Genomic DNA, 118,282 nt, shown 5'->3' with positions numbered 1-118,282 from the left:
TATATAAAGAACTCAAGAAACTAGACATCAAAATACTGAACAATCCAATTAAAAAATGGGCTATAGAGCTAAACAGAGAATTCTCAAAAGAAGAATCTCGAATTGCTGAAAGACATTTAAGGAAATGCTCAACATCCTTAGTCATCAGAGAAATGCAAATAGAAACAACTCTGAGATACCATCTTACACCTGTCAGAATGGCTAAGATCAAAAACACTGATGACAGTCTATGTTGAAGAGGATGTGGAGCAAGGGGAACACTCCTTCACTGTTGGTGCAAACTTGTACAACCACTGTGGAAATCAGTATGGCAGTTTCTCAGAAAATTGGGAATCGACCTACCTCAAGACCCAGTCATACTACTCTTGGGCATATACCCAAGTAATGTTCAATCATACCACAAGGACACATGCTCAACTATGTTCATAGCAGCATTATTCATAATAGCCAGAACCTGGAAACAACCTAGATGCCCATCAATTGAAGAATGGATTAAGAAAATGTGGTACATATACACAGTGGAGTACTACTCAGCAGAGGAAAGACAATGACATCATGAGGTTTGCAGGCAAATGGATGGAACTAGAAAATATCCTGAGTGAGGTAACCCAGACTCAGAAGGACAAACATGGTATGTACTCACTCATAAGTGGATACTAGATGTAAAGCAAAGGACAGTTAGACTGCAACCCACAGATCCAGGGAGGCTACGTAGCAGGGGGGACCCTAGGATGACTGTGGCTTATAATAAGTTTTGGGTTTGCCCAATCACTGGGCAAGCTTTAGTGAAACATTTCACTATTTAATTTTTTATTTTATTTATTTTTAGTTTTGGTGTTTTGCCTGAACATATGTCTATACATAATGTGCATGTGTAGTACTGGGTGGAGGCCAGATGGAAGCATTGGGTCCCCTAGAACAGGAGTTAGAGACAATGGTGAGCTGCCATGTGGGTGCTGGGAATTGAACCCGGGTTCTCTGGAAGAACAGCCAGTGCTCTTAACCGCTGAGCCATCTCTCCAGCCCCTCACTATTAAGGTAAGAATTTTTACTGTATCAAGCTGATGAAAGAATATGCTGGCTGTACTTTTAGGAGGGGAGGCTAAAATCTTTTTAGATTATGGATTAGCCTATAGAAAAATGTCTCCCGTAAATCAAACAGTGAAGGGGAAGATGAAGAGGAATCTCATTTGCACAACTTAAGTAAAACATAGCTCTCTGAACAGATGAAGATAGGTCTCTTCTGAATCCCAGAATCTAATCAATATTTATATGTATAATTCAGCTATTATTTGGCTTAAAAGAGCTTATTGGGAAATGTTATCATTTTTACTATTTACTACAGAGAAAATATTTTCCAGTTTCAAATAACCATGGACTTTTGAATTATAACCTGTTTTTATGTTCAAAAAAAAAAAATGTGGTCACCATGTGATTAGGGAGGATCAGGATATTCTCAAAAACAAATCAAGGTCATGGGTTGGGGAAGGCCAGGTTCCAGGAAACACAGAGCAACCTAACTCTCACAAATAGAAACTTATTTTTTAATATTTAATATTACATTTTAATATTGATTTAATATTACATATCAGCCACGGATTCCCCTGTCCTCCCCACCACCACCACCACCCCGCCCTCCCCCCAGCTCACCCCCTCATTCCCATCTCCTCCAGGGCAAGGACTCCCCTGGGGATTCAGCTCAACCTAGTAGATTCAGTCCAGGCAGGTCCAGTCCCCTCCTCCCAGGCTGAGCAAAGTGTCCCTGCATAGGCCCCAGGTTCCAAACAGCCAGCTCATGCACTAAGGACAGGTCCCGGTCCCACTGCCTGGGTGCCTCCCAAACAGTTCAAGCTGATCAACTGTCTCACTTATCCAGAGGTCCTGATCCAGTTGGGGGCTCCTCAGCTATTGGTTCATAGTTCATGTGTTTCCACTAGTTTGGCTATTCGTCCCTGTGCTTTTTCCAATTTTGGTCTCAACAATTCTCGCTCATACAATCCCTCCTCTCTCCTCTCTCTCTCTCTCTCTCCCCCCCCCCCCATTGGACTCCTGGAGCTCTACCTGGGGCCTGGCAGTGGATCTCTGCATCTGCTTCCATCAGTCATTGGTTGAGATTTCTAGCACGACAGTTAGGGTGTTTGGCCATCCTATCATAGAAAATTATTTTTTAAAATACAGCACATAATGTCTCCTGCCTTCAAAATGGAGTCAAGCAGGTTCCTCACCAGGGCTACATAGTGAGACTATCTCGAAAAACAAGACCTAAACAGCTGTTCGGTGGCATTAAACTGCCAGCCTGCATAGAGGACCCCGAGGGGAGCCGGTAGAGTGCCTCTTACATTCTCTGCTCTCTTGCCCGTTGCTGCTGCACCACTGTGTATCTAATGAACTTCCTGCCTTTTTGTCTTGGTGAATTAATTCTTTCACAGTTTGCAGGTTACCAGCCCATCACTACTGTCCCTTATATGGTAGGGAGGAGGCACTACCATACCTGTGTGGCACTCAGGCTATGTGAGGGTGAAATGGTATGAAAGGGTTATTGTCCTGGCATACTCCACCATCAGTGGTGAGGTTGTGTGTGTGTGGAAGTCAGCCCAGGGCCTGCTTTGAAGTCCTTGGTCACTGGCCTATTGAATGAAGAAATCTTAGGTCAGGGTGTCTAGGGCTGGAGCATACACCATTATGTACAGGGGCTACAGAGACACATGCGGGTAGACTCCTACCTCGGGACTTTTCCTATGCCTTTCTTATCCAGATTCCTTCCTGGTTCTGTGAATGGACACCAGAGGAACTTCCCAGCAGTATCTAGAGAGCAAGGGACACACCACCAGCTGACAAAAACCTAGCTCTTGAACCGAAGCAGCTATTCAACCCTTACCCTAGCTGGTATGTACCATTTTGGGTCAAGAAGAGGCTTTTTTTTTTTTTCTTCTTTTTTGAGACAGGGTTTCTCTGTGTAGCCCTGGCTGCCCTGGCACTTGCTCTGTAGACCAGGATGACCTCAAACTCACAGAGATCCACCTGCCTCTGCCTCCTGAGTGCTGGGATTAAAGGCATGTGCCACACCACACCCAGCTCTTGGGTTGGGAGTTTTTGAGACAGGATCTCCCTAAAGAGCTAGCTAAAGATGAAGATGACTTTGAACTTTTAAAACAATGTGTAAGAATATTTTGCCTACATACATGTGTGCATGCCCAGTACCCACAGAGGCCAGAATATGGCTTTGGATCTCTTAGAACTGGGGCTGGACAGTTCTGAGCCATCGTGTGGGTGCTGGGAGTCAAACCTGACTCTTTTAGAAGGGCAACCAGTGCTTTTAACCACTGAACCATCACTGCAGCCCTGATGACCTTGAACTCTGGATCCTTGTGCTGCCTCCTGAGCCCCAGGATTTCAGGTGTGTAGTACTCTTGGGACTGCAGGTGTCCACCACTGTGTCCAGTTTGTGTGGCGCTGGAAACCATTGTGGCTCTCCCACCGATGCATGCAAGAGCAGAGGGCAGCTGAGTGAGCCAGGTGGCGGGCGAGCATTCTTTGACTTGTCCCTGGGTAGGCCATGGCGTCTCCACTGTACAGAGGGAAGTTTGCTGTGCTGGCCCCACTCACAGCCCCCCTTTTTCATCATTCTATCTTTGCAGGTTGCTTTATTAAAATAAACAACCCCCCAAAGAACTAGTTGATTGGTGTTTGTTTGCTGCATCCCCCTGCCTTTGAGTTCAAAGCAACCACATCTATACGGCACTAAAAGTAGCATGTTGTGGGGTGGCATGTGTAGTGGAGTGCTTGATCGCCGAGTACAGCCCTGCCCAATCCTCTATTTTGTTGCTGATTTTTCCATTAATTCTGTTTTCATGTGTGCACATGCCAGCCAGTTCTCTCCTTTCCCCATGTGGATTCCAGGGATTGAACTCAAGGCGGCAGCCTTGGCAGCAAGCACCCTTACCTACTCGGCAGCCTCTTGCTGGCCCGAAGTCTCTAATTTCAGTATTTACTTTGGGACGGTCTCACTGTGTAGGCCAAGCAAGCCTGAGGACTAGGCTGGCCTTGAGTTTGGGGCAATCCTCCAGTCACTTACCTCCTGAGTGCTGTAATTACAAAATGTGTGCCAGTGCCCAGTTTTCTTTTTCAGTTGAGACAACATATGGTTGTACAGTTAGTCGAGGCCAGCCTCGAACTCACAATCCTCCTGCCTCAGCTTCGATGTTGGTATTACAGGCATGAGTCATGGCACCCAGCCTGCTCTCTATCTCCCATGGAATTCTGCACTCTCCACAGAACCAAATAAGAGAAACCAGGACTAAGGAGCTGGGGACATCACAGAAGATGGTGTGGCAAACACACAGCCACCACACCCAGGCAAGGAGACGAGCTAGCCAGGAAAGGTGTCAGGCAAGCCCTGGGCCATGCTTCAGCCCCTGAGGGCAGCACAGGGGGGACAGCCAAGCTCTGAAGAGCTCAGTGCCTGAGCTCCCGTCAGTGTGGAATGAGAACAGGAACTGGCGCACATGGCAAGGAGCGGCTGGTTCCCAGGCCACGGCTGCTTCCTAAGAAGGTGAAAGGACACTGAGGAGACAGTAGGGAGCCAGATGTGCTGTAGGGAGCCAGATGTGCTGTAGTGTGGGTGTGGGCTGAGAAGAGCCCCAGGAGTGAGGCAGGTGAGAAAGAACACAAGGCCAGCACTAACTGTGTCCCAGTTTCTTTTTATTTACTTTTTTTTGATCTTTTTTTCCTTTTTTTTTTTAAGTATGGAGGCTCAAGTAGAAGATGTAGATTTTTTTTGTTTGTTTAAGCTTTACAAAAAAAACAAAATAAAACAAAAAACTCCTTTTGCATTCCATAAAAATCGACAGAAAAGCACCTGGCCAGAAGAGCAGCCGGTCACCAGCCCCCACCCCCACTGTGGTCTCCTTGGGATGGGCGCATCTGCACAGGACAGTGCTGAGGACATCTCTCGGTCCTCCAGAGCTGTCCCCTGTCCCCCCGGCCCCCAACTCCAAGCAACTCCCAAACACACATGGAATCAGATTTCCAGTTTTTCTTCTCTTTCACACACCAGTTAGTTCATAAAATTTTTTTGTTTTACATTTTTTACACCAATGTAACAAAAAGATGGGAGGGAGCAGTGGCTGACAGTGTATTTATGCTTATAAATGGGGGGGGGAAGGAAGACGGGGGCCCAGGCGAACAAGAACCACACGGTCTCTATGGAAACGTCGTGGAAAGCAGGCCTTGGAGCCAGAGGAGGGTGGTTACCGGGCTTTATTCTTGGGGAGCGATGGCGCTGCGTGGTCGATGCAAACTGTTATGTGACCCATCGGGGAGGGAGAGGAAGAGGGAGAGGGAGCAGAAAACGAGTTTTCTAAGAAAGGAATCTAACGAGTGCATGGCGTGTCCGGTTAGCGTGAAGCGGAGGCTTAACACTGCTGCTTTCTCTTCAAGGCCTCCACCAGGTCGTTCTTGAGAGCTTCCTGCTTTGATTTGTCTGCAAATGTCTGCACAGACCTGCAGGGGAAGAGAGCCGACATCAGCAGGCGGAAGAGAGAGGGGGGCAGCCTGGGGCCGTCACGGGGTGCCAGGATGCATCATCTACCCTGGAGAGTGGGGCCTGCACCTCAGTACCTTGCTGGGCATCATGGGCAGGTCATCTCTGCCTAGGCTGTGGGTGACCTGGCCACTAGGTCCCTAGGTCCACAGACCGGGGTGTAGGCCTCAAGCTGTCGGGAGCTTTCAGGAACCATGCAGCCTGGACCATCTACCTCAGACCCGCTGCCCAGGTTTCTGGCTGAGGTGAAGACTCTGGGCGGTGAGGGCCTTCTAATGAAGCACCTGCCCCACCCGCTCGCTCCCCTGCAGCAGAGGCTGGCTCCTTACCCTGTAGAAACAGATGAAGCAATCCCTATTCCCACCCCTGCCCCCACCAAATGCTTAGGAACCAGCTTCTGCATGGCTAAGCCACTGGGATCAAGCCAGAGGCTCTCCATCGGTGCTGCTGGCTGCGAACCCAGCCCAGCAAAGCCCTGCAAGCCTGCAGTCTAAACGGCGAAGCACTCTTCACCAGAGCTGGAGCAACTAAGCCTGGGAGAGAATTAAAATTTGCAAAATGCCTTTCACACATATATCTCAACTCTTAGAAGTCATCTTAGGGTGGATCTTCATCATTAAGTCTAATTTCCAGGTCAGGAAACAAAACTCAGAGGCAGAGAAAGGGCCCCATGGCAGTTCTTTTGGCAATGCATCAGTTAATTAAGAGCATACTAGACTATTCGCAGCAGCTGTTGAGAGCTCAGAAGCGGTGGAAGAGGCAGGGCGGCATGCTCGGTGAGTGGTTCAAGTACACACTGTGAGAGGTACCGTCAGGAAGTCCACCCTCCAGTGCTGACAAGGGGCAAGGTGAGACGGAGTGGGACCCAGAGAGGCGACCCGTAAAACCCCCAACAAGAGTCTTCAAGATGGTGAGGACAGGACAGGACCCGAGTGTGAAGAAGCCACTGGACGCTAGTGTGAGCAGCCACCACTCCAGTGCACACTTGCTTCCTCTGGGGTGTTCAGGATCCCCAACTCTCACCAGGGGCCAACACTTGTGTAGCATCAAGGAGTGGTGTGAGGGCTCAGGCAGAGCTTGAGTCAGGGGGTGGGGCCCTGGGGACACATTTGGCTGATGGGCTGAGGCTCCCCTCAGGATACCTCCAGCTGCTTTGCCAGAGAATGGCAGCAGCAGTGTCCCTTAAAAGGGCTTCCTTCAACTGGGACACGGGAGGCCTGGAGATGCCACTGAGGCCAGAACTGATGGCTGCCTTGGACCTGAAGTCAGTACATGGGCCAGACCACAGTGGCAGGGGAGTCCCCAACTTAGGAGCCTCACTGTAAATCCCACAGGCTCTTGTCTGGGCTGGGCCTTTGGTGTCCAGCCCTGGGGCCTGCGGCTTCCCAAGAGCCTTGTTTTAAAGTCCTCCTCCTTTCCTAAGATCCTGACTGCGTCTGCACATCTGTATTTGTCACAAGCCAAGTCATGGTTCTTGGCCATTGTCAACAAGCAAGATTGTTTTCCTTTCCATCAGCATGGCCTGCTGGAGGACAGCTGCAGCTCATTATGGGGAGGCTGTGTGGGTACACGCAGTGTGAGTACAGAGTGCCCAGCAGTGGTCAGGAGGAGACGTGCTGGCTTGGCTTGGGGAGGAGTGCTCAGTCACTTGCAGAGACTCAGAGGGAGACCATGCTTTCCAAGTCAACAGCCCAAGGGTCCCTGAGATGTAGCTTTCGGACCTGTGGGGTCCTTGGTGGAAGAGAAAGCAGGAGGAGCTGGCTGTGCTTCTATCAGACAGGAGGTGTGTGCGTCAGCAGAAGGCAAGACACACAGACCCTGTTCCTTAGCCAGTGGGATGGGTGAACACAGCACCCTCTGCTGGAGAGGCCATGGTAGTGCCGAAGACTGAGCTTTGTCAGGAGCAAAAAGCCCAAACCTGGCTTTTGCCAAAGTGCAGAGCACACACACCGCACACACGTGTCCACACTATGTGGGGCTGAGGCTATGCGTTAATGTGGCTACCCACCAGCTGTGAGCGGACACGGGTTAGTGGCAAGGTCTTGGCAGGCTGGTGAGTCCTGTTTAGTGGGGAAGTCTCACGCCCTTCAGGCAGGGTACCTGGGTCGGCTCAATTATCAGGCTGGATGTAGACCTGGCGCTGGGTCAGCACTTGAGAAAGCTCCCTCTGCAACTGCTTAAACTTGTGGTTGTCAGGGATAGCATCAAGAGATCTACAGAGAGTGTTCGGAGAGGATGAAGCCACAGCAAGAGAGCAACACAGCAACGCAGAACCAGAGGCCGAGAGCCTTGGGCAAAGACAGACAGGAGAAGGCCGCCACGGCACTGGGGCTGAGCGTGTCTCAACCACAGAGGTCTATGTGGGCAGTGGCCTCGGTCTTTAGGGGTTCACACCTGCCTCCACACAGGCTCAGATGTTCCTCATGTTTCTCTGTCACTACTGGGAGTGGCGGAGGCTGGCCAGGCAGGAGAGTGTGTACGGTGCTTTTGGTACCACAGCCCCCAAGCATCAGGCCTGATCAGATACGCAGGACCACTGGGACCAGGAGGGGATGCTGTCCCACTTAAATCAGCCTGCTGGGCAAACTCACAAGTTACACCCTGCCTTTCTTTGGGCTGCAATATGAAACCTGGGCCAGGGAATGGCACGGGAAGACTGGGCCCCAAGGGCACTGCAGAACCCTTCCCAACCACCAGCTCTCCTTACCCTGTTGGCACCATGTCTCCCAAATGGGACAAGGGCCACTGAGAAAGGTGTGGGGAAGGATCCAGGTGACTCCCAGGCCAATGCTAACTCAGTCACCCCTCCTCAGTCACCTTCCCTATCCTCAGCTGAGTTCTGCCTCCCACTCCTACTACACTAGAGTCAGAGGCCACATGCTGCCTGCTTCTGCAGAACCCAGAGCATGAGACGGTGGCTGGGGCCCTCAACTGGAACTCCAAGCCAGGCTCCTCAGCTCTCTTCGGTGTCTTGGTATCTGTGTGTGGGCTCCCAGACCCCAACGCCAAAGGGGCTGGGCACATTCTCTAGATGGCCAGTGGCTACCTCCAAGGTGAAGAAGGCACCACAGGTTGCTGAAGTGAATGAGTCCAGGGGACAGAGCTGGTGGAGGTCATACAAAGTGCTGGACCAGCTTCTGAGCCCTTCCAACTGCACAGCAATCCCTGACCACATCTTGTGATGAGGAACCAAGAGGCCCGAGACCACACAGCGCTAAGTAGACAGGATTTAAGCCCCATGTTTGGCCGGGAAGCTTCAGAATTTTGGTACATTACCTCAGCCCATTGACGATATCCTTTGTTTTTCCAAAGTAGATCTCATTCAGTGTACTTCTGATTTTATTTTCCATGTCCTGGGAAGGGAGGTGAGTCAGTGGCAAACAGGAACCCTGAGGCCCACGCCCACCTATAACCATCCACCCTGCAGTCCCCTCTGTGGCCACAGGGGGGAGGTATGAGGCTGCTCCCTTGTGCTGAAAGCCACGGCCAGGTTGTCAGAACCCCACCTATAATTTGTTTTGGGTCTTTCTTGTCCTTAGGCATGGAGGAAGCCAACATCTAGGGACTGATGGCCAATTCTGACCACTGCTGGGAGCAGGTCTAAACCACATCACCAGCGTACTGCCTGGCCACCAACTCTGTGAACAGTTCTGTGAAACCAGAGAACACGTCTCCAGTCCAAACAACCCCCCTTCCAAACGAGACGTGGTGACAGGCAAGGCTGCGGCGGTCACAAGTGAAGCTGCTCCAAGGCCCCTGGTGTTCCAGAGATCTGTTTCCACCCCGAGTTCAGATCACTGTTCACACCCAGTGATCAGGGGAAACGGCTTCATACTTCCCAGGGCCGGAGACGGAGCAGGGAGGCTGGGGTGGGTAGGCCTGGGGCCGAGCTCTGCTTGCATCCAAGCCGAGGCAGGGCAGGAACAGCTGCAGCAGAGAGGCGGCTGCGGAGCAGCAGGCTGGTTCTACGCTGCACCAGGACAGGGTGAGCCCGGGGCCACTCACCTCCACCAGGCGCCCGATGTTGGCTATGTGTGGGGAGCAGTCGCTCACGGTTTCATCTTTTTCCATCTGCAAAGACACAAAAGTTTAGTCAGAGAAAGCTGCAGCTCCAGGATGCCGCCAACTTACCTCTGCCCCTGCACTTCAGTCCTCTGCCCCCGGGTGGCTCTGTGGAGTTGTGGTGTTACAAGGCCACTTTGCTAGCACAAATGACTGAAGTTTTCGGTTGTAAACAGTCCAGTCGGCAGACATCTCGAAGCCCTATTATTTTCCTGATGCTATTCTGAGAACAACTCCCCACTCAGCTCCTAGGGCCACAACAGTGAGGGCAGAGGGCCACACCGGCCAGGTCCCTCTAGACCACGCCCACCTTCACATCTCTCCTGGCAGGCACAGGTACAGGCTGTTACCCAGATTTGATGAGGCCTGATGTGGCACTGGAATCTTCTCTGCATTACAACATTGTCACACTGTGGGACACTGTCAGCTGTCACCTGGCTGGGGGAATGCATAGCCCTGTCAAAAGACTCGGGCGAGCAGAATGTAGTGACATGTCCACAAGCATGTGGGCAGCTGTGGAGGAACCCCTCGCCATGCCAAGGCTGGGAGCTGTGCAGGGAAATGGCAGGTTCCTGGTTTACAAAGGGCGGCGGCGTGGGGGTGGGGTGGGGTGGGGAGACAGCAGCCAGCTCCGAGCACATGAAGGGGGAGTTGGCAGGGAGAGGTGAGGCTCTGCTGTTGACTTCCGGTTTCCCTCTCGGTAAGCTTCACCTCTCTGACAAGGGAGCAACAGCCAAAGGGGAGAGCAGCCTAGCTCTGTTTCACAGGGCACCAGCAGAGTATTAAGTATTTACCAGCTCAACATTGGGGCTGTAGAGATGGCTCCGTGGTTAAGAGCACTGGCTGCTCTTCCAGAGGTCCTGAGTTCAATTCCCAGCACCCACATGATGGTATATAACCGCCTGTTACTCTAATTCCTTCCTCTTGAATGAGACATGGGCTACTAAGAGAGGTCAAGGTGCAGCAGGACTCAGGACAAGAGAGCCAGTGAAGCCAGGAATGTGGGAGGGACCCCAGGATGCCAGCAGGGCTGGGGCGGCCTGAGATCTGGCACTGGCACTGTATGGCAGAGGTGGGTCTGGTGGGTTTTAACAGAACTGTCCACAACAGGCACATGCTCACACTCCAGTTAGCTCTGGACCACCAAGGAGAAAAGGAGAGACGGCCACCTAGTACAGTACTGTAAGGTGAGAGCCAAGGGCCTTCCAGAGCCTTGTGACTCACTGCAGAACAGAGTTCTGGTCCTGCCAAAGGGTTTGGCTAAGAGCTGCCCAGAGGCTGGTGGTGATGGGGGCTGCTGGAGTCATGGGTGCCTTGGTTGCTCACTCCAGGCCCTGAACTTCCCTGGGCACTCTCTGCTCCTTAGACTGAGAACTGTCATGACAAGTTGGAACAGTGAGAGTGTTTATGACTGCAGTCATGGCCACGGCCCCACTTCAGCTGGGGTCAGCACTGTAGATGAACGGTCTTATTAAATAAGAAACACAGAGCCAGATGCAGAGTTAAAAGCCCAAGAGGTCAGAGCAGTAGCTAAGAGCTGATACTAAAAACCCTTTCTTACCCTTCGCTGCTGATGTCGTCCTTCCCCTCAGAAAGAGACTTACTTCCTGTGTATCTGTCTTTTTATTGACTTTCTTTTCTGCCTTCTCATTGGTTGTAAACCCAACCACATGACCTCCTCGTCACTACCTGTCTATACAGACCTACAGGTCTTCTATGGTTGGTACTGAGATTAAAGGCGTGTGTCTCCATGCTGGCTGTATCCCTGAACACACAGAGATCTGCCTGTCATGTGATCTGGATTAAAGGTGTGCGCCACCACCACCCGGCTTCTGCTATGGCTTACAGCTCTGACCCCCAGACAACTTTATTAACATACAAATAAAATCAACATTTCAGTACAAATAAAATATCACCATATTTCCCCCTTTCTAAGCACTTCATGATACCGGAAGAGAATCATGTTCCCTGAGCAGAAGCCTGTTGCTAAGACAACTGGTTAGTGTGTGTGTTGAACGGAGCTGGGGAACATACCTGAGAGAAAGGACAGGGCCTGCCACCCATTTTTAAAAGGAGTTTTTAGAAACCAACATCCCACATGGAAACGGTTGCTGTGTCCAGCCTCAGGACTGCTTGGAGCTGCTCTGGTGGGTGGTTCTGACCCAGCAAACTCTACCCCTCCCCCATCCTCTCTCAGCCCCCTGGTCTATGCAGAGGGAGATTCTTGCCCCCACCCTACCAAAGGAAGGGATGAGGACTTTGAGGTCTCTCAAGAGCCATTTCAGTGAGTGCTGGCAGCCCAGGTGAGCCCCGCACTGGGGTGAGCCCCGCACTGGGGTGAGCCCCACACTGGGGTGAGCGGCTCTCACTCTGGGTGAGCAGAGTCTCGTGAGCACCTCAATGCCTTTTCCTCATTTTTGTGCTTCAGAATCAGGAGTCACCCACCTTCCAGCAGAGAAAGGCTGAAACCACTAGACCCTCAAAGGAACAGTGTGTAGGGGGAGCAGACAGACTTCCCAGGAGCACACAGGGGGCCTCTAAACTCAAGATCCTGGCACATGCAGGCAGTTTCCATAGCCCCCTTGCCCGCCCCCACGGCCTCCCTCTTCTCCACACCTGGCCGGGGTCAGCTTGCTGGCAGTGCTGACCCACCGGGAACAGAACTATTTTTGTAATGCATATATTATTACACCCTCATAAAAGAAGCTGCCAGAAGGAAAACATTTTTATGTTCTGTGGCGGCACAGATGTTCCACAAGGGGGTTCCAACCGAGTCTGGAGTCAGGGTCTAGCATGCCTGTCCCCAGTGAGACCCTTTCTCCCTCTCCACGGCTGAGACAGGGAAGATACAAGTGAGTGCTTGGATCTGGTGGCTGCTGTCCTCACACAGGGGTGGAGGGTGAGTTCAGTTACCAGGAGGGCCTGGTCAGCAGCATGGCATCTGCCTCGGCCTCCACACCCTGCCTTTACTGCACACTCCGTGAGTGAACACACACGCAGTGCCAGTGCATGCCTAGCAGCACACACTGTCTGTTAAGGAAGCACCATGCCCAGGGCCCTGTGGCTTGTGCTCAGCTTGTGCCATAGACATGAGGCTGCGTCAGGCCAGTATCGAACCTGCCACCAAGCCAGAGAGGAAGGGAGGACTGTCCGACCTTGAGTTGGCAGCTGCACATTCTAGAAGACACGGGGAGCTGCAGAATTAGCTACTCTTTACTGAGTGGAAATCAAGGTTCAGAGGGGCACGGGCTTTCAATGGACACCATCGACTCCACAGGACACATGGAGTTTTAGAAAAGTGAAAGGATTTGTCTCGTCACATGACTGTGAGGCGCCAGAGCTACAGCCTGGACCAAGTTATGGGGACTCGGAAGGCAGTTTTCTTTGAGGTGGATTTTGTATAATGTTTAGCAGAAAAGCCAAGGAAAACCCACAACCCAAGGTTCACAAGTCCTGAGATGGGTCCATTCCAACCCCAATCTCACTGGTCTCCTGGAGGCCCAGCACCCCAACCCTTGCACCGCTTACCCTGCCTTCCACAACCAGGGCAGGCTTTCAGCTGGCTTACTGTGTCCCAGATCATTTGGGGAATACTCAACTCTTCTTAGAAGACGCACCACTCAAATGGCACCGTCCAGACCACCTCACGGACCAGAGCCTGCTGCTGGGAACTGTGTCTCCAAGGCAGGCTGGCCCTAAGGGTCTATCTCACCCTTGGTTCCCTCCATGGACAAGGGAAGGCCATGGGCTTTGTCTTCTTACAAAAATATCTTGCCCGGCCTAATTGCCAAGCCCAGGTCAGGGAGGCATTTCCCTGAAGACCCTGGAGTGCCAGTGGCTCATGAGGAGGGAGGTCTGCTTGCAAACGACCCATGCGCCCAATCTCCCCTCTCAACACAACATTCCACCTTTGTGTCTAAATATTTAGAATCTGAAAAGAAAATTAAGCGAACATCTGCAGGGCCCTGCCCCGGATGGGAGTCCTTGGATCTCTTTCCAGAGATTTATGGTCCGCCTCATTCCCACGTCTCTGCTGTCACACAGGCGAAGTGACCTCTCCATGCAGCTTCCTTTTCGTATCTAGTACTTGGCATGCATCACTTTTTCACTTGGTCCTTGGCCTTCCCGCTGGGGCCTCCGTGGCAGCCTGCCAAGGGGCAGCTTCTGCCACCTCCCTCATTGTGGCCTCTGCCTTGGCAGGCCGCAGTGAGGCTGCAGGGAGCTTCCAGGAAGGCCACAGTTGCCGTCCCCACCGCCTCACAGCTGCAGGGATTTGCCAAAAGACTATCTCCCATCTAACTGACTTCCCCAAGGGACAGACAGCTCTGAGTGGAGGCAACAAAAGGACACAATGAAGGGTGAGGCAGAGCTGAGGGACAGCTCCCAGCAGGGTGTCCTGACCAGCTGGGCCATGCAGCTGCGGCCATGCATCACAGTGACAGGTGCCACCAAGAGGGGCTCTCAGCTCCCTCAATGCATCCCCAGAAGCCATAAAGAAAAGAGGGCAGGAAGCAATCCTCAACTACTCCTGGGAGGGAGGGAACCCCTGAGAAGACAGCCGCTGGCCTTTTTGCATGTGAGGCCTGGGAAACTGGGGAGCGACGGAAGAGCCTGGGGTCAGGTTGTTGGGAGAGAGCAACACTGGGAAATGGGGACCTGCTCATCCTTGAGGAGGACTCTCCTGAGAGCAGGACAGCATGGCATGCAGGGGCAGTGCCTGGCACCACGGGCCTGGTGAGACATCTCCACAACCAAGAGACCTCCCTTCCTGACACTGTGGAGTGGGTGTGTGAGTGACAGAGGAAGGCAACCCTGCATTGTGTGTGTGTGTGTGTGTGTGTGTGTGTGTGTGTGTGTGTGTGTGTGTGTGACCACCCTCTTACCCCACCACTCACAACTGGAGGTCACCCAAGCCCTGACTCAAAGAGCGTGTGGGAGGAAGGGTATTGTGTTAGATATATGTGGGCTCAAATTCCGGGTCTGCCACTTTTGTTCTAGTTAATTATTTAGTGGCGTGGGCCTCAGCTTCCTCACCTGTTAAATGGGAACAGCAACTGCTTTGAATGTAGTTAAAGGAGACAGCCATGCAACCACGTCTGCTTGTAGTCTGTGTGTCCACGGCAACCACAGAAACTTTCCCAGGGCTCATGTGGGAAAAGCTGAGCCCCTCAGCCCCTGCCCTGCTCACCCAGGAGCTGGGCTTCGTTCACGTGCACTCATCCACCTCGTGGCTCCACTTCCTCACTTTTTTTTTTTTTTTTTTTCGAGACAGGGTTTCTCTGTGTAGTTTTGGTGCCTGTCCTGGATCTTGCTCTGTAGACCAGGCTGGCCTCGAACTCACAGAGATCCGCCTGGCTCTGCCTCCCGAGTGCTGGGATTAAAGGCGTGCGCCACCTCCGCCCGGCCACTTCCTCACTTTAAAGTCGCTTGCACTGGAGCCCAGCCTCAGCTTTAACGCACCGTCGATGAGTTATGGCTCTGGCCCTAAGGCTGATGACAGAAGCATGGATTTCCTCAGTCAGGTCCCAGGAGCAGCAGAGGCAATGCAGACAAGGTGTGCTGAGGACAGCCAGTCACCAGGCCAAGTTTGGCTTGGCAGGGCTACCGAGCACGGCACTCCAGAGCCAGATGCTGGCCATGGGCCGACAGCTCTGATTTAAACTATCAGGAAGATGGAGGATTAAATATTTGTACAGGTCACTGTACACCAGGTGTAATTATAGACAGTTCCCAGCAGCGAGGAAGGCAGGAAACAGCCTCCGGATGGATTTAGGGGTTCCCACCATTCCCTGGGTGGCAGGGAGAAGGGGAGGGAGGCCACAGTGGAGCTGGCTGCCCGAGGGCTTGGCTGGCTCACCTAAGTCAAGGGCCCCAGAAGCTGAGGGCCCATGTCCACACAGCAGGGTGTGCTCTGCCCTGGGTACTAGTGCTTGGTTCTAAAATGGGCCTGGACAGCTTGTCTTGAGAACCTAGGCTCCCTGCAGCCTCTAACCCTTAACACGGCAGAGGTGGTGAGGGTTTGCCTGGGAGACTCTAGGGCTCCAATAGTCCCCCAGGTGTGCAGGCTGGTACCAGCCATACTGCCTTGCACTGTCGTTTTTCAAGTGCATGCACATGCCTTGAAGCTTGCAGAATGCAAACCCACGTAAGAGTTACTAACCTAACTCTCCTGCAGTATTTTTCTCTTAAGAGCTATCAAAAATAAAATTAGCTTGAGTGGTTTTGGTCCTGTGAAATGAGTCTTCTAGACAAGTACTCTACCACCAAGCCTCATCCCAGCCCCTAGTGTGGAAGAGACTCCTCTGAAGTCAGACACTCAAGAACAGGAAGGGCCCTGTATAGTGGCTCATAAGCACTCTGCTCCTGAGGCCCTTTGCTGTGTTTAGTTTGCTCTTCTGTGCTCCCTGTGCACAAGGCTTCCTGTCCCTGTGCACAGACGTCAGAAAGCCCTCTCCTAAGACGGGCAGGTGTGCAAGGGGTCCGGAGGGTGTCAAGGTTATAAACATGAAACTTTGGATGGAGCGTGTAGGGTCTGAACCCTGCTTAGGTGCCTCTAGCAGTTCCTGATGTAGATGCTAAGAAAGGCCTATGCCAGAGCATGCAGCGCCAGAGCATGTAGCACCAGAGCATGCGGTGCCAGGAAGTCCAAGTTCTACGTTCTGCTCACGGCCTGAAGGGACATCTTGGAATGTGGCTGCCAGGAAAGGACAGGTGAGCAATAGATAGGTAGAACTTGGCAAATCTTCATGTGTGCACAGCTGGAGATTCCCCAAGAATCTTCTACGTCCAACAAAGGGGACTCAGACCAGGCTGGGGCACAGCAGCTAGGACTGAACTGTGGGGAGCAGCTCACATGGAGTCCGCAGTCTGACTGCTGGCAAACTCAGCAAGACGTGAGCCTGGAAGACACCAAGCCCTGGTGGGTGACAAGTGGCAACCACTCAGTCCTACCCCAGCAGGCAGCTGGCTGTGACACAGCTGGTGTGCAGCCACATGCAGCTCAGAGGACAGTGAGGTGTGAACTCAAAGACCCTCTTAGCTGGTGGATTGGCAGCCGGCCACACACGCTCCCTAGCCTGGGCAAAGTGCTCACTTGCTCTGGTACCAGTGGGCACTGGCAAGAGGCTGGAACACAAGTTCTACCTGTCTGGTCAGGCTGCCTCCCAGGTTCATGGTGCCCGAGCCGGATTTGTTGGTTTGCAGCCACAGCATCACCGTAGAGGTCAACTTGTAATGGGCGGTACGGCCACTGGACTTCTCCTGGGGGAGAAGACGGAGAACATCACATCAGGTGAACCTGAGCTGAGGAGGGAGACTTGGAGATCCCACCCCACGCCAAGGCCATTCCTCCCTTATAAAACCGCCATGGTTTTTATAGGGCAGATCTGCAATAGGAGTTCAGCATCAATAAGTACTGTCGTCCTGACTTATCTTTATCCAAATGGCTTTGGGCATTTTTAGGAATTAGTGGGGGCGCATATCCTAGCATGGCCCTTGTGAAAGCATCTGGAGATCAGGGCTGCCCTGTGGGTGTGGCACATGCACTGGGGGAGAGCTGTACCTGCACTTCCACCACATGGATGGAATCCCAGCAGCCTTTGATCTTCTTTGACCCGTCTCCAGCCTTCTTTATGAGAATCACTCCAGCGAAGCCATGATCCAGATCCCAGAGGTAGACAGATGAGACGCCACCTTCAAAATACCTGCAAGAGACAACGCCCATGGACCGTTAGATGCTGAGCCAAGCTCTGGGCCTTTGGCCCAGGTCCCAGACTGTTGACAGTAATGGTGCACTCAGATGATGCCCTAGACACCTGTCTAGGATTAAGAAGCATCCATGAAAGGTGCCAGGGCTGACCTTATGACATGGCCTGACTATCCCATGGCTGCAGAGGCAGAAAAGCAAGGGCTTAGATGAAGGCCAGGAAGATTGAAGGCCAGTCTCTGAGTTTGAGCTTTGTGTCTTTGGCAACCTTACTGAACTTCTCTGGGCATCAGCTTCCTCCCAGGTACAAGATCCAGTACAGTATGTCCCTCCTCACAGGACAGAGCCGGCCATCACTGGGAAACGTTGCTTCTGCAATCAACTGTCACCTCATGTAACATTTCTATCTTTCAGGAAGGTTGCCTGACAAGTCTGCCCCACATCCCCACATTTACCAGGAATCATGCAGGTTTTTTCAGAGTGACTTGCTATTGAACCTCACCAGAATGAAGGGCTGTGTGTGGGACGGTGCTTCCTCCTCAGGTCCAAGTCAACACTGAAAAAACCCACAGACGGGATGAAACACAGGAGGGGAAGAACGCAGAAGCCAGTACACTAGGGTCCCAGATCAAGGGTGACAGACAGATGGCTGCTGAGATCTGTGAGGGCAGCTGCTGTGACCTCAAACTCTACCGATAACCAACCCACACAACTCCAGGAAATCGCATCTCTTGTGGCATTTTTCTCACCATATTGTCCAGTGCCTCTAGGTCAAGCCCAGGTAACCACAGGCACACCCGCAAGGTCAGGAGGCTGGCACCATGGGAACGGGGCCTCAGCACCCACACCAGATACAAGGTGGGCCTCAGGCAGACAAAGGCTGGTGCCAGCAGCCCTCTGATTGGCTCTGCCTATGGCTCATGCAGTCAGGAACAATAAGCTAAGGAGCGTGATTACAGGCCTACTAGGTAAATCTGGGCCACAGAAATAATACTAGGACACTGAAGAAAAAAGAAAGTTAGGTGGATACCCAACAAATGATTATTTGGGGTGAAGAGGGTACTTTTTGGCAAGAAGAGACAGGCTCTCACTACCAAGCCCAGGCCAGCCTGTCCTTGAAATCACAATCCTTCTGCCTTGGTCTCCTGAGTGCTGGGACTACTGGTGTGAAAATTATTGCTTTTGATAGTAAAATGAAATATATCCAAAATTAACAAGTATCTGTTGTTTAGGTCATAATAAAGTTGTTACATAATTAAAGTTACATGCTAGAGAATGAGGGAGAGAGAAATACACGAGTTCTTTGGGGAGTCAGCTCCATACCTGTACCCCACATCCTTAGGCTTTGGGGAGAAAATGAAAAGGCTATGTGTACAAACATGTACAGACTTTCTCGTCCTCTGATTTGCTAAGATGGACCATGCAACCGCAGCTAACTTTGAATGGAGTTTCACTCTCCAAGCAATCTCGGCAGTGTGGGTGCACATGCCTGCGGTGTGGGTGCACATGCCTGTGGTGTGGGTGCACATGCTTGGCATCCCAGCACCTGAGAAGCCGAGGCAAGATTGGCAGCAGTTTGAGTCTAGGCTATCCAGTGAGTTCCAGGCCAGCCAGAGCTACAGAATAAGGCTCTGTCTCACAACAACAAAGGGAATCATAAGCAATCTAAGATGACTTATAATACATGGGAGGGTAGAGTAGGTCCTGTGTAATTACTCTGTCATTTTATATGAAGGCCTTGGGCATTCAAGGACTTTGACATCCACTAGGCACCGAGGGCAGGCCAGCTGTACTGTTTCTGCAAATCCTCCCACCCCCACCCCCACCCCCACCCTGAGACAGGGTTTCTCTGTGTAGCTTTGGAGCTTGTCCTGGAACTCGCTCTGTAGACCAGGCTGGCCTTGAACTCACAGAGACCTGCCTGCCTCTGCCTCCCAAAAGCTGTTCAGCCTGTTTCTACAATTTGATCTTGATTCTAAAACTATTTCAAACCAACAATACCCCCCAATAAGATACACACCAGAGTGTAACTAAGAAGCTGAAACCAAAGTTCCCCTCCTGCCAAGGACACAAATCTCCCCCCACATCCACAAAGTACAGGCACCATGGCTGGTCTATCTTTCACTCCTAACTCCCTGAGGCACCCCCACTCTGATCCTGTATTCTTGACCCCCACCCCCAGCCACCATGATCCCTTGAGGACTGGGCCCAGCCCTTGGTGACTAGACCACTTCCTGTGCCTCTATTGTGAAGGAGGGATCAAACTGAATTTCTGGTCCTGTCTCCCACCAGCCGGGCGGGACATGGCAGGCCTGCCTGGTAGCCATCTGTGTCTGCTGACTAAGTGTCCAAGTGCTGGACAGAGTACATGCTGCTCACAGGCACGGATGGGCAACCACGGGACTGGTGCTCAGGGACATCACTTGGTGAATCCAGGATGACGGCCAGCAAGGGGCTCTTGGACCCCACTCTAGGGCATTAATTCTTTCTCTTGTTGAGAAACTCCGTGCAAACGCCCCTCACCCCCTTGGCATGAGGGAAACAAAGTACTGTGATGTGGGACTCTAGGAGCCACATCTCATATGGTGTGCAGCACAAACCAAGCTATTCTGGAATGTTCCTGGAATGTGCGAAGATGGACTGGTCACCTCTAGGTCACTGCTGGATGAGGCTCTGAGGTAGCAACAGATTTCCTGACTTGTGTTCTCATGTTCTGTGGCCTCAGCTGTGAGCCGAGGAAGGAGGCGCAGACCACAGCAAAAGCTAAAAGCACCGAGGATGCTCTTACGCTGGGACTGCTGGATGCTTCCTTTCTGCCTGCCCACTTGGCCCTGTAGAGCACAGGCCAAGCCCAGCCAGTGCCACCCTTCCCCCACCCAGGGCTGGCAAAGCCTGATGCTGCAGGATTGTTCTTGTCACAGGACACTCTTCCGGGTGTGGCTCAGGCTGCCTTGGCGGAGATGAGCAGAAATATTGGTGCCTTGAAAGCTTTTGTCAACACTAGCCAGGGACCCAAGGTCAATCCCCCAGGACCACCCCAAGTGCTGCATGTTCTTACAGAAAACAACAGCTTGTATAAGGTGGGACAGGCTGCCCCAGCCCCAGCACTCCAGCCCAAAGCTTGGGTCTGCTCTGGGCAGTTTCTCTCAGGTACCCTCAGCTTCCCCTGAGGGCCACACAGGCTGGGTCTAGAGTTTCAAAACGCTGGAATTGAAGGAGGCAAAAAATGCAAGCCTAAGGGTGACCTCCTTGTGGGCTCCCCTCCTTGAATCTAAAAAGAAAAAAAAAAAAACTTTTTGGAGACCATCATAAAAAAGGAAATTTAAAAATGAGCCCACAATACCATAAATCGACATTTCCCACAAATGTGATTTTTCCGAAGTTCCTTCCAGTCTTTGTTGAGATGTCGGATTTTTATGTAACTGTGAAGGATGGTGCCAGGCCGAGTGTGGCATTTTTCACCAGGCAGTGCATCCTCAGCCCTTGTCCACTGTGGCTAGTGTCCCATCGAGAGGCTCCTCACTGGCCATCTGACTTTCCATAGGGATCTGCTGGCCACAGAGCAGGGGCCACGCTGCCAGCTCTCCCCATGAACTGGGGTGTTCTCTGTGGGGGCAGGGAGGACAAGCGAGACTCGCTCCTCAGAAAGGGCCCTAACACCACAACAATTCAAGAACAGACTTGATTCCAGAGACCAAGAGGGACCTCTGGGAACTCGCAGTGGCTGCAAGTCTCAACATGATGGTCCAATACAAAGGGACAGAAGCCCAGGTGATTAGAAGGGCCATTCTGGAATCACCCCGAAACCTCAGCTTTGCTGGAAGCACTGTCAGAAGGGCTGCTTGTGCTGTCGGGTGGGAGGCGGCCGTGGGGTGCACAAATAGTTGTACCCCCATTATATGGTTTATGGTTTTATACTCTGCGCGTGAAGCATTAATTAAAGAAGGACCTCAACAGGCTTTGAAAATTTATTCTTACCTACTGTACTTTGATCACAGTGACATGAAACAAGGAAAAAAATAATTTTATGTGATTCACATTTATGAGTTTTTACATAAAGGCTTTTGTGGGTATTTTAAGAATGTGCTAAAATGTTGTCTGAAACCACATGAAGCCGCAGGAGGCGTTGCCCGCCAGAACTAACAGCACACACATGGAAGTACTTTGATTGGCCTTTGTACATTTAATGAGTCAAATAGTATTAATATTGTTTAAATGCTAACATGCTCTTTCAATGAGGTGGCTCTGCCATCGTTCCAGGCCTGCTCTGGGGCCTTGCATGTCAACAAGACTGTGGGAGCAACATGGCCAGGCACGAGAGGCTGGGGGATCTAGGCGATACCACTCAGGTTTCGACAATTTCAAAAGTTCCAGTTCTCTCAGGAGTGAGAAGGGGTCCAGGAGGAAAAGACCACAGGGCTCCTGCAGCAAGCTGTCTGGTCAAGCAGGAGAACATTCCTTAAGAAAGGAAAGCAGGAACCCTTCTCAGGGCTCCTGCCTCAGTGGAGGGGAAGCAACAACAGGGGCGGAGTCACTACGCATGGCCAACATGGCAGCTGAGCTGCTCAGATTAGGAGACAGGAGCCACCTCTCAGGAAGACCACAGAGATGTTATCTTGGAGAAGGTTGGGCCATGAAGGGGTAGAACCCCAGAAAGCCTCACGGCAGACTTAATGACAGATCACCAGTGTGTGCGTGTGTGCGTGTGACATCAGCTTTGCCATCAGTCCCATCAGAAGTCCCGGTGGCTCCGGCTGAGGCAGAAATCAATGTCTACAAAGGAGAACAGACCCGTGGAGTGGCCTTGTGGCTGGGATTAGAGAGACGGGGGGCAGAGGAAGACGCTCTAGAGAGATGGGGGCAGAGGAAGACGCTCTAGTCCACCCATCTGAGAATGGCAAGATGATCACTACATGACTGAGGCACAGGGCCACCTTGGCACTGGATGAGGCAGGAAGCACAAGGCAAGAGCCTCGAGGGGCTGGCCATTTGCCAGTGAGGCCAGTCACAATCATGCACCTATGTGAGCATATTCTGGTCCCCTTAAGATCCTAACTGGATCGCCATTTCTCTTCTGAGTTCCAGGTGATTCTCCCTGAAAACCCCTTTCCAGCTGCATCCTGTCAGTCACACACAGAGCCCATGCCCACTTCAGAACAAAAGCAACATAATACACTCAAAATGACCCACTTCACAGAAGTAGAAAGAGGTATTCTGGCTGTCAAACCCTTATGGAGTGTTTGATGCTGAGGTGTGCGGAGATCTTGGACGGAAACTCGCTTTGGGAATCTGAGCTGTAACTGTGACCCACCCAATCTGCAGTCTTGGCTAGTCTTGAGTGGCTCTGGAAACTGGCCCATGCTCCAGCATCCTGGGAAAGTGGCCAGGTTTGAATACAAAGGTCTCAAATGCACTGAGTCCTGGGACACAGCCTTTACAAGGGCAGCAAGGCCAAGGCCAGGCTAGACTTGCTGGGAACTGACCTTCCAGCACTGTGGCTCCGAGAGACATGCCTTCAGCCACAGACTTGCCTGGGCTCAGGCCATGAGATTGGTAGACTCAGGCCTGAGATATCCATGATGCTGACCCAGGCCCACAGACCCAGCTAGATCAAGGGCTTAAGGAAGGAAGCCTCAAAGACACTAGGTGGGACTTCCTTCTGAAGCTAGATTAAGTAACATCTCCTCTTGCCTCCTTAATCTCCTTCTGTCACAGATGCATTGCTTCTGAGATCTCACTAAATAGTAGCACAAGATTGTGACGATGGTCACTGGGACATTTTTCACTAGAACCAGCATGTGGACAGAGCAGGAACAAGGTCACATAGACAAGACTCAGGTTTGATGACACTTTGTAGTAAGGAGAAAAAACAGACAGAAGAGAGCTACCCTACCAGGGACTAAGTAAGGGTCTAGCTCCCTGACAGTACCTTCATGTCCCTCCCCAGACTAAAACTACCACATCCACAGATACCAACAGTGCTGGCTTCTGGGATCACCCTTTATATCCTTCTGATATGAGAAGGGTACCTGCTTCTCATAGGTAGGAGCAATTCAACTTCAGCTCAGGAATGAGGGGAGCCTCCAGTGTACCTCAGGAATGAGAGTGTACCTGGAAAGGCTTCTGAAGCCAGGCACCTACTGTCTGTGTAACCAACATTCCTTTTGCACCCAATGGCTCCAAACTCATGATTTTCCTATCTCCTGTCAACAGAACCCAGGAGTTGCCTGACATGTACCAGTGTGCAGCCCAGAGAGCTGTAGATGCCCATAACTCCAGGGAGCTGGGTAATGAATGCTCTTCTAATTGGCTATACCAGCTCAGTTTAAGGGTACATGTCTGGAGGCAGGAGAAGATGACAGGATCGAGGACCTAGCCTTGGTGCCTGTTGCGTGGCGCCACGCACCAGGCTAGTTCCCTTTGACCCCTATGTGCTCTGAACTGCCCAGGGGCCATCCCCTCCGAAACACAAAGTGCTGCTTGCTGTGAGCAGAGTCCCACCTCCACGGCCCCGGGAGCTAGATTTGGCGGCACACAAAACAGAGAGATTAACCTTGGCTGTGTTCAGATATGATGCAGAAACCTAGTCACCCTTGTTTGTGTGTGAACAGCTGTTTTCACCACAGAATGAGAACGTGTCTCATTCTGCCCGCAGACACAGGACAGGTATTCTGTGGAAATTCCTCCCAGTACACACACAGGTGCAGTGATCCCCTGAGCAAACATACCAATCGGCTTAGGCATGTGCAGCTTTAATGCCAGCTTTTATGCTCAGAAGTGCACATCTGGACCACGGCTGTCCTTTACAGCCTTTCATTTTTGACTTAAAGGGAAATAATGAAGGCCTCTCTGGAAATGACAGTGTGGCTGGAGGGGCTTGGGGATCTGTCGAAGCATCTACACTCCACACCGCAGGGACTGCCTCTGCTTGTGCACTCCACACGGAAATGTTGGCTCCATGGAGCTTGCCTCCTCAGCAAATCACCACTCAGGATTCTTGGGCTATCAAACCACCTCAATTAACCGGAGCTGTCTTTTTTTGGGAACTCATTTTGGGACTTCACAGTTAGGAAAACTGTAGAGGCTGGGGGTGGGGTGGGGTGGCTTAGTAGATTGAGTGCCTGTTATGTAAGTTGAGGATGTGAGTTGGGATCCCCACAACCCACATAAAAACTGGCCATGGCAGTGTGCGGCTGCAACTGGCAAATAGAGACGAGATCATCCCTGGGGCTCGCTGGCCAGCCAGTCTAGCTAATTCGTGAGCTCAGGTTGTGAGACATTCTGTCTCAAAAAACAAAATGGAGATCAACAGAAGACGACATTTGATGTCAACCTCTGGCCTCCACACATGCATTCACTCACACACAAGTACACATGTATGTGCATGTGTGAGTCCACATATACACGGCCCCAAGCAAACCAAAACTGTATGCTAGAAAGGCAGGGGATGCACCCAAGTCACAGGCTGGGAAGAGGGCAGCTGGGACAGCTGTCTGGAGGGACTTGGTTAAGGCTTATATTCTGTGCTCACACCAGGTTGACTGGCCTCATGGAACATCCTAGATGTGAGGAGAAGTGATACATAACCTCCAGCTGTAATTACATGTATGCGTGAAAACCTGCCACCATAAGAAAACCAGAGCAGGCAAGGAGCCCAGAGGTGGCTCAGAAGCCAGGGAATGCCACTGAATACTCTTACAAGGAATGTGGGAAGGAAAGTCCCCTGCTTGGGGAGCATTGCAGGACAGGCTCCTTGATCACTCGCCCCAAGCAACCATCTGTCCATCACAGCAGCCTAGGAGGCAGCTGCTCAGCCAGGGGAGCGAGGAGGCACTCTGGAGAGACAAAGGGCTTGACAGTGGGGGAGCTGGGCCTGGCTTCCAGAGAGCCACAGAAACCTGAGCGTGACTGAGCGCCATATGGTTAAGGAACCCAGAATTCGGGAGGAATCGGAGTCCCTGATGCTGGCCCTGGGGGATCAAGTTCACAAGCAATCTGCCTTTCCACACACTCCTGTTTTCCATTTCCAATTTGTAGTAGATGAAGTTCAGACAGTGCACACCAAGGCAGCCAATGCCTAGACTGTAGAGTCAGGAGGCCGGATGATGGGAACTGCAGGGGGCTCTGCATCACTGTCTCCTGGGGGCGTCATGTGTCCGTTCTACCGGGACTCTGGGAACTGCAGCAGATGGGGGTAGGGTGGTGGTGGTGGAGTGGGGGATGGGAGGTCCCCAGGAGGGCTGAAGCTCATGCTGTGAGATTCAGAAGCTCCTTCCACTCCCAGAAGATGGAGGGGGACCCCCACTGACCCGTCTTCCTGTATAATTAGAACTCAGCTGCGGTGGGCCTGGGTCCTTAACTGCTCCCACCCCTTCACACAGGCTGAGACAGTGGTAAGTTGTGCCCCCTAGAGTCGGCAAGATGTGTTTTCAGAGGTGAAGACAGGAATAGCACATGTTAAAACCAAATACTAATCACGTGACCAAAGTCCACCGCGAGAGTCCTCCGCTGTCTCTGGGCACGAAGTGCTCAACTCCTGCCCGTCTCAGGACACACTGTACCAGCTGGTCTCACCAGTTCTGGAATTTTCTTGCACATTCTCCAGTACCTCATGCTGACTCTGCTCCCTGCTCTTCCTCAGCCTGTTGTGGGAGCTGGAAACCCAAGACCAGGGTCTTAGGCTGACATTCCTAGTAGTGAAAAGCATAGGGCCTTGAACTGTAAACCTCACCTGGCCAGATGGAGAGAAGAGCCTAAGCTTGGGACTAATCAGTCAGTCTGTCTTCCCGGGGCCTTTCTGCTCCAGCCTGCATGTCCTATCCATGGATCTCTTCAGAACCCAACCTTGAGCGTGTGCCTATGAGACCATGCACCTCTCCCCAGTCTCTGTCCTGATCCAGCCCAGAACTGCCTTGAAATCAAGTCCATGCCTTTTCCACTGCCCAGAGAACAGTCAGGGGCTGCCTTGCCAAGTTTATGGCTATACAATGCCATGACTCAAGGATATGCGAGGAGGGGCCACAGGACCCAGCACAGAGCTGTCCTCACAGCCAAGACATGAAAATGGAGAGGGGCAGAACCAGAATAGCAAAGGGAGAAGGCTAGGGACCCAGGTACGAACTTACACCTTCCTCCTCTTGGCCCGTTCCCAGTGGACCTAGGTGTAGAGTTTGTTTCCTTTAATAGATACCGAGGCTTCCGCTCTCAGAAGGGATGTATGGCTTCTACACAAGCCATTCATACAGTTTATGCCTCATTAGGGGATGGCAGGCTGCTCCCAGAGTTGAAGGTCTAGCACCAGCCGAGGCTAGCCTTACCAGCAGGCTTTCTGGACCACAGTCTCAAGCCAGCTCTCCACCTGCACAAGACAGGCCCCATAATCGCCCCAGCTACCGGTCAGTCACCTCCTACAGCCTCATCCTCTGATCTTTACTGTCTCCACGTCTGCTGTGACTCATTCTCTGCAGTTACAGATGGTACAGGCATCTGTCCATCTGTCTGTGGTCCTGTGTGTGCTTCTTCAGGGCTGGTCCTGACTCTCTCTTGGCTGAACCTACAAAGCCTGGTCCTGGCCATGGATGCTCTCTATAAATGACAGCTGAATGGCCTCTTCAGCAGCCATGAGAGTAACCATTGATGCTTGCCTCTGTCCTCATTGTACCCCAAGGGAAGATTTCCTAAGAATCATTAACTCTAGTTCCCAGACATTTATTTGATGCCTTGCTATGTGGGGGTTGGCTGAGCACAGTGTGGCCAGCGACACTGATGACATAGCCTGTCACTGTACCAAGGCCACTCTCAGACACAGAGAAGGCACCCACACAGCTAACTGCTGCACGCAGAGCTAGTGTGTGTGGCAAGAAGTCAACTTGTACACCGGAGGCACTCAGTGGGTAAGGGCAGAAAAGAGCCAAGGTCCCCCCAACAGTGTGGTGACTCATGGAGAGAGGTGAGACTTCACAGGCAGTGTCTGTAGCCTGGGCTGGGGAGGCCTCCCTCAGCTCAGACATGGCTTCCCACCTCCGCAGGGTCCCCCAGGAAAACTCTCACCACCACCTCCAGTTGTCCACAGGAGTGGACACTGAATGCCCACATCCAAAAAGGGCTGTACCTCAGAGCCCACAGCCCAGGGAATGTAGTTTCAGGGTTCCAGGACACCAAGGTGACAAGTTTTCAGACACAAATGTGGTTGCCCTCCCTCCCCTGGCCAGGGTTGCTCCAGTGTCACAGACACTAGGAAGGGGCAGAAACAGCCACAGCTCCGAGATGGCTGCTGAGAGGGGAGAGGAGCTGGGGTGCCCGGAAAGGCCATCTACCAAGCACCCAACTGCTCCCGCAGAGGCCCACGGGCTTCTAGGACTGCCGCAGGAACGCGCCAGCCTTGTTTTACTCTGTAAAGTTCTTTCAGGAAAGCAGGGTTGATTAGAAAAGCTAATTACAGCTTTTGAAGATCCTCTCAGACCCCGGACAAGGAAGAACACAGGGCTCCTTCCCACCCTGATCCTGGTCCCCCAGACTCTGGCCTTCATTAAGTTTTGATTTCAATCAATTGCACACCCCCTAAAATTAACTTATAAGGCCAATAAATTGCAACCGCATGTTTGAAGGTATTATCTGCTCTGAGCTAAGAGCCAGGGATCGCAGAGCACAGAGCAGGATGTCTGGTGCAGATGGGAGTGATCAGCTCTGGAAATGAGTGGTGCCAGCCCCCCTTTTCAGTTAGAACATCTGGTTTGGGGCAGAAGCAGAGGCTAGGCCAGATCTAAACTGAGAGCTGGATGGGGCAGGTCCCGTCTTCTCTGGAACCTGAAAGATCAAAGTGATGAACTTGAGCTATTAGTCCATTGTGGTTGCTCTGGCTGGTGAGATAGCCCTGTTTCCAGCAGCAAGGAGACACTGCCCTGTGCTGGAGAGTCTACGTCCAGGTTCCTCCCCAGAAAGGTAGGTCTCAGGCCAGGCAGTAAAGTTCTGACTGTGAACTAGACAAGGTCTGGGCCTAGAAGAGCTGACTACGGCCTCTGCTGGGAAGGAGTGCACAACAATCTATGAGTCTGCTGTCTCTGCTTCCTTTTCCAACTCCTACCTTCGCCCTCACGCACTCCCTACATGGAGCTGGCTATACCATCACAGGCAGAAAACCACCCTGGGACTTAGGAGAGAGAGAAGGAACACCGGGATTCCAGGGCCAGGGTGGAAGCAATGGAATCCGAGAGGGCTTGGAGCAGGTGGTACCTCACAGTCTGTCCCTGAAGCAAAGCATGCCCGGCATCCTGGGCGGCTTCACAATCAACCCTTTATCTAAAGCCTGCTGTGACAGGTGCCCAGGAGGGACAAAAGTCATTGTGATTATTTCTGTCCAGGATAGCAAAGAAGGAAGGAAGTGGGGGGTGGGGGTGGCTGGAGAGGTAGTGAGGAGGGGGGCAGGGAGCAGGAAAAGTGGGAACTAAAGGACTTCAAAGGCAGCCATGCAGGACCCCAGCTTGGCTCCCTGGATCCTACTTGCCTTTGTCCACTTTGGGGACAGCTAGCCCTTTATCCCTAATTGAGAAATATTCACAGGCCTGCATGTGTGCTACATCCCCATGGGAGTTATAAGCCAGAGGGCCTGCATGGCAGCCACCCTGGCCCCAGCCGCCACTCCAACCAGACGGACTCCATGTGCGGGTGATTAACTCCAATTCCCTGCAAAGTCAAAGTCTTTACAGACCCAGGATCAAAGCCGGGATCTGAAGATAGAATCTAGTCTCTCCTCGGATCTCATGGCAGAGAACCCTCAGGGAGGCCCTGAGCACTCCCCATCTCAGAAATGGCTGGTGTGGGACGAGGTAGCCCCACATACTCCCTGCTCTCTCCTTCCATCATCTTCTAAGGAAAACTAGCAATAAAGACAAGGTCACAGCAGGTAACTATGACCACAGGCGTGTACTGATGATGCTCTTCACATGGTCTCATGGGCAGCAAGGCCATAGCATCTAAGCCCCTGTATTCTGTTTGGAATGTCAAACTCCTGTATGAGCCTTCCCAGTATAAAGAAGGGTTAGTCTAGCAGCCCAATGTTCTCCATGAGGAGACTATAACTCCGCTAGGTCTGAGGCCTGGAAGTTCCTCATGATAGGTAGGTAGTTGAAGCCTTGAGTCCAGGGCAAACATAGCCTCTACTCTGTGGTTAACCATAATCCAAGAATCCCGAACACTGGAGACTCTCAGAAGTTTAAGGTGGGCCTGCTTGTCACACATCCCACCATAGGGCACAGCAGCTTCAGTTACCCAGCCCTCCTGGGCCTGGCCTGGCCTGCTTGGAGGTACTGTTCATTTGTCTACATGTTCACATGCTCCTTTTCTTTCTAGAAGGAGCTTTGTCTGGAGCTCTATTTCCACCAGACCTGGAACCAAGGTGCCTTCCTGGACCCTCATGGAACAGTCTAGCAATGGGTAGGATGTCTCCTCCCAGAGGGACCCGTGGGATTGGTCTGTTTTCAACAGGAAGGAGAGACAAGTGCATGAGCCCCTGGAGGAGCTCTGTGGCTTCACTCACAGGGGACAACTAAGACTTCCTGTGGGCATAGGTCAATGGCAGGGAGGGGGAGCAATGATGAGTGACGGGCGTGGTCTGCTGCCCTACACAGCAGGCAACAATGTGGAACAGCCCTCAGTGCCACACCGAGGCCTCCTGGACATCTAAGACCTCTACTCCAGAGCTCGGGGGAGGAGCTCAGACTCCAGGCCACGGACACTCATACAAACACCACCACCCAGAGGCTGAGATGGGGGCCAAACACCAAACCATGGTGCTTAAAAAGTTAAGAAGAAGATGATCTGTTTTCTTACTATTTGCTCCAGGAATGGGCGGTTTCAATTCATGAAGTCCTCCCACATGTTGTTGGGAAATTCCTTAGCCTCTGAAGACAATGGATGATGTGACCCACATGACAACCCCCAAACTTTCCTCCAGTGACATGGGGAGAAGCTGGTCTCACTGCAGGCCAAGCAGGGGGACCTCCCTGTCCTCCCTGAGGGCCTCTGCACCCTCCCCCTCTTCGTGCTTAGTGGCACACTTAGAGTCTCTGGGCCTGGGGAATCCAGGATGATCTGCACCCCGGAACAAGAAGGGCCTATCCTGTCACTTTTCTTAGAACCCCTAATGATAGAACAGAGATATCCCCCTTAATGGCCAACCAAGCCCCTCAGCAGCTGTCCCTGCATGTGAGATGAGCTAGGGGACAGGCAGAGAGACAGAGGGGAGCAGAGGGCAGGGCACTGTGGACTCTACCTAGACCCAGCCCTGAATGGCAGACCAAGGCTGCAGAACCACTTCACTGAGGGACAAACACCCCAGATCTAAGCCTAGTAAGTACTCAGAGCCGTCCTCACCACCAAATCTAAACAGACAGCCCCAAGGGTCACAATGAGGCTGGGTGGCCTCCATGGGCTCGGCAGTAACAGACAAGGCAGTTCAGCTCCCGGCATGTGGAGACCCAACACACACTTCAGAGAGGCACTGCCCGCTCCCATCTGACACTTACCTGGGGACAGACAGGCTCTGTGGGGGACTTTCAAAGCTATGAAGGCACTAAATATGATAGGCTTTCAACTCTGCTTCTGATTTCAGAGGCAAGGTGTGTGCATGTCCAGGGTGGCAGCTTGGGGACACTGGTGCCAAAGCTCTTCTGCCTGGCTAGACTCTTTGGACATTAGTCCTCGGCTCTAGAGCCACCTCCTGGAAAGACAGCATGTCACTGCTTTCCTGTCACCTACATCTTCTTCACCTGATTCACTTAAATGTCTGCTATTGATTATTCTTCAATACCCGCACCACAAGAGGTACTGAAAAGCATACACATACACATAATACATATATACTACATATGAGCATATATATGTATGTAAACCTGTATATATGTTTACACACACACACACATACACACACGAATGACTCTGGAGTTGGGTGATGTGTCCTAGTTAGTTTTTATTAACTTGGCTCAAAGAGTCGCCTGAAGGAGAAGAAACCACAATTGAGGAATTGCCTCCATCAGACTGGCTGTGGGCAAGACTACGGGGACATCGTCTTGATTATTGATTTATGTGGGAGTAGTTGGAGGGCCTGGGCCACTGTGGGAAATGCTACCCTTCAGAAGGTGGTCCTAGATTACGTAAGAAAGGTAATGGAGCCAGTACGCAGCATTCCTCCATGGTCTCTGCCTGAGCTCCTGCCTTTTCCCTCAATGATAAACTGCAACTGTAAGACAGACAAACCCATTCCTCCCCAAGTCAGCTTCAGTCAGTGTTTTATCACAGCAACAGAAAGCAAAGGAGAACAGGATAGTTCTGTACTGTGGGGTGTCCTTCTATACACTGTGAATGTGTATTGCTCTCATTGGTTACAAATAAAGCTGTTTTGGCCAATAACCAGGCAGGATAAGGTTAGGTGGAAAAACCAAACTAAGGAGGGGATGAAGAAGGGCAGAGTTAGGTGAAGAATTAGACATACAAAATGGGATAGAGGTAAAGGCTACAAGCCTCGGGTGCAGGACATGGATTAATAGAAATGGGTTAAGTTGTAAGAGCTAATTAGTAATAAGCTTGAGCTAAGGGCCGAACATTTATAATTAATATAAGCCTCTGAGTGATTATTTGGAAGCGGCTGCAGGACAGGATGGGAAAGAGAAACTCCGTTCACAGTTTTGTCACCAAAGTTTCAGCCACCTTCTGGCTGGTAAACTTGAATGACCTACTTTGTACTTCTGAATGTGTCAATTCATTTCTGGGAGAGGATGGTCCCGAATGGAGGTGGCCACACTCCATGGTCACCAGACAGTGACTTATTTCCACTGCTGTCTATTAATATGACTACAACATGAAACTGACTCCACTTGGGCCTCAGAGTTCACTTATTTGAAGCTGTTTCTTGTGGCAAGGTGAAATCAGAGAATGAAAACTACAAATGAATGGTAGAGCTGGTTTTCAGAACCTCCAGGAGAAGCAATCCCACAAAGTGACAAAACAAGAGATGTGAGACCCATTAGATATGAAAGATATGTGAGAGGTAACATTTCTGCAAATGTAGAGCAAAAGGAGATTTGAATCCTCGCTCTCTGCTGGCATGCCCTGTGAGTTGTGGAAGCCTTAATCTCTGCATCTTTCTCCGAGGACCTTGTAACTTAATTAAAAGGCACCCGTATGGGGACTAGAGAGATGGCTCGGCGGTTAAGAGCACTGGCTGCTCTTCCAGAGGTCCCACGTTCAATTCCCATCATCCACATGGCAGCTCATAACTGTAAGTCCTGTTCCAGGGGATCCAACACCTTCACATAGACATACATGCAGGCAAAACACCAATGCACATAAAAATAAATTATTAAAAAAATAGTATCATATGTAAAACCTCACCATGTAAGACACCAAGATTACAACTAAATAGACAAGTATGTGGGGGCCACTGGACTGTTTGGGACCATGTGCTGATGGCTTCCTGATGACTGTCTGCGTCAGGCTGAGAAGGAGCCCCTTCCCTCCCAAACACGAACGGGGAGACCAGTCCATGGTCTGCATGCTGGAGCCCCGGGCCTCTTTTCTAACTACAGGGTCACTATTTGAATTCACTGTTTTTCTCATTTCCTTTTTTTTTTTTTTTTTTTTTTTTTTTGCCTTTATGCTAGAGCAGGGTGGAGTCAAGTAGAGATGGCAGTTGAATCCCACCCACCTACCTCAGGGCTCAAGAAGTGAGTTTTACATCTTGTAAGGTGACATACAAAAAGACAAAACCAAATCAGCCTTCTGCGTGCGGTCTGCAAGCCTAATGGGGTCACTATCTGTCCCTTCACGGGAGTGTGCCTGCCAATCCTTGTCCCAGATGGGGGATTTGTACTAACTTCATGTTGCTGTATTCTCAGTACAGAACCCAGCTTGAAATGAGATTGCACTGATGGAACACACAGACAGCCTTCTCTGGAACCCTTCCTTGAAGAGTGACAGCTAAATGACCTAGTGTTTTGGTGGCGTGACAAAATGGGAGTGAAAAGGAACTGAGACCAGCACCCTGACACCTTCCCTGTGCTGTGCCCTGGCCAGCTTTGGACTCAGCTGCTCATCTGATGTCAAAGTAGGCGGCTTGGTTGGTGAGACGCTGGCTGTGCAAGCCTGAGAAGCGGAGTTTGGATCCCCAGCACTCATGTATAAAGCTGGGCATGGAGGTGTGAGCCTGGAACCCCAGCACTTGGGTGGGTGGGTGTGAGATAAGGGTTCTTGGGGCTTGTTTGCCAGCTAGTCTTGCTAAACTGGTGTGCCCCCAGGTTCAGTGAGGCCCTGTTTCAATAAGTAAAATGGAAAGTGTGGAACACACCTTTAATCCAAGCACTCAAGAGGCAAGCACATGTCTGAATTCAAGGCCAGCCTGGTCTACAGAATGAGTTCCAGGACAGCCAGGGCTACACAGAGAAACCCTATCTGGGGGTAAGGGTGGGGGTGGGGGTAAGTAGAGTGATAAAAGAGATCAATACTTGACATTGACCTCTGGTCTCCATATGTGCACATTCACATATATCCACATTCACATCCATACACACACGAGAACATATTCATGTATCATATATGTGTACCAAAGGAAGGAAGGGAGGTGAAAAGATGTTAGTTTGGGGAGGGGCTGCCATGACCCACTGCATGACACCTCTGTTCATTCTGCCCTGGCAACTGAGCAGTCAGCATAGGCCCCCAAGCTCCAGTCCACATGGAGTTATAGCTAAGAGCTGTGGTGTGCTCTCATAACCTCCTCACTGGGATCACAAATTCAGTCAGCCCAGGCTACACTGTATCTTAACTGCGTATTTGCGATTGGTCAACTGTGTCTGAGTTTTAGCTCTGGCCCTGCCTTGGACAAATTCCTCACTCTCTCTGTGTGAAAAACAGAGAAATAGTACTGAAATAGCTATTCATTCGAGAGGACCTGAGACGGCGCAAAATACCTGCCCTGTGTCTTACACACACAGGTCGTGTCATCCTCCACCCTCCATCCCCCCCCACTACTGTGAATGGTAACAGTAATACGGTCACATCTGCATCAGGTAGCTCCAACTTTTATCAAGTTAGGTGGCCAGGCAGCAGAGCCAAGGGAGACTGCTCAGCCTAGTCACCAGTCACCCTCTCATAGGAAGATTTTGCCCGTGGAAGCCCCGAGAGCTAAGGCGCAGAAGGGAACTCACAGGTCTCGGTACTGGTCGAAGGCATTGTTGGCCTCCACCTCCAGCTTTCTCAGTCGAGCAGACGGCATGGCCCCATCTTCCAAAGGAGGGTCATACTTGTTACTCCACGGTGACCTGGAAGGAAGCAAAGGAGGAGGAGATGGTCTTATGAATCATTCCAGAGACGCTTGGCCTGTAAACAGCGAGCCCAGGCTCAGCTGCCTCAAGTTCAGCGGCCAGGTCACCAAGAGGCTTTCTGGAGAGGCTTACAGAGCAAAGGTTCAGAAGTCGGCAGACTGGCTAACAGCTGTTAACACCAGCAAACACCTTAGCTCCACCCTCATTTCTTCCTGTGGAAAACAAGGCTACCATTCGCTACCCTCTGGCTATTTCGAGGAACAGAAAGAAAGAACGCCAAGTGCCTTGGCCACAAATAACAGTGTTTTCCTGTGTTCACTATCAAAGTGGTCAGCTGGTATCCCTCGCCTCCCTGAGTGGCTCCTCAGACAACACATTTTAAGAAGACGCTGTCAGTTATAGAAGCAGGCAGGAGGTGCCTGGCTCCTTAGGGAACATAGTCAATGAACCCAAAACACAGGGCTAAGCACACATGAAGACCATGAAGTAAAGAGAATCAGCCAGGGCTGGAGAGATGGCTCAGAGGTTAAGAGCACTGGCTCTTCTTCCAGAGGTCCTGAGTTCAATTCCCAGCAACCACATGGTGGCTCACAATCATCTGTAATGAAATCTGGTGCCCTCTTCTGGCCTGCAGGGACTGTTTATATAAATAAAAGGGGGGGGGGCGCAGAGACTTGCTGCATTTTAAAACCACCTTCTGTCACACCAGGAGAACATTAGGTCAGCAAGAGCAATGGAGGTGTTTTAGGAAGGTCTCCCTGTTGGTTCCCAAAGGCGGGTGTTCAGAAAGAAGAGAATTAACAATGAGGCTGCCAAGATGCCTCAGTCATTAAGAGCACTGGCTGCTCTTCCAGAGGAGCCCGGTTTGATTCCCAGCACCCACATGGCAGCTCACAACCTGTAACTCCAGTTCCACAGGATCCAACATCCTCTTCTGCTCTCCATAGGCACCAGGCAGGCACCTGGTACACAGACATACATACAAGTGAAATGTTCATACATACAAGTGAAATGTTCATACACAAGAAAATGTTTTAACAAGTGAAGGAGTAATAAAGAGGAAGAGACTCGACAAACTGGAGAGAAGCCCTTATACCCTTAAGTATGAACACGTCCTGATGCTGCTACCCACAGGGACGCACACAGCCCTCTTTCTCCCAGGGGTCATATGCCTTCACACCCTTTCAGTTTAGGATTAACGTTAAGGGAGAAAAAGTCTGATTGCTGTCTCTTGGCCCCCCAGTCTTGGTTAGCTGTCCACACAGATGTCTCTTCCTGGTATCTAGCCTATAGCAGTGAGTCACATGAAAGGTGGAAGCTGGGGTGGTGGTGGCTGTTGAGTTCCAGTTTTCTCAGGGATGGCCCAGAGTGCAGAGGGAAGAGTTGTGTGGTCCCTTGAGAGCTCCAGGCTGCAAATGTGCTTGCCTACACAGAGCAGGGCCCCTAGAAACCTGTCCATGTTTAAGAACCTAGGCTCAATTCCCAAACAAAACAAGAAAATGCCTTTCCAAGCTCAAGCTTGGCCCCTCTCCCAATAGAATTGAAGACCTTAGACAGATGGAGGTCGGGGGAACGGCCCAGGCCACCCTAAGACCAGAACTAGCTTGAGTCTTTGATGAAGAAGGCCTGTGGAGTGTCTGCCTTTATGGTACCCTGACAAGCTCTGCAGGGTCCTTCAGGCCAACAGACAGGGAAAAAAGATGGAGCCGGGGTGGCATGACATGCCTAGAGTCTTGGCAGTGGGAAGCGGACACAGGAAGATCATGCTGGAGTCCAGTCAGAGCTACCTAACTGCGCCCTAGCTCCAAAACAACAAAACAAAGGGAAAAAGGAAGAGAAGGAAGGAAACCCAGACATGCTTCTTTCCTCAGCTCTCGCTCGGGGCGGCTGAAGGGTGCTGGCAGTTGCCACCACTTACTAGTCAGCGAGGTGTGGCTCTGCCACTGCAGGACCGTGTGCAAGAACCCAGGACTGTGCCCTGGAGCCCATCCCCCCCATCCCTGCCTCCTCTGAGATTCTCTGGCATACCTGTAAGTAGGGCGCGTCACACCCCACCCCACCTGCCATCACCTTCACACGGGCACAGAAGACACAGCCATGACTCACTCTGAAAGGCAACCTGGAGTCTGCAAGGTGACACTTGCTGCCAAGCTTGATGACCTGAGTTTAGTCCCCAGGACCCACATGGTGGAAGGAGAGAACCAACTCTGTGGTGATATTGTGTCCCCCAATATATTGTGTACCCTAATAAAGTTATCTGGGGTCAGAGAACAGAACAGCCACTAGATAGACATAGAGGCCAGAAAATGGTGGCACACACAACTTTAATCTTATCACTTGGGAGGCAGAGATCCATCCGGATCTCTGTGAGTTCAAAGCCACACTGGAAACCGCCAGGTATGGTGACACACGCCTTTAATCCCAGGAAGTGATGGCAGGAAGCAGAAAGGTATATAAGGTGTGAGGACCAAGAACTAAGTTTGTTAAGCTTTTAGGCTTTTATCAGTAGTTCAGCTGAGATCCACTCAGATGAGGACACAGAGGCTTTGAGTTTGAGGAAACAAGATCAGCTGAGAAATTGGAGAGGTGAGGTTGGCTGTGGCTTGTTCTGTTTCTCTGATCTTTCAGAATTCACCCCAATAGCTGGTACTGAGTTCTTTATTAATAAGACCATTTAGAAATTCATCTACACAACTTCATCAGGTTCTGATCTCAATTGTGTGCACACATACGTACACAGACAGACAGACAGATAAACGTGGTTGAGAAATTTTAAAGCTAGACAAAAACCAAAGCAACCTGCTAGGACACACGGGGATCACCCATCCCCATGCAGACTGGGGCCTGAAGAGTAAGAAGCCTCTAAGTGTGTTACACATTCCTCCTGCCTCACAGACGAATGCCGTTAGGCCTGGAGCCGGGGTAATTGTAGCTGGGGGAAAAATCATAACATTACCCAGAATATTCTTAGTGGAAGGGGCACTCAGAACACATTTAAGAGCTTAAATGGAGGCCATTTGAGAAAAGACAGATGGACAGGAATGCTTAGATTTCAAAAGTCAGGCCTTTCATTTCCCCAGAAGGCTTTTTGTTTCAGCTAACAGGTTCCAAGCAGCGCTGTTGGCAGGGCCTCGTCATAAGGATCTTATTTAAGCAAACGATCAAACACAGGATGGAAATGTGTGGAGAGAATCAGAGGACCTTGAAGTTTCAGATCCAGAAGGGGAGAGGGAAGTCAAGCTCTCTCCTTACCTCCTCTGCTCCCCTGTAGGCTCTCATCCCCAAGCCTCTGGAGCTGGAGTGGGGCCTGCTGGGCACCCTGGAAGGGCTGAAAACTTGGAGGAGGGGCACACAAGCCCAGACTTCATCCCTTCCTTCCCTACCTTCCCCTGAGCGTTCAAAACAGTTCTGACCGAGATCGGCTCCAGGACACCTCTCCCAGGAAGCCCTATGAGCCCGTGCCTCATGAGGGCTTTTTCTGTGGCCATGTTCTCCCTGGCCTACCACATGGGTGTCACTTTCAAGGCACTCTCCTCAAGGGTTGCCCCTGTACATTTGCTGGAGTACCAGCTCTCCATGTCACACCTTCCCTGTCATACCTAAATGGCACTTCCACACCCACCCAATGGGCACCTCACACTCCATCTCCAGGATTCTTCCTCCCATCGACAGTGACCACACCTTCCAGCTGCCACCTGTCTGTCCACAGACCACTCTCCACTCATTTCAGCCCCAGCTTCCAGCCCATTTTCCTCTACCTAACCTCCACTGGAAGAAGGAAAGGGACATCAGCAAAAACAGTTCTCTGATCTCTCAGCTTCAAACAAAGGATAAGCTCTGCGCCATCCCAGAGTTCCAGTATGTGAGAAGGTCAGCCTGGCCTTCAAGGCCCCTATTCTACAGGCCTTGCTCCTGCCCCCAACATCCTTCTAGATGCCAGTGAGCTTGCCTCTACCCAGGCCTTAGGGCCCAGGGAGCTCCTCTATTGTGATTTCTTTCACTGTCTATTATAAAATAAAACTCGGGGACAAAATACGATGATAAGAACCTGAGGCAGTCTCCATCCGCTTCTGGCTCCAAAAGGGCCTGCACCACCTTTCAGTCCTCTTTGCCAGAGGCCAATATTTCTCGAGTTCTGAGGAACTCTCTGATCCATTCCAACCAGTTGAATGCGAACCCCACCTCTCGAACCAACGTCTGACTTCACCGAATGTCACACCACAACACAAAATTCCTGCAACACTCCCCACCTGTTCAGACTTAATTCCAGCATTCTAGAGCATGACTGTGACCAAGATGTCCCTTTTGTGGAATCTTTTTGTACACTGTGAAGATGTGCTGCTCTCATTGTTTTAATAAAGAGTTAAACAGACAAAACTAGGCAGGAAAAGGTTAGGCGGTGTTAGGATTCTGGCCACTCCTCCAGCTATCCTTTCTCACACTGTAACAGCCCCGCTTATTAAAACCAACAGGTGGGACTTGCAGACAGGGAAAGTGCACTGGGAGGGAGAAGGGCAGAGTCACCAGCCAGGAGACTCAGGGAGAAGCAAGATGAATATACCGTGTTGAAGAAAGGTGCTGAGCCACGGGTAGAACATAGATAAGAAATATGGGTTAACTTAAGTTGTCAGAGCTAGTTGGTAACAAGCCTAAGCTATCAGCCGAGCATTTATAAGTAATAATAGTCTCTATGTAGTTATTTGGAAGCTGGCTGGCGGGACAGAAAATTCCGCCTACACACCCCTGGCTACCTACTTTGCCTCTCCCTCTCTTGCCCTGTTCTCTTTAGCAATATGTTTGCAATCTTTATCATTATGCATGTGCTTACATTATGATCTGTCTGGACCTCACAGGACAGACTCCAGGAAAAGAGCCATGAACAGGATCTGAAACACAGGTGACACTTAAAGAATGATGCTTCTGTATGCTCTGCTGGATGACTGACCACTACTGTTTCTGTTTAGTAGAGCAGAGATGACAAGGGACTGGCTAAAGTCCCAGCGCTGGTTTGGAAGCCACACTGCTGCTCTCAGTCACTCTGCCTGTTTCTCCAACACCAGCTCTCTCCAAAGAGTGCACAGTGTGGTCTCCATTAAGCCCAAACTCAGTGTGTGCAGCCCCAGGGAAATCCTAGAATGTTTTGGGAATTCTCACACTTGGAATTTTTAAGGGAAATTATCCCAAGTGTGCCACACATAGTGGTGCACGCCTTTAATCCCAGCACTTGGGAGGCAGAGGCATGAGGATCTCTGTGAGTTTGAGACAGCCTAGTCTACATAGTGAGATCCAAGCCTGCAAGGGATACATAGTGAGACCATCTCAAACTAATTGGTTAGTTAGTTAGTTAACCTATTAAAACATCCAGCCCAGCATCATCTGCTTCACAAAGTCCTTCTTCTGGGCTCCCTCAAGGTCCCAGCCAGCTCTGAACTGGCTATATGGATCACAATATAGTTCATCAGCTACTAGATGTGTTTTCCTGGGCAGGGACCAATATCAACGTGGCCTCTTACAGCAGTCCATGTGGTGGATGGCAAAGGAAGGGAGCGAGGAAGGAAGGACATGCCACCCCATGGGGCAGCTGGCTTTGAAACAGGTGTGGCTCTTCTATTAGATGGCAAGACGATGGCCCTCTGTCCAATGCTTGGGGAGGCACCTGCACATGCTTGGTAGTGGACTGGATGGAGAGCTGAGAGGAAGAGGAGGAGGAGGAGGAGGAGGAGGAGGAGGAGGAGGAGGAGGAGGAGAAAGGACAACAGAAGGGATGGAGAGTCCTGGAGCAGCAGAGGCAAGCACTGCTGTGTGAGCTCACCTATACGAGTCCCCGTCTCTGTTGTAGTCGCATAAAAGGTAATCCTTGCCCACAACCTTGTCTCTGGCAATTTTCAGTGGCTGGTCAACAGAAGACAGGAGATCTTCACACAGACTGGGGACCTGGCAAAATGAGGGGACAGGGAGAAATGTGGTTAAAGTAGCACCTCCAATCCAGGTTCTGTCACCTCGAGGTCAGGTTTTGACATCCGGCTTGTAGTGCCCTGCCAAAATTCTGAGTCTGCCTGTTCCTCTCCACATGTACCCAACACCAACTGTATCTCTCTACAAAGAAACCTGCTCGTGAGTTGTCGTGGAGTTTTCTTTCCAAACCCGGGTGTGGCTTTAATTACCTGACCACCAGGGTGGTCTATGAGTATGAGGACGTGTGTGCTGGGTATTGGTCTCTGGTGGACAAAATACCAGCTTAGGCCTTGAGAAGAAGGCAAACACTTCAAATACACAGGAATGCAAAGAACTCAAAGAATAACCAGGCTCCGGAGAACTCCCACAGGCTCCCCCATGCTGGGTGGAGTTTCCAGCACTTTCCAGGCCCCTGGCCAAGCATTACCAGGCTGCTCATAGCCAGCTGTATCTGCTACAGAGGTGGATGTCCATACTCTTTCTACAGCAGAGAGCAGCCAGCTCACCTCTGCAGCTTCACCTGATGCACAGCTGAGGCTGATGGGAAGACAACTTTGCAGCCCAGGTGGCTGGAACAAACCACAGGGTCCTGCCAATGCCCACCACAGCCTTTGAGGGAGCAGGCTGGGGCGGCCTCCTCCCAACACAAACATCAGTTTCCACCAAAGTACTCCAGGAAGGGACGGCAGCCCTTGCAGAAGCGGATGCCTTTCTGTTGAGTCACTTCCAGTTTCCATGTCCTGACTTTCTCATTTCAGGGTCTGGGTTTATGGGGACCCTACCTCATCATTTACCAGGCAAGGTGCTACTAATACACCAATAACTCTTGGAAAGGGGACTGCCAGCAGAGGAGGCTATCAGCAGTTTGGGTCCTGTGTCCTTCCCAAAGGCAGCACCACTAGGACAACCAGGCTCTGATGCTGCATGCTGCTGTCTTTAGGGTCCATCACGGCTTAGCTTGGAAAGTGCCACTTGGCACTGGAGCATCTCTTGCTTCATGGAATTGTCCATCTTTTGCATATACATCAGCTCCCAAGAAGAAATACATGCCTCCAGTCAAAGTATGACATGCTTGTTTTCATAAATGTGGTCCATGTGCACCCATGTACCCGACCAACCACCAAGTTAGCTTTCGTGACATCACTCTATCACCGCTAGGTGCCTGTTAGGTATTGTGTACAATGTTGGGCCAGGTATGGCAAAGCATGCTGTTTACCTGAATGCTCACACCAGGACATGAAGTAGGTAGCCATTACCTTGTGTTAGAGATTATAGATTTGAGGCCCAGAGTCCTTAAGCTGCCCAGGGTTCACACCAACAGCCAGCAGTGAATATAGAAATCCAATCCAGGGCTAGGTGGCTCCCCAGATCCTCCATTCTGTCTCTCTGGACAGTAAACACAAAGGGGCACAGCTCCTCCCAGCCCCCACTGCTGCTCTGTTCTAGCTAGCCTTCCACCCGGGACACCCTAGCCGTGGAAAGGAGTGTGCCACAAGCTTCCATGAGGCAGCTGAGTCTGAGGCACCGACTGCCTTTTAAGGGCCCAATGAAATGACCCTGGTACCAGCATGCCACCTTTCATGTTATAGTTTGTCACCAAGGACCCAATCACGCCACTGGGCTGCTGCTGGGGACTCCTTGCACAGTGAAAACATCTATGTCAAGTCAGCCCTGGCTCCTCCTACTTCTCTTCGTTTGGACCCGATGTCCCACTAATATTGCTAATAATAGTCTGCACCTCAATGCACCATGCTGCTTCAGACAGTGCCGAGGGATGGCTCTCCTTTACCAGCCAGTACGGCAAAGAGGCTCCGTTTCCAGCTGGGAACAGATGTGTGCATCTGTAGTCCTAGCTACTGAGGGAGAAAAAGGATTTGAGCCAGTGAGTTCAAATGTCGGCACGTCCAGGCCTGGTGGTACAGTCCTATAATCCTAGATACTTGAGAAGCTGAGGCAGGAGGATTCTAAGTTCAAAGACAGCCTGGGTTGTAGACTAAGCTTCAAGCCAACTGGAATAACTGAAGACCTTGTCTCAAGAAAAAATAGATGTCTGGGAATACAGTTCAGTGGCAGAGTGCTTGCCTACTATGCACCAAGTCCTAAGTTCAATCCTCAGTGTTCAAATAACAAAGAACCCACTACCAGACCAAACTCCCAAACCCAGCCTGAAGAGTCACAGCAATGTTAGAAAGAATCAGAAGATCACAGGCCACTGCTCTGCTAAAAAATAAAAAAATAAGTAAATAAAAATAAACTTTAAAAAAAAACAAAACCTGTCACAAAGAGCAGGCAGTCCATGCCAGAGACCAGCCACCCCTGAAGAGCTGACCCTGACTTCTGCAAGCCCACAAGTCCCGACAGTGGAAACCACGGAGACTCTGCAGGACATGGACATGGACAGCGCACAAGCACCTGGGATGAGTGGGTCACGGCTGGCTCTCTCCCCACTCTCATCCCTTAGCAGAAGTTCTCAAGTTGGGCCATATTTTCAATTCTATTTGCATCGGTCCCTCTTCTGGTCAAAGACAGTCTATCCTGGAGCAACAACACTACGGCTCTCACTGGGAACAAGAACAGGCTACACAGCACGGCAGGGAGCAACTGCCCCAGGGGCACTGGGGCACCACCCGCCAGTCCTGCCCCTCATCCTGCCATCCTTCCACCTTTCTAAGACTGACCCACTAGATATCCCCCCAACATGCAAGTCTGTTAACCCTTCCCATTGAGGGTTGGTGCATAAACTGTAAGATGATCAGTTAAATGTGATTTCAGATTTACAACGAAGACCGTTTTGGTCTAACCCTGTCTCAAATGTTACACGGGATAGTTATTTTTACTTGTTCAAACTAACAATCGATCACATTCCCCTTTTATGCAGACCCATCCTGTACTCCAACTTCTTTATAGGGATTCCTGGAGTAACACTGATGTCAGTAGGACCCCGAATGCTCCTGAGCTGGTTGTCCCACCCAACACCACCAGTAGACAAGTCTTCCCTGCTCCTTGTCAATGCTCCTGGGTTAATTAATGCTGCCCACAGAGGCCATGAGGGCACCCCTGGCCAAGCACCATGTCCCATTGGCTGCAGAGGGTTCTCAATCTATGCTCAGGTCCCACGGGAGTAGATGTGGGGTCTTGTGCCTGAGGTCACACTGGAGGACAATGACTGCTCATCTCTGAAACCCAGGCAACTAGTCAAAGCTTTTCCCCTCAGCGCTTCCCACCCACTGGTTGTGTCACACTTTAGGGTGTCACGAACCATAAGTTTACGGAGCAATTTAAATGCCTGACCAGGTCCAACTAGCTAGGAGTCCACTTTGTGCCACGGCTCTGCGGTGGCTCTGCAGCCTTTAAGGTGAGGAGCAGAGCTATCACAAATGGCTTTCAGTTGCTCTCCAAACTGCACATCTGACCTACCCGCCATCACCGGCCTTTGTACGGAACATTTACCTAGCTCAGAGTGTTGGCCAACCCAGGCTGCTGGGAATTCAACTCAGTTTCCAGTGACTTGGAATAGTAGCACTGTGCTGCCAGGACAGGGCCTGTCCTCCCTCTAGAGGGAAGGCTCAGAGTGCAGCTTTCTTTACTGCACGAGAGAGTGGCCACTAGCCAAGGGGCTGGAACCGCTGGGTACCTGGCTTTGGGTTTAGTCCGATCACAGAAAAGCAAGCTTTGACAGGACAGGGCAGTGGCACGTGCCCATAGTCCCAACTACTCAGGAGGCCAAGGCAGAAGGATCACTTGACTCTATGAGTTCGAGACCAGCTTAGGCAACAACCCTATGCCAGATAATGGTGATAAATCATAAAGGAGATGAGTGTCTGCTACTGTGGGATCAAGTCTGTTGGCATTACCCCCTCCAATCCCCACGACAGGTCTTCATAGAGACTATTTATTTTAAAGAAGGGGCACACGGGGGCCTGAGACAAGCTGCACAGAGTCACACACGCCAGCAGCCAGCATCTACGGAAGGGCACAGGGACACAGCTGGGTTAAGAACTGCATCGCAGCGCTGCTCCTGCCCAAATGGCGTGTTTTCCTACTATCTACCCCAACAGCTGATCATATGAAAGGCGACACAAATCAGAAGCTTCCGGCCACAAGCAAGCCTGTGTGTGCTGTCATATGGTTCTACTTTGCCTCTTCCTCTTCTCCATTAGTTATTAATGTTGAAAAAAAAAATTGTTCAACCAGAAAAAGAAACTTGAGATGAACCCTTAAAAAAAAAAAAAAAAGGCACAAAGGCCAGAGTGGTTCAACTCTCTGGATAATCTAATCCCCGGCGCCCTCGTCTTTCAGAAGTGAACCCTTGGACCTTGATTTTTTAAAAAATGGCCAAGTGAACACATTCCACCTTTTGATCTGCCTGCTGGCTGAAAGCCCGCCACCGGAGAGATAAGGATCGAAAGCAGACCCTGTCCACTCGGGTGCACATGCAGATGAGTGATGGTCAAATCACGGCTGAGAGAGTCCTGGCTGGCCCCACTCCAGGAGAGGGGTAGGTGCGGAGACCCCAACAGCCAGCAGAGGGCTCTGCCTACAGCCAGATCCTGCTTTCCCCAAGGCCTCGAAGATAGGCTTTAAAAAAAATAAAGCAGAGCCCGGCACACTGAGCCTAGGCAGGTCCAAGCCCCTGCCCCCTGCACCAAGGATGAAAATAAAGGAAGGAAGGAAGGAAGGAAGGAAGGAAGGAAGGAAGGAAGGAAGGAACGCAAGCTCCTAGTGGCACATGTCAGCATGTGTCAGAAAGACAACCCACGGTGGGAAACCAAACAGGTTCAGACTGGTCTGCCATCACCAGCCTCCTAACCCAGCAACTGGGGGACTGGAACACCCCCCAGAGCAATTCTTCCCACACACTAAGTACCAGAGCGCCTGCTGCAGGCACAGGATGAGCTACCAAAGATACCACCAGCGACAGTGCAGACACAGGCTGCTCTCGGCCAGCACGGCCAGCCATGGAAACAGACTGGAGGTGGGAAGGTGCATGCCAATGGGACACTTGGGATTGCCAGGGCAGGAAAGGGACCTGGGGACACTGGGTGAGGCTGGGGTGGGGTGGGGGGGACATGTGAATGTCAGACGGTGGTGAAAAGAGGAGGGCACCAGCACACAGCTCTGCGGCAAGAGTCCTCCAGGGCAAGTGTGAGAATGGACGCGCGCGCACATGGCTAGAACCGTCCCTGTGAGGCATACAGCAGGACAGACGGCCAGGAAGGCAAGTTGTCCCAACCCAGTCAAGCTGGGAAGACGGGGCGAAGAGAGGACTGTGTGGCAGGGTTTGTGCCCACTGCCAGCAAGGCCTGCTCTCTGTGTGGCCCCCAGGAGGGTGTGGCCCCCAGCTCCTCCAAGCCCCACCTCTGCTCCTCTTCATTGGACACCAGACTCCCGCGCAGAAAGACCTCCATAAACCTCATGTGAATATGGTGACCTGTAGGGTGGTAATAGGCACTATTACCACTGTTACATGTACATGTCAAGTGTGAAAAGTCCCTTCCCAACTTTAGACATACCAAATACGAGTGAGCCACAGACCTGGCTCGGAGACAGCGGGCAAGGCAGTCTTGCTCCTGGATGGCTCCCAGGGGTGGGCATAGTGCTCTGGTGACTGGGGACCCACAGAAAACAGAGATGAGATGCCCAACACTGACACAGCATTGGAACTCTGGACAAGCCATGGAGGTCCAGCTCTTTAGAATGTAAGTGAGTAGATCAAGACGGACTTAAAGCAGAGAAGACACACTCAGGGTGCAGCTTAGTGTGTCAGGCATGGGGAGAAGGGTGTGGCTCACACTCTTCTCTATTTTTTTACTCAGTTCTAGGGCTGTGTCTGAAGGAGGGTTCCAACAGCACAAGCCATTGGGAAGCTCCAGGTCAGTTTCAGACCTTGAACATTTCACAGCCAGTGCTTAACTGATTTATCAGCTCTGTGGTCACCCAGGACAGGGGTCTCAGAGTTCATCAAAAGCCTCTATAAAGCAAAATCTGTGAGTCACAAACTGCCAGGGCCAAGCCCTGCCCTCCACCAAGTACATACTATGTACCCTGTGGGGCAGAAAGGACATCACAGTTCCATCAGCTTCTCCCAGCTCCATGTTCAAGTCAGAGGCCTCCTCTTTTCCCTTCTGGGGCTGCTTTCCTGCCCAGTCCTTGTCCAACCGATCCCTGACACTCATCTTCCCCAAGCCTGTTCTTTGAAGGTGGGGAGGGCCCGGTCCAGGTTTTCTAACTGCCTACTGCCTACTGCCCACGTCACATGTCTTCCTCAATGTCAGTTCCCGGCTAGCACCTAACCACTACAGAACAGACAGGGTCTCATGTAGCCCAGGCTGGCCTTGAATTTCCTATGTGGCCAAGGATGGCTTTAACTTCTGATCCTCTTGCTTCTTTGTCTTGAACTCTGGGGTTACAAGCACGTAGCACAACACCCAATTCACGAAGTGCTGGAGGCTGAAGCCAGGACTCGGGGTGTACCAGGAAAGCTCTGTACCAACTGAGCTGCACCCCTCTGCCTCTGCCTCCCAAGTGCTGGCACTGAAAGCATGCACCACTATGAGGATAAGTGTTGTGTCTGCACATGTGTCTGCATCATGTATGTACAGTGCCCGCAGAGGCCAGAGGAGGGCATCAGATCCCGACTGGAGTTACACAGTTGTGAGCAGCCATGTGAGTCCTGGGAATTGAACCTGGGTCCTCTGAAAGTGCTATTAATCACTGAGCCATCTCTTCAGCCCCACAAAGACTTAATTTAAAGGGGCAATATGAAGATGGCAAACGCCCTGGCTTCTTCAAGCATCCCAACTCCAAATTCCTCTCACAACTACCTCCCCCAGCTGCCCAGCCCACATTCCTGGCCTAGTTCAAACATCAGGGGAAGGAGACTGAGCATGTTATACTCTTACCAACTATTTTCACCTGTCTCCCAAACCAAACCTGTTTATGGACAACCTAGGCACTCCCTGGCCAGGACGGGGCCTGCCAGTGCTGGAGAGGAAATGCTGTCTTCTGCCTCTGGTCCTTGGGGGGGGGGGGGCAGTTCTCTCCAACTCACTTTTATGTTTTTGTTTTTTCCTTATCAACCAAAACACAGAATCTAAGCGAAGGGAACATTCATCAGACCCGCCTGGCTAGAAGCTCTCCAGGCACAGTTCTCTGGTTTCCAACAGCAACAGCAGACACTACGCTGAAGGGGCCAGGCGGACCGCAAACAAGAAAAGCTTAGGAGAAGCCAGGTCAAGGCCAGGGTCTGTGTGCAGAAGAACTGCCCCTGTGGGCCGTCACAGTCCCTCCTCCTCCTCCTCCTCCTCCTCCTCCTCCTCCTCCTCCTCCTCCTCCTCCTCAGCCTTCTCTGAGAGCTGCGTTTGACTTGTGTGGCTGTGGCAGTGAAATCCCAGGACGGCTAAGCTCTCTCCTCATTGTCTGGCCCTTGGTCCCCTCTCTAAGGGTTCTTCAAGCACCAACGAAAACAGCAAAGCTTCTCAAAACACCCCTTCCAATGTCATGGCAAGCTTTAATTAAAACAAACAAATAAACAACAACAACAACAACAACAACAACCCAGAGCCTATCTACAATTCCAGAAACTTAAATTTCTTATGCACAGCAGAATAAAAACCAATGGGAGGCCGACGAGAAAGTTGTATCAAACAAAAGTGAGGACTTGAGACTTGCTGAGCAGCAAACATTTTGGAACGATGGAATTTGAAACACAAATACAAAAGGGTAGTGATGGCCACAGAAGAGCCCTGCACCCACCCAGCTAGGAGTCCCGTTAATTGGGGGAAGATTCCCAAAGCTGTGGGGCTCTGGCAAGACTAGAATGGAAAGAACATGGGACCCAAAGGCAGCTACCAAGTTCAAGTTCCCAAGAAGGGCACATCGCCCTTGCCACCTTTAGCAGCCTCAGATGATACCTTAAAGTCAACAGAGGACCACCTGGCCGAGGAGGAGCCAGGCTGCACTCTCCACTGGTGGGTATCCCTAAGTTTGAGAGGGGACACACTCCTGGTGTTTTAAAGAGAAAGAGAATTAGGAAAACTAGGACGTAGGATTCTTGACAGTCACATGTCCCCATGCATAGGCAGGTGTTACGAAATGGCACAGAAAAATGGCATTACCACTGTGCTCCACACAAAGGCGACAACTGGCCATGTGGCCACCAGCCAGGAAGAGGCAGTGGCCTTCCCAGAATGGCTGACACTCCTCTGATACTTTCTCTCTGGGCTGTCACACAACTCAATGCAATCTGAGAGTGCTCTCTTTAAACCAGTCACTTAACTCGACTCCCTGGGATATTCCGCCTCCCAACAGTGCAGCGCAGCCTTATGTAGGGTTAACAGGAGCCGGGACAATGAATGGCCTGGGCTCCCACTCTTCTACTGAGTCAAAATCTGGGAGTTCCCAAAGTGTCAAGCTGGGGACCGAGTTCCCTCTAGGGCAGTGACTGTTCTCTACAGAGATGCTGAGAAAGCACCCGCCCCACCAGAAACGCCCAGGTCCTGTGCCACTGGCACATCAAGAACACTTTCTCTCCACTGAAGTGCAAGGTCACTGCCCCTGACTTGACGTGGCTTCCCCAGGCCAGCAGGCCCCAGAGCAGTGGACTCTCACGGCATGCTTCCATGCTGTGACGAACTGCAGATCAGTCTGAAGGACGAGCATGTGCCTACGCCTGCCATCCGCAAGGGACCTGTGAAGCCCAAACCCAGACCCCAAACCAGGATCAATTCCCAGGTTTAACAGCTATGCATTGCTCCCACACACTCTCTGCCCAGCTTGCTGGAGGCCCTCTGAACATGAGAAACGAGTTTCCATGGCCCCCAGCAGTCTGCCTCACGCCCAGAGAGCCTCCAGCATACCGGCCTCTCTCCTGGACTCATCGCCAAAGTTCTTTCTATCACAATGCACTGTAGCCTTAGGGAAGTACCGGAGGTGACCTTTGTCACCAAGGGCTGAGCATGGCTCACCCTACACTCCACTATTGCTGGAGGAAGAAAAGGCGAGCAGAGGGTACACCTGAGAAGAGCCCCCCACTTCTGAAGGGGCCATACTTCTCAGCAAGCTGAACAGGAAGGGAGAGGCTACCGGCTGACTGCTCCCCAGGCTGTGGTTCTCCTCCACTCTCCTGGCACAGAACCCCAAACAAGTATACTGTCACCTCCTTGAGCTTCATTATACTGTCAGAATGGTCTGCACCTTGCAATGCATGAAGCCCCTCCTCCATGGCAACTTTGCAGAGTCCCCTGAGAACAAGGCACATTCCAAACCTTCCCTGCAGCGGAGGAAACTGGTCCTATGGCTGAGACAGTTTACTTAGTTAGACTCACCTGGACGTTTTGGGTGCACCAAGACCCAGCTAACTCAGACCAACTTACTGCCTGCCGGGGCTGATGTCCTCTGAGTCACACAACTCAGTTCCAGGAGCCACCTGAATTTCCTTTCCCCGTTCATCTCTGATCACACAGCTTGCAAAGTGTGTACAGCTCTCATCACAAATTTGGGGGGTGGGAAAGGGGGTTACTGTTTATATGCAATGTCCACCTATGGTTGACACTCGGTCAGGAATTATGTTACACACTCAGGAGCCAGACCACTACCTCCTATGGGCTCTCAGGAGCCAGAGGGAGGCTCCTTGGGAACTAGGGACACAAAGGTACAGGATACAATTACCACCAAGTACCCTAAGCATCTGCAGGTGGGAAGGTCTGGGCTGCTACAGGTGGGTGAAGGAGCTCACTGCTGGAGCATTCCCCATCACACACCCCTCCTCACATGGGGGTAGGGGTGTATGTGACTGACTTGTGTGAAGGATAATCATTTCCAGCCTGGGGCCAATCTTCTGAGGACTGTGTTCTTAACTGGGAATGCTATTTTAGCTTCTAGTCAACAGTAATTAAATATCTCAAGACATCCAGAAAGTGGGGTGACGGAGATGAAGGACAACTTGGTCTCCTCTGTTTGCCTCAGCATCTGGAAAGAGCGGCCTGCTGTCCGGTCCCCAACTCCGGGCCTCCATCTGATACTTTGCCACCATCTGTAACTTCAATTTTGCTCTTAGCTTAAAGGTTTCAATTACATAAAAGGTAATAGGCCCACCAGGACTGGCAGTCTGGCGTGTGACGAGAGCCACTCACACCTCTTCTGCGGCACACTAAGCATCCAGAATCATTTGCAGAGACCAATTTCACAGAGGCCTAGGGCGGGATGGCCCCAGCCCTTCAGGAGGCCTCTCCCAGGCAGGCTCTGTGCACATTATGACTGACAGGGTCTCTAATGAGCCTTAATTGCCAGCTCAACAGGCCTACAAACACATGTAGCAAGTGGGCAGCCGCAAACCACCCAATTACTGAGCAAAGTGTCTGGCCAGATGAGGGCCCTGACCTCCCAAAACACTTTGGCCAAAAGCAGTGCAAAGCGTTGGGGTGTCTGGAGCCCACCCCTAGCCCTAGCTGGTGTGGCCGCTTGGTGTTGGCACCTGGCTTCAGGGTCATGTGGAGAACGGCTCCATCCCCATTAGCATTTCCTCTTTCATGATGGAGGCCAGACACCCTTGAGGTGTGCAGAGGTAAAGGCCCCTACGAACACCGAGCAGTGCAGCCTACTGGCATTAGCTCTTGTGAAGGCATCTGTATTCAGCGTCAGCCATCTGCTGGAGACCTGCAGTGACAAGGAAAAAGCTATTCCTGGGAGCAGCAGTGGCCACAGACGGTGGCAGGAGGGCAGGCTTTGGAATCACACAGGCTGGGGCTGATCCCAACTCAGATGCTCAGCAGTTGGCTGAGATTCTCGGAACAACTACACAGTAGTCTCCCCACTTCAGCAGACAACCTGTGATGTGCACATTAAACCCAAGGTAGGGAGGATCCAGAGCACTGCCTGTGTGCCCAGTTCTCCAGTGAAAAGCAGATTCCAGAAGGCAGTCAGTACATGCATGCCAAACGAGTCCCCAGAAGCCACAGACAGCTACTACAAGCCAAGCACTACGACAAAAGCTTTCTGCCCATAACATCTAACTCACCAGGTGGTCTCATCTCCCCTGTGGGGAAACTGAGGCCACAGGAAGCGGCAAGAGCTGAGCCTCACTGGGGCTTTCACTTTTAAGTTCACCTAGGTGCATATTTTAGACACCCCAACTCAGACCAGCATCCTAGAGATACCTGGCTAAGAATTCTGCAGGAGCCTGATTGGCAAGTACAATAACCCAGGTGGCCTGGCAAGGGAAGGGCACCAACTGGAGACATTTGTTTTTAAGACGTGTACAAAAGCAATCCACTCTCTGCTTGGAAGTTCGGTGCAGTCCTTAGCTCCTGGCACGTGTGGACGGGTACTTTCTGTGTGAGGGACGTGAGGTATTAGCAGGGGAGGGGCTCAAACAGCCTCAAAGGAAAGACACAGAACAAAGAGGTGGGGGAGAAGGCTCCAGTCATTCAGAGACTGGGAAAGACCCTTAGAGGTGGGCAGCCTTGGGGACTCTCCAACTTGGGGAAGGTGCATCTGGATCACAATGTTCTAGTAGAAGATCCAGAAGATCCGAGGTGTTGGGAGGGTGAAATGCAGAATGGATCTGGAAGATCTGACTCCCAGGCACTGCTGGAGGCTGAGGGTGAAGGCCGAGACATGAAATGACCCAGAGGCAAGATCACCTTAAAGATCATCTTAAAAGTTCTTTTTAATAAAAACAAACCTGGAGCCAGGTATTGAGGTGAGTGCTGGAAGATCAGAGAAGTAGAACAAGCCACAGCTTCCTCACCTTGCCAATTCCTCAGCTGATCTTGTTTCCTCAGACTGGAAGCTTCTAAGTTCACATCCAAATGGATCTCAGCTGAACTCCTCAAAAGCCTAAAAGCTTAACCAGCTCTAGTTCCTGGTTTTCATGCCTTATATACCTTTCTGCTTCCTGCCATCACTTCCTGGGATTAAAGGCGTGTGTCACCATACCTGGTGGTTTCCAGTGTGGCTTTGAACTCAGAGATCCGGATGGATCTCTGCCTCCCAAGTGATAGGATTAAAGTTGTGAGTGCCCACCATTTTCTGGCCTCTATATCTAGTGGCTGTTCTGTTCTCTGACCCCAGGTAAGTTTATTAGGGTGCACAATATTTTGGGGAACACAATATCACCACACATCCTTGTTCAACCTGACTCTCCAACCACAATTTAATTTGTGTAGCCTACCCCTGTCCCTACCCTGGGAGCAATTTCTACATTCAGGGCACTCGGGAGGACAAAGGTGCACACTCTGCAGCCGCAAAGAGCAGCGGGCAGGCTAGGACCCTGGAGTTAGACTTCTCATCATAGTGGACACAGGCTCCAGACTAGCCCCTCAGTGGACACAGGCTCCAGGCTGGCCCCTCAGTGGACACAGGCTCCAGGCTGGCCCCTCAGTGGACACAGGCTCCAGGCTGGCCCCTCAGTGGACACAGGCTCCAGGCTGGCCCCTCAGTGGACACAGGCTCCAGGCTGGCCCCTCAGTGGACACAGGCTCTAGGCTGGCCCCTCAGTGGACACAGGCTCCAGGCTGGCCCCTCAGTGGACACAGGCTCTAGGCTGGCCCCTCAGTGGACACAGGCTCTAGGCTGGCCCCTCAGTGGACACAGGCTCCAGACTAGCCCCTCAGTGGACACAGGCTCCAGGCTGGCCCCTCAGTGGACACAGGCTCCAGACTAGCCCCTCAGTGGACACACAATATCCACAGATATCCACAGATCCTCAACTCAATTTGGAGCAGAGGGTTTCTTCCTACTTGGGAGCTCTGCTTTTCCAGGTCAGGGAGAGTGGGGGCGGATTGTTCCCATGACCACTGAAGGGCCTCAGTGGAGGCATAACCTCCCCCCCAGTTCCAGCTCCAACTTAAATAAGCTGAGTCCTTGTCATCAAGAGCTGCCCTGCTGTGGAAGCCGAGGTCGGGTGCACCTGTGAAAACAACCTGGCGGCATGGGCCATGAGCACGACCTCTAGGTGGGCAGGCAGCATTCAGGTTCTAGAAAGTCAGTGAAGGTAGCATAGCATCAACTAACATTTATTTATTTTCTTTTAAGAGATTTTCTATTCATTTTACATACCAACCACAGATTCCCCTCTCCTCCCTCCTCCTGCCCCCCAGCCTTCTCCCCCAACCCACCTCCCATTCCCACCTCCTCCAAGGCAAGGTCTCCCATGGGGAGTCAGCAGAGCCTGGTACATTCAGTTGAGGCAGGTCCAAGCCCCTCCTCCCTGCACCAAGGCTGAGCAGAGTGTCCCACCATAGGCACTAGGCTCCAAAAAGCCGGCTCATGCACCAGGGAGGGGGCCCCATCCCACTGCCTGGGGGCCCCCTAAACAGTTCAAGCTAAACAACTGTCTCGCCTATCCAGAGGACCTAGTCTAGTACCATGGGGGCTCCACAGCTATTGGTCCACAGTTCACGCATTTCCACTAGTTTGGTTGGTCATCTCTATACATTTTTCCCATTGTGATCTCGATGTCCTTTGCTCACAGAATCCCTCCTCTCTCTTATCAATTGGACTTCTGGAGCTCGGCCTGGCACCTGGCTGTGGATCTCTGCATCTGCTTCCATCAGTCACTGGATGAGGGCTCTGTGATGACAATTAGGGTATTCAGCCATCTGATCACCAGAGTAGGCCAGCTCAGGCACCTAGTCAACTAACATTTATTAAGCACCTCCCTGCCTCACTTGTTGGCACTTTGGAAGCATATTCCTGAATCTTCCACTTACCCCATGAGATAGGTTTTAGTGGCCCCATCTTATAATGGAGGAAACTCAGAGGCACCGTATCCGTATCTACCCAAGATTTCAAAGTGCCTCTAGGCCCCCCCCCCCCCCCCCCCCCCCGTCCAGTCCTACTCCCCACTGCTATAGCAGCCCTGGGGACTCAGTGCTGGAGGCGGAGCCTGCTCTGTTCTCTAGGTGTATTTACCACAGTGGGAGGTGGTATGGTTCAGACCTGAGAGAAATCAGTTCCTCTTCTGCCAGGAAAAGGGGTTCCTGAAAGTAGTGCCCTCAACAGAAGGATATCCACAGTGAGGCTCCTCCACTTCTAGGCCTCAGAACTGAGGCTGAGAGAATGAGACCATCAGGCCCTAACCTGGCAGAAACCTATCGGCCTGAAGCAAGAGCAGCCACCCAAAGTTGCCAACGAAGCTTCCAGACTGCCAACGTGGCAGTTCGGACAGCGTCTTCTGTTCACCAGGCCTACTCACTGTCAGAAATGGTCTACTGTGGGGCTCTGTTTTAAGGAAGGAGATAGTAGGAATCAACACGGTGTGACCCCTCCCTGACTGCACATTCGGCATGGACTCTAGGAGGCCTTTGCCCCAATCCTTCAGCTTTCGCATCTACACCTCACAGAGTGACTTAAGATTAAACAAGGACTCGATGAAGATTACCCGTGACAAGACCCATAAAAAGAATTTATCGTCTCATGGCTCCCGACTAACATTACTTATTTTTCCCCAAGAATAGAGTTGAATTCTAAATGTGAGAACAATAAAAACAATTCCCATCTGAATCCTGGACCCTCTGAAAAGTCACAAATGTGTACTGGGTAGTTGACTAAAGGTGACAGAGAATAAAATGCCTGTCTGCGGAATATTCTGGACCGCTGGCCACACTGACGTCACTGTTACTGCTCTAGAGCTGCGCTACCACTGGGCTCTGGGCTCTTACTGTCTGGGCTGAACCACAAGAGGTAAAATTATTTTCTTTGTGTGTGCGCGCGTGTGTGTGTGTGTGGAGGTCAGAGGTTGGTGTCTGGATGTCGAGTCTTCCTCCACTGCTTGCCATCTGATTTTTTCATTCAGGCAGGGCCTCTCACTGAATCTACAGCCTGCCGATTCTGCTAAACTAGCCGACCAGTAAGCTCCAGGGACTGTTCTGTCACTGTTTCCCCAGCACTTGGGACCACAGATGAAGGCCACCATGCCTCCCGTCTATAAAGTAGATCTGGGGATTTGAACTTGGGTCCTCAAGCTTGTGCAGCTACTGTCGAACTAACTGGGCCATCTCCTCAGTCTTTCATCTCGCTTATCTTTGTTTTATTATTATTATTTGGAGACAGGGTTTTTCTGTAGCCCTGGCTGTCCTGGAACTCACTCTGTAGACCAGGCTGGCTTTGAACTCACAGAGATCCGCCTGCCTCTGCCTCCCGAGTGCTGGGATAAAGGCATGCGCCACCATGTCTGGCCCCTTCATTCCTTTTTTAAATTGGATAGAATGAGGGATTCCCATTTTGCACGGACTAGGACTCATCAAACTGAATCAGTTCACGTTCACATTTATAGGACAGCAAGGCAGATGAGGGGGCCCCAGGAAGCCCCTCTTCCTCAGAGCAAATACTATCATTTTTTCTTGACTTGGCGGGCCACTCCACTATACCTTGATACAAACCTGAAGTGTCAGCGTCCCTGTATCAACAACAGGCTGGAGTCATGACAGGCCATTATCGTGTAGTAAGTGGTGCTGGGAGGTGACACAAGGCCACCTCAGCCTTCAGAGCCCAAGATCAGCTGGCCTGCTTGACTCAGAAGCAGAAACTAGCATAAAAAGGCTCCCCACACCTTCCAAGTATGCATTCATTAAAGTACTGTTGAAGACCTTGAACTAGAATGCTTTCCCTTAGAATGGGACTGTAAACACAAGGCCCTCTACAGGAAGCTCAGAAATATCAATACAACGGAACCTGATGGGCTGGTGCCCCAGAACAGCGTGAGTATGGTAGAGACCAACTGGCAAACCCCAGGATGGACGGAAGGTAGAGGCTACATTCTCCCACCTGGGTATAACCATCCAGAGAATGTTCAGGGCCACAAGAGATTGTGCTCCAGGCAAGGCAATGAACCCCCCTACCCCCAGCAAGCCAAATATCAGGTTGGCAGAGTCAAACCCCAAGAAAGACAGGGCTTTGACGGAGAGAGAAAACATGGTTTTTATATTAAGATGCCTTGCATGGGAACATGGTATGAACTGGAACACATTTTTTTTTAAAGATAAAATCTCAAGTGTCCTCCTTGAGACATGTACCCCCCAACCCCCCAAACCAAACATGAATCTGTTCTCTGTACTGTTGGGATACTTGGGGAGAGAGGAGACTAAGACTAGTCAAACAGAAGCCATTTCAAAGGTGGGGAGCAATTGTGGGTGAGCACAGACGACAGGGGCACAGTGTCATCTGGGAGGCAGGCACAGCTGTTACGGGCTTCACTTTCACAGGTAGGCATGCCTGCTGTGTACCTTACTTGACAGACACACAGAGTGAAAGCTGACCACAGCCAGGTGCTCCTCCCAGAACCCCCCCCCACACACACACACCTGTCAGCTCTACAGAGCAAGGTCCGTCACCAGCACCTACGACCGCACCCCGCCGACGGGAATAACAACACGGAGAGAAAATAATCATGTCCGGCAGTTCTCAACGCCCGTCCCCGTGAACAGGTGAAGAAGCAGTGTTCCAGAAGACACCGGCAGAGACCGTGCTCCACAGTGATGGTGTGTGGAAGGAAGAGCCAAGGAATAAAAGTGCCACCTTCCAGGGCACAGGCTGAACAGGGCACTGCAGATACCATCACTGTTGACCCAACTCCTGAACCTCCTCCCTGCCTGAGTCGAGACCTCATCAGGCAAGAGGAGATTTTACATTGTCTATGAAATAAAAGAGGGAAAATATTTGCCTGACCAGCGGTTCTCAGCCCAGGGGTCGAATGACCCTTCCACGGGGGTTGCCTAAGACCACTGGAAAACACAGACATGTATATTACGATGCATAACAGCAGCAAAATTACAGTTATGAAATAGCAACGAAATAATGTATGGTTGGAGTCACCTCAGCTTGAGGAACTGTGTGAAAGGGTCACAGCGTTGGGAAGGTTTCGAATCGCTGGCCTAGACTGTCTCAAATGCTGGTAATGAAGGCTAACAACAGAGAGCATGGTAAAGCAGCAGAACATGCCTGACCTCGAAGATTTCAAGCGCATGGGTGGTCTCTGAGGTCTCTGGACCCAGCACAGCTCCATCACCCAGCGACAAGAATGAGCTCCAGCTAATACTGCAAATGTAGCTTCCAGATTATTCAATACTAAGTGAAAAGTAGCAATGCTTAGCATTCACCAGCTAATCTGCTGACTGATAGCTTGTAACTACAGTATTAAGCTTAATTCTGCCCACTAGTGACAAAGGGGACCTGGTAACACAGGATACTTGAGGGTGGAAGGTTCTTGGCCCCCTTCACCACAGCCAACACTAAACACAGATGTTCTCTGTGGCCCAAAGGTGTAATCATACCCAGCCATTCTGACCAGTCCTGTCCCATCATGCCCCTGCAGACCTCATGCCACCTGGACAATTTCTGGGAGCAGTCCCAAGTGCAGTTACTGCTGGGGCTGGAGTGGAAGTCCCCCCACCCCACCCCATACCATCCCCGTGGCTCTTTCTATTTCCAGAGGGTGGCCAATCTGCTTGCTGTCAGGAGGAATATACTGGAACAAACTTGGTGAGGTTATCAGCAGGCTGGTGAAGTATCAAGACGCTTCCTCTACCTCTTCCCTAGGCCCGGCCAGGGTGGCCAGCAGCTCTCCCAGTTCTGAGGTCTTCCCTCTGTTTGAGTAAGTCTGGGAATACCCAAGAATGAAGCCTTTGGGTTACTACAGGAAGGAAGAAAGGTAGGAATTTAAAAAACAAAACAAAACACAGTGACTGATGTTTGCAAGCCGAGCCTCCAGGCCTGGTAAAACAGATCCATGGCTATTTTTGGTGTGGTCCTAAAAAGGCAAAGGACGGATGGCCTGGTGGGTGCCAATCTGCAAAAACAAACTCCTTCCTCAGCTCAGAGCTCAAAATATACCCCGGCAGCGAGGTTTTGACTCTAGCTGCCAGTGTGCAGAGGAAGGCCACAGAAGGTCAAAGGGGAACCTTCCCGTCACATGATCCCTGGCCCACATGGGTGGGGTGTAGGTATTTTTGAAACAGCTTAGCAACCAACTGCAGCTAGCTTCCCTCTAGCACAATGGAATTAGCATGTAATAAATGATGTTCTGGCCATCTGCAAAGAATGGTCACTCCCCACCAACCAGAGCATGCCCCAGAATCCCAAGGCAGCAAAGGCTGTGGTGCTGGGAAGAAGAGAGCTGACCCAGCGGGGCAAACTGGGCTGCCATGACCGGGCTGCCAAGCACATGGCACATTTTGATGCTACTCTGTAACCCGACCATGTGGAGATGGGACAGCGCCATTGAGGGGGAACACAGGCAAACCTCAACATCCTCATCAGTCTCAAAACTGGAGATATGCCTCAAGAAGAGCTCCTTTCCTCACTGGCTTGAGCAGGTGAGCACACAGGAATGCTGTGAACCCTGTGTGAGCCTCTCTAAAATTCCTGACTTCAAACAATGGAAATGTGGCCACAGGCAGCGTGAGTTTTCTGAAATTACAGCTCTGGGAAAAAAACTCAAACTGCACGTGACTTCAGAACCACAACAGGACAGAACAACTCCTACAGAATAAGAGGGCTCTGCAAATTTAGTTTAAGAGGAAAAAAGTGTTATCCCTAAGCACAACAGGAGAAAAACCACAATGAGAAAAGGGATGTATTTAAAGTGACTTCTACAGTCGATCACAGGACCCAGCAGAAAGGCAGCCCAAGTGCTCCATACACATGGCCTGCACACAGAGGGACTCTGAAGCCAGGCCATCCCTCACATATGGCTTCTGCAGCATGTTGGTGTGGCTTTAACGAGCCATGCTTCACTGGACCCTAATCTGTTGAGAAGTCATGCCTCATTTCTATCTTGACATCCATCATGCTTCAATTAAAAAATTAGTAAGCACCCCAAATCCCCAACCCACTCTCTGACAGGGGTCTGCTGTCCAGACTGGAGGTAGGTGACCCCAAGCCTGGCTTCACATAAGCCGGCACCTTTCAAGCCACGCCATGAAGCTATGGAAGCTAATCCTGAAAGGCCCAGCTCTAAGAAGGGAATCCCTTCATGCCCCATATAATATTTTTAAAGTGCGACAACTTAAAATAGACCTGAGCATGGTAGCTTATGCCTCTGATCCCAGTAGTAGGGGAGCTGAGGCACACCACAAAGACATGCACATTCAATCTCTTGCTAGGGTGAGCCTACTCAAAGGTGACCAAAGAGCCTAGTAAAGAGCAGGAGAAGGCTGGCAAGATGGCTCAGGGGTTAAGAGCACTGGCTGTTCTTCCAGAGGTCCTGAGTTCAATTCCCAGCACCCACATGGTGGCTCACAACCATCTGTAATGAGATCTAGCGCCCTCTTCTGGTGTTCTGCATGTATGCAGGCAGAACACTGTACACATAATTTAAAAAAAAAAAAGAGCAGGAGAGACCAGCCTTCCTGATGCCACCTGGCCACACCACCTCCCTACAGCCTCAGTTTCTCAAAAATGTGGGTTAGTCATATGAATCTTCAAAAGTTCATTATAAAAAAAAAATCAAACAGAGAAACAACAGAAATTTTGTGCTCAGACATAGGGACACAGTGGCATGCAAAGTTTCCATTATGTGACCAAATTCCCGCCACAACTTAAAGGGAGGTCATGTCACATTTTTCTGGCTTGGGGCTTCAGAGCTCTCTGTCCATAGTTGGTTGGCTCTGGGACTCTCGGGCCTGTGAGGAGCCAAACATCGAAACACAGTGTGTGGAGTGACGCTGTTCACCTTATGCGGACCACAAACAAAGGCAGGGGGGCCAGGGTCCCAGGAACCTCCTCCGCTGTCTTGTCCCATAAGGCTGACTTCTTTCCAGTAGGCCCCACCTCCTAAAGGTTCAGTGCCTCCAACAGAGCCATGAGAAGGGGATCAAGCCTCCCATGTACGGCAGAAGACAGACCTGGAAAGGGGAGTGCAGCCGGTGCCAGGACAGATGCAGTTTGCGGCACTCTGCCCTGTGTCTGTGCACCCTGCCCCAGCATTTGGCGCGAGGCAGCTCGCAGCCTCGCCTTCCCTCCCTATCACGCTGTGACTCCCTCCTGGACCTGAGGGAAACTGGCATTTACAGCAAAGCAATCGAGCTGCACACACATCTCCGAGACGAGTGGAGATGGGGTCTCAGGGGAAAGCAACAGCTGTAATCCAATGCTTCAGCTGCCATAAGAACAAAACAGCCCGTTAACCACCGAGAGTAGGCAGAGAAATATGTGTTCATCCTCCCGTGCTCCCAAGTTAGGGTTATTTCAAAACTACAGCAATAACTAAGTCAGCCAACTGAGGTGAACCTCACACAGAGTTACAGAGTTTAAAGGACAACTCCCGAAGCTGAGCAGTGTGTGTTTGTGTGTGTGTGTGTGGGGGGGTCGCTGGCTGATCACATCTCTGACTTTGGCCTGCCTTGTCCACATAGGGTCAGCCACAGGCTGCTGAAGAAAAAGCCAATAATTCCCAGGATACACTCAGCAGAGCTGCCTCATAGGACTGTTGAGGACTAAATAAGGCCACACAACAGAGGCAGCGGATATCCTGCGCGAAACAACACCAAGTCTGACTTCTGGATGTCTGTGCCACCCCAATGTACCAAGAGCATGCATGCATGCATGCATGCGTGTGTATGCGCATACATGTGCATTTATGTGCATGAGCATGCATATGTATATGTTTGTGTGTGTGTGTACATACACCTTGAGACTCTCTCTTTCACACCCACCTTCTGTTCAAGTCCAGCACAAGGCACCTGTGGCTGGCTTTCTCACTCCTGAAACCACCCCCTTCTCACATCCCGAACAGTTTGCAATTCCTGCTCACAGCTCCTTCCGCTGCTCCATGCTTGTCTCACACACCTGCTCGCAGCTGGAGCTGCTGGCCCTATAAACAGAGATGGTTGCACTGGGGACCTTCCTGGCTGCTAGCAGAGTTTTATCTGGGATTGATGGCAATCTCCTACTATCGCATTGTTTTCCTGGTGAAAGCATTCTGAATCCTGACAACGGAATGAAAGTAAATCACCAGAGCAGATGAATGGTCGAAAACCCCCTTTAAATGATGCCTCACTGCTCCACGTCCAGGAAGACACGGACACAATGGGAAAAACAGACTTGGTTCCAGAACCCATTAAATCATCTTTGTAAGCTGGAAGGCCTCCTGGGAGCTGATTTCAATTACTCCTGGGGCTTTACAAGGTTGAGCATTTTAGTATTTTCATGTACTATTTCAGTGCCAGCTCATCCAAGGCATCATTTTAAAACCAATTATTTTATACATTAAAAAAAAAAAAAACTTTAAAAATGAGCTGCATACTTTAAAAACAGATGTGTTAAAACTTTTTGTTGCTAAACCTTTCAAGCTAGAAAGAACACTGCTGGTATGGGGCTGGCTGAGGAAGCTCACCCAACGTGGGGGCCTGGGGTGCTTTCTTAGTGGATGTCTGCAGAAGTGTGGCCTACATGTAAGCTTATAGAAAATGTAATCAATGTAACTGGGGGAAGGGGTCATAATTAACTTTATAACCAACACTTATTCTGGACTTTATCAATACAGATGGGCTCAGAGAAAGACCACCATATGAAACTCATCTTCTCTCTGTCGGAAGGAATCTCAGAGCCCAGTGGTGGGGTCTGGCTTGGGAGAGAAGAGGTTTCCTGTGTTTGGAATTCCACACAAAGAACAGCACAGAAGAAAGCAAGTGTGTGCCTTGGCCTCGAGTGAAACCATATGAAGAAGGTACGCACCAGGTCGATCAGGTCACTGAGGTTTTTCTCGATCTGCTGTGGAGGCAGGCGCCTCATTAGGTCCAAGGCACAGTCCAGCTGCTGATCGCTCTGTGGAGGAACAAAAGACAAGCATCTAAGTCACTCCCGTCAACACTAAGAGCGCCTTCAAAACGGCATTCATTCCTTCTGATGCTGCTTCCTCAGGGTACTCTGAGACCCAAGGAGCCTGCAATGGACCCTCTGCCAGGCTCTTCTGAGTCTGCAGCCTGGAAGGATGCTGTGCAGACAGTCTGCCCTCTTTCCAGAGCAGCCTGCCTGTGTGCGACCCTGCAGGGGACAAGGCAAGATGGAGGCTCCTTCGAACGCTCTCAGCACGCCTATGTGTAGAGCTCCCAGCTACAGGTGCTGACTCCCACAGGCTCTTGGAGAAAGTTCGGGTTAACTCTGCTCTAAGCCGAAGATGACTATTATCACGTGACACTGCCAGGCCCCGGGTGGGGGTGGGGACGACAAACTCCACATCAGAGAGAAGTGAAGAACCGGGCAGGGCCAAGGTATGTAATGAGATTACAAGTTCGTCATTCATTCAGTCAGTCAACCAACGCCTATGAAGTTTCCCGGGCCTCTCTGAAAAGCAGTCTAAGGCCTAAAATACCAAACAGGCAAGATATGGCAGGGTGGCTAAGCAGAAAAGCACATGTCACCAAGCTTGGCAAGCCGAGTTCAATTCCTGGGGCTGACACAGCGGAAGGAAGAACTGACGAGTTGTCCTAACTTTCACAAGTGCACCTTGCCACATGCACACACGCACAAACACAAAATAAATGAGCTAACTTTAAAAAGGGCTCACTCTAGCCAGTAAAATGTAACCTAATAAGCTGTGCCAACTGCTGTCTTAGGGTACTGAAGGTAAAACCCACTCTCACTCACTGGGCACCTTTCCACAGTCACAAAGGGTGCTGCTTGGTACTCCCCTGACTCATACTCACTGAGGGCCACTGTGGACCGCTCCCCGTAGACACACAGCAACGATCGAGAAGGGACAGGAGGGGAGGGCGGAGGGGAGGGGAGGAAGAGGCGGAGGGGAGGGGAGGAAGAGGCGGAGTGGGGCAAGACCAGTACAGAGCAAAGGAAACTCGGTGCACAGCAGGCTCCAGCACCTTGGGACTAAGTTCCAGCACCTTGGAACTAAGTTCCAGCACCTTGGAACTAAGTTCCAGCACCTTGGAACTAAGTGAGGAAGGTGTGCCGAGAATGGTGAGGACCAGGATGAGGGTGGGACATTCTGAGGGCAGGCGGCCATGGGAGTCCCCAGCATCAAGAAGAGGTTCTGATTCATATCTAAACCTGGTCCAGCTCATCCCAGGACCTCTGAAGGCACTAAAGGAGCAGGCCAAAGGGTCTCATAAAACACACACAGGAATCCTTAGGATGCCACATCTGGCTGGAATGAGCCACAACCTTTGAGGATCATTGCCATCCAGACTCGACCAACCACAGCAAGCGTGGAGCAGGGGCCCACTTTGTATCCACCAGACATGGCACACGGCTAACTGGAGCCAATTTTATTTTCACATATACATACATGGCAGATTGTTTAAAAAAAAAAAGTTTGTCCCTTGCTCAAGATGATTATACACGATCATTTATTCTTAGAGAACAAACTCAAGAAAAGAAAACAGAGTACTCCCAACCCTGCGGCTGCTTTTGTTTAACGAGGCATTCAGTACTCGTAAACTTCTTGCTTGTGACATCCACTTTTACGGCAAGATATGTTGCCAAGGCCACAGCGGTATGGACTTGGCGCACAGGCACAGAAAGCTATTGCAACATGTCAGGGTACATCACAGGTGGACTGACTAACTCCATTTCCCAGGTCTGCCCCCCCCCCATCGACTTGGAACCTTGGGGTGGTTTCTTCACCTCCACCAGCCTCCATGTGTGCATGAGATGGGGACAGCCATGGTATGGTGACTCGGTAATAATGAATACGGATGTCAGCACACAGCAGCAATATGTGTTTAAAACCTGGAGCACCTTATGTAAATAACATTCAGGCCTCACATATGTAAAAACTTGATCTAGGGCTGGAGAGACGGTCTAGAGGTTACAAAGCATGTGTTGCTCCTCCAGAGAAAAAAGTTCAATTCCCAGTACCCACACCAGGTGGCTCACAACCACTTACAACTCCAGCTCCAGGGGAATCCGCTACAATTCTGGCACGCACGCACACACACACACACACACACACACACACACACACACACACGAATGCATGCACGTACACACACACACACACACACACACACACACACACACACACACACGATATCACTATTTTATAATACTCCTCCCATCTTACTGCTGCCACCAACTAGATAGACAGCATGTTCAATCTCATTTTGCCTCACAGAAATGAAAACCCTGGAGCGGGAAACGTGCTCAGCTGGTAGAGTACTTGCCTAGCATGTGCAGGGCCCTGGGTTGCATTCCCAGCATAAGCCAAGAGCATGGTGGTACATATCTGCAATTTTAGCATTTGGGAGGCAGACAGAGGCTCAGAAGTTCCGAGTCATCCTCACCTATATAATGAACTCAAGACCTGCCTGGGACACCCGAGATCCTGCCTCCAAATGAGGGACTGGGCAGGTGCCGGACAGACGGCTCAGTGGCTATGCGTTAACACGGCTCTTGCAAAGGACCTGAGTTCCATTCCTAGCACCCATATCAGGAGGCTCACAAATGCCTGCAACTCTAGTTCCAATGTATCTAACACCTCTGGCCTCTGAGCATGCACATACATACACATACATGCACACACTTAAACACAGTAATTTTAAAGAAAGAATGGAAACTCTAAGTGAGTCAATTAAAGCTAGTGTTTCTCACCCAGCAATGATTTCTGCAGGACCTGCCATCCCCTCACAACTACCTGACCTGTTGTAGGAGATGCACGAGAATGCTTTTGCCTGTCACAGGGAAAGGGATGTTGCCAGCATTTAATGATGAGGGCTCAGGGATTCCACTCAACATCTCACAATGCAAAGGACAGCCGCCCCATAATTGCCTGGCAAAGGGAGTCAGTTTTTGTTTTTGTTGTTTGTTTGGGGGGAGGGAGGAGCTTGCTCCTAGTACCTGGTCAAAACAAGGGCCCTCTTCAGAAACACCTGGCATGCATTTATCAAAGCCCACTCAGGCCCTAAAAACTTGTGGGTTTTGGAAAATAGACATTAGCAACCTTCCTCACAATTCAAAAGAAAATGTCTACGTATGTAAGCTGAGCTCACTTGCAACTGTAACCCTGACACACTGGGACTTGTGGGGATTAACTAGAAACTGAATTAAAAGAAATTTGACCTGTGAAGGCCAGCACGGAAGAGCACCATTCTGACCTCTGGGCAGCCTCTTTGTACCCCAAAACCCCAGCATGCCAATCCTCTTCACCCCAAGGGGCCTCTGCAGAAGGCCTTCCTTCTAACCAGTCAGACTGCACCCGCTGGCAGGCACCATTCCTGCCCCACCAATCTCAGGAGGACTCGGTGCTCGTCCCAATTCATCTTAATTGGAAATGTTTCACAACAAATTTCTGGGGCTAAGGATATTTAACTCTCATTAGGTTAGGAAATGACTAAACACTTCCCATAAGTGAAGCAACATGGGAAAGCCTAATGACAGCCCGTAAAAAGTTAAAATTAGAGTGGACTGGAGCCACTAGCTAGGAGTCGTCCCAAGTACAAGGGGTCCAAAGGGAAACGGCACCAAGAACACGAAGAAAACAGGATTAAGGTGAGGGGGTCCCCGGGAGACAACCCAGGAGACACCTCCATTTTCATAAGGTCCAGAAAGGTCCATACCTTTCATAAGGTATGAGTGAACCTGTCTATTACACATGGATATTTACGCACCTCAAACTAATGTAGCAGCCCAGGGAGTGACGAAGAGTCACACAGCTATCAGAAGATGGAGATGACCTTGTCCAGGTCTTAACAAGACATGCTGTGAAGCCTCAAACTCTGCTAATCTGTTACTGCTGTAGTCAGCAGACAGGTACCTAAGTATGAATTTTTTAATATTTATTCTATGTGTATGGATATATTGCTGGCATGTATGTCTATGCACCCTGCACATTCCTGGTGTCAATGAAGGTCAGAAGAGGATGTCAGATCTCCTGGAACTGGAGTTACAGATAGTTGTGAGCCACCATGTGGGTGCTGGGAATTGAACCTGAGTCCTCTGAAGAGGAACAAGTGCTCTTAACCACTGAGCCACCTCTCTAGCCCTCCTAAATGAAGTACTAGGAGGAAACACCCAGGAGCAAGTGAGGATGAGATGCAGCAGAGGAGGACGTCCTTCCTGTGGCTAGATGTTTGTGTGACTTCAATCTGTGCCTGGCTTTGGCCTGTGTGCCCTCTGAGATACCTCCTAGATGGATCCTACCCCTCCTTCCTCATTCTAAATGAAGATGCAAGGCTGGGTCCCTCTCCCCTGCCTGACTACAAAATCATCATTCTTGATTCACAATTCGACAACCAGGCATTGAGTGCCAACCTTGGGCCAGGCCCCGAACTTGGCCTGATGTATGAGATTTAGTCATAATTATCACAGAACTGTCCAAATAGCCACCTGCTGGGGGATGAGCACATGAAAGGACATGAAGACACAGGCACAGCAAAACGGAGTGATTAACCTTGGTTCCTGTGCCCATCTTCTTAGGCTGTCCTCCCTCACAGTTACTTCCTTTTTTTTTTTTTTTTTTTTGCAAACTGCAACCCCTTGACTAAAATGGCTGCTTCCAAATGCCCTCCTGCAGAAAGCAAGCTTTCTGGGCTCTCCCTCCCAGAACACTGGTGGTTATGGGGTGGGATGAAAAGGAAGTAGCCAAAGAAAGGCCACTTCACTTCACCTTCCACAACTCTCTGCCCATTCAATTAGTCACCCAATAATTATTTATTGTCTCCTAGGAAACAAGCTCTGTTTTTGATGCTAAGTAGTGAACACAAAGTCCCTGGTCTTTACAGAGCTTACAGTGCAGTAAAAAAAAAAAAATCAGAATCAATTAGGAAAAGAAAAATCAGAATCAATTAGGAAAAAAAAAAATCAGCCGGGACAAGAGCTTGAGGGTCTGAAAGGGTAAGAGCGGAAGCTTCTGAAGGACATCAGTGGAGGTAGGAAAGATTTGGCTTTTGCTGGCTTTCACATGACTTAAAAAAAGTCACAAAACTGCCTAACACGCCTGGCAACAAGTAAAATAATGTCCACATGGACAAGAACTAACAGTCAAATAAAATACCACAGGCTAAATTATCCCCTGGAGAGTACAGACTGGTACCAGAGTGTCATCCAGTCTTCTGCAGACAGTCAAACCTGCCCTGCTAAGCACACACAGAGACAAAGTCCCCAGGAAATCATCAACAAAGAAAGTGTATCAGAACCTATGCAGGGGACACCAAGCGCCAGGCATGTCCCAGCCTGTGATAAACCCCGGCTGAACACAGTACACACACTATCCCAACGCTGATAAAGCCCAGAAGACTCCCAGGGACATTGGGGGGCAGTGTCTGTACCCCAGGCCACTCCTGGGGGGCCCTGCAGGGCCACAGTGCACCTCAGCAGTACAAAAGGAAGGGAAGGGTTGATGAGAACCCTCCTGTCCTGAGTGCCAGCACAGCACAGGGAGGGGACGAGCAGCTGGGATCTGGTGTGGGAGGTGGCTGGGCCTTATCGGGAGTGACTTGTACTCAGTTACTCCCAAGCCACTCAGAGCTTGTTTAGTCTGGGCCCTGGCTTAGATAGAGCCCCATCACTCCATCAGTGGGTGCTTTCATCTCTGTCAGAGGGAAGGCTTGCACTTCTGCGCTAGGTTCTCTGGATTCTTAACTTTAAAATCCACTGCTCCGTGTAGGTTTACAAGTTTCTGAAGAGTTCCACAGAGAAATGTCAACACCTGCATCACAGGAGACTAATTTTCCAAAATCAGCCATAACTAGGCACTCTACCCTGTACAATGTGCCTGGTCATCCTCCCCTACTGTACCCACTTGTGTCCATACCTCTTTCTTCTTGGAAGTGGGGTGCGTCTGTGACTGTTTTAACAATCCTACAGCAAGACTAATGTTTAGTGACTGCTGAGGGTAGGTAAGACTGGAAGAGAAACTCGGGTCCTATGAAAGACACTGGCCCTAAGGCATTTCCAGCTCTCACTGTGACTACAATATAAGCCCCTAAGCCAGAATGACCTGGCCAGGATGTCCCTGAGCTGATAACCCACAGAAAAGGCTGGAGAAACTTTGGAGACACCAGGCCTTGGGCAATCTTGTTGGATGACAGTATTATGCAAAGATTCTTGTGATGACCACTGGGGGGCAGTCTGACTAGAGATGAGCTTTGTGCAGAAAAGACCAGCAAAGGGCCTTCTCCCCACCTCTGCTTCAGAAGACAGCAGAGTCCGCAGTTAAGGGGCAGAGCGGAGAGGGTGAGGTGGTGTCTAGGAGACAGGAGGTGGGTTGAGAAGTTCAGAGTGCACGTGGTCTGGGCATCCTTTGAAACACGGCATATCTAACTCCAGAGAGCACCAGAAATTCACAGTACTCCTCTTTCCAGGCAGGATTAGGCCTGGTCTCCCTGCCGGGTTAGGGCAGATCTGGACTAAAGAGGATCTGTATGTAAACAACCCTGGAGGCCTTGGAGCCTGAGGAGCTGGTGCCTCGGTTTACATTCCTGGGAGGTTTAGTGAACACTCACTTCACAGACAGCACGTGGGGGGGGGGGGTGCTGCTGGCGCCTGGAGGCTGGGCTGACTTACCACAGACATGTCTCACTTGACCAGGACTGGCCTCAGATGGTCTCATGACCCAGCAAGCAATTGTTTAAAAACAGAATCTGCTTTCTGCCTTGGGACTTAGAACAGTTTGTGCTGGGGGCTATCTGGGAGAGAATCGAGGGCAAACCCAGCCTCTGCGCCAGGTCACTCTAGAAAAATGCACATTTTGGTTTCATAAAATGAAAAGTGATTCTTCTATTGAATGACTGCTCCTGGGAGGGACACTGATGAATGCGGCTAGACACAAACAAAGTACCCTCGGGGTGGCATCTGTTTCCATCTGCAAAGAGGTCAAAGCAACACTTGGTTGGACAGAGGTACCTCCCTGAAACTTTGGGGTCTACTGCACATTGCCATGGCTGGGTCACTGACATCTTTTAAAACAGCTAACACAAACATCAAGTGACATATCATGAACCATCTAGTGCTGTCTTAGATCATGCAGATGGCCCTAGAGGATGGTGACGCCACTGGAAGGAAGGATCTCAGATCCCTGAACAGCCTGGCCTGCTAGCTCGTGTGCCTCATCTTGACAGAAAAACTAACTAAAGTGCCCGGCATGGTGGCAGAAGCAATGTCATTTTGACAGCACATCTTTCCCACACTGCAGAACTCACTGGGGCATAACGACAGGGCTTCTCTGCCAGGGCACCCTCTGGGCACCCTAGGACCCATTCTTCCCTGGTTTCTCTCTATTGACACAGGCTTTCCATGTGGGCTGCCAAGACTCTAGGAAGGAGGGGTGTCACTGAAGTTGCCAATAGAGGATAGACCTGAAAGCCAACATCCACCCTTGCCCTGTGTGCCACGAAGCATGAGGACCAACGGCTCCCTAGAGCTGCGATGAGAAGGACGGAAGGACGGGGTGGACTAACTCCACAGCTGCGGTCAAGAGGTCCTCCTCGGGTCATCTGCGCTCTGCAGCCTGCTCCCTGAAGCTTCCAGACGTTTGTCCCCAGGTTACAGCTGGGAAGCGCTGCACTACGACACCACTGCCCTATCTGCCAGTGCTTGCAAGCCCATCTGAGGCTATCTAAACCGGAGCACTGAAACATGCCTCCAAGAGTCCCAAGGTGCCTAGACATCTGACCCCACAGTGGGAACATCCCTGTGCTTCTCCACTGTGCTTCTTCACTCCAGCAGAAACTCAGTAACCTGCACACAGCTCCCCGTCTCGCTCTCGAACCACCATGGATGGTCCTTCTCTGACACAGTCCTTTAGGAACTGGAGCATCTGGACGGAGTCACAGGCAAGAGCTGGAGCTGCGCTTCTGTGTGCAGTCTCAGCCTGCAGAACTCTGGGTAGTTTCTCCCTGGGGACTGGAATTCACTCTGCAAACCCCGTGGAGAGGCAGAGTTCTCTGAAAGGAACAGGCCCCAGAGTCTCAGGAGGGACAGCTGTGTTGGCACTCCCTGACGATGGTGGACTCTGCTCTCAGCAAGCACGTCTACTTTCGGACTCTTCTACCCGCTGTGGAAGGCAGCTGCCCTTGTCTCCTGTACCCTCCACTTCTACACACAGATAGATGGTGGCCACCTATCGTACCCACACACATGTCCTGTGTGCTAAAACAACTCCCATCCAGTACTTCTACAGGTGGTGGCTGTCTGTTTCCATGCCTTGAACATACTAAGGCAAGAGGGACGGCAAAGAAGAGAAACACCCAGGTCAGATGACAACAGACGGAGTAAGTGCTTGGCTCTGCCAGACTCCGCCAGCATGTTCTTGGGCCTGCTTACGCCAGCTGGCTGACCTGGAGCAGAAACCTCGCAGGAGTAGCTTGCTTACCAGGCCAGGCTTGAAAACACAGAGCTGTTACACTGACGGGAGTCTCCAAACCTTCTCAGTGAGGCAACTTGTGGCCCAGATTGACCTGGAACTCACCAGACTGGAACTCAAGAGCAAGAGGACCGGGACCCGATACAAACCCTTCATTCCACACCTGTGCTTTCCACCTGTTCGATCATAACCAGAAACTGAAGAACGAGGCTGGGCTTGCTTCCTCAACCAACAGTACGGTGGAAGTTCTGTCAGGAGACCTGACCGTGACTGCACTGAAAGGCAGGCCCTGGGTTCACCGGAAGGAAGTTAGAGAGGGGAGGACAGGAACACACGACTCAGACCACTCTGAGTTTTCAGGTGAACTGCTCATCGTTAATGATACTCAACACGCAAACCAACTTCAAAAGAGAAGGGGCGACAGTAGCATGGTGTCTGTCACTGAGCCACTGATGACCAGCTGATGACACCTCCCCGTGTGCTGGGGAGGACAGCGCCAGTTTCACAGGCCACCTGCCCTGGAGCCAGAGCACAAGGACACGACGGGCCTCCATGCCTGAACCGTCTACACAGGCCGCTAACCAACAGGCTCCACTCGAACATCAACTTCCAGGAATAGGCTGCTGGCTCAGAACCAATCAGCAACAGCGAGAGTCTTCTCTCAGGCTGGGCAGGGCTGGGGCGGTCCTTCACCAATCTGTCTCCTTGGATTACAACCGAGTCTCACACACACCACTACTGACAGGTGATTTCTTGAAAACACTAAGGCCTTCTGGAGACAGTTTCTCTGGTTGATGGTTTCCTGGCCCCTTCAGAAGAGTCCACAGGGCGCCATCACCTATGGGCTGCTCATTAATGGTTCACAGATGTCTACAGCTGCCGCCTCTGCACCATCCTGGCTGGTTTCATATAACCAGCGACTAATCCTCCACTTTGTCAACTGGCAGCTAGACACATAATTAGGGGCAATCCCAAGACCTCTTCAATAAATGGCATGTGTGCTGTCCACATCCACCTCAATGGCACCAGAAATGCAAGAAGACTCTTCTCAAAAGCCAATTAATCCAGAAGAAAACTGTTTGGAAAAGGTCCACAGGTGCACTGGCCAAGAGAAGTGAAGGCCTTTTGTAGCAGGGGTGGCCAGCTGACAAAACCCTTTTCCTAAACATAGTCACAAGGTAGCCTGGATGCAATCTGTAATATCTGGACATGGGTTTCCCCCCATAAAGCACTGCACAGCTTTCAAAGATGGGGTGGGGGTATGACAAATCAGGTCCAATCGGCCAACAGCACAAATAGAAAGGTCTCAAAGCAGCAATACATAAAGAATGTGGAGGAGTGAGGGGCTAATGAAGTTTCCACCAACCCAAGCATTCTACCTACAAATATGACAGGGCTGTTTCTTGATTTAGGTCCAAAGGGAGGCTTAAAAGGAACACAATACTTGTGCATCAAATAAGCACTGGGTGGGCTGGGATGTAACTCAGCAGTAAAGTTGCTTGCCCAACACACATGAAGCCCTGGTTCAAGCCCTGGCACAGGAAAAATAAACCAATAGCATATGTCTATTTTAAAATGTATTTTAACTTTTAAACTCACCCACAACGTGTACTGATCAGACCAAGGCCTATCTACTACCTCCAACATACCACTTCTCGGGCAGGGCCATTCCAAGTCCCTGTACTAGCTATTCCAAGTGTATGGGTAACTGCTATCCACTGGAGTCGCCGTACTGTGTGCTGTGAAACACTGCGCTCTAGGCAAACGCACCTCTGTACTTGGTGACTTCTTCCTACTTCCCAGGCCCATATGTGACAAAATTTGGAAGACTGTACCCAACTTCTGTGAATTGCTGTCTGCGTGTCCCAGCTCAAAGGTTAGACACCACACTGAACTGTCAACCACAGGTACAGAACAGCAGAACAACAGAATCCTGCAAGGACCTGTCCCCGCACCCCTCCACGGTGTCACCAAAGCTATTCTGCTGATGGAAACCTACAATGCAATATTTTACCAACATGTGACATGCTTGCAATTTTGTTGTTGTTGTTTTTCAAGATAGGGTTTCTCTGTGTAGCCCTGGCTGTCCCAGAACTCGCTCTGTAGACCAAGCTGGCCTTGAACTGAGAGATCCACCTGCTTCTGCCTCCTGAGTGCTGAAATTAAAGATGTGTGCCACCACTGCCAGGCATGCTTGCAAATTTAAACTAAGACCTGGTACTCCTCTCTTCCGGTTTACATCAGAACCCACAGGGCAGGGAGAGGTCAAAAAAAGATACTTCCTAGCTTCACTGTTCAAGACCTACGACAGATGCCTGGCAAATCTGTGGCTGGCAGACAGGACCTCAGTAGCAAGGCAGTTGAGGGTGTGAAGGTGTGTGAAGAGGGTGTGAAGCCTGCACCTGCCAAGTCCTAGTAGTGGGGGTCTGGACAAGTCTGTCACCTTCCTGAGCCTTAATTCTTCCATCTGTTAAATGGAACCAACCACACTATCTCCCATGCAGGGTCACTGGAAGGCAGTGTTTAAGAAGCGTCTGTAAAGAAACCCACACACAGTCTAAAACCATGTTCAGAGGCCAGGCTCCAATGTCTCTACGCAAAATTCAAGCCACGCCTGTCCTCTGCTTATTAGTTAACATTACCTGAAGGCATAGTAGGTAGCCTCCAACAAGGGCTTGAAAAATCCATTCTGTCAAAGGCAGTCATTTTGGTTCTTCAGCTAGACCAAAGCAATCTCTACCAAGTGCCTAGTCAGCCTTCCATCTGCAGGCGTGGCTCATCTGAGTTGGTTTGCCAGCAAGCCACACCAGCAGAGGCTCGAAGTCTTCCCACCCTCTATTCTCAAACGAATGCTGAGTGCAGTGTCTCAAAGGAAGCTGTCAAGGGAAGGAGTCGAACACCCTGAATGGGCACAAAGAACTAGAGAGGGAGGCACCAACCCACCCCTCCTCCCACTCCACTTCTAAAACGTCATGCTGACCGGGAACTAAGCTCAATCCTAGGCAGTACTGTTGAGTACCATGTTATCAGACTACCATCTAAAGCAGCCTGGTGAGGTCAGGGCAGCTCCCACTAAGCCAAAATGGCAGCCTCTACCTCACAGCCACAGAGACATCAGCAAAAATATAGCTATAGCTTTGTACGTGTATGTGTAGGTACATGTGCATGTGCACAAATGTACATTGCGGGCCAGAGAACAACCTTTCATACTTTACTAGTTAGGCAAGACCTCTCATTGGCTTAGGACTTACTAAGAAGGCAATAGGGGCTAGCCAGCAAGCTCAAGGGCTCTGCCTGCCTTGACCTCCTTGCTGGGATTGTAACACACAGCCCTAAGTAAGCTCATGCTCCCTGTCCTAAGACCCTGCCACCTCTCTGTGACATTTCCACAGGAGGAGTAGTCAGTTACGCAACATCTGGGTTGGGACCACTGAGCTGCAGAGGAAGTGGGAAGCACTCTAGGTGAGGAACGGTGTGCAGGTAAGGAGGACCACTGAGCTGCAGAGGATGTGGGCAGCACCCTAGATGAGGAATGGTACAGAGGTGGTCAGCAAATTCAGACCCCACCAGGTGTGCGTGCACAGCCTGGGGCAAGCCTCTAAACTTCAAGCTCAGGTTTTCCTCAGAAGATGAGGATCGTGGTGATCTCTGCTCTGTGCTATTCTTTAGAGAGGAAACGGGGGTGACTAATACATATGTGGGCCATGAGTCAACAGGAGAGAAAAGGAATGAGAAGGTAAAGAAGTCTCACATTTCAAACTAAGGGCTTCGCTGGCCACCTCTAGGGAACAGTGCTGGACTCTACATCACAGCACGGCTGATACTGTGCCCTGGAGGCCTGAAGATCCATGAGCCTGGACACTTCCACAGGCAGATCAAAGGGGAATGGACAAGCTTGCTGATCTGGGCTGTGCATCTCTCTGTGCACCTGTGTGAAGGGACTGCTGGGAGGCCAGGAGAACACATCTCTACAGATCCCAACACTCAGTTCCTCAGAATGGCACTTCCTGTCCCCAGGCAGATAAACTCTCATCCTGATGCATCTGCCAATCTGACCACTTCCACTAAAGGTAAACAGCCTTGGCTGGGGATACAGCTCAATCATTGGAGCTCTAGCGGTCACAAGGCCCTGGGATAGACCTTCAGTGCTGACCGCTCAAAAAATGACCAACAGTCTCATAGCTTTCTGTAAAGGTAAGAAATGCCACATGGCTCTGAGGCCAGGAAAGGAAGAGACTGGAGGGAAAGACCAGGGTGCCGCCCCGATTACCTCTACACTGTAGATTGCTAACCTACAGATGGCTACATACAGAACCCCACCAAGCACTGGGAAACACACTTGCCCAATTAACGTTGGAGTGGTTTCCAAGAAAGACAATACACAGAGCCTTGACTGCTTCTGCCTCTCAGTCCTGTGAATGCCCGAGCTGCCTGGAGACCATGGCAGTGTGAGAGCTGGGGTGAGGAAAGAGTCCTACGCCAGAGAACAACTCACCAGGGGCAGCAGGGTTACTGTCACACAAGATGTCCTAGTACTGTAGCATCGGAAAGGCATCTATCCAGGATCGCTCCACCCCCACCCCAGCACAGGGAAACCAGATAAACTGCTACCCAGGGGCCTCAGCAAAGCCAGCTTCAAAACTCACTCACTCATGACAAAAAGAGAAAACATCTTTGCTTCACTTTGCCAAGTTTGTCTGATAGTTAGCTCATAAATTCTGCAACCAGATAGAACAGGGCCGTTCAGGAAAGCGGAGGGGGGTGTTTCCTCAGCTTTCAGCTCAGGGATAGGCAGAGGGCAACTCACTTTCCCCTCCTAACCCTTGACTCCCCAGAGAACAAGTGTTTGCATGGCCAACAAATGTTCAGCTTTCTGCAGAGGGCCAGACAGAATCCATCCATCCGTCTGAGTATTGTTCTTACCTCCCACCACCTCCCCTGGCAGGAGAGGGACCAGGCCCATGGCTCCGAGGTCACACTCCTCACTTAAAGGATCGTGGGAACACTTCTGGAAACCCTTGTCACAGCTCTGCCAGCTGGGATAAGTGCTCGGGGAGAAGCTGGAGAGCTGTGGAGCTCAGGCTCTGACAGGACACGGGGCCGCAGGCAGATGCTGCACTCGGTAAACACGCACAGCTCAGTGCTTCGGGCGCAATTCAGCCGCAATGTGATGCTCCCCGCAGCTTTGGGAAGGCAGATTGTAATGAGAAAATTCTATTAGGAAATGAACCAAAGGCAGCCAGAACATGCCGAGGAAAAGGGGGAAGTTTCCCAAGATGACCCCCCAAGCCTTCCCACCGCTGATGCCCCTGGCTTCTATGTGGCAGGGGCCTGGTCCATCTGTCTGTGAGCTGTTTCCCAAGAGATTCTGCCAGGGCCCGAGGACCATGCCAGGGGCTGTGTCTGTTCCTCTGCTCGGGAACCAAAAAGGAGAAGACTTGGGTGCTGTGCCTGAGGCCCCAGCGGGGCTGACCCAGGAGACCGTCATCTTCACCAGCAAGGTTCGCTCACTTTCTTCCGGTTTCCCCTGTGGCCTCTGGCTGAGGAGCATGGCTTAGCTCATTCGCACAGGAAGATTAATTCCAGAGCAAGGGGCAGGGTAGGAATCCGTTTCCAATCAACGATGGAAAACAGCTTTGCTCACGGCCAGATTTATTCTTGCCTGAGTTCCAAGACCTTGCAAGTTCAAGGAGGAGCATGGAGGTAAGTCTCAATGGTGACTGCCTGCCCATAGGAGCCTGCTGGCCTTGACTGTCCACTTGAAGTGGACACAACCTGAGGAAAAGGCAGGTGAAGTGCAGGGCTGTTTCAGCCCCACAGGTGGGCATCAGAGTTTTAAAACCGTTGCAGACACCCTATTCCTGTAGAATGCAGCCACACACACTTGGAGTGGAATGGAAAAAGCCTGTATCAAGTAGCAGGAATTTTGAGTTAAGATCTTTGTTTCTTAAAAAGCACCCCAGACTCTTGGGGGACCTCAATTACTTCAAAGTCCCGGTTCCCACACAACCCGGCAGCGTTGGCCACTCCAGTCTTTGCTGACGGCCACCCGGGGACCGTCCCTTCTTACAGGCAGCCTAATCACAAAGCACTAGCTGCTCGGTAGCCCTTCTTCCTCCCACTGACAGTCCTTCTGTTTACCAGACCCATGTCCAAGCTATCCCAGGTCTTTGCCACACAGCATCCTCCAAAGACCTAAAGACCCGAAGCAGAGCTGCTACAACCTCCCTGGCAGCCACTGTTCCCAGCTCCACCTGCGTCCACGCACAACCGATTCAGGCCACTTACTGGGCAGCTCTTCCAGGGCTTAGTGCTTGCCACTTGGCATGTTCCTGACAGATCTAGCCCTTAGAAGTATGTGTGTGTGTGTGTGTGCGTGCGCGTGTGCGTGTGTGTGTGTACACGTGTGTGTGTGTACACGCGCTGCGCTTGAAGAGATCGGAAGACAACCTCTGGTACTGGTCCTCCCACCATGTCTGACCTTTTTCAGCAGGTTAGCTGGCCTGCGAGTTTCTGGGGATTCCTGTCTCCACTTCCCATCTCATCCTATCTTACGGCAGGGATTCCAGATGTGTGCTACCACATCTGGTTGTACGTGGTTCTGGGGATTCGGATGCAGGCTCTCATGACTGTGAGGCAAGTGCACCCGCACCATCTCCACAGCCCATCTGTTTGTTTTTGAGAGAATCGGGTCCTAACCCAGAACTTGTGCTGCATCTCTTCCAGCTTCACTCTCACTTTTAGTCCAGACACTTGGGTGTGTGGGGGCGGGGGAGGGCGTGGGAGGGCAGGGGAGAGCAACAACCTTTCCCACAGCTAAAGTAACACACACACACACACACACACACATTACTGACTAGTCCAATGAGCTGCCTAGAGTAGTGGAGACACACTCATTCAGGAGGCACATTAATAAAAGATTCCTTCATGATCAGTGGGCACTGTAAATGAACACTAGCAGGGGTGACGTGAAAACAATCCACTCTTTATGGAGATTAAGCATTTCTCCTGAAATCCAACCTCACAACTCTCTCCACCCTTGTGTGCAACGAAAGGTGAATCTGAGTCCAGCCTAAGACCAACTGCTCAGAAGGACAACCCGGGATTCTCAGCAAGGGGCCACCATGCTCGCTGTGGGATCTGGGCCTCCACAGTCAACAGACAGGAGGGACTCAGGATCAGCATCTGCACCAGCGTTCATGCATCCACTCCACCAGCTCCCTCTACTTCATCCCAAAGGGATATTATGCTGAAAGTTACAATGTCAAAGCCAGGTGTGGGGGCATGCCTTCAATACTAGCACTCAGGAGGAAGGGGCAGGCAAATAGATATCTGTGAGTTTCAGACCAGTCAGGGCTACACAGTGAGCTCCTGCCTCAAAACAAAACAAACAAGGAAAAAACCACAATAACTTCAACACTTTGAAAAGACACTGAAATCAGAGCGCGGCTGTCGTGACAAGCAGGAAAGCAACAAGTGCGTACTGCACCTGCCTGTCCTGCCGACCAGCTGTATCCCAACCAGACCCTGCAGGGAAGGGACTCAGGGCACCCTGGTGGCACACTGTGAGTCCATTTGCCCAGGGACTCGGCTTCCAAGTGAGGGAGGGGTGTACACAGGATCACTGCAGCCTGGGCTGGGGCAGGAAAAGGAGCCTCCGTGACAGACATGGAGGAACGGCCTGCGGACAAGGTGACAGGGTAGGGAGAGGGGCACAGCACACACATTCGACTTCACTCACTGAGCAACTACCACAGAGGGCGGCAAAGCAGCATGTCTGCCCTCGCTGCACAACAGATGCCTGACGGCAGCCATCACCAGAACTATAAAACTACTGGGTGGTGGTGGCGGGTGGCACAGACCTTTAATCGCAGCATTTGAGAAGCAGAGGCAGGTGGATGTCTGTGTTCAAGGCCAGCCTGGTCTACAGAGTGAGTTCCAGGGCAGCTAAGGCTATGCAGAGAAACCTGTCCATTTCACCCACTCCCCAGGTGTCTTGGAAACAAACAAACAAACAAAACAGAGGAATCAAAACTGAACACTTCAGACATGGCACTGAATGCGTGACTGCTTCTGGAGTGTCAGACACTGTGATAGGATCTTTAAAATTAGGAACCGAACTGCCAAAGGCCAAACTGTTGTCTAAACAGCAAAATTCTGTGCCAGTGCACCGGCTTTTCTGCCGTCTCTGCCATCCCCCGTCTCTGCCATCCCCCGCAGCCCTGGCCTCAGGTGGTCAGTTCCTATCCTCCTACCTCAGCCTCATGTAACAGAGCCGCCCCCTGGGATCCCGAGCCAATCACCATGTAAGCCTTTTGAAGAACTAGATGAAATGCAGGCAAGATAGCTAGAAAGCAGTTTTGCAACTAAGTTTCAAATTGGGAAGAAAAACAATTTAAGAGTAAGGACACCAACCCAGAGACGCAGGAATTCTTAAAGGTTGTATAAGAGGCTCTGACATGAAACATGTTCATTTCAGCAATATTTGTAACAGCCCAAAGTGAAGGCAACCTTGATTTCCAACAAGTGTAGTACCGTACAATGATAACATAACACACTGCAACCTGTGATCATTAACAGGAAGTTTCCAAAGCTGTTAGGTGATGCTGTTGGGAGAGGTGGAAAATTTGCTTTGCTAAAAAATATGTTCAGAGAACACTGGGGGAAAACACCAAAATGTAAAAGAGGTTTTGCCCATAAAGGGGAATGCTGAGTAAATTATTCTTCTTTCCCACCTCAGCACTGGGTTGGCAGTGATCCTCCTGCCTCAGCCTCCTAGTGACAGAATTACAGGTGTGCACCACCAAGCCTGGCAAATTCTTTATTTTATTTTTTGCATTTTCCACAAGTAAAACACAAACTCTTCCATTTACCATTTTTTCCTGATTGTTTGTTTGTATGTATGTATGTATGTATGCATGGTGTGATCTCTGTAAAAAGGTAAGGCATCGCAAAAACATACATACATACATAAATGCAATGCCTCTCACCCCAAAAAGATCCCTTTACTCACAGATCCCAAAGGAAATAGCCAGTTTGCCAGCCTGGTCTCTACCGCTTGCAAATGTTTTCTGACAGATGTTATTTTCAGAGCAAAATAATTACTTTAGGGACTAAGGATATGGCTCAGTGGTATAGCATTTGCCTAGCATGCATAAGGTCCTAAGTTCAATTCTCAGCTCCACAAATGCTACCAACTACTTTAAAATAGAATCCACATATATGAAATGATAAACAGTGGCTCCCTGGGGCAGGGGGGGATGAAGATGACTAGAAATGGTGTAAGGCTCTTTTTGGGGTGAGGGAAGCATTCTAAAATTGGACTGTGGCTATGGTTATACAACTCTGTACAGTTACTAAAAATTTACAGAATTGCACTGTACACTGAACACAGAATTTTTATTTGAAAGAAACAAAACCACAATCACAAGACTAGAGTCGATGGTGGCTTTGAGGGAGGCAGCCGAGGCTCAGGGCTCTGTTGCAGCAGTCCAGGGCAGGAGCATGTGGCACATCATGTGGAGGTTCACCAGATCCCTAGGTCAGCTCCAACCAGCACATGGCCTGGGAGAAGGTAGGCTCATAGAAGAGACCATCTTCTCTGCAGAGAGGAATGGAGCTGGAGACAGCGGTGGCTCACGTGCCTAAGTGCTACACACCACTCAGGACACGCTGTGTGCTGGAGGACTGAAAACACTTGGCTCTCTTTCAAAAGAAATGCAGAGCCACCGGGTCAAGATGTGCTGTGGATGCTGTGCAAGTGCTCGAGTCAAGGGGAGGAGATGGGAGAAAGCTGAAATGAAGAAGACTACAGTAATGCAAGTGGAGAAGTGAAGGGCGTTGATGTGATGTAATAATGCAGTACAGAGAGGGCTTGGTGATTAGACGCTAGACCAGCTGGATGCCTGCACAATCTCAGGAATTAACTGGCAATTAAGCATCAAATGCTTTTAGAATGTTCCTTTCTTTCTAAATAGGGCTTCACTATATAGTCTTAGCTGTCCTGGATCTCGCTCTGTAGACGGGGCTGGCCTCAAACTCAGAGATCCGCCTGGCTCTGCCTCTCGAGGGCTGGGATTAAAGACGTGCGCCACCGCCACCTGGCAGGTTCCCTTCCTTCTGTGCTCTCTACTCAAAGGCGGCACTGGCCAAGGCTAGCTGCCTCGGCAGTGAGGAAATGGAGACCAGCCTCCCAACACAGACAGGCAACTGCACATTCTGCAGCCATTACTACATCTGCAGTGTTAACACGCAAATACTTAGGGCACACGCAAACAGCATAACTGAACTTAATAGTTAACCCTGAGTAAGAGAGTGAAACCACCCTTTCTTCGGAGGCAAGATGTGGCGCGCTCTATGCTGCTTTTCTACATCTTTTCAACCCTGAGTTTTTCAAAGCAGAACTTGTCAGACTCTCAAAGACTACAATCCATCTGTCAATTGGGTCTTGTCAACCTAGCCCTCTCTAGGGGGCTCTTTTTTCTCCAGACACTTTTTGTTTGTTTGTTTGTTTGTTTGTTTGTTTGAGACAGGGTTTCTCTGTGTAGCCCTGGCTATCCTAGAACTCACTGTGCAGACCAGGCTAGCCTCGAACTCAAAGAGATTCACCTGCCTCTGCCTCCTGAGTGCTGGGATTAAGGGCGCGCACCACCATACCTAGCTCAGCCACATTAAAAAAGTGTTGAGTGTTTTGCCTGCGTGTATGTCTGTGCACCACCTGTGTATAGTGCCTGAGGATACTAGAAGAGGGAGCTGGGAACTGAACCTAGGTCCTCTGGAACAGCAGCCAGTGCTCTTAGCTGCCAAGCTATCTCTCCAGCCCATACATAAAATTCTAATACCAAATATATGTTCCAAATGTACAACCTCACTGTCCCAAACATGACACCTGTCGCGCTGATAACTACAATGGGTCCATATTCCAGCCCTCACGAGAACATCTCTCCTGTGAGCATTTAAAACTTTGGTCGTCTTCGGTGTGAAGGACTGGAAAGGATGTGGGAATGAGTTTAAATGTGGCCAAGGGATGTCGGCAGCCTTAGACCTTGTCTTTGAGGAGGCCTGGGGAAGCAAGGACCCTAGACCTTTCCATGGATCTTCTTCCAAGTATCATGGGGATGTAGTGGCATAGCCACGTGACCTCAGTTGGCGAGCACATGCCCCCCAAGCTCAGGACCAGGCCTCTGTCTCCCCCGTTCACAAACCTCACTCCAAACAGCGCCAGCTGCTTGCAAACCATCACAGTGCCGTCCCAATAATGACTATCAGGGTTACAGCAGGAGTTTAGATTTCAGTGGAAAAGCCCTTTGCCTAGCAAGCTCAGGGGCCTGGGTTCAATACCAGCGCTGCCCCTCCAAACAAACAGACAAAAAACCAAACAAATCTCATCACCCACTGTCTCCTTCTGACCTCGCGTCCCCACTGCGTCCTAAGTCCCCTTCAGCACTGCAGAGAGCTGAGGGCTGAGAGCTAGAAGCCCCAGTACTCTGCTTTCCAAGAGTTTAGAGATAGAAATTCATATAGTGCCTCCCTCATCCTTTTAATCCACAAATCTCAGAAAAAAATCTCCCACCCCATTTCCTCTTTGAACCATGCATGAGTCAAACCCAGTTCCTACTGTGACCGTGTAGACCAAAGGATGGATGATGTAGTGTCCCACCCTCCTTCATCTGTGACAACACCAGATATCACCGCACATAATTCCCCCTGCCTGGTGACCAGACTGACTTTACTCCCCAATGTGGCAACCACCTGTCACTCAGCCACCATGGTTCCTAGGGAGGCTTTGCTGCGATGGGTCTTCTCACACCCGAAGACTGTTGGTGCCGGGTGCAGTGAGACTTCCACCATCTCTGCTGTTCCTCCCTCCCTCCCTCCCTCCCCCCCCCCTCCCTCCCTCTCCCTTTGCTGTGCCATGCTCTGACCCTAGCAGCCACTGGCCACCTGCTGCTCCTCTCCCCCAGGACCTGAGGGGCACATCAGCATGCTCAGGCTCTGGTTCACATCTTCTGGGCTGGTGGCTGCCTAGTCCTGGACTACCTGGCACTCCAGGAGACAAGGGTGAAAGGCAGCAGAGGCAATAGGAAGTGGAAAGAGACCACTGGCCATTGCCCCAGGCTGCCCCAGGCTGCCCCGCCCGCCCAACTGCTCCCATCTGGCTCCCATCTGACCCATGCAGCTGGCCAGGTGGTTTTCATTTGCAGATGAAACCCCAGCGGCTCTGTGGCCACAGAACCGCCTGACCTTGGAGTCTCTGGGAGGCTGACACGCACGCACAAACCATACTTGTGTGCCACTGAGCAGGGCTAAAAGGTCACACTCCACAGTCAGAACCCTGAGGGCTACAAGAACAAAGTGGGACTCCTTGGAGAGTCTGATGATAGCCAGCAAAAGGAGGCGCTAGGACTGGGGCTGAGAAATGGTGACAGGGCCCTCCGTGCCAGTCTCAAACTAAAGATACCTCTACATCGTATGCCAGGGTGCTCAAGGCAGGAGAAGCAGGTCTCAGGGAGAACTTCTGAATGTCCACACAACAGCACAGTACAAATGAGAAAGACTGGATGCATAAAGCAAGCACAATCAAGCCCCTGAGATGCCTCAAGGGACAGAGCCACATGCTGCTAACCCTGACTGATATGAGGGGGTCCCCAGGACCTAAATGGTAGAAGAGTCAACTTCCACAACTGTCCTCTGACCTCCACACGTGAGCTACGTGTTGACACACGCTTTTTAAAGAAGCATAGTATACATACATGACGATGCCATTTTTGAGGGAGAGTTGCAGGCTACTTTCAGCAGCAAGGGGTACTGCAGGCAGGCACTTCATGGGTGAGCTCAATCAGCCTGAGGAATACTTAGAAACTATGTCCCAGCGTCACTCCCATTTCCTAGGCTAGGGGACTGAGGCAGAGATGTTAAAAACTTGCCAAACCATGCAGCTAGTACTTGGTGGGGCTGGAATGGAATCTGAACCCAGAATCACAATGTTAACTACCCTGCCCTACTGTCTGTAACCATGTTCTTTATTAAAAACGGCATCTATGCATACATACGACCACCGAGATAAAAAGTAAAAGGCCAGAGAAACACCCTCATGTCTTGTCCGGGCCGTAGGAGGAGACAGGGTTTATCCTCTGTGCTGTACACTCCTAAGTTTCTAACTTTTCCACAACCACAAAAGCAGGGTGTGACTGTGGCGTTTGTTTTTTAAGACTTCAGAGAGCAAACAGTTCTGTGACTGGGCATTCAGGCCAGCCTGTCACGAGACCAGGGCAGGGCTGCTAAGATGGAAGTTACTTAACTCACTTCTTCCCCTCAGGCACACAGTGGGAATGCCACCACTGAACCTCAGCACCATGATGATTAGGGGCAGAAGGGAACTCTGGTGCGGCTCCTGGCACACCATCTACCATGGCATCTGTCCTGAGGGGTCCCAAACATGAGTCTTCACAACAGATACCACCTCTGGCCCACCCCAGGAGATACTCTGGTCAAAGGAGGAGAGGCTGGGGAGCCTGCTTGCAGTCACAAGGCCTGTCAAAGACTGAACCCATGAGATTCGAATGAGGCTTGCCCTACACCAGCTCCTTCACCAGCCTGCTGCCCCTGTGCAAGCGGCTGGGGAAGATGAGCAGGACAAGAGGAAGGGGGTGCAGTTTCTCATCCACTTGCCCTCCAAGGGCCACACCCCCTCCACCACTGCAGCACCCCCAGCCCAGAGAGAGGGAGCCGCCTTCCGCTGGGACAAGCCGCTCACACTCTAAACCAGTTGAACTTTAACTTAGGAGGAAAAGTTTTCATGGCAGCTGTTTGCACCCTTCTCTTTTCAGTATGTTTTCCTTTGTTTTTAAGATCTATGTTTATAAGGGTTTTGTCTGCCTGTATATATGTGCACCACATGTGTGCCCGGTACCAGAGGTCAGAAGAGGGCAATGGATTCCCTGGAACTAGAGCTACAAGCAGTTTTAAGGCCGGGGCCTCAGTGCACTGGGCAAGGGCTCTGCCTCAGTTTCACTATTTAGCTCTTCTGTTTTCCCTGTAAGACAAGGTCTGGCTCTGCAGCCCAGGCTGACCTGGAATTTGTGATCCAAATGCCCTCGGTCTCTGGAGTGCTGGGATTGCTCATGTTCTGCCACACCCAGCTTTGTGATTCCTGTTTTATTGTGATCAGAAAGCTTAAGGCACCACCCGCCTCTCCCCCTTAGCAGAAGGCTGTGTCCAACACACCACTGCTGCCTGTGGGCACAGCTACAGCAGATCATCAAGGCTCCAGTCCAGTCTAGGCAGGGGAAGGGGCCACAGGTCCCAGCTCTTTCAAACTGAACAAAAGTTCAACCCCGAGAAAGCCCAGAAGAGTAAAAAAGATGATGCCACTGTGGGTGGAGGTCTTGACAACTGGGAGACTATGTCCCTATGCAAAACAATACCAGCACACCTGCAAACAGGTACCCTCAGGGACTGACACCCAGCCACATGGAGCAGGACTTGCTTGTTGTGTCCTGCCTTAAGAAACCAGACCATGGCGCTAGTGAGATGGCTCAGCAGGTAAGAGTACTTACCACACAAGCCTGAACACCTGCCCTCAATCCCGGAACCCACAATGGAAGGAGAGAGCTGCTTTTCCAACGTTGTCTCCTGACCACACCACAGCAGGAGACCATGAGCATCTTGGGCTCTTTCCATTCCCAAGCAGACTTCCTGCTGCGGCTCATCCATGAGACACAGAACTGCTTAACTCTGAAATTCCCTTCCAGTTCACCGTGGGGCCCCTTAGAGTGTGGCTCTGCTGTATGTGATGCCAGCTAAGCTTGCTACATAGCATGTTTGCAGGCGCTGAGTGCAAAAGCCCCCTTAAGCAGCTCCTTGACAGTGCCAGCAGAGGAAGGGCACCCAGAGACCATCATCATAGGTAACTCATATGCCCAGATGAGAAAACAGAACCCAGAAGGGCAGAGGCTGGCACAGGAGTCCTGGGAAGGAAAACCCTGAATCTCATCCCTTCACACTTTCGAGGCTGATACTCAGGCTGCTATGTGGAAAATCCTGTGTTCCTGGAGAAGGGGAAGGCCAGCGCGAGGAAAAGGCATCTAAGCTCCAGACACGAACACAGTGCTTGTTTTGGACAGGCCCCAGTGACATGACCGCCGATGTTTGCCTCGGGAATGGCAGAAAGATGTTTATTATTGGTAAAAATCATCTTTGCTGTTACATGACTCATTCCTGCCTGCGGGGGCTGCTCTCATCTGCAGCCAAGGAGAGACTGCTGAATTACCAAGTTTGCAGAAGTTATCACTGACCGATACTCAACACTGCAGGGCCACCAGCCACAGGAGGGCTGTGGCTCTTCTCTCGTTACCACCAGCTGTTTCTGCTTCGCTGAAAGGCCTAAAGGACATCGTCCAACTCAGCAACCCAGGTGGTGGTGTGGTTGCTCAAAATACCCAGGGTTTGTTTGGGGTTCAGTCCCAGGGGCAGGACTCCAGAGTGTTGGGGCAGAGGAAGGGAAGGAAGACTATGGCAGACGAAATCACGGGCATAGATGTCATACAAGCTAGTTCCAGAGTGAAAATGAACTATTCTGTAATCAACAGGCACATGAGCTTCCCTTGTACTACCAGAGAGAGCGGGACGGATGGAGCTCACAGAGGCAGACACAGCATCGTCACACCACCCATGCATGCTGCCCCTCAGCGGACCAGAGAGCGCGGGACGGATGGAGCTCACAGAGGCAGACGCAGCATCGTCACACCACCCATGCATGCTGCCCCTCAGTGCCTTGGTCCCTCAGCAGTGCTTGGGCCTGCTGTCCCTGGGTATAGCTCAACAGTGGCCCAGGGACACAGGGCCATTCAGTGACAAGCTGAGGCTGGGGGGCAGACAATGCATCTCCAGACCATCTCATTCCTGTGGCTTGTCATCTCTAATGATTGGAAAGGGTCTTGTCCTCAACACATCTATATTAAAACCAACTTTTAAAAACACACTAACCAATGGTTCTCAACATATGGGTCATGACCCCCTGGGGTTGGAACAACCCTTTCACAGGGTTGTATATCAGATATCCTATAGATCACATATTTACATTATGATTCATAACAGTAGAAAAATCAGTTATGAAGTAGCAACAAAAATAGTTTCATGGTTGGGGGTCAGCACAACATGAGGAACTGCATTAAAGGGTTGCAGCAATAGGAAGGTTGAAAACACTACCCTAAATTCAGCAGTTACATTTGCAAACACCAATGAATATTTATTGAGCATATACTATATGCCAGTAATAACACTAAGAAGCCTGACTTGATTATTCTAATTATTTTGTTATTTCTCTCCATCCTCAATCCCTTGACCAGTGACCACAGCTGTCTCCTGATGGAGCCACACCTGATCCACCCTCCCTCCTCTCTATCTTGGGCAGAGCAAACTTCCCAAGACTCAGACTTGGCTAGTCCTCAGTGCAGAGGAGCCTCAAGGGCCCTTGGGAAAAAGAGACACCTACCCTTGGTCTCAGGAGACTAGGAGGGCCTGCCCACCTCACCATCCACCTGGGATTCCCTCACTGAGCTCTTGAGGACAATTGTTTACATGCCATATTCCTTCTGCCTAGACAGCAATTCCCACAGCTGGAGCCCAGAGCCTCATGCCACACCAAACCCACTGTGGGCAGACTTGATTTCCCTCCGCACTGTGCCACCTGAGGCCTCGCTGAGCCCAGACATCAATGGCAAGTCAGATGCCTGCACTCTGATACGGAAAAGGTGGTGGTGGTCGTCGTGGTGGGGTTTCAGGGCAGGGGCTATCAGCTCCCAAGCTGCAGAGCAATTACAAGCATCCTGGGTGAGGACCAGCGCCTAGGTCAGATTGTAAGTCCGACTGAGTGGTACAGAGAGGCAGCTAACGCCTCTTGTCAGGTGAAGAAGGGTGTCCATCCAAAAGAAAGCAAAGGGTCTAGGAAGTACGAGGGGCTGAGGGCAGAGAACTCATGCTTAGCATCCATGAGGCTCTGGGTTCAGGTGGGAGGGAGGGAGGGAGGGAGGCAGATGGCCTGAGTATGCCGAAAACAGTTAGAGGGAAGGAGGGATATCTAGTACTTTCTAAAGCCCTTGGCACCAGCAAGGGAATTGGTCCTTATTTTTCCCACCTATATAACTTGCCCTGGAATCGGGACTTACTGGCTTAGAGGATACTCTGATGGACTCTGCAGGCTGTGACGGTGTCCTTGGATTATAGGTCTGCCAGCCCTTCTGGAAGGACCAAGATGAGCACTTGGCTCTTCTGTTCTTGCTCTCATTCATCAAGGTGAACGACGCCATTCAGAACGACCATTAGCCGGGAAGCCTGAATGGTGAGCACAGGTGCTAACTTGGAAGAATGGGGACGGTCGCTGGTACAGGGAGAGACACCCTAGCTCTTGCGATGTACAAAAGAAGGCCAGAAACAACAGCTCACCAACATTTTTCTTATCATCAAAGGCATCACTGTAGAGAGTTCTCTTCTTCAGGAAAAGGAGCCTAGCTCACCCCTGCTAAAGGCAGGAAGTGGACAGACACAGCAGCAGACATGATGGTTGATGGCCACAGGTGCCATCTCCAGAGGCTTTGCATTTAAAGTTAACACTGCATGATGCTATTGGTGTAGCTCATTTCATTGTGTGTGGCGGTGTATACACAGAGGTCAGAGGGCAACTGCAGTGTTCTCTCCCCCGACCCTTACATGGGTTCTGGGGAACCATCTTTAGGTGGTCAGGCTTGCTCAGCAAGCACCTCACCTCTACCCACTGAGTCATCTTTCCAGCCCCAAACGCATGATAAAAACAAAACACGAACTCTCTGGATATTAATAAAACCCTCACGAGAAGACCAGATGTAAATCCAAGGCATGGCCAGCTGCTCTACTTGGAACTTAAAAACAAAAACAAACTCAAAACACCACCTCTCTCGTTTCATACAGAGAGTGGCATGCAGAAAGATCTTTCCAACAAAGTGGCCTCAAAGCTCAGTGTAGAGTACCTGCCTAGCACAAGGCCCTGGGTTCAATCCCAGGAAGAAAGGGAGTGAGGAAGGGGAGGGAGGGGAAGAGGGAGGGAGGGAGGAAGGGACGGAATTAAGACCCCAGTCTTAGGTCTTTATCACAGGTACTCTTAATCTGCAAATCCACTGCCACGGGCAGGCTGCAGAACCACCCCTCCTCCTGCAAGACTTTGTGCAGAGTTCCTTTTGGACTGTGTTGCCACGTGAAACCCTCAGACTGTTCCACGTGGTCGATGCACGTGGTCTATTTGGAGAAAGGGAAGAGAGGAATCTGTGGCCAGAACCTCTCAGACCAGGGGAATCCACGAGCCAAGACAAAAAACCACAGAAATCATACTGGGAGAGGGAAAGCCGCCGCCGTGGAGCCTCAGCGCGACTTGAGCAGTGGGTATGCTGGCATGGGGCACCCTTCCTCCAGGCCATGGGACAGAGAGGCACTGAGAAGGGCTGCCACGCTCATGTCGAGGGGGCCCGCTCCAGGATCTGCACCAGCACTCAACCTAAGCACCCGGAGACTGGTGAGGTGTAGACTGAGGGATGGGATGAGGCCCAAGAGCTGGGCAGAAACTAAGCCTAGCTTTTTAACCCATCCCACTCCAGCAAGGCAGGAGGCAAGCCACCACTGTAGCCAACTCTTGTTGGAACTGAAGTGCGGCAGGAGAGTCAGGCAAAACAAAAGGGATCAGAGTCATTCACAAGGGGCGGGGGGGGGGGGGGGGGGGGGGCACTGCAACTAATGGACTCTTTAATTTATGAATTTCCTGAAGTTTCCGGCTAATTAGGCCCTTGGTCATACTGTAATGGATCAAATTTCAACTGAATTCACAAAACAGTTGAAAGTGGAAGAAGCCACGGAAATCACAGAGGACCCTGGGGACTGCAGACAGGCCCATGGCACTTGCTTCCGGCCTTTATTCCCACTAATGAGGCAGCTCTCATTTCCCAGTCAGTGGCACTCAGAGGGCATCGTATAACCCACCATGTACACCTGGGGAGCCCTCTGCCATCCACACGTCTCTACTCTGAGGTGGGGAAACAGCATTGACGACAACCAATAAGCGCAGTCAATTAAAACACGTTTCCTGCTCGGGGACCAGGAGCCAAGACAAACACCCAGCCGCAGACTGACACACTGCTGGAGCCTTTCCCAACTGACATGATACTTCCAAAATCAATATGGTGGCATTAAGAGTTGTGAAAGGGGGCCGGGCGGTGGTGGCACACGCCCTTAATCCCAGCACTCGGGAGGCAGAGGCAGGCGGATCTCTGCGAGTTCGAGGCCAGCCTGGACTACCAAGTGAGTCCCAGGAAAGGCGCAAAGCTACACAGAGAAACCCTGTCTCGAAAAACCAAAAATAAATAAATAAATAAATAAATAAATAAAAATAAAATGACACATAAAGGGGGCTTTAAAAAGCTCATTCAACACCAGGCAGTGGTGGCGCAGGCCTTTAATCCCAGCACTCAGGAGGCAGAGACAGGCAGATCTCTGTGAGTTCAAGGCCAGCCTGATCTACAAACCAGTTCCAGGATAACCAGGGCTACACAAAGAAACCCTGTCTCAAAAAAAACAAACCAAACAAAAAGCCCATTCAGTCCAATACCCCCCTTACACATGGGGAAACTGAGACCCGAAGAGGGCAAGGATGATGGACCCCTTCTGACTCTGCAACATGGCATTTACCAGCGGCTTTAGCAAGTGGACTGGGCCAAAAACCACCCTGGGAAAAAAACAAATCAAAACATTTGCCTGTTTACTTCATCTACTTTGAAATAACTAAAACAGCCCCGTTTACCAGACACGGTGGTGGGTGTCTATAGTCTCAGCCGCCAATAGGATGAGGCAGGAAAAACAGCCTGGGGAAGACAGTCAGACTTGCCTCTTAACAGAACCAATACCAAGTAAGCCTGGCTATCCGAGCACTCAAGAGGAGAGAACGGGAGGCCGAGCAGTCAAAGGCTACAGAGGGAGATCTTGTCTCAAAAAACGTAAAGCAGAGCTTGGCTTAAAACTGTTTTAACAAAGATTTATTGTTTACTTTTATGGATATGAGTGCTTTGTCTCTACATATGTGTGCAGTACCCAAAGGAACCAGAAGGGGGCACTATATCCACGGAACTGGAGTTACAGGAGGTTGTCAGCCACCATGTGGGTGCTAGGAATCCAACCTGGGTTCTCTGGAAGAGCACCCAGTGCTCTGAACTGCCGAGCCATCTCTCCAGCACCAGGACATAAGTTCCTTACATGTAAACTCTGATGCCAAAATTCTCATATGACCCCAGTAAGGCCAGCACAACCTCACCCTCAGCTCCACTTCCAGTGTGTAGAGCTAAGCCTGGTTACACAGGACAATCCAGGGAGCAAGCCTTGTTGCCAGAAATAACACCCCCCAAGGCCAAGGTCACACCCCATTCTGGGGGTCCGGCGGGTTTGGCACCCTTTCTAGGAACTGGGAGGCCACTTGGCACCTCAGCTCCTGGAATTTGGAGAAACATGGGCTAGTGACAGTTTTCTCATCCAGCAGCAAACCTATTCAAAGGACAGAGGACACACTTTCTACATAAAATTTGCATTTGATTATTATTCGTAAAGAAATTCAGGGGGAAGAGTCCACACAAAAACTTATCCATGAATATTCATGGTTAAATTATTCATAATGTCCCCCAACTGGAAGCAACCCAAAAGCTACACCCATGCCATGGAATGCCTTATAATACTATACAGCAATAAAAAGGAACGGAACAGGGTAGACAGCTGTAAGGATGGAAAGGTTGGTGAACAGGTCCCCAGGCACATGCAGATACAGAGGTTCTGATGCCCACAGAAATCAGTGGTGTGCTGGGTCTTCCCGAGAAGCTGCACAGAAAGGGCCTGAACGATTCTGAAATACTTGAGAAGCCGGTCTAACCTTGACTCGGGTGTCATACAGTGGAGCCAGGATACGACAGTGAGCACCAACAATCCCCGAGTTAGGAGGTGGAGCCAAGAAGATCTGAGGAGTCAAGGTCACCCTCACTACACTGTGAGTTTGAGGCCAGCCCTTAAAAAGAGGCTGAAAGCAGTGTGGAGACCCTTCGGCCACTCCCATCAGATGTGACAAGGGCGGCAGCAGAGCTTTCTCTGTGACTATGACACCAAATCTTGCTCTGGACTTCCCAGCCTCAGAACCGAGAGCAGGCGGCGTCTGTTGCTTATAAATTGTCCAGTCTAACATATTTTGTTACAGCGGCCCACGCGGGCCAGGACCATGTCCTGATTTTTGAGACTTGTAACTGCAGAGCCTTGTGCACGCATGCGTACATGCAGCCAGGCAGTATGGTCCACGCTGGTTTCCTGTTGTGCTTCTGGCAGGAACAGCTTGTGAGGTGGGGTCAGTTCAGGATCCAACAAGAATCAAATGTGGAGCTGTGCATGGTGGCTCGTGCCTTCAATCCCAGCACTCGGGAGGCAGAGGCAGGAGGATCTCTGTGAGTTCGAGGCCACCCTGGTCTTCAGAGAATTCCAGGACAGCCAGGACTACACAGAGAAATCTCAACATGAAGATAGCGACCTTCTACTGAGCACTTACTGTGACCCGTGCTCCCTCAGTACTGATAAAACCAACGTGGGTCCACTCCACGCTAGGTTTAAGCACAGGCATTTCCCTGCTTCATCTCATCTGACTGGCCTTAATGGGGAGGAGGCAGTCCAGGTGCTAAGCCCAGAGACACAAAGCTCAAAGGAAAGGGGCAGGACCTACACCCAGGCAGCATAGCTTGAGAGCCAAGGGTCACATCAAAGGACAGTCTTGGTGCTGGGGCAGAGGCAACACTAGCCACACCCATTCAGACCTGAAGGTGAGGGTGGGGGAAACATGAGACATGCAGACAGATCTGTGCTCCTGACCCCCTAACAGCAGTCCACAATATGAAGGAGGAAGGGGCAGAGAGACAGAGGGAGTCAAGACCCTGCTTGGTTCCAAAACTCTCCTTACTCTGCACTCCAGCAGCTGCTGGCCACCAGGTGGGGAGCACTGAGACCCATGTAGGATCAAAAAGTGCATGTGAAGACACGAAAGTTCTTCCTTCTTAGCAAATGAATTAACTCCATGTATGGGTCAGTGTTTCGGGCGCCCCCACCACCAGGGTGCCCTCCAAGGAAACAGGGTGATCGGAGGTACCCACATCCTGCAACTCTTGAGTCTGGAGGGATCCCAGAGCTCTTATGTCCAAGATGCAGATTGAGGTGTGGGGACAGGAGGGGATGGTTCAACATTACTCACACAGTACATGGCCTTCAGGCTCCTGGCAATGTCCTTGCTACCCCACGGCATTCTGAGCTATCCTATCCGGACAGACAGACACGGGCTCTGAGGGAGGTTCATAGCAAGTATGCCGAATGACTAAGGCTTGATCATCACTGCTTTTCATACACACAATACAGCCACCTGGGCATCACACTGGATAGTCTAAGGATGTGTCTGCTTCAGGGAGACACTAAAGTAGATTTTAAAGAAAAACTTTGGATAATAATAAAGGCACACGAGCCGGGCAGTGGTGGCACACACCTTTAATCCCAGCACTTAGAAGGCAGAGGCAGGTGAATCTCTGTGAGTTCAAGGCCAGCCTGGTCTACAAAGTGAGTTCCAGGACAGGCTCCAAAAGCTACACAGAGAAACCCTGTCTCAAAAACCAAAACCAAAACCAAACAAAACTAATAATAAAGGCACACATAAATCCAGCAAGCACCGCGCAGGTGGCTGACCTTGCAGAAACATCCCCCACCACCAGCATCAGGTAAAACAAAACCAAAAAGAGGAGAGAGAAGTCACAGAGCGACTGAGTGAACTCCAGCAAGGGAGTCCCGGGCAGCAGTGGACACAGATGTGCCCCGGCCCTCCTCTTCCCCAGCTTATCTAACAACGATCTTCACACCTTAAACACGCTCAGACCCAAAAGCCCAACCACCACCCATCAACCGAGTCGGTGGAACCATGTCTGAGTCCTAGATGCCCCTGACTGTGGCCTCAAGGACTTTGGTGAAGGCCCCCTTTAGCCCAAAGCTGAGTCCTCTGGAGGCAGTCCATCCCCACCCTCCTTGCCTCAGTGACAGATGACACGGCACCTCTCTATCCCACTACATGCTTTCTTTACCTCCCATACAGTGAGGCCAGAAATTTTCCTCAAACCTCCTCGTTCAGAGAGCCCAAACCTTCCAGGCTGTTTTGGCTTGAAGCACAATTTGGGTTCTTGCAATACTTCATGATGCTCCCCACATCTGTCTGCACACCCTCACCAATGATGGGGTAGAGCCTGAATCCCTGGGGGGTGGGGGGAAGCAGCAGAGAACCAGCTAGCCCACTTTGTCCCATCAAGAACGGAGCCTTCATCTAAAACCGTCAAGGATACCCAAGGTCTCAGCATCCCCAGGAGACCCCAGAGGAGCTAGACCAACTCTGGGAGTTGGAAGCACAAACCTCAAGACAAAAAAGTGGCTCCCACTCACTCACTGGAAAATCCCAGTACTTACAGGGATCAGGCTTCTCCCTCAAACACAAGATAAAGTATGTGGAAGAAACAGATATAGTGGTCCAGGCCTGTCACCCCAGCACTTGAGGAGCTGCGACAAGACAGACTTCCAGGACAGTCTGAGCTTGATAAGCAAAACTGTCTCAAAACAACTGGGCTGGAGTAATGGCTCACTGGTTAAGGGCACTTGTTGCCTCGCAGTAGATCCAACGCCCTCTTCTGGCCTCCGGGGGTACCTGCATGCACGTGGTGCACATATGTACACTCAGACCCCAGACATACACACAAGATAAAAATAAATGCTGCAGTTAAAAAGCGGATTCTTTAAAACAAACAAAACAAGGGCTGGAGAGACGGCTCAGCAGTTAAGAGCACTGGCTTCTCTTCCAGAGGACCCAGGTTCAATTCCCAGCACCCACATGACAGCTCACAGCTATCTGTAGCTCCAGTTCCAGGGTATTTGACACCTTCATACAGGTATACATGCAGGAAAAACACCAATGCACATAAAATAAATCAATTTTTTTTAAAAGTGAACAAAACAATGACCAGTGAGCTAGCTCAGCAGGTAAAGGTGCTTGCCACCAAGTCTGATGACCAATTGGTCCCTGGACTCAATATGGTGGAGGGAGAAAATTGACCCTTGCAAGTTGTCCTCTGACCTCTACATGTGTGCTGTGCTCCAGCCCACACAGAATTATTAAGTGTATAAGAAAATCTTTAAACAAAAGACATAGAAAATTCTTAAATCTTACTTCATTTAAGGCAGCGTCTTGCTATGTAGCCCAGGCTAGTCTCGAACTTGTGCCTGTTTCCTCCAAATGCTGGGATTAGAAAAGCATGCAGCGTCATGACTAGCTTTCAATTCTATTTTTAAAGCCGCCACCGTATCTACTTCCACCTGGAAGAGGTATACAAGCCAGGCTTCTGGACACATGCTACGAGCAGACTCTTTCCAATCTGGACAACATGTAACATTTTTATCATTTATTTATTTACAGACAGGGTCTGGCTATGTGGGCCTGGTTGGCCTGGAATTTGCAAAGCTTCTCTGCTCCACAAGTGCCGGGGTACCATATCTAGCTTTGTTTTATCCAGGTTGGGACTCTCGAGGCCCCGGCTACACTCAAACTCACCATGTAGCCAAGAATGACCCTGAACTCCTAAGACCCTGCTGCTTCACCCACCAGATGCCAACTTTAAAGGCAGGCATCACCACAGTTGCCTTAAAACTTATTTTTAACTCCCAAATCAGTACAGTTGGTCCTTCGGTATCCAAGAGGGTTTGGTTACTGAACCACCCACCTCCCCACCTGTGGTGATCCGGATGAGCAGTAGCCCCCACAGGCCCATGGGTAGAACACATGGTCTCCAGCAGCTGGTGGTGCTGTTTGGGGAGGCTGTGGAACATTTTTTTTAAGGACATGTAGCCCTGCTTGAGGAAGTGATCACTGCAGGGCGGGCTTTGACGGCTTACAGCCTTTCCTGACTGGCTGTTCGCTCTCTGCTTCCTGTATGGATAAAGATAAGTTCTGCGGGCTCTCTGCTCCTGCCACCATGCCGTGTCTTCCCTGACACTGTGGACCCCTACCCCCCTGGAAGTTGCTTTTGTTCACAGTATTTTATTTCAGCAAAGTAGCTAATACAGCACCCACATGCCACGCCCCACAGGTACCACAGCACAGGTGCTCAGAGCATGACGCAGTGTATTCACCCTCGTTTTTAAGATTTCATTTATTATTTGTGTATGTCTGTCTGTGCCTGTGTTCTCCAGTGCTCATGCAGGCCAGTCTAGCTTTGAACTCGATACATAGCTAAGGCTGGCCTTGAACCCCAAGTCTCCCTGCCTCTTCCTCCTGAGAGCTGGGATTATGGCTGTGTGCCAGCTCACGTGGCCCTCCTGTACAGTCCTTGTCACACTCTAGACTGCTGACAGTACTAATATAACAGAAATTACATGCACATGGTTACAGTATTGTTTAGGAAATAGTAACCAAATAATGTTTTTATAGATATATAAACACTCAACGTGGACACAGTATTTCCCAGACACATCCCGTCTGCTCGGCTTGTTGGATCTGTTGATAAGGTGACTGTACTCTTGATGCTCTTATGATCATTCACAGGTACATGCGGGAAAACGATGCTGTGTCCCTGCTGTAGCTCCCCCTGTAAATAAATGGCCCCTTTCAAAGCCTCTGTGGTGCATTTTCAGACTTATGCATGCTTTGCTGAGTTGCTCATTTAAAAACACCGCTAATGCTTTAGTCCCTAAGCACACAAGGGCCAGGATGTTATACTGCCGGTGTGTCCAGTATCAATTCATTGGCATCACACACGAAGGGCATTCCAAAAAAATACTCAGAGTTTCTCAGTTGCTTTTCTATTGCTGTGATAAAACGCCACAACCAAGCAACTTATAAGAGGAAGGGCTTATTTGGGCTTCTGGTTCCAGGTTAGCCTATGATGGCCAAGCAGAGGTAGCAGGCATCAGGCAGCTGCAGCAGCAGCTGAGAGTTCACATCTGGAACTACAAGCAGGAGACAGAGAGAGCTAACTCGGGGTGGGGAGAGTATCCGAAACCTTAAAAACCCACATACTTCCTTCAGCAAGCCACACCTCCTAATGCTCCCCAAACAATCACCGAAAGGGGACACCAGACACTTATGGGAGATGTCTCACTCAAATCATCACAGAGAGTTACATACTAAGCAGATAATAAAAAAGACTGTAACCAAGCTGGATGGTGTTGCATGCTTTTAATTCCAGCACTTGGGAGGCAGAGGCAGGTGGATCTCTGAGTTCGAGGCCAGCCTGGTCTACAGAGCGAGTTCCAGGACACCCAGAGCTACACAGAGAAACCCTGTCTCAGAAACAACAACAAAAAGACTGTAACTGGGGCTGGAGAGCACAGCTCGGTGGCAGAGCACATGCTTAGTATGAGGGCCCTGGGTTAGAGCCCCAACATCCACCACCACCCCCCAAAAAAGGAAACCATTTTAAAGGAAAGCCAGCAAGCAGCAGCTCTGGCAGGGAGCTAGGTAGGGAAGAAAACAGGCTAGCCCTGCAGAAAGGGGCCCTCTCAGCTTGCAGACTGCCGGACGGAGGAAGTGAAGCTTGCTCTAGGCAGGCAGGATGAGGTCGGCTCACAGGGCCCCAGAGGACAGCAGCCCGGCTCAGGCCACTAGGCGAACACTCATTCCACTCACTCACTGGGCTACGTGACCAGGAAGAACATGGGAAACTGTCTATCCTTTTTGCCCTAGAGTTTCACTCCTGGGCACTTCCCTAAAAGAAAGAGAAAGGGGGCAGGTGGAATACACAGAGACAGACAGACAGAGAGACAGATGTCTACTGTAACATAGCAAAGAGCCTATGAACTTCACCTATTAACCACATGACCCCTCTGACAGAACACTGACTACTTTGCCTCTTCCAGGACTGCCATGAACATGTGTCATACTGATTGCTATGTGGTCTTAACACCTACCCTTTGGAGGCCACATCAGTCTACATAATACACACATACACACACACACACACACACACACACACACACACACACACACACACAAACACCCCTAGGCAACCCCCCCCCCCCCCCCGCCACTTTCTTCAACACCCTGTTACTGCAATCCATACTTCCCAAATAGAAAACAAATCAGGAGCCACAGGTCAAAGGGACCTGGGTTTGAGTTCAAGCCTGTTGCTGGATTTCTTCTTTGACTGGGTCCTTGGACAAGCCTCACAATGTCTATGACCAGCTGAACTCTAAGACTTCACAGAGGTTGCAGGCAAAGGATTTGAGAGCAGAGTTAGAGTACCTGCTTCAAGTCCTGCCTCATCCAATGTTAACAATGTATATACACTACACTACTCCTAATGGAAGGTCCTAAAACAAAGGATCTTGTGCACAGGAGAATTTTGGGAACTCAGCAGGACAATGCATGCAAAACTCTAAGGGCTGACCAGTGCCATCAGCACTCACCCACACTTGTCCCAACATACAGCCCATCACTTGAGGCTTGGAAATCTCAGCCTCTCCTCCCCGATCCCTCTCCTTAGTGGTGCTGGAATAAGATCCAAGCCCCACAAAGCACCCAGTTCATCACATAAATGCGCAGGACCATGGTGGTGCATGCCTGCAATCCCAGCACCTGGGAGTTAGAGGGAGGAAGAGCAGGAATTCAAGGCCATCACTGATAACAGATCAAATTCAAAGCCAGTTCGGGCTACATAAGACCATTTCAAAATTTTTTACAAATTAAAATTTAACAGAAATGGTGCAGACTCTGAGGATTCAACCCTGGTTCTATGTCTACCTTTTGCCAATTAGTCACACAGTGGGAGGACCCCTCCTGGGTGCCTAGCAACCAGTTACCTATGCTTTCAAGAATTGTTTCTTCTGGGGCAGGGGGGAGGCTCAGTTGGTAGAGTGCCTGCCTAGGATGCAGGAGACCTGCATTGGGTCCCAGCACCACATCAAACCAGGCATGTTAGCATTCGCCTATGATTCCGAGCGGAGGCAGGAGATCAGAGATTTAGGGTCATTTTTGACTACAGGGACTTCCGAGATCAGCCCGTTCTACCCGAGACTCTGCCAAGCCCCTGACTCAAAAACAACATACAGCCCAAACAACAAAAGCAAAACAGAACTAGAAAACTTTGAGCCAGACATGGTGGCACACGCCTCTAATCTCAGCACTCAGGCAGAGGCAGGTAGATCTTGAGGCCAATCTAGTCAAGTTCCAGGACAGCCAGAGCTACACAGAGAAACCGTCTCGGGAAGAAAAAGCAGAAGAATTCTGAATGATTTCACCATCAACAATGATAAATGTCCAAGTAGATAAGCTTATGGATTTGAACATTATATAAAGCATACATGTACATACATTTTACATTAAAGGCCACGTCTGCCCTTGTACTAGCCATTCAATCTTATAAGACATCCCATAACCTTTCAAGTCTCCACTTCCATATGTGCAGACAGAGGTGTGGCAAGGCCATGGCAGAGGCTAGCCCAGTGCTCCCCTGCACAGTGAGCCTGGAAGTGACACTCAGAGGCCCGAGAGCAAATGCTGGAGCCTGACTGCCCTGAAGATTTACAGGATTTTTGAGTTAAGGGATTCTTAGAGCCAAGCAGCCTGAGAGTCTACATGACAATCATCAGCTGGTTGGAGATACACACAGGCCTACTTTAAATGCTCACATGTGAAGCCTGAGAGACGGCACTCTAAATAATTATGCTTAGTTAATCCTCTCCCCTCACTTACGGATGGGGAAGCTGGGCTCGGAAATGGGGCGATGAGTTTGAGCTCGCACAGTTCCATAGTGGCCAGAGGCTGCAGACGTGAAGGGCGTTTTCCCAGCATCCATGTCAGGTGCCTCACAACCACCTGGAACTCCAGCTCCAGGGAACCAGATGTCCGCTTCTAGCCTCCAAGGACACACATGGCAAGCACACACAGACACACAGAAATAAAACTTTTTTTTTTTTTTAAAACAGCCTAGACCAGAAAGTCATCTAAGAGAACTCTTTTTTTTTTTTAAGATTTATTTATTTATTTATTATGTATACAGTGTTCTGCCTACATGCATGCTTGCAGGCCAGAAGAGGGCACCAGATCTCATTACGGATGGTTGTGAGCCACCATGTGGTTGCTGGGAATTGAACTCAGGACCTCTGGAAGAGCAGCCAGTGCTCTTAACCTCTGAGCCATCTCTCCAGCCCAAACTTTTTTTTTTTTTTTTTTTAAATCACATACACAGAGTGGTAGCACATGCCTTTAATCCCAGGTGAAATCTCTGTGAGTTTGAGGTCAGCCCGGTCTACATAGTAAGTTCCAGGCCAGCCAGAGCTAGATAGTAAGACTGTGTCTCAAAAAAACAAATGAAATATCAGGCCTACACCCTCAAAATAGTAAGCTCCTGAGGCAGTTAAGTCTGGTGAGTCTATGGTGATTTTCACAAATGCAACCTGGTGAGTAGAAGCCAAGAGTGCCTAGGAAAAGAGAAAAACTGGGCTGGAAAATAGGTACAGTATGGGAAGGGGAGCTGGCAAGAAGCACTGATGAGCATCACACCTTGGCTCCTTCCGAGTCTCTAGGTACCAAGGATAGTTGACACACCAAGGTTGCTCACTCGTGCTCAGAAGATTTAAAAAAAAAAAATCCATTTTCCCAGAGTGGCTTGTACAATCACCTGGAACAAAAGCCCCATTTCAAATAGCTCATTCACAGAGCGCAGGTCCATGACAGATGCTCAGAGCTGGTGAGGTTTGCAGCCTGCCTCCTCAGAGTCGGCTCGAGGCAAAGAGTCCACCTCAAAGGTCCTGTTGGGTCTAACAACATGCTAAGGTCATAGATGTTTCAAGCATGGAGCTCTTCTCAGTGTGCAGTGGCAGCAGACTGTGTGCCTGGCTTTGGGCTGACTGTCATCCTCACAAATCCATGGGAAGTAGCTTTCCCCCTTTCTGCAGTGCTGGGGACTAACCCAGCACGCTCACCCCAGACAAGCACTCTCCCACTGAGCTACAGACAGAAGTAGCTGCTTTTTGGTTGCTGGATTTTGGTGGAGGTTTTTTGTTGGTGGTGCTTTATTTGTTCTTGCGTCAGAGTCTCATTATGTAGCCCTGGCTGGCCTGGAATTCAGAGATCCTCCTGTATCTGCCTCCCAAGTACTGAGTGAGATCAAAAGCATACACTATCATGCCAGCGAAAATAGCTGGTTTTATTCTCACCATTTTAGAGACAACACAGAGAAGAGTATCTCATCCCAGGCTCTCGGCCTCCAGTACATGCCCTCACAGCCTCAAGACAGTCACAGACTCCAAGAAGCTCGTGTAACTTCAGGCCAAGTGCTCATCCCCGACCGGCTGCTATCAGGATCACAGGTAATTCTCACCAAGGCCATGCTGTCAGCTTTTGGTATCAAGAGTGAGCTGACCTGACCTAGGTGACAGACCCTGCTCAGTCCCTCTGTTCCGTCAAGCCCTTTATTCTGATCTGGTTTAGCCTTGTGAAGGCCAGGTTTAAGAGAAGGCACAGATCCAAGGAACACTGGACACTGCTAGGGTCTCCCACTCAGATCGCCCTGCTCTCTCACCCACGTATTCTCTATTATGATATAATGCATATTATGATATAACACATATTATGATATAACACATATTATGATGAAAACTGATACCAATTTTTACCTACCCAAAAATGGCAGCCCCATATGGCTCACCCTCATAAAGGGAAGCTGCTCACATCATTAGGGACAAATAGACAATTCAGTCATTCAACACCTATGGAGCCACACCACATGACAGAAACAATGGAACACTGCTGCAGTACTCACAACCAAGCCAGGGCATCATTTCCCCCCCAAAGATAATAAACAAACTGGGCAGGCAGAAGAATAACCAACTGGCCTGCCCAAAGCCACCTACAACACCAAGTGCCCAAGGCTTAGATGTGCTTCACAGGAAACAGACAACGGAACCCTGCAGGGCTTACCAACCAACAGTTCCCAACAGGGGCTGCCATGAAGGGTCAACCTGCCGCTGGCCTTCTCGTCACTCCGGACGCCTGGGATGCTGGCATTCCTGCAGAAAGACCTGGCCTGGTGCTGAGGCACGGGTCCCTTGGTGGAGGCTAAGTCGCCACCAATGCTTCCGGGCTAGCAGGCATCTCTCTGGAACCACACTGCAGTTCCCTTTTATTTCAACCATCTGACCCCAACACAAACTTCTGCCTTCTACACTAGGCCCAAACTCTCTTAGCCACTGTGGCTGGACCTACAGAGGGACCATTCAGCTTCAGTTTTCTCATCTATAAAATAGCCAAGCCGGGCAGTGGTAGTACACACCTTCAATCCCAGCACAGGCAGATCTCTGTGAGTTCAAGGCCAGCCTGGTCTACACAGCAAGATCCAGGATGGGCACCAAGACTACACAGAGAAACCCTGTCTCGAAAAACAAAAATAAAATAAAATAGCCAACCCAGAAGATTACAAGGGGCAGGAGCTTTTGAGCAGGATGGGCCTGGAGCCCATGGTAACTGCAGTGCCTCTCTGGGGCCCCTAGGTGTGTTACCACAGTTACCACTCTCTCTGAGCTTTGGTTTCTTTATCTGCAAGAGGAGGAAACGGATCTAGGGCTGGGGTGGACAGAATTAGAGAGCAAGATTGTGGGCACCCCCTGCAGCAGGAAAAGGACACTTGTGACTAATGGGAGCTCCAGGAATGGACTCACAATCAACCATGCAGTTTGCCAGCAACTTCAATTCCAGGACATCAGTGCACACCTCAAGTTCAAAGCTGTCACCTCAAATCACAGGACGGCCAGAAACAACCACTGACATGTGCATGCACACGGGAAGTGCTTGTGCCTGAATGAGACTTCACCAGAGGGACTTTCTGCAGGGTGCACACTGAGAAAGCTCACAGCACAAATCCTCAACTGTGGCCAAAGAGATGGTTCAGCATGGAAAGGTGCTTGCTTTCAGCACAAGCCCTACAAACTGAGTTCAAACCCTGCAATTCATGTCAAGGTGGAAGGAGTTGTGTTTGAGCTACACACACACACACACACACACACACACACACACACTCACTCACTCACTCACTCCTCAACAGAAGCTGATGTGATGGCACACACCTTTAATCCTAGTACTTAGGAAGTGGAAGCAGGAGGATCAGGAGTTCAAAGGCATTCTGTCTCCATAGCAACCTGCACCCTGAACCTAGGTGAGGTCACCAGGCAGTTAAAAGAGGTGCAGAGGACCAATAAAAACAAACCCAAGTGGCACAGGGAGAAAATCTAGAGAGTGGCTCCCTCGACTGCTAGGTCCAAGTGCTAGGCCCAACTGCACCAGAGGGTGGGTGCACACACGCTCCTCCCCAGGCCTTTCAGTACAAACTACAATACAGGAAACTGGACGTGTAAATTAGAGACAGCCCAGCAAGGTCAGAGCCTCGAGTAGAGAAACCCTGAGCAACAACAGCACAACACGAGCCAGCTAGACCTGAACTCTCTCGCCACCCACCATTCACAACCACCAGGAAACCTGGCTTAGTGCTAACTGGAAGCTGCCGAAGGGCCAGTGCATTGCTGGGACAGGCAAAGGTACCTTTCACAACTTGACCACAGTCACACACCACATTAACATTCTGGCCAAGGACCAACTACATATGCCACTGTGGTCCCTAAAATGAGAGCAGCTGTGAAGAGCCTAGCCAAGAGGCAGAGGCTGTATTTTAAGGTAAAGATGATTCCCATAGTTTTTTACATGTAAGACCACTCTAAGAGCGGCCAATCAGAGAACGGCTTTGGAGAAGCCTGATGAGTTCAGCACAAGAAGAGGAAGCTTCAGGGAGCAGTTTAAGCAGAAGTTCAGGGTCAGGGCCAGGGGGAACAGCTGCCAGCGACCCACATCGTGGTAAGAACTCTGAGGCCAGAAGTATTGGACTGGTGTCCTCACCAGGCTGGGGTTTAACTGGGCTGGTCCCTGAGCCTGCCGGCTTTGGGCTAGAGACTCCAACTATAGCAGTCTCCTGTCTCATAAGGGCCAGCTGGGAGGTTACATGAACAGCCAGCCATCAACTACCCATGTTAATAAAAATAACCACATAACGGCAGCCAACACGCCTCACACGTAAACCATGCCAGGCACTGCCTACACTTTCCATACACACTCAAGCAATCCCCACCACAACCATAACCCGTCTTTGGGGACGGTAACCACTCAGGCTTCGGCCGCTGTTGGCCCACACAGGATTAGAGGACTGAAATCGACCACAGGGACGTTAGAGATGTTGGAAGCGATGTGGACGCAGCAGGAAACAGTGCAGGAAGGAAAGGAGGCTGGCCTGGGTCACAGTGTGGTGGCCATCACCCGGTTCTCACTCATCTCTAGCTTAGCCAGAATCTCAGACGTGCCACGTTCCAGCCTCCCCCACTGGAGTTTAAGACTTGGTGGATGTACCTAATAGGTTTATCTCGTGGTTCAGTAGATGTCCACAGAATGAATACATGAGGAAAAGGGCTGGCAGGAGAGGGGAGTGGGGGACTGGAAAGATGGCTCAGAAGTTAAGAGCAAGTAGTTCCTCATGCAGAGGACCCAGGTTCCACATGGGTTCCCAGCACCCACATGGTGGCTCAAAACTACCCATAACTCCAGTTTTAGGAGATCTGACACGCTCTTCTGAACTCCACAGGCACCACACATGCATGTGACACGCAGATACACATGTAGGCAAAATACTCACACACATAAAATATAAACCTTAAAAAGGAGGAAAGATGACTAGAGGCCGCTGGGCATGGAGTCAGGACAGCAGAAGGCAGCCTTGGTTTCCTCCGCTGTATCATGACAGTAGCACAGGCCTGTCTCAGCACTGAATGGAATATTCAAACAGCCAACTGAAGCAGCCCCTGGGGCTCTTACAGCCACTCTGCAGAGTCTAGATGAGGGTCTCAGACACCTTTATGTATCTAGAACCTAGAGTACACCGGACTAAACAAGTGCCACCAGCAAATCCAAGATGGCTGACTGAGCATTGGGCTAGCCAGGCTGAAATGCCCCTTCAGCTGTCAACCGTCTGTCAAGGTTCTGTGGATACCATTATCTAGGATTTAAACTGATCAGAAATAGTTGTCGGTCAATGACAAATCACCCAATCAGAAGGCCCACACGGTGATTTCTGGGGGGAAGGTGTACCTCTCAACCAGAGATGACAACTCTCCCGCTCACTGTGCCTCTCTCCCTTCCTCCACCATGCCTTCCTTCCAGACACAGCCACAGTGGTGAGAAGATGCCTGCCAATGCATCCCTCTTCCCTCCCTCTTCCATCTCCAGGACCTCTCTACACAGCACAGCTAGAGAATTCGTGCTAAAATTCCACTGCTCCACCAGCCTGCTCAAATTTCCACCTGCCCTGTGAGAAATGTCACTGGCTCCATACTGTCCAGACCAAACGCAAACTCCTGAGCTTAGCAACTTGAGCAGCTGGCAGCAAGCACTTCCGCTCGCTGTCTACCCGGTGGTCCTCAGACCCACGGGGCTGACACCACACTGACCTCGGACTCGGTACATCGGACTCTCAGGCTGATGGCGCCCCACCCAAGCCTCCCCTTCCTCTTTGACTGGGCGAGGTCTTCCTGGGCTCCAGGCCCAGCCCCCAAACTGGCTGAGGACTGGCGTGTCCACAGAGCTTCCTGGAGGAGGTGGTGGAACACTCAGCTACAACCCACAGGTGACCGACCATTCCCTCCCAGCTGTATTAAACTTCATGGACACACCTTGCGTCCTCTCCAGGATGAGTGGTCAGCGACTGTGGCTTCCATTTGTGTCACACACACTTGGGTATGCAAAATACGTCAGAGAGGAGCCATAGCTCCAACTCATTGTGTGGCAAGTGTATTAAAAATGCTGTTTCTAGCCGGGCGGTGGTGGCGCACACCTTTAATCCCAGCACTCGGGAGGCAGAGGCAGGCGGATCTCTGTGAGTTTGAGGCCAGCCTGGTCTACCAAGTGAGTTCCAGGAAAGGCGCAAAGCTACACAGAGAAACCCTGTCTCGGAAAAAAAAACCAAAAAAACAAAAAACAAAAAAACAAACAAACAAACAAAAAACCAAAAAAAAAAAAAAATGCTGTTTCTGGGCCAGGGAAATGGCTCAATGGTAAAGGTCCCGGCTGTGGAGCCTTAGGACCTGAGTTTGATCCCCACAGCCCAGTGGTGGAAGAGGGAACTGACTCCCCAAAGTTATCCTCTGACCTCCACACACAGAAAACCCATAAATTTACAACCATTTCCTTCTCCTGGTGTCCCTATGAAATGTTCCCCTCACACTACACAGCAAGGAACTGCGGGGAAGGAAGGAGAAGTCCTCACTGAGGTCACACACTGAGAGGCCTCCATCCATCAGGACTCCATCCAGATCTGCCCCATGCTGAAGCCAGCAAAGGAGAGACAGCCACCTCTCAACTCTCACTTCTGGCTTACTCAGCGCCAGGAAACACTCCAGAGCACCAGGCAGCCAGTGCAAGGTACAAGTGATAAGGTCCTGAGGGCACAAGAGCTGCTGCTTTCTGTCCCTGTCCTCTCTCTCAGAGGGGACTCCACCCAGGCAGACAACACAATCAAATCTGATTGCTTTCTCTCTCTCTTTTTGGGAGGAGGTGTGGTTTTGGAGACAGTGTCTCTCTAAGTATCCCTAGCCAGCCTGGAGCACTGCTAAGCAGACCAGGCAGGCCTTGAATGCATAGAGATCTGCCTGCTTCTGTCCCCCAGGCACTGGGATTAGAGTGCACCACTATGCTTGGCTCTAAGTCTGACTTCTTATACTTTGTTGTCTGTGGTCCAAGGCTGAGCCTTCCTCATCAAGCTTAGGCAAGGCAAAATCAACAACTTCTGGCAGAGTGCATGGCACAGGGCTAGAGCCCCATCAATATCCTCATCTCCTTACACTGAAACATTAATCTGTGAATGCCTAAAATGGCATTACACCAGCCACTCCCAAAGCCAGTGAACGTGCAGTGGCCACTTCCAGGCTTCCAGACCCCACCTTCAATCAGAGGATCTGTTCCAAGCAGGGTTTATGGGTCAATACTTAAACCCACTGTCTCACAGAGGACCTGCTAGACACACCATTCACTTGACGTCCTGAGCTTGATCCTCCTTGAGCAAGACAGGCTGAGCAGCTGTTTCCAGATTCCGGTTCAGCAACAGTAGTGGACTTCCACCATGCCAGAGAGAGAGGCTGCAGACACATACACTTCATGGCACTGCACGGCAGGCACCAGACCAAGAACACTTGACAAGCCTGAAGAGCAAAACCCAGCTCAAACCAAAGCTTCCATCTCCTCCACAACTTATGCTTATGTGCATGCAGTTATCTTAAACACTTTCTCTCGTAACATAGGAAAGAGTGATGGGGTAGCTCACTCACCATGTTGCCCAGGATTGACCTGAACTTCTTGAGTAACTAGAGTTATAGGTGTATGACACTATGCCCAGCTTTCCAAGCTGTATCTGTCAGTTCTAGGCCCCTCAAGAGTGGCAGCCGGAAGGCCCAAATCCGTGTCTGCCTTGCTTAGTGCTGCTTCCTGCACATAAGCAGCACACAGCAGCCACAGGATACACACACACTGAAGCAATGGTCCCTAGTCACTTCAGACCGGCAAGGAGCCTTGTAATTGTTGAACTCTGGCGGGCAAGGTGCTGAAATGCCAGGTCCCTTGCCCGCCATGCCACCATCATCTGGCCTTCCTCCTCCATAGGATCTAACAGTATAAATCTTCCAAGTTAGAAATAGGAAGACCTACCTTCACGGGCATGGCTTGTCACTTCCTTAAACTAGTGATCACAAGCTACTTTTTCTTTTTCCATTTTTTTGAGACAAGGTTTCTCTGTGTAGCCCTAGCTGTCCTGGTGCAAACACACATGGGGGTCTCTGAGTTGAACTATGCATTTTTTTTAAGTTATGGTGTTCATTTACTTATTATTTATTTATTATTGGAGAAGACTGCACTTTTGAAGTTACAGTGTTTATTTGTTATTGGGGAAGACTCTTTTAAGTTACAGTGTTTATTTATTTATTTATGTATTACGCGGGGAGGGACTATGTGAGTATCTGGTTCTCAGCTTCTATATATGGGTTCCAGGACTTGAACTCTGCTCCTCAGGCCCGGCAGCAGCCATCACCTTTAGCCACTGCGCCATCTCTCTGGCATCTGAACTCTATCGTATTCACAGGAAGAGACCACCAAGATACATTCATGGCTGCTTCATGATTTCCCCTTTTAACAACACGAGGAGCCTCTCCTACCAGCTCCTGTCAGCAATGCCTTCTGAGCTGGAGTGGCGGCTCCTGAGAGGCCTCCTTGGCCTTTCACTACTGCAGCTCCTCCACCAGGCAACAGCATCCTAACTCTCAGAATAATAACCCTAAATTAGAAGCCAGAGTCCTGTTAGGCAAAGTGCTTTGCAACTGGCAGCACTTAGGGACAGTGCTGACAGCCGCTAAGGAAATGCAAATAAGCTCCATTTGCCTAAGCATCCCTAACAGGGACGGGAACCCGACTCCAAGAAAAATCGTGGCCTCCACTCCAAAACCAAATGCATTTTAAAATCTCAGGCCTCAGCCGGGCAGTGGTGGTGCATGCCTTTAATTCCTTTCGTCTTAATTCCTTTCATCGGGAGGCAGAGGCAGGCAGAGCTCTGTGAGTTGAGGCCAGCCTGGTCTACAGAAAACAAAACCATGGTGACTTTCCTTCATTACCTATGATGTAGCCCCACTCTGCCACTTCTGGCTTGTCCCAACTACCCACACCAGGACATCAGATCATTCAAGCATGGTAGAAGCTTGACAATAGGCAGAAATGACTTAGGAACCTGGGGGACACGAAGAATAAGTTGATGAGTGAGTGAGTACCAAACCCAAGTGGCTAAAGCCCACAGGCACAGGCCAGAACACTCTAAGCAACCTCTTTTTTGAAACAGGGTCTCACTCTCACTGTGTTGCCCACGCTGGCCTTGAATGCCTTAAACAGCTGAGACTACAGGGCCAGCCTTCCAAGCCCTATCTTTCAGTCTTAGGTACTGTTCTAGAGCCTAGACAGGCAGAGACAGAAAACACAAGACCAAAATTTTGATCCCCAAAGAGCTCGGGATCAGGCCCATGCAAGCCACACTATTGTCTCACTGTGACATTCCTACCAGGAAGATCCACACTCAGTCTGCAGAAGTAAGTACTTGCCGCTCCCGTGCCATGTTTGAGCATCCCATCATCAGGTTTCTTAAACAGTGCCGTCATATAAACGACATACAACAGCACACAAGGAAGACCACTGCCTGGAGCCTGCCAGGCACGCTTCCACTGGCCAAGAGTGGGCTATACACAGACGGAGCAACGCTCTGAATACGGCTCAATGAATGTCTCAGCGTTTCTTCACCTGTCAGACGATGGAGACAGCAGAAGCCTAGAGGTCTCTGGCCACTCCACCACCATCTCTGGCTTTGGCCCTGGGAGCACACACAGAAAACGTCAGTCTACTTTCTAAAGTCTCACTCAAAACTGTCCTGGACAAGTCCTTCCCCATACAGACTAAAGTCAGGGTCCAGATCCCCAGGCCAGTTGTCAGCCAAGAGCAATAGTATGAAAAACAGTCTTGCCTACATTTTTAATCAATATATAGAAAGTTTACCAGCCAACCAGAATTATACACCCTAATTCAGCTGATACACCCTTGATTAAACAAGGAATGGGGCTCCTCAAAACCATCTAGGGTTCAAAGTCCACTCCCAAACATCTATCAGGCAAGGCGAGCCGCCCTCATGACTGATCAAAGCAGCAGGTGGAAGGCCTTAGCTCTGTCTACTTTACAGGCGTCCTTGATCATGTGAGGCCCTTCCATCTAGGTGTTGGGCCTGCTCTGCAAAAGTGTACAAGTGGATGGGGGTGGGGGCACACCTAAGGCTCCTCAAATAAGTTGCTCGCACAGCGTGCCTGCCTTCATTACCGAAACAAACACCACAGAGTTCTACCAGAGAACTCTCACTCAGCCTGCAGAGTTTCGCTCACCTGATCCGACGTACCTCCATAATCAGCAGTTCCGACCCTTACAAGCTGGCAGTTCAGGGGGAAAGGGAGGCTGCGCCTGGCACTGTGCATCATGTCCAGGCCATATGTTGGGCTCTGAGCTTGGTCCCCCAGTCCAGGGCTGTGGCCTCACAAGAGCGATTGTGCGTTCATCCCTGTCCACTTGGCTTACTCACCGTCAGCACCCCGCTCCCCACTCAGGCAGGGCGCCCCGCAAGACGCTCTGCACTGGCAGCACCCAGGCGGTGGCCACGGGAAATGCCCTGATCTGCCTTCCGGGCACACAGATGACGCCCTTCTCTCCCTCACTCGCTTGTTGGCTCACACCGAAGTGCGCCCCCCCCCCCGCCGCCCCCAGAAGGGGCAAAGCTTCAAGTTCTAGGAAGGCACAGCACCCAGACCACCCCCACCCCGGCTGGAGCTCTCCCCCACTAGCCGCAGACTGCCAAGAGGGAGCGTCCTAGGAACAGTGGAGGGGACACCTGGGTCGGGAGCAGGACACCGAGCAAGCAGGGTGTAGATGGGAGGGTGAGGGTGAGAACAGCGCCGGGCTGACGCAGACTAAGCTAAGTCGTGAGAAGTCTGGGGGAAGGGGATCGCTAGGGCCAGGGTCAAGGAGGTGGAGGAGGTGGACACAGCAGGAGTAGAATCCAGACTTGAGGACCACAGAGAGAAGATTCCATGGGGGTTAAGGAAACAAACGTAGGCTGGAGCCACTAGAAAGGGGTTGTTGGGGTGCAGGCTGAGGCCATGGAGTTTGGGGGGAGGGGGTCTAGCCTGGGCCACAGCAGCGAGAAGCACTGTTCTAGCCTGGCCCTTGGGACTGAGGTAGGAGAACCTACTCAGGCCATGGGATACAGGCCTGCGAGAGGGGTGCCTGGCCCGGCCTCCGGGGGAAGGAAGGTCTAGCCTGGGATCCTCGAGACTAGCCTGGACACGTAGGGGAAAGAGCCGGGCTCCACCTGGAGCCCAGGGCGAGGTCACGGGCCACCCGAGCCTCCCGCCGCCCCCTCCGGACCCCAGGGGTGGCGTCTGCCTAGGGTCCCGGACCCCGCCCCTCCCCCACCCTGGGTCCCCACCCTCCCCGGGACGGCGGGTCGGCGAGGGAGGGGACATGAGCTCCCGCAGGGAGTCCCGGGATAGGGCGGTGAAAGAGGGGGTCCCTTTACCATGGTGGCGGCGGCGGCGGCGGTCCCTGTCCCGGCGTCTGTGACTCTCCCCCCCGCAGCAGGGCCCGGCGCTTCCACTTCCCCGGGTGCCCAAGAGTGAACATCCGGGTCAGCGCCCCCCTCCCCCCCCCCTCCGCGCGCCGAGCCACAGCCACCTTCCTTCCCCGCCCCGGCCAGCCCGGCCCGCCCCCCACGCCGCCAGCTCGCGGCCAATGAGCGCGCGGGGCCGCGGCGATCGCCAAGTATGGAGCGCTGCGCGGGGGGCGGGGCTAGGGGTGGGGCTTGCGGGGGAGTGGGCGTGTCCTGGTGTGGGAGGGCGGGCCCTACGCGGGCCAGGCGCGACAGTTCTGTAAGCCCAGGACTGCGGCGTACCGGAGGGACCAAGGCAGCCTGTGGCTCCCTCATACTGCCAGCTTCGCCTCTAACATCTGCAGGACTCGGGCTACCTGAGGGTGGAGAGGGTCACTGGCTCCCTGGGCGGAGGATGCGGAAGGCCCTGAACTAGGAGGGGACCGGCCCTCCGCGCCCCACCCGAACCCGGAACTGGTGCGCCGGAATGGGGCCCGGCCCCTTGAGAGCGAGCGGAACCTGGAGTGGGACGTCCGCGCTGCCGCCACTGTTGCTGAACACCTGCTATCACGACCAAGAAAGCAGCCTTTAGGTACCAAAAGATGACAGGCGGCTAAGCCATGAGGATCCCTGCCCGCACTTCCTGGCTACCAGACAGGGTAGTTGTGAGGAAGACGTGGGTAAAAAGATTAGAGTATTGGATTCAATAAGTGCTGGCCGTTTCGTTATGCTTCTCTACATTATCTGCAGAGGATCAGCCTGATTGCCTAATGAGGCGCTTCCTCGCTTCATACAGTGACTCAGAAATCCCTCTTTGTTTTCAGGACTGAAGATTGAACCTAGAGCCTCATACATGCTAGGCTAATGCTCTTACACTGAACTGAAGCCCCAGCCCTAGAAATTCGCTTTTCAAAATGTTTTCTTGAGTTATCTAGAATGCAAGAAACCTAGAATGCAAATCTTGGTCACAATACCTACCTACCAGACTTGCTCACCCTCTGTTTAAAAACCAAATCAGGTCGTGAGAGAGGGGGTCAGTAAACTTCATCCCTGGCAGACTGTGCCCTAGACCTCTGAGCTCATAGACAAGTGAAAGCCTTCAGGGACAAGCCACCAGCAGAGAAAGCATCCAGGTAAGTCCCTCAAGAATGGCATAGACCAGTATTACAGGAGTTCAGAAAAGGGAGTGGCACTTAGAAAGTCATTACTCCGCAAATATTTATTGTGTAGCTATTGGCCAAGCACTATGCAAACTATGGAGATTACAGCTTTGGGCAAAATACCTCATTCTAGCCTAGAGCTTGTGAGATTTGGGTTCTGGAGATGGAGCCTCCTGCATGCTGGGTATGTGCCCCTGCCCCGAGTTAAGGCCCTGTCGAGCTTGAATGCTGTCAGGAGACAGCCTATCTACCCTATCTAGACAATCTAGACAGTTTTGGGGGTGAGATGTGGAAAACATCACAGTAGATGGAGGAGGTAGGCAGAGGTAGATAAGCACTGTGTGGTGGCATTTTGGAAGATGGTCCAAGGGGGCTTTAACTTAGGAAGAAACATTTGATCAGACAGCTGAAGGTGGGTGTGGAGCAGGCCATGTGCATACGGAACAGCAAGGTGTATCCAAAGAGACCCCCAGTGAATCCATGGATAGCAAGGAGGCCACTGTGTTAGCAGAGAGCTTCAAGAGCAGCAACAAACTGTGACCCCAAAAGACTGTGAGCCTACTGTGTACTGGTCTATAGGGTGAACAGGGCTCAGGAAGCTATTTGTGTGTCCCAGACATTATTTATTTAAAAAGCAGTGTGGCCGTCGGTGGTGGCGCACGCCTTTAATCCCAGCACTCGGGAGGCAGAGACAGGTGGATCTCTGTGAGTTCGAGGCCAGCCTGGGCTACCAAGTGAGTTCCAGGAAAGGCGCAAAGCTACACAGAGAAACCCTGTCTCAAAAAACCAAAAAAAAAAAAAAAAAAAAAAGCAGTGTAGGGAGAAGGCTTATTTGGTACAGTGTGCTGAGGCACCTGTGTTTGGTCCCCAAAACCCCTGTAGAAGAGTCCAACACTAGAGAGGCTGAGCCAGTTTGGTTTCTAGGACTTCCTGGTCAGTTAATCTAGCTCCAGGCCAGTGAGACATCATCGTGGATAGTGTCAGAGGAATGATCCCTGAGGTTATCCTCTGTTTTCCACACACTTCCTGCATGCAAACATAATAGCACATACGTGTACACACACACACCAATTTTTAAAGCGCTGACATGGGGGCTAGGGAGATGGCACTTGGGGTAAAGCACTTGTTGTACAAGCATAAGGACCTTTCACACCCACAGCACCGATGCATGTAAACGCCAGGTGCAGCAGGGCATATCTGTAACCCAGTGCTATGTGACAGACAGGAGGATCTCTGGGACTTGGTGACTACCCAGCCAAGCCAAATGGCAAACTCCAAATTCAGTGAGAGGGCCTGGTGTGGTGGCCCAGGCCTTTAATCCAAGCACTCGGGAGGCAGAGGCAGGCGGATCTTTGTGAGTTCGAGGCCAGCCTGGTCTACAGCGTGAGTTCCAAGACAGGCAGGACTGTTTCACAGAGAAACCCTGTCTCAGAAACAAACAAACAAACAAAAAACCCAAAGCCAAGGGGTAAGAGCGTGACGTAAATGACACTAGAAAAGAGATTGACAGGAAGCCTTATCCAAAGTGCACTGTGTGTAGTTTCTCACTTTGTTTCAACCTTGAGGGATCAATACTATTATTATCCCCATCTTACAGATGAGGGAACCAGAGGGGCTAAGTAATGTGCCCATGAGTTCAGCTCGAGGCTGTCTAGAATCAGCGCCCATATTCATAGCCCACAGTGTAAGCAATATGCTTCCCTACTTAAAAACCTCTGAGTGGTACATCATACTGGCGGGGGGGGGGGGGGGGGGGGGGGGGGTGTCTAGGGTAAAGTGCTTGCCATACATACGTGATGACCTGAGTGTATGTCTCCAGCAGCCACATAAAAGCTGGGTGTGGGGGCGTTCACCTGTAATCCTAGTGTTGGAGAGGCATAGGAAAGGCTCTCTGAACTTGCTGGCCATCCAGCCTAGCAAAATTGGTATTCTCCAGGTTCAGTGAGAGACCCTGTCTCAAACAAGTAAGGTGAAAGGCCGGAGACATGGCTCGCCTCTTTTAGAGGACCCATGTCAGGCAGTTCTCAACCACCTGTAACTGGCTCCAGGAGAATGCAACACCCACTTCTGGCTTCTGCAGACACCCACACATGTGGCATATACATGTATATAATAAAATGTAATTAACTTTTAAGACTTTAATCTTAAAAATGTATCTATATGGTAAAGAGTAATCAGATACCCGATGCCAACTTCTGGCCCCCACACGCACAAATGCACAAACGTGTTCACAACATACAACACACAACGAACCTTACATCATTTTAAGTTCCTCATAATAAGAGGGCACAGGAACCCCATAGGGTTCAGGGACACTTACTCCATCTCCACCATTGAGCCCCATTTCAGCTCATTTATTTTTTGTGGGGGAAACAGGTGTACAAACACACCACAGTGGACTTGTGGGAGTGGGCCTTCAGGAGTCAGTCTCTGTTGGTCTGGGGACTGAATTCAGGTTATTATCAGGCTTGGTGCCAGGTTGCTGTACCTCGGCACCATTTCACCAAGGCCCTTTTTCTGCTGATTCTCTTGCCTCAGCTACTCACTGGGCTCCTCGGCTGGCTTCTAGCCATATGCTGTCAATGCTTTAACCTATATGGGGCCCCATCCTGGTGGCCTTTATCCTTTTTATTCTCCGCACCGGTTTCTATTAACTAACAACTTAAGTCTTTCATAGTTCAGATCCCCAAGACCAAGTCTGATGGGCCAGCTCATCTTTTATTCATTGACCAGATCACTAGGTCAGTCTGCAGGTTGACTGCCCATATGGCAGATCCCACCTCTAGATCTGTCACCATGTGCTGTGAGCATGAAGGCTGGACTGGACAGACGGCCTACAAGCTCTGGGTGGATAGACAAGCACCATAAGTATTTTAATACTGTCACTCTTCTCCGTGTGTGTGTGTGTGTGTGTGTGTGTGTGTGTGTGTGTGTGTGTGTAGGCCAGAGGTCAACTGTGGGTCTAAGATGGCCATCCACTGTGGTGATATTTTATTTGTGCTGAAATGTGGTGATATTTTATTTGTGCTGAAATGTGGTGATATTTTATTTGTATGTTAATAAATAAAGTTTGCCTGGAGATCAGAGGAAATAGCAAGCCATTAACACAAAGGTCAGGCAGTGGTGGCACATGCCCTTAATCCAATCACTTGGCAGGCAGGGTCTCTGTGTGTTCAAGGTCACATTAGGGAACAGAGCCAATCGTGGTGACACATGCCTTTAATCCCAGTACCAACCATAGAGACCTGGAGGTCCGTACAGACAGGCAGTGACAAGAAGTGAGGTAGCTGGGCTAAGAGCCAATGAGAGGGCAGAACAGCAAGGCAATAAAAACCTAGGTAGATGGGAAGTCGGGGCATTTTGGAAGCTACAGAGCTGGTGAAGTAAGGTGGTTGGTGGCTCTCACTATTTCCCTGATCTCTAAGGTTTTCATCCCTATATTTGGCTCCGTGTTCTTTATTTAATAAGACTGCTTAGAGATTCGTCTACAATCTACCTTGCTTTTTGAGACAGGCGCTCATTGGCCAGGAGCTCTCCCACTAGGTTAGGCTGTCGGACCAGCAAGTTCCAGGGATCCTGTTGTCTGCCTCCCCAGCACTGGGGAGGGATTACAGGTACACGCCATCAAGCCTGCTTTTTACATAGGTTCTGGGGATCAAATCCAGTCCTTGTACGTGTGAGGCAAGAACTTTAGAAGTCAGAGTTTCACTTTACAGACAGCCCTACTTCCCCTGCTCTGAAATCCTAACCTAGCCGGGCATGGTGGAGCATGCCTGTAACCCCAGCACTCGGGAGGCTGAGGCAGGAAGAGAGCCTGGCCTGCACCCTATACCCTCATCCGGTTCATACTGTGATATTGTTCCACCTGCCACTCCTGATTGTTATCATGAACTGACCTTCACACACATACACACACACACACACACACACACACACACACACACACACACACCATGCTTTCATGATTTCAGCATCTATAAATAAACACAGCTCATTATCAATATCACTTCTCCCTTATTGATTTCCTCTCTACCCACGAGTTTCCTTCCTCTCTTCCCAGACACCCACACCCGTGCTTTTATGGGCTTGTCCAACTCAGCGAGATCTCGAAGATCTCAAGCCTGACCTTAACCTCCTCATGACGGCGTTAACACATGAGCATCCCTCTAGCTTCATGGAGACCCGCATAAATTCTCACATTTACAACACAGGCGTGCATGCACACATGATAAAATATGTGTGTGAGTGTGTGCACACACCCTTAGTAACAGTGGTCATACTTCTTTGCAAAAATCCATTAAATCCTTGCTCCCTCTCTTTTCAACAAACCAACCCCGGTGAAGCTCGGTTATGCCCCCACACTATCAGAACATTTGAACATTAAGAATTCACAGTGACCGCCACCATTTTTACTTGACATCTACAGACTTAGTGAGCCTGGCCGTCCTACCATACCTCCTCACTCTCTAAGATGGGGTTTCTCAAGCTTCCTCTCTTGTCCTCCTCTCAGATTTTACCCTAAGCCAAAGACCTTGCTTCACACTCCACAGATACAAAGGAATCAGCCCCACAGGAGCCCCTTCATTTCCCAAGTCTTCATCTTTGTCTTTTCTGTCCTTCCTGGTTTAAAAAAGAAGGGGCCAGCCGGGTGTGGTGGCACATACCCAATCCCAGCACTCTGGAGGCAGAGGCAGGCAGATCTCTGTGAGTTTGAGGTCAGCCTGGTCTACACAGTGAGTTCCCGGACAGCCAGAGCTACACAGAGAAACCCTGTCTCAAAAAAAACAAACAAATAAAATAAACTGAAGGGCTGTGTCCCTGCTGGAACCCACCCTCCCCAGCACACGGACCTTTCTTGGACTTCAGTTTCTCCCTCTATACTAGGAACTTTATCCCTCTATACTCCCTCATTCCTGTCAGCCTCATAAAACACGTCTCAATAACGCCAGCAACCAGAGCCTGCTTGGCCCCCCATCTGTTAGCCACCTCTTCCATATTTGTGTTCCTGTTCATATAAAAACTTGTGAGTTCCTGGGGGCTGGGGACATGGCTCAGTGGGCAAAGTGCTTGGCACACAAGCAGAAGGACCAGAGTCGGATCCCCAGCAGTCATGGAAAAGCTGGGCATGATGGCACACATCTATAACCCCAACACTATGGACTGGAGACAAGAAGATGCGGGGACTCATTGGTCAGCCGGTAACAGTAGCCAAGATGGCGAGCTTCAGGCCCCCTGAAAGATTCTGTCTTAAAATTAAATAAGAGGCTAGAAAGATGGCTCGGTGACTAAGAGCACTTGTTGCTCTTGTAGAGGACCTAGGTTTGATTCCCATCATCCTCGTGGCGACTCACAAGCACCTGTAACTCCAATTCAGCAGATTCAGCACCCTCTTCTGACCTCTGCAGGCACGAAGTACACAAGTGTCACATACATATATGCGGGCAAAACGCCCATACACAGGATAAGTAAGTCTAATGAAGCGGAGAAGCTATTGAGAAATAAATGCATCCAACCACCACCTATGCCTGCACGGGCAAGTGCACGCATGTACACTCATGCATACACCACACACACACACACACACATGCACACACACATTCTGCCAGAGATAATTCCGCACTGAGTCTAGATTTCCCCTCAGGAGTTCGGGTTTTATCTCCCCACAATTTCACACTTCTCAAGCTGACTTGGAAATTCCATCAAGCAAAAGTCAGTGCCTCACTCCTGACTTCTGGTGTCTGCTGCAACCTCCCCTGACATGACCTCACTTCCGTCTAAACTTCCTCTTCGGATACATGGTTCTGGGACCCCCGTCTTTTTTGTATGTGAGTCAGTCACAACATCATTAACACACAGAACATGGTAGGTGCTCAGTGAAGGTCCATGAACATAATAGCATCAACATAAGATGAATATAAGTCAGCATTCT

General features: G+C 50.8%; 1 protein-coding gene across 4 annotated transcripts; it reads right to left on the bottom strand.

Moving 5' to 3' along the window:
• Window positions 1–5,241: 5,241 nt before the first annotated feature.
• Window positions 5,242–111,270, bottom strand: Capzb (capping actin protein of muscle Z-line subunit beta). 4 transcript variants are annotated; one of them, XM_059255291.1, is made up of 10 exons: window positions 111,125–111,270; window positions 62,252–62,341; window positions 40,434–40,555; window positions 34,505–34,618; window positions 17,166–17,307; window positions 16,748–16,864; window positions 9,548–9,613; window positions 8,819–8,895; window positions 7,643–7,755; window positions 5,242–5,502 (listed from the first exon to the last, which is right to left on the bottom strand). In XM_059255291.1, exons 1-9 carry the CDS (start codon window positions 111,125–111,127, stop codon window positions 7,653–7,655), a joined length of 834 nt encoding a protein of 277 aa, XP_059111274.1. In that variant the 5' UTR covers window positions 111,128–111,270; the 3' UTR covers window positions 5,242–5,502; window positions 7,643–7,652. The 4 variants fall into 4 exon arrangements, with proteins under 4 accessions (XP_059111274.1, XP_059111271.1, XP_059111273.1 ...); XM_059255288.1 differs by lacking the exon at window positions 111,125–111,270 and adding an exon at window positions 109,938–110,258; XM_059255290.1 differs by lacking the exon at window positions 111,125–111,270 and adding an exon at window positions 109,952–110,083.
• Window positions 111,271–118,282: the final 7,012 nt, after the last annotated feature.

The sequence above is a fragment of the Peromyscus eremicus genome, chromosome 2 (genome assembly GCF_949786415.1).
Source record: "Peromyscus eremicus chromosome 2, PerEre_H2_v1, whole genome shotgun sequence".
NCBI classification, from domain to species: domain Eukaryota; kingdom Metazoa; phylum Chordata; class Mammalia; order Rodentia; family Cricetidae; genus Peromyscus; species Peromyscus eremicus.
Note: the sequence above shows the minus strand (reverse complement) of the source record. Positions and strands in the feature narration are given on the sequence as shown.

Excerpts from the sequence above, each read along its gene's own strand:
- Capzb (XM_059255288.1), bottom strand. The coding sequence starts at position 110,030 with ATGATGCACAGTGCCAGGCGCAGCCTCCCTTTCCCCCTGAACTGCCAG. Across the intron at positions 62,342-109,937 it reads ATGGAGGTACGTCGGATCAG|AGCGATCAGCAGCTGGACTG; the intron begins GTGAGCGAAACT and ends GTTCCTCCACAG. Across the intron at positions 34,619-40,433 it reads AGAGACGGGGACTCGTATAG|GTCACCGTGGAGTAACAAGT; the intron begins GTGAGCTCACAC and ends GCTTCCTTCCAG.